General features: G+C 41.6%; 1 long non-coding RNA gene across 1 annotated transcript; it reads right to left on the bottom strand.

The window, feature by feature from the left end:
- Positions 1-82,627: 82,627 nt before the first annotated feature.
- Positions 82,628-142,980, bottom strand: LOC135313180 (uncharacterized). Its single transcript, XR_010372806.1, has 20 exons — positions 134,801-142,980; positions 133,578-133,650; positions 132,475-132,583; positions 124,691-124,827; positions 122,065-122,274; positions 121,238-121,315; positions 120,144-120,232; positions 119,442-119,577; positions 118,558-118,656; positions 117,128-117,205; positions 116,550-116,660; positions 106,348-106,496; positions 98,293-98,507; positions 98,075-98,207; positions 96,588-96,757; positions 95,868-95,995; positions 95,123-95,365; positions 84,638-84,889; positions 83,416-83,456; positions 82,628-82,739 (listed from the first exon to the last, which is right to left on the bottom strand). It is a non-coding gene; the product is annotated as an uncharacterized LOC135313180 (long non-coding RNA).
- Positions 142,981-144,179: the final 1,199 nt, after the last annotated feature.

The raw sequence follows: 144,179 nt of genomic DNA, 5'->3' as shown, positions 1-144,179 counted from the left end.
GATATTGTTGTGGGGCAACGTGCGGTCATAATGGGGCAGTCTGAAGTCATAACGGGGTACTGTGAAATCATAATGAAGGATTTTGCTGTCATAATGGGGCACCGTGAAATCATAATGGGGCTTTATCAAGTCATAGTGGGGCTCTGTGATGTCATAATGGGGCATTGTTAGGAGAGAATGGGGCATCGTGCAGTCATAATGGGGCTTTGTGATATCATAAAGGGGCACTGTGAATACATATTGGGGCTTTGTGACATCATAGTGGGGAACTGTGACTTGATAAAGGGGCTTTTGGACTCATAATAGGGCATTGTGATATCATAGTGGGGCCTTGTGAGGTCATAATGGGGCATTATGAAGTCATAGTAGGGAAGTGTGAAATCATAATGAAGGTTTCTGATGTAATAATGGGGCACCATGAAATCATAGTGGAGCTTTATGAAGTCATACTGGGGCTCTGTGATGTCATAATGGGGCATTTTTATGCCAGAATGGGGCATTGTGCAGTCATAATGGGGCTTTGTGATATCATAAAGGAGCATTGCGAATACATAGTGGGGCTCTGTGACATCATAGTGGGGAACTGTGACTTCATAAAGGGGCTTTGTGGACTCATAATAGGGCATTGTGATATCATTGTGGGGCAACGTGCGGTCATAATGGGGCAGTGTGAAGTCATAACGGGGTACTGTGAAATCATAATGAAGGATTTTGTTGTCATAATGGGGCATTGTAAAAGCATAATGGGGCTTTAACAAGTCATACTGGGGCTCTGTGATGTCATAATGGGGCATTGTTAGGCCAGAATGGGGCATTGTGCAGTCATAATGGGGCTTTTTTGTATCATAAAGGAGCATTGCGAATACATAGTGGGGCTCTGTGACATCATAGTGTGGAATTGTGACTTCTTAAACGGGCCTGGTGGTCTCATAATAGGGCTTTGTGATATCATAGTGGGGCATTGTGATGTCATAGTGGGCTCTTGTGACATCATAATGGGGCAGTGTGATGTCATAGTGGGGAACTGAAATCATAATGAAGGTTTCTGATGTAATAATGGGGCACTGTGAGATCATAATGGAGCTTTATCAAGTCATAGTGGGGCTCTGTGATGTCATAAAGGGACATTGTTATGAGAGAATGGGGCCTTGTGAGGTCATAATGGGGTAGTGTGACGTCATAATGGGGAATTGTGAGGTCCTAATGATGGTTTTTGATGTAATAATGGGGCACTGTGATATCAAAAAGGGGCATTGTAAATACATAGTGGGGCTTTGAAATATCATAGTGGGGCATCGTGAGGTTATAGTGGGGCCTTGTGAGGTCATAATGGGGCAGTGTGATGTCATAGTGGGGTACTGTGAACTCAAAATGAAGGTTTTTGATGTCATAATGGGGCACTGTGAAATCATAATGGAGTTTTATCAAGTCATAGTGGGGCTCTGTGATGTCATAATGGGGCATTGTAATGCCAGAATGGGTCATTGTTCAGACATAATGGGGCTTTGTGATATCATAAAGCGGCACTGTGAATAAGTAGTGCGGAACTGTGACTTCATAAAGGGGCTTTGTGGACTCATAATAGGGCATTGTGATATCATAGTGGGACCTTGTGAGGTTATAATGGGGCACTGTGAAGTCATAATGTAAGTTTTTCTTATAAGAATAGCGTATTGTTAAATCAAAATGGAGCTTTACCAACTCATACTGGGGCTCTATGATGTCATAATGGGGCATTGTTAGGCCAGAATGGGGCATTGTGCAGTCATAATGGGGCTTTGTGATATCATAAAATAGCATTGTGAACACATAGCGGGGTTCTGTGACATCATAATGTGAAATTGTGACTTCATAAAAAAACTTTCTGGACTTATAATAGGGCATTGTGATATCATAGTGGGGCATCGGGAGGTCACAGTGGGGCCTTGTGAGGTCATAATGGGGCAGTGTGACGTCATAGTGGGGAATTGTGAGGTCATAATGATGGTTTTTGATGTAATAATGGGGCTTTGTGTTATCATGAAAGGGCCTTGTGAATACATAGTGGTGCTTTGAAATATCATAGTAGGGCATTGTGATATCATAGTGGGGCCTTGTGAGGTCATAATGGGGCATTGTGATGTCATAGTGGGGAACTGTGAAATCATAATGAAGGTTTCTGATGTAATAATGGGGCACTGTGAGATCATAATGGAGTTTTATCAAGTCATAGTGGGGCTCTATGATGTCATAATGGGGCATTGTTTTGCCAGAATGGGGCATTGTGCAGACATAATGGGGCTTTGTTATATCATAAAGGGGCAATGTGAATACATAGTGGGGCATTGTGATATCATAGTGGGGAACTGTGACTTGATAAAGGGGCTTTGTGGACTCAGAACAGGGCATTGTGATATCATGGTGGGGCCTTGTGAGGTCATAATGGGGCATTGTGATGTCATAGTGGGGAACTGTGAAATCATAATGAAGGTTTTTGATGTAATAATGGGGCATTGTGAAATCATAGTGGAGCTTTATCAAGTCATAGTGGGGCTCTGTGATGTCATAATGGGGCATTGTTAGGAGAGAATGGGGCATTGAGCAGTCATAATGGGGCTTTGTGATATCATAAAGGAGCATTGTGAATACATAGTGGGGCTCTGTGACATCATAGTGTGGAATTGTGACTTCATAAAGGGGGTTTGTGGTCTCATAATAGGGCTTTGTGATATCATAGTGGGGCATCGTGAGGTCATAGTGGGCTCTTGTGACGTCATAAATGGGCAGTGTGATGTCATAGTGGGGAACTGTGAAATCATAATGAAGGTTTCTGATGTAATAATGGGGCACTGTGAGATCATAATGGAGTTTTATCAAGTCAGACTGGGGTTCTGTGATGTCGTAATGGGGCATTATTAGGCTAGAATGAGGCATTGTGCAGTCATAATGAGGCTTTGTGATATCATAAAAGGGCACTTTGAATACATATTGGGGCACTGTGACATCACAGTGGGGAACTGTGACTTGATAAAGGGGCTTTGTGGACTCATAATACGGCATTGTGATGTCATAATGGGGCCTTGTGAGGTCATAATGGGGCATTATGAAGTCATAGTGGGGAACTGCGAAATCATAATGAAGGTTTCTGATGTAATAATGGGGCACCGTGAAATCATAATGGGGCTTTATCAAGTCATAGTGGGGCTCTGTGATGTCATAATGGGGCATTGTTAGGCCAGAATGGGGCATTGTGCAGTCATAATGGGGCTTTGTGATTTCATAAAGGGGCACTTTAAATACATATTGGGGCTTTGTGACATCATAGTGGGGAACTCTGACTTGATAAAGGGGCTTTGTGGACTCATAATAGGGCTTTGTGATATCATAGTGGGGCATCGTGAGGTCATAGTGGGCTCTTGGGAGATCATAATGGGGTAGTGTGACGTCATAATGGGGAATTGTGAGGTCATAATGACGGTTTTTGATGTAATAATGGGGCACTGTGAGATCATAAAGGGGCATTGTGAATACATAGTGGGGCTTTGAAATATCATAGTGGGGCATTGTGAGGTTATAGTGGGGCCTTGTGAGGTCATAATGGGGCACTGTGATGTCATAGTGGGCAACTGTGAAATCATAATGAAGGTTTCTGATGTAATAATGGGGCATTGTGAGATCATAATGGATTTTTATCAAGCCATAGTGGGACTCTGTGATGTCATAATGGGGCATTTTTATGCCAGAATGGGGCATTGTGCAGACATAATGGGGCTTTGTGATATCATATGGAGCATTGCGAATACATAGTGGGGCTCTGTGACATCATAGTGGGGAACTGTGACTTCATAAAGGGGCTTTGTGGACTCATAATAGGGCATTGTGATATTGTTGTGGGGCAACGTGCGGTCATAATGGGGCAATGTGAAGTCATAACGGGGTACTGTGAAATCATAATGAAGGATTTTGTTGTCATAATGGGGCATTGTAAAAGCATAATGGGGCTTTAACAAGTCATACTGGGGCTCTATGATGTCATAATGGGGCATTGTTAGGCCAGAATGGGGCATTGTGCAGTCATAATGGGGCTTTGTGATATCATAAAGGGGCACTTTGAATACATATTGGGGCTTTTGTGACATCACAGTGGGGAACTCTGACTTGATAAAGGGGCTTTGTGGACTCAGAATAGGGCATTGTGATATCATAGTGGGGCCTTGTGAGGTCATAATGGGGCATTGTGATGTCATAGTGGGGAACTGTGAAATCATAATGAAGGTTTCTTATGGAATAATGGGGCATTGTGAAATCATAGTGGAGCTTTATGAAGTCATAGTGGGCCTCTGTGATGTCATATTGGGGCATTGTTAGGGGAGAATGGGGCATTGTGCAGTCATAGTGGGGCTTTTTTGTATCTTAAAGGGGCACTGTGAATACATAGCGGGGCTTTGTGACATCATAGTGGGGAACTGTGACTTCATTAAGGGGCTTTGTGGACTCATAATAGGGCATTGTGATATCATAGTGGGACGTTGTGAGGTCATAGTAGGGCCTTGTGAGGTCATAATGGGGCGGCGTAAAGTCATAACGGGGTACTGTGAAATCATTATGAAGGATTTTGTTGTCATAATGGGGCACTGTGAAATCATAATGGAGTTTTATCAAGTCATAGTGGGGTTCTATGATGTCATAATGGGGCATTGTTAGGCCAGAATGGGGCATTGTGCAGTCATAATGGGGCTTTGTGATACCATGGTGGGGAATTGTGACTTCATAAAGGGGCTTCGTGCACTCATAATTAGGCATTGTGATATGATAGTGGGGCATTGTGATATCATAGTGGGGCTCTGTGATGTCAAAATGGGGCATTGTTAGGAGAGAATGGGGCATTGTGCAGTCATAATGGGGCTTTGTGATATCATAAAATAGCATTGTGAACACATAGCGGGGCTCTGTGACATCATAATGTGAAATTGTGACTTCATAAAAAGGCTTTGGGGACTCATAATAGGGCATTGTGATATCATAGTGGGGCACGGGAGGTCACAGTGGGGCCTTGTGAGGTCATAATGGGGCAGTGTGACGTCATAGTGGGGAATTGTGAGATCATAATGATGGTTTTTGATGTAATAATGGGGCTTTGTGTTATCATGAAAGGGCCTTGTGAATACATAGTGGTGCTTTGAAATATCATAGTAGGGCATTGTGATATCATAGTGGGGCCTTGTGAGGTCATAATGGGGCATTGTGATGTCATAGTGGGGAACTGTGAAATCATAATGAAGGTTTCTGATGTAATAATGGGGCACTGTGAGATCATAATGGAGTTTTATCAAGTCATAGTGGGGCTCTATGATGTCACAATGGGGCATTGTTTTGCCAGAATGGGGCATTGTGCAGACATAATGGGGCTTTGTTATATCATAAAGGGGCAATGTGAATACATAGTGGGGCATTGTGATATCATAGTGGGGAACTGTGAAATCATAATGAAGGTTTCTGATGTAATAATGGGGCACTGTGAGATCATAATGGAGTTTTATCAAATCATAGTGGGGCTCTATGATGTCACAATGGGGCATTGTTTTGCCAGAATGGGGCATTGTGCAGACATAATGGGGCTTTGTCATATCATAAAGGGGCACTGTGAATACATAGTGGGGCATTGTGATATCATAGTGGGGAACTGTGACTTGATAAAGCGGCTTTGTGGACTCAGAATAGGGCATTGTGATATCATGGTGGGGCCTTGTGAGGTCATAATGGGGCATTGTGATGTCATAGTGGGGAACTGTGAAATCATAATGAAGGTTTTCGATGTAATAATGGGGCATTGTGAAATCACAGTGGAGCTTTATGAAGTCATAGTGGGGCTCTGTGATGTCATAATGGGGCATTGTTAGGAGAGAATGGGGCATTGTGCAGTCATAATGGAGCTTTGTGATATCATAAAGGAGCATTGCGAATACATATTGGGGCTTTGTGACATCATAGTGGGGAACTGTGACTTCATAAAGGGGCTTTGTGGACTCATAATAGGGCATTGTGATATCATTGTGGGGCAACGTGCGGTCATAATGGGGCAGTGTGAAGTCATAACGGGGTACTGTGAAATCATAATGAAGGATTTTGTTGTCATAATGGGGCATTGTAAAAGCATAATGGGGCTTTAACAAGTCATACTGGGGCTCTGTGATGTCATAATGGGGCATTGTTAGGCCAGAATGGGGCATTGTGCAGTCATAATGGGGCTATTTTGTATCATAAAGGAGCATTGCGAATACATAGTGGGGCTCTGTGACATCATAGTGTGGAATTGTGACTTCTTAAACGGGCCTGGTGGTCTCATAATAGGGCTTTGTGATATCATAGTGGGGCATTGTGATGTCATAGTGGGCTCTTGTGACATCATAATGGGGCAGTGTGATGTCATAGTGGGGAACTGAAATCATAATGAAGGTTTCTGATGTAATAATGGGGCACTGTGAGATCATAATGGAGCTTTATCAAGTCATAGTGGGGCTCTGTGATGTCATAAAGGGACATTGTTATGAGAGAATGGGGCCTTGTGAGGTCATAATGGGGTAGTGTGACGTCATAATGGGGAATTGTGAGGTCCTAATGATGGTTTTTGATGTAATAATGGGGCACTGTGATATCAAAAAGGGGCATTGTAAATACATAGTGGGGCTTTGAAATATCATAGTGGGGCATTGTGAGGTTATAGTTGGGCCTTGTGAGGTCATAATGGGGCAGTGTGATGTCATAGTGGGGTACTGTGAACTCAAAATGAAGGTTTTTGATGTCATAATGGGGCACTGTGAAATCATAATGGAGTTTTATCAAGTCATAGCGGGGCTCTGTGATGTCATAATGGGGCATTGTTATGCCAGAATGGGTCATTGTTCAGACATAATGGGGCTTTGTGATATCATAAAGCGGCACTGTGAATAAGTAGTGCGGAACTGTGACTTCATAAAGGGGCTTTGTGGACTCATAATAGGGCATTGTGATATCATAGTGGGACCTTGTGAGGTTATAATGGGGCACTGTGAAGTCATAATGTAAGTTTTTCTTATAAGAATAGCGTATTGTTAAATCAAAATGGAGCTTTACCAACTCATACTGGGGCTCTATGATGTCATAATGGGGCATTGTTAGGCCAGAATGGGGCATTGTGCAGTCATAATGGGGCTTTGTGATATCATAAAATAGCATTGTGAACACATAGCGGGGTTCTGTGACATCATAATGTGAAATTGTGACTTCATAAAAAGGCTTTCTGGACTTATAATAGGGCATTGTGATATCATAGTGGGGCATCGGGAGGTCACAGTGGGGCCTTGTGAGGTCATAATGGGGCAGTGTGACGTCATAGTGGGGAATTGTGAGGTCATAATGATGGTTTTTGATGTAATAATGGGGCTTTGTGTTATCATGAAAGGGCCTTGTGAATACATAGTGGTGCTTTGAAATATCATAGTAGGGCATTGTGATATCATAGTGGGGCCTTGTGAGGTCATAATGGGGCATTGTGATGTCATAGTGGGGAACTGTGAAATCATAATGAAGGTTTCTGATGTAATAATGGGGCATTGTGAAATCATAGTGGAGCTTTATCAAGTCATAGTGGGGCTCTGTGATGTCATAATGGGGCATTGTTAGGAGAGAATGGGGCATTGTGCAGTCATAATGGGGCTTTGTGATATCATAAAGGAGCATTGCGAATACATAGTGGGGCTCTGTGACATCATAGTGTGGAATTGTGACTTCATAAAGGGGCTTTGTGGTCTCATAATACGGCTTTGTGATATCATAGTGGGGCATCGTGAGGTCATAGTGGGCTCTTGTGACGTCATAAATGGGCAGTGTGATGTCATAGTGGGGAACTGTGAAATCATAATGAAGGTTTCTGATGTAATAATGGGGCACTGTGAGATCATAATGGAGTTTTATCAAGTCAGACTGGGGTTCTGTGATGTCGTAATGGGGCATTATTAGGCTAGAATGAGGCATTGTGCAGTCATAATGGGGCTTTGTGATATCATAAAGGGGCGCTTTGAATACATAGTGGGGCTTTGTGACATCATAGTGGGGAACTGTGACTTCATTAAGGGGCTTTGTGGACTCATAATAGGGCATTGTGATATCATAGTGGGGCATCGTGAGGTCATAGCGGGACCTAGTGAGGTCATAATGGGGCAGTGTGACGTCATAGTGGGGAATTGTGAGGTCATAATGATGGTTTTTGATGTAATAATGGGGCACTGTGATATCATAAAGGGGCATTGTAAATACATAGTGGGGCTTTGAAATATCATAGTGGGGCATTGTGAGGTTATAGTGGGGCCTTGTGAGGTCATAATGGGGCAGTGTGATGTCATAGTGGGCAACTGTGAAATCATAATGAAGGTTTCTGATGTAATAATGGGGCACTGTGAGATCATAATGGATTTTTATCAAGTCAGAGTGGGGCTCTGTGATGTCGTAATGGGGCATTATTAGGCCAGAATGTGGCATTGTGCAGTCATAATGGGGCTTTGTGATATCATTAAGGGGCACTTTGAATACATATTGGGGCTTTGTGACATCATAGTGGGGAACTGTGACTTCATTAAGGGGCTTTGTGGACTCATAATAGGGCATTGTGATATCATAGTGGGGCCTTGTGACGTCATAATGGGGCATTGTGAAGTCATAGTGGGGAACTGTGAAATCATAATGAAGGTTTCTGATGTAATAATGGGGCACCGTGAAATCATAGTGGAGCTTTATCAAGTCATAGTGGGGCTCTGTGATGTCATAATGGGGCATTTTTATGCCAGAATGGGGCATTGTGCAGACATAATGGGGCTTTGTGATATCATAAAGGAGCATTGCGAATACATAGTGGGGCTCTGTGACATCATAGTGGGGAACTGTGACTTCATAAACGGGCTTTGTGGACTCATAATAGGGCATTGTGATATTGTTGTGGGGCAACGTGCGGTCATAATGGGGCAATGTGAAGTCATAACGGGGTACTGTGAAATCATAATGAAGGATTTTGTTGTCATAATGGGGCATTGTGAAAGCATAATGGGGCTTTATCAAGTCATACTGGGGCTCTGTGATGTCATAATGGGGCATTGTTAGGCCAGAATGGGGCATTGTGCAGTCATAATGAGGCTTTGTGATATCATAAAGGGGCACTTTGAATACATATTGGGGCACTGTGACATCACAGTGGGGAACTGTGATTTCATAAAGGGGCTTTGTGGACTCATAATACGGCATTGTGATGTCATAATGGGGCCTTGTGAGGTCATAATGGGGCATTATGAAGTCATAGTGGGGAACTGCGAAATCATAATGAAGGTTTCTGATGTAATAATGGGGCACCGTGAAATCATAATGGGGCTTTATCAAGTCATAGTGGGGCTCTGTGATGTCATAATGGGGCATTGTTAGGCCAGAATGGGGCATTGTGCAGTCATAATGGGGCTTTGTGATTTCATAAAGGGGCACTTTAAATACATATTGGGGCTTTGTGACATCATAGTGGGGAACTCTGACTTGATAAAGGGGCTTTGTGGACTCATAATAGGGCTTTGTGATATCATAGTGGGGCATCGTGAGGTCATAGTGGGCTCTTGTGAGATCATAATGGGGTAGTGTGACGTCATAATGGGGAATTGAGAGGTCATAATGACGGTTTTTGATGTAATAATGGGGCACTGTGAGATCATAAAGGGGCATTGTGAATACATAGTGGGGCTTTGAAATATCATAGTGGGGCATTGTGAGGTTATAGTGGGGCCTTGTGAGGTCATAATGGGGCACTGTGATGTCATAGTGGGCAACTGTGAAATCATAATGAAGGTTTCTGATGTAATAATGGGGCATTGTGAGATCATAATGGATTTTTATCAAGCCATAGTGGGGCTCTGTGATGTCATAATGGGGCATTTTTATGCCAGAATTGGGCATTGTGCAGACATAATGGGGCTTTGTGATATCATATGGAGCATTGCGAATACATAGTGGGGCTCTGTGACATCATAGTGGGGAACTGTGACTTCATAAAGGGGCTTTGTGGACTCATAATAGGGCATTGTGATATTGTTGTGGGGCAACGTGCGGTCATAATGGGGCAATGTGAAGTCATAACGGGGTACTGTGAAATCATAATGAAGGATTTTGTTGTCATAATGGGGCATTGTAAAAGCATAATGGGGCTTTAACAAGTCATACTGGGGCTCTATGATGTCATAATGGGGCATTGTTAGGCCAGAATGGGGCATTGTGCAGTCATAATGGGGCTTTGTGCTATCATAAAGGGGCACTTTGAATACATATTGGGGCACTGTGACATCACAGTGGGGAACTGTGATTTCATAAAGGGGCTTTGTGGACTCAGAATAGGGCATTGTGATATCATAGTGGGGCCTTGTGAGGTCATAATGGGGCATTATGAAGTCATATTGGGGAACTGCGAAATCATAATGAAGGTTTCTGATGTAATAATGGGGCACCGTGAAATCATAGTGGAGCTTTATCAAGTCAAAGTGGGGCTCTGTGATGTCATAATGGGGCATTGTTAGGCCAGAATGGGGCATTGTGCAGTCATAATGGGGCTTTGTGATATCATAAAGGGGCACTTTGAATACATATTGGGGCTTTGTGACATCATAGTGGGGAACTCTGACTTGATAAAGGGGCTTTGTGGACGCAGAATAGGGCATTGTGATATCATAGTGGGGCCTTGTGAGGTCATAATGGGGCATTGTTATGTCATAGTGGGGAACTGTGAAATCATAATGAAGGTTTCTTATGGAATAATGGGGCATTGTGAAATCATAGTAGAGCTTTATGAAGTCATAGTGGGCCTCTGTGATGTCATATTGGGGCATTGTTAGGGGAGAATGGGGCATTGTGCAGTCATAATGGGGCTTTTTTGTATCTTAAAGGGGCACTGTGAATACATAGCGGGGCTTTGTGACATCATAGTGGGGAACTGTGACTTCATTAAGGGGCTTTGTGGACTCATAATAGGGCATTGTGATATCATAGTGGGACGTTGTGAGGTCATAGTAGGGCCTTGTGAGGTCATAATGGGGCGGCGTAAAGTCATAACGGGGTACTGTGAAATCATTATGAAGGATTTTGTTGTCATAATGGGGCACTGTGAAATCATAATGGAGTTTTATCAAGTCATAGTGGGGCTCTATGATGTCATAATGGGGCATTGTTATGCCAGAATGGGGCATTGTGCAGTCATAATGGGGCTTTGTGATACCATGGTGGGGAATTGTGACTTCATAAAGGGGCTTCGTGCACTCATAATAAGGCATTGTGATATGATAGTGGGGCATTGTGATATCATAGTGGGGCTCTGTGATGTCAAAATGGGGCATTGTTAGGAGAGAATGGGGCATCGTGCAGTCATAATGGGGCTTTGTGATATCATAAAATAGCATTGTGAACACATAGCGGGGCTCTGTGACATCATAATGTGAAATTGTGACTTCATAAAAAGGCTTTGTGGACCCATAATAGGGCATTGTCATATCATAGTGGGGCACGGGAGGTCACAGTGGGGCCTTGTGAGGTCATAATGGGGCAGTGTGACGTCATAGTGGGGAATTGTGAGGTCATAATGATGGTTTTTGATGTAATAATGGGGCTTTGTGTTATCATAAAAGGGCCTTGTGAATACATAGTGGTGCTTTGAAATATCATAGTAGGGCATTGTGATATCATAGTGGGGCCTTGTGAGGTCATAATGGGGCATTGTGATGTCATAGTGGGGAACTGTGAAATCATAATGAAGGTTTCTGATGTAATAATGGGGCACTGTGAAATCACAGTGGAGCTTTATGAAGTCATAGTGGGGCTCTGTGATGTCATAATGGGGCATTGTTAGGAGAGAATGGGGCATTGTGCAGTCATAATGGAGCTTTGTGATATCATAAAGGAGCATTGCGAATACATAGTGGGGCTCTGTGACATCACAGTGTGGAATTGTGACTTCATAAAGGGGCTTTGTGGTCTCATAATAGGGCTTTGTGATATCATAGTGGGGCATCGTGAGGTCATAGTGGGCTCTTGTGACGTCATAAATGGGCAGTGTGATGTCATAGTGGGGAACTGTGAAATCATAATGAAGGTTTCTGATGTAATAATGGGGCACTGTGAGATCATAATGGAGTTTTATCAAGTCAGACTGGGGCTCTGTGATGTCGTAATGGGGCATTATTAGGCCAGAATGAGGCATTGTGCAGACATAATGGGGCTTTGTGATATCATAAAGGGGCGCTATGAATACATATTGGGGCTTTGTGACATCATAGTGGGGAACTGTGACTTGATAAAGGGGCTTTGTGGACTCATAATAGGGCATTGTGATATCATTGTGGGGCAACGTGCGGTCATAATGGGGCAGTCTGAAGTCATAACGGGGTACTGTGAAATCATAATGAAGGATTTTGCTGTCATAATGGGGCATTGTAAAAGTATAATGGGGCTTTATCAAGTAATACTGGGGCTCTGTGATGTCATAATGGGGCATTGTTATGCCAGAATGGGGCATCGTGCAGTCATAATGGGGCTTTGTGATATCATAAAGGGGCACTGTGAATACATATTGGGGCTTTGTGACATCACAGTGGGGAACTGTGATTTCATAAAGGGGCTTTGTGGACTCAGAATAGGGCATTGTGATATCATAGTGGGGCCTTGTGAGGTCATAATGGGGCATTATGAAGTCATATTGGGGAACTGCGAAATCATAATGAAAGTTTCTGATGTAATAATGGGGCACCGTGAAATCATAGTGGAGCTTTATCAAGTCAAAGTGGGGCTCTGTGATGTCATAATGGGGCATTGTTAGGCCAGAATGGGGCATTGTGCAGTCATAATGGGGCTTTGTGATATCATAAAGGGGCACTTTGAATACATATTGGGGCTTTGTGACATCATAGTGGGGAACTGTGACTTGATAAAGGGGCTTTGTGGACGCAGAATAGGGCATTGTGTTATCATAGTGGGGCCTTGTGACGTCATAATGGGGCATTGTTATGTCATAGTGGGGAACTGTGAAATCATAATGAAGGTTTCTTATGGAATAATGGGGCATTGTGAAATCATAGTAGAGCTTTATGAAGTCATAGTGGGCCTCTGTGATGTCATATTGGGGCATTGTTAGGGGAGAATGGGGCATTGTGCAGTCATAATGGGGCTTTTTTGTATCTTAAAGGGGCACTGTGAATACATAGCGGGGCTTTGTGACATCATAGTGGGGAACTGTGACTTCATTAAGGGGCTTTGTGGACTCATAATAGGGCATTGTGATATCATAGTGGGACGTTGTGAGGTCATAGTAGGGCCTTGTGAGGTCATAATGGGGCGGCGTAAAGTCATAACGGGGTACTGTGAAATCATTATGAAGGATTTTGTTGTCATAATGGGGCACTGTGAAATCATAATGGAGTTTTATCAAGTCATAGTGGGGCTCTATGATGTCATAATGGGGCATTGTTAGGCCAGAATGGGGCATTGTGCAGTCATAATGGGGCTTTGTGATACCATGGTGGGGAATTGTGACTTCATAAAGGGGCTTCGTGCACTCATAATAAGGCATTGTGATATGATAGTGGGGCATTGTGATATCATAGTGGGGCTCTGTGATGTCAAAATGGGGCATTGTTAGGAGAGAATGGGGCATCGTGCAGTCATAATGGGGCTTTGTGATATCATAAAATAGCATTGTGAACACATAGCGGGGCTCTGTGACATCATAATGTGAAATTGTGACTTCATAAAAAGGCTTTGTGGACTCATAATAGGGCATTGTCATATCATAGTGGGGCACGGGAGGTCACAGTGGGGCCTTGTGAGGTCATAATGGGGCAGTGTGACGTCATAGTGGGGAATTGTGAGGTCATAATGATGGTTTTTGATGTAATAATGGGGCTTTGTGTTATCATAAAAGGGCCTTGTGAATACATAGTGGTGCTTTGAAATATCATAGTAGGGCATTGTGATATCATAGTGGGGCCTTGTGAGGTCATAATGGGGCATTGTGATGTCATAGTGGGGAACTGTGAAATCATAATGAAGGTTTCTGATGTAATAATGGGGCACTGTGAGATCATAATGGAGTTTTATCAAGTCATAGTGGGGCTCTATGATGTCACAATGGGGCATTGTTTTGCCAGAATGGGGCATTGTGCAGACATAATGGGGCTTTGTTATATCATAAAGGGGCAATGTGAATACATAGTGGGGCATTGTGATATCATAGTGGGGAACTGTGACTTGATAAAGGGGCTTTGTGGACTCAGAATAGGGCATTGTGATATCATGGTGGGGCCTTGTGAGGTCATAATGGGGCATTGTGATGTCATAACGGGGTATTGTGAAATCATAATGAAGGTTTTTGATGTAATAATGGGGCATTGTGAAATCACAGTGGAGCTTTATGAAGTCATAGTGGGGCTCTGTGATGTCATAATGGGGCATTGTTAGGAGAGAATGGGGCATTGTGCAGTCATAATGGAGCTTTGTGATATCATAAAGGAGCATTGCGAATACATAGTGGGGCTCTGTGACATCACAGTGTGGAATTGTGACTTCATAAAGGGGCTTTGTGGTCTCATAATAGGGCTTTGTGATATCATAGTGGGGCATCGTGAGGTCATAGTGGGCTCTTGTGACGTCATAAATGGGGCAATGTGATGTCATAGTGGGGAACTGTGAAATCATAATGAAGGTTTCTGATGTAATAATGGGGCACTGTGAGATCATAATAGTGTTTTATCAAGTCAGACTGGGGCTCTGTGATGTCGTAATGGGGCATTATTAGGCCAGAATGAGGCATTGTGCAGACATAATGGGGCTTTGTGATATCATAAAGGGGCGCTATGAATACATATTGGGGCTTTGTGACATCATAGTGGGGAACTGTGACTTGATAAAGGGGCTTTGTGGACTCATAATAGGGCATTGTGATATCATTGTGGGGCAACGTGCGGTCATAATGGGGCAGTCTGAAGTCATAACGGGGTACTGTGAAAGCATAATGAAGGATTTTGCTGTCATAATGGGGCATTGTAAAAGTATAATGGGGCTTTATCAAGTAATACTGGGGCTCTGTGATGTCATAATGGGGCATTGTTATGCCAGAATGGGGCATCGTGCAGTCATAATGGGGCTTTGTGATATCATAAAGGGGCACTGTGAATACATATTGGGGCTTTGTGACATCATAGTGGGGAACTGTGACTTGATAAAGGGGCTTTGTGGACTCATAATAGGGCATTGTGATATCATAGTGGGGCATCGTGAGGTCATAGCGGGACCTAGTGAGGTCATAATGGGGCAGTGTGACGTCATAGTGGGGAATTGTGAGGTCATAATGATGGTTTTTGATGTAATAATGGGGCACTGTGATATCATAAAGGGGCATTGTAAATACATAGTGGGGCTTTGAAATATCATAGTGGGGCATTGTGAGGTTATAGTGGGGCCTTGTGAGGTCATAATGGGGCAGTGTGATGTCATAGTGGGCAACTGTGAAATCATAATGAAGGTTTCTGATGTAATAATGGGGCATTGTGAGATCATAATGGATTTTTATCAAGTCAGAGTGGGGCTCTGTGATGTCATAAGGGGACATTGTTATGCCAGAATGGGGCATTGTGCAGTCATAATGGGGCTTTGTGATATCATTAAGGGGCACTTTGAATACATATTGGGGCTTTGTGACATCATAGTGGGGAACTGTGACTTCATTAAGGGGCTTTGTGGACTCATAATAGGGCATTGTGATATCATAGTGGGGCCTTGTGACGTCATAATGGGGCATTGTGAAGTCATAGTGGGGAACTGTGAAATCATAATGAAGGTTTCTGATGTAATAATGGGGCACCGTGAAATCATAGTGGAGCTTTATCAAGTCATAGTGGGGCTCTGTGAGGTCATAATGGGGCATTTTTATGCCAGAATGGGGCATTGTGCAGACATAATGGGGCTTTGTGATATCATAAAGGAGCATTGCGAATACATAGTGGGGCTCTGTGACATCATAGTGGGGAACTGTGACTTGATAAAGGGGCTTTGTGGTCTCATAATAGGGCATTGTGATATTGTTGTGGGGCAACGTGCGGTCATAATGGGGCAATGTGAAGTCATAACGGGGTATTGTGAAATCATAATGAAGGATTTTGTTGTCATAATGGGGCATTGTAAAAGCATAATGGGGCTTTATCAAGTCATACTGGGGCTCTGTGATGTCATAATGGGGCATTGTTAGGCCAGAATGGGGCATTGTGCAGTCATAATGAGGCTTTGTGATATCATAAAGGGGCACTGTGAATACATATTGGGGCACTGTGACATCACAGTGGGGAACTGTGATTTCATAAAGGGGCTTTGTGGACTCATAATACGGCATTGTGATGTCATAATGGGGCCTTGTGAGGTAATAATGGGGCATTATGAAGTCATAGTGGGGAACTGCGAAATCATAATGAAGGTTTCTGATGTAATAATGGGGCACCGTGAAATCAAAATGGGGCTTTATCAAGTCATAGTGGGGCTCTGTGATGTCATAATGGGGCATTTTTATGCCAGAATGGGGCATTGTGCAGTCATAATGGGGCTTTGTGATTTCATAAAGGGGCACTTTAAATACATATTGGGGCTTTGTGACATCATAGTGGGGAACTCTGACTTGATAAAGGGGCTTTGTGGACTCATAATAGGGCTTTGTGATATCATAGTGGGGCATCGTGAGGTCATAGTGGGCTCTTGTGAGATCATAATGGGGTAGTGTGACGTCATAATGGGGAATTGTGAGGTCCTAATGACGGTTTTTGATGTAATAATGGGGCACTGTGATAACATAAAGGGGCATTGTGAATACATAGTGGGGCTTTGAAATATCATAGTGGGGCATTGTGAGGTTATAGTGGGGCCTTGTGAGGTCATAATGGGGCACTGTGATGTCATAGTGGGGAACTGTGAAATCATAATGAAGGTTTCTGATGTAATAATGGGGCATTGTGAGATCATAATGGATTTTTATCAAGCCATAGTGGGGCCATGTGATGTCATAATGGGGCATTTTTATGCCAGAATGGGGCATTGTGCAGACATAATGGGGCTTTGTGATATCATATGGAGCATTGCGAATACATAGTGGGGCTCTGTGACATCATAGTGGGGAACTGTGACTTCATAAAGGGGCTTTGTGGACTCATAATAGGGCATTGTGATATTGTTGTGGGGCAACGTGCGGTCATAATGGGGCAATGTGAAGTCATAGTGGGGAACTGTGAAATCATAATGAAGGTTTCTGATGTAATAATGGGGCACTGTGAGATCATAATGGAGTTTTATCAAGTCATAGTGGGGCTCTATGATGTCACAATGGGGCATTGTTTTGCCAGAATGGGGCATTGTGCAGACATAATGGGGCTTTGTTATATCATAAAGGGGCAATGTGAATACATAGTGGGGCATTGTGATATCATAGTGGGGAACTGTGACTTGATAAAGGGGCTTTGTGGACTCAGAATAGGGCATTGTGATATCATGGTGGGGCCTTGTGAGGTCATAATGGGGCATTGTGATGTCATAGTGGGGAACTGTGAAATCATAATGAAGGTTTTTGATGTAATAATGGGGCACCGTGAAATCATAGTGGAGCTTTATGAAGTCATAGTGGGGCTCTGTGATGTCATAATGGGGCATTGTTAGGAGAGAATGGGGCATTGTGCAGTCATAATGGAGCTTTGTGATATCATAAAGGAGCATTGCGAATACATAGTGGGGCTCTGTGACATCATAGTGTGGAATTGTGACTTCATAAAGGGGCTTTGTGGTCTCATAATAGGGCTTTGTGATATCATAGTGGGGCATCGTGAGGTCATAGTGGGCTCTTGTGACGTCATAAATGGGCAGTGTGATGTCATAGTGGGGAACTGCGAAATCATAATGAAGGTTTCTGATGTAATAATGGGGCACTGTGAGATCATAATGGAGTTTTATCAAGTCAGACTGGGGCTCTGTGATGTCGTAATGGGGCATTATTAGGCCAGAATGAGGCATTGTGCAGACATAATGGGGCTTTGTGATATCATAAAGGGGCGCTATGAATACATATTGGGGCTTTGTGACATCATAGTGGGGAACTGTGACTTGATAAAGGGGCTTTGTGGACTCATAATAGGGCATTGTGATATCATTGTGGGGCAACGTGCGGTCATAATGGGGCAGTCTGAAGTCATAACGGGGTACTGTGAAATCATAATGAAGGATTTTGCTGTCATAATGGGGCATTGTAAAAGTATAATGGGGCTTTATCAAGTAATACTGGGGCTCTGTGATGTCATAATGGGGCATTGTTATGCCAGAATGGGGCATTGTGCAGTCATAATGGGGCTTTGTGATATCATAAAGGGGCACTGTGAATACATATTGGGGCTTTGTGACATCATAGTGGGGAACTGTGACTTCATTAAGGGGCTTTGTGGACTCATAATAGGGCATTGTGATATCATAGTGGGGCCTTGTGAGGTCATAATGGGGCATTATGAAGTCATAGTGGGGAACTGCGAAATCATAATGAAGGTTTCTGATGTAATAATGGGGCACTGTGAAATCATAGTGGAGCTTTATGAAGTCATAGTGGGGCTCTGTGATGTCATATTGGGCATTTTTATGCCAGAATGGGGCATTGTGCAGTCATAATGGGGCTTTGTGATATCATAAAGGAGCATTGCGAATACATAGTGGGGCTCTGTGACATCATAGTGGGGAACTGTGACTTGATAAAGGGGCTTTGTGGACTCATAATAGGGCATTGTGATATCATTGTGGGGCAACGTGCGGTCATAATGGGGCAGTGTGAAGTCATAACGGGGTACTGTGAAATCATAATGAAGGATTTTGTTGTCATAATGGGGCATTGTAAAAGCATAATGGGGCTTTATCAAGTCATACTGGGGCTCTATGATGTCATAATGGGGCATTTTTATGCCAGAATGGGGCATTGTGCAGACATAATGGGGCTTTTTTGTATCATAAAGGAGCATTGCGAATACATAGTGGGGCTCTGTGACATCATAGTGTGGAATTGTGACTTCTTAAACGGGCCTGGTGGTCTCATAATAGGGCTTTGTGATATCATAGTGGGGCATTGTGATGTCATAGTGGGCTCTTGTGACATCATAATGGGGCAGTGTGATGTCATAGTGGGGAACTGAAATCATAATGAAGGTTTCTGATGTAATAATGGGGCACTGTGAGATCATAATGGAGCTTTATCAAGTCATAGTGGGGCTCTGTGATGTCATAAAGGGACATTGTTATGAGAGAATGGGGCCTTGTGAGGTCATAATGGGGTAGTGTGACGTCATAATGGGGAATTGTGAGGTCCTAATGATGGTTTTTGATGTAATAATGGGGCACTGTGATATCAAAAAGGGGCATTGTAAATACATAGTGGGGCTTTGAAATATCATAGTGGGGCATTGTGAGGTTATAGTGGGGCCTTGTGAGGTCATAATGGGGCAGTGTGATGTCATAGTGGGGTACTGTGAACTCAAAATGAAGGTTTTTGATGTCATAATGGGGCACTGTGAAATCATAATGGAGTTTTATCAAGTCATAGTGGGGCTCTGTGATGTCATAATGGGGCATTGTTATGCCAGAATGGGTCATTGTTCAGACATAATGGGGCTTTGTGATATCATAAAGCGGCACTGTGAATAAGTAGTGCGGAACTGTGACTTCATAAAGGGGCTTTGTGGACTCATAATAGGGCATTGTGATATCATAGTGGGACCTTGTGAGGTTATAATGGGGCACTGTGAAGTCATAATGTTAGTTTTTCTTATAAGAATAGCGTATTGTTAAATCAAAATGGAGCTTTACCAACTCATACTGGGGCTCTATGATGTCATAATGGGGCATTGTTAGGCCAGAATGGGGCATTGTGCAGTCATAATGGGGCTTTGTGATATCATAAAATAGCATTGTGAACACATAGCGGGGTTCTGTGACATCATAATGTGAAATTGTGACTTCATAAAAAGGCTTTCTGGACTTATAATAGGGCATTGTGATATCATAGTGGGGCATCGGGAGGTCACAGTGGGGCCTTGTGAGGTCATAATGGGGCAGTGTGACGTCATAGTGGGGAATTGTGAGGTCATAATGATGGTTTTTGATGTAATAATGGGGCTTTGTGTTATCATGAAAGGGCCTTGTGAATACATAGTGGTGCTTTGAAATATCATAGTAGGGCATTGTGATATCATAGTGGGGCCTTGTGAGGTCATAATGAGGCATTGTGATGTCATAGTGGGGAACTGTGAAATCATAATGAAGGTTTCTGATGTAATAATGGGGCACTGTGAGATCATAATGGAGTTTTATCAAGTCATAGTGGGGCTCTATGATGTCATAATGGGGCATTGTTTTGCCAGAATGGGGCATTGTGCAGACATAATGGGGCTTTGTGATATCATAAAGGGGCAATGTGAATACATAGTGGGGCATTGTGATATCATAGTGGGGAACTGTGACTTGATAAAGGGGCTTTGTGGACTCAGAACAGGGCATTGTGATATCATGGTGGGGCCTTGTGAGGTCATAATGGGGCATTATGAAATCATAGTGGGGAACTGCGAAATCATAATGAAGGTTTCTGATGTAATAATGGGGCACCGTGAAATCATAGTGGAGATTTATCAAGTCATAGTGGGGCTCTGTGATGTCATAATGGGGCATTGTTAGGGCAGAATGGGGCATTGTGCAGTCATAATGGGGCTTTGTGATATCATAAAGGAGCATTGCGAATACATAGTGGGGCTCTGTGACATCATAGTGTGGAATTGTGACTTCATAAAGGGGCTTTGTGGACTCATAATAGGGCTTTGTGATATCATAGTGGGGCATCGTGAGGTCATAGTGGGCTCTTGTGACGTCATAAATGGGCAGTGTGATGTCATAGTGGGGAACTGTGAAATCATAATGAAGGTTTCTGATGTAATAATGGGGCACTGTGAGATCATAATGGAGTTTTATCAAGTCAGACTGGGGTTCTGTGATGTCGTAATGGGGCATTATTAGGCCAGAATGAGGCATTGTGCAGTCATAATGGGGCTTTGTGATATCATAAAGGGGCGCTTTGAATACATATTGGGGCTTTGTGACATCATAGTGGGGAACTGTGACTTCATTAAGGGGCTTTGTGGACTCATAATAGGGCATTGTGATATCATAGTGGGGCATCGTGAGGTCATAGCGGGACCTAGTGAGGTCATAATGGGGCAGTGTGACGTCATAGTGGGGAATTGTGAGGTCATAATGATGGTTTTTGATGTAATAATGGGGCACTGTGATATCATAAAGGGGCATTGTAAATACATAGTGGGGCTTTGAAATATCATAGTGGGGCATTGTGAGGTTATAGTGGGGCCTTGTAAGGTCATAATGGGGCATTGTGATGTCATAGTGGGCAACTGTGAAATCATAATGAAGGTTTCTGATGTAATAATGGGGCACTGTGAGATCATAATGGATTTTTATCAAGTCAGAGTGGGGCTCTGTGATGTCATAAGGGGACATTGTTATGCCAGAATGGGGCATTGTGCAGACATAATGGGGCTTTGTGATATCATTAAGGGGCACTTTGAATACATATTGGGGCTTTGTGACATCATAGTGGGGAACTGTGACTTCATTAAGGGGCTTTGTGGACTCATAATAGGGCATTGTGATATGATAGTGGGGCCTTGTGACGTCATAATGGGGCATTGTGAAGTCATAGTGGGGAACTGTGAAATCATAATGAAGGTTTATGATGTAATAATGGGGCACCGTGAAATCATAGTGGAGCTTTATCAAGTCATAGTGGGGCTCTGTGAGGTCATAATGGGGCATTTTTATGCCAGAATGGGGCATTGTGCAGACATAATGGGGCTTTGTGATATCATAAAGGAGCATTGCGAATACATAGTGGGGCTCTGTGACATCATAGTGGGGAACTGTGACTTCATAAAGGGGCTTTGTGGACTCATAATAGGGCATTGTGATATTGTTGTGGGGCAACGTGCGGTCATAATGGGGCAATGTGAAGTCATAACGGGGTATTGTGAAATCATAATGAAGGATTTTGTTGTCATAATGGGGCATTGTAAAAGCATAATGGGGCTTTATCAAGTCATAGTGGGGCTCTGTGATGTCATAATGGGGCATTGTTATGCCAGAATGGGGCATTGTGCAGTCATAATGAGGCTTTGTGATATCATAAAGGGGCACTTTGAATACATATTGGGGCACTGTGACATCACAGTGGGGAACTGTGATTTCATAAAGGGGCTTTGTGGACTCATAATACGGCATTGTGATGTCATAATGGGGCCTTGTGAGGTCATAATGGGGCATTATGAAGTCATAGTGGGGAACTGCGAAATCATAATGAAGGTTTCTGATGTAATAATGGGGCACCGTGAAATCATAATGGGGCTTTATCAAGTCATAGTGGGGCTCTGTGATGTCATAATGGGGCATTGTTAGGCCAGAATGGGGCATTGTGCAGTCATAATGGGGCTTTGTGATTTCATAAAGGGGCACTTTAAATACATATTGGGGCTTTGTGACATCATAGTGGGGAACTCTGACTTGATAAAGGGGCTTTGTGGACTCATAATAGGGCTTTGTGATATCATAGTGGGGCATCGTGAGGTCATAGTGGGCTCTTGTGAGATCATAATGGGGTAGTGTGACGTCATAATGGGGAATTGTGAGGTCATAATGACGGTTTTTGATGTAATAATGGGGCACTGTGATATCATAAAGGGGCATTGTGAATACATAGTGGGGCTTTGAAATATTATAGTGGGGCATTGTGAGGTTATAGTGGGGCCTTGTGAGGTCATAATGGGGCAGTGTGATGTCATAGTGTGGAACTGTGAAATCATAATGAAGGTTTCTGATGTAATAATGGGGCATTGTGAGATCATAATGGATTTTTATCAAGCCATAGTGGGGCTCTGTGATGTCATAATGGGGCATTGTTATGCCAGAGTGGGGCATTGTGCAGACATAATGGGGCTTTGTGATATCATAAAGAGGCACTGTGAATACATATTGGGGCTTTGTGACATCATAGTGGGGAACTGTGACTTCATTAAGGGGTTTTGTGGACTCGTAATAGGGCGTTGTGATATCATATTGGGGCCTTCTGAGGTCATAATGGGTACTGTGAAGTCATAATGAAGGTTTTTGATGTCATAATGGGGCATTGTGAAATCATAATGGAGTTTTATCAAGTCATAGTGGGGCTCTGTGATGTCATAATGGGGCATTTTTATGCCAGAATGGGGCATTGTGCAGACATAATGGGGCTTTGTTATATCATAAAGGGGCACTTTAAATACATATTGTGGCTTTGTGACATCATAGTGGGGAACTGTGACTTCATTAAGGGGCTTTGTGGACTCATAATAGGGCATTGTGATATCATAGTGGGGCCTTGTGACGTCATAATGGGGCATTGAGAAGTCATAGTGGGGAACTGTGAAATCATAATGAAGGTTTCTGATGTAATAATGGGGCACTGTGAAATCATAGTGGAGCTTTATCAAGTCATAGTGGGGCTCTGTGATGTCATAATGGGGCATTTTTAGGCCAGAATGGGGCATTGTGCAGACATAATGGGGCTTTGTGATATCATAAAGGAGCATTGCGAATACATAGTGGGGCTCTGTGACATCATAGTGGGGAACTGTGACTTCATAAAGGGGCTTTGTGGACTCATAATAGGGCATTGTGATATTGTTGTGGGGCAACGTGCGGTCATAATGGGGCAATGTGAAGTCATAACGGGGTACTGTGAAATCATAATGAAGGATTTTGTTGTCATAATGGGGCATTGTAAAAGCATAATGGGGCTTTAACAAGTCATACTGGGGCTCTATGATGTCATAATGGGGCATTGTTAGGCCAGAATGGGGCATTGTGCAGTCATAATGGGGCTTTGTGCTATCATAAAGGGGCACTTTGAATACATATTGGGGCTTTGTGACATCATAGTGGGGAACTGTGACTTGATAAAGGGGCTTTGTGGACTCATAAGAGGGCATTGTGATATCATAGTGGGGCCTTGTGAGGTCATAATGGGGCATTATGAAGTCATAACGGGGTACTGTGAAATCATAATGAAAGTTTCTTATGGAATAATGGGGCATTGTGAAATCATAGTGGAGCTTTATGAAGTCATAGTGGGCCTCTGTGATGTCATATTGGGGCATTGTTAGGGGAGAATGGGGCATTGTGCAGTCATAATGGGGCTTTTTTGTATCTTAAAGGGGCACTGTGAATACATAGCGGGGCTTTGTGACATCATAGTGGGGAACTGTGACTTCATTAAGGGGCTTTGTGGACTCATAATAGGGCATTGTGATATCATAGTGGGACGTTGTGAGGTCATAGTAGGGCCTTGTGAGGTCATAATGGGGCGGTGTAAAGTCATAACGGGGTACTGTGAAATCATTATGAAGGATTTTGTTGTCATAATGGGGCATTGTAAAAGAATAATGGGGCTTTATCAAGTCATAGTGGGGCTCTGTGATGTCATAATGGGGCATTGTTAGGCCAGAATGGGGCATTGTGCAGTCATAATGGGGCTTTGTGATACCATGGTGGGGAATTGTGACTTCATAAAGGGGCTTCGTGCACTCATAATAAGGCATTGTGATATGATAGTGGGGCATTGTGATATCATAGTGGGGCTCTGTGATGTCAAAATGGGGCATTGTTAGGAGAGAATGGGGCATTGTGCAGTCATAATGGGGCTTTGTGATATCATAAAATAGCATTGTGAACACATAGCGGGGCTCTGTGACATCATAATGTGAAATTGTGACTTCATAAAAAGGCTTTGTGGACTCATAATAGGGCATTGTGATATCATAGTGGGGCAACGGGAGGTCACAGTGGGGCCTTGTGAGGTCATAATGAGGCAGTGTGACGTCATAGTGGGGAATTGTGAGGTCATAATGATGGTTTTTGATGTAATAATGGGGCTTTGTGTTATCATAAAAGGGCCTTGTGAATACATAGTGGTGCTTTGAAATATCATAGTAGGGCATTGTGATATCATAGTGGGGCCTTGTGAGGTCATAATGGGGCATTGTGATGTCATAGTGGGGAACTGTGAAATCATAATGAAGGTTTCTGATGTAATAATGGGGCACTGTGAGATCATAATGGAGTTTTATCAAGTCATAGTGGGGCTCTATGATGTCATAATGGGGCATTGTTATGCCAGAATGGGGCATTGTGCAGACATAATGGGGCTTTGTGATATCATAAACGGGCATGGTGAATACATAGTGAGGTACTGTGACATCATCGTGGGGAACTGTGATTTCATAAAGGGGCTTTGTGGACTCATAATAGGGCATTGTGATATCATAGTGGGGCCTTGTGAGGTCATAATGGGGCATTGTGATTTCATAACGGGGTACTGTGAACTCAAAATGAAGGTTTTTGATGTCATAATGGGGCACTGCGAAATCATAATGGAGTTTTATCAAGTCATAGTGGGGCTCTATGATGTCATAATTGGGCATTGTTAAGCCAGAATGGGGCATTGTGCAGTCATAATGGGGCTTTGTGATACCATGGTGGGGAATTGTGACTTCATAAAGGGGCTTCGTGCACTCATAATAGGGCATTGTGATATGATAGTGGGGCATTGTGATATCATAGTGGGGCTCTGTGATGTCAAAATGGGGCATTATTAGGCCAGAATGAGGCATTGTGCAGTCATAATGGGGCTTTGTGATATCATAAAGGGGCACTTTGAATACATATTGGGGTTCTGTGACATCATAGTGGGGAACTCTGACTTGATAAAGGGGCTTTGTGGACTCATAATAGGGCATTGTAATATCATAGTGGGACCTTGTGAGGTCATAGTAGGGCCTTGTGAGGTCATAATGTGGCGGCGTAAAGTCATAACGGGGTACTGTGAAATCATTATGAAAGATTTTGTTGTCATAATGGGGCATTGTAAAAGCATAATGGGGCTTTATCAAGTCATAGTGGGGCTCTGTGATGTCATAATGGGGTATTGTTAGGCCAGAATGGGGCATTGTGCAGTCATAATGGGGCTTTGTGATATCATAAAGGAGCATTGTGAATACATAGCGGGGCTCTGTGACATCATAGTGTGGAACTGTGACTTGATAAAGGGGCTTTGTGGACTCATAAGAGGGCATTGTGATATCATAGTGGGGCCTTGTGAGGTCATAATGGGGCATTGTGATGTCATAGTGGAGCTTTATGAAGTCATAGTGGGGCTCTGTGATGTCATAATGGGGCATTGTTAGGAGAGAATGGGGCATTGTGCAGTCATAATGGGCTTATTTGTATCATAAAGGAGCATTGCGAATACATATTGGGGCTCAGTGACATCATAGTGTGGAATTGTGACTTCATAAAGGGGCTTTGTGGTCTCATTATAGGGCTTTGTGATATCATAGTGGGGCATCGTGAGGTCATAGTGGGGCCTTGTGAAGTCATAATGGGGCAGTGTGACGTCATAATGGGGAATTGTGAGATCATAATGATGGTTTTTGATGTAATAATGGGGCACTGTGATATCATAAAGGGGCCTTGTGAATACATAGTGGGGCTTTGAAATATCATAGTGGGGCATTGTGAGGTTATAGTGGGGCCTTGTGAGGTCATAATGGGGCAGTGTGATGTCATAGTGGGGAACTGTGAAATCATAATGAAGGTTTCTGATGTAATAATGGGGCACTGTGAGATCATAATGGATTTTTATCAAGCCATAGTGTGGCTCTGTGATGTCATAATGGGGCATTGTTTTGCCAGAATGGGGTATTGTGCAGACATAATGGGGCTTTGTGATATCATAAAGGGGCATGGTGAATACATAGTGGGGTATTGTGACATCATCGTGGGGAACTGTGATTTCATAAAGGGGCTTTGTGTACTCATAATAGGGCATTGTGATATCATAGTGGGGCCTTGTGAGGTCATAATGGGGCATTGTGATTTCATAACGGGGTACTGTGAACTCAAAATAAGGTTTTTGATGTCATAATGGGGCACTGTGAAATCATAATGGAGTTTTATCAATTCATAGTGGGGCTCTGTGATGTCATAATGGGGCATTGTTATGCCAGAATGGGTCATTGTTCAGACATAATGGGGCTTTGTGATATCATAAAGGGGCACTGTGAATACGTAGTGCGGAACTGTGACTTCATAAAGGGGCTTTGTGGACTCATAATAGGGCATTGTGATATCATAGTGGGACCTTGTGCGGTTATAATGGGGCACTGTGAAGTCATAATGTAAGTTTTTCTTATAAGAATAGGGTATTGTTAAATCAAAATGGAGCTTTACCAACTCATACTGGGGCTCTGTGATGTCATAATGGGGCATTGTTAGGCCAGAATGGGGCATTGTGCAGTCATAATGGGGCTTTGTGATACCATGGTGGGGAATTGTGACTTCATAAAGGGGCTTCGTGCACTCATAATAGGGCATTGTGATATGATAGTGGGACATTGTGATATCATAGTGGGGCTCTGTGATGTCAAAATGGGGCATTGTTAGAAGAGAATGGGGCATTGTGCAGTCATAATGGGGCTTTGTGATATCATAAAATAGCATTGTGAACACATAGCGGGGCTCTGTGACATCATAATGTGAAATTGTGACTTCATAAAAAGACTTTGTGGACTAATAATAGGGCATTGTGATATATGGGGCATCGGGAGGTCACAGTGGGGCCTTGTGAGGTCATAATGGGGCAGTGTGACGTCATAGTGGGGAATTGTGAGGTCATAATGATGGTTTTTGATGTAATAGTGGGGCTTTCTGATATCATAAAAGGGCCTTGTGAATACATAGTGGTGCTTTGAAATATCACAGTAGGGCATTGTGATATCATAGTGGTGCCTTGTGAGGTCATAATGGGGCATTGTGATGTCATAGTGGGGAACTGTGAAATCATAATGAAGGTTTCTGATGTAATAATGGGGCATTGTGAAATCATAGTGGAGCTTTATCAAGTCATAGTGGGGCTCTGTGATGTCATAATGGGGCACTGTTAGGAGAGAATGGGGCATTGTGTGTCAAAATGGGGCTTTTTTGTATCATAAAGGAGCATTGCGAATACATAGTGGGGCTCTGTGACATCATAGTGAGGAATTGAGACTTCATAAAGGGGCTTTGTGGTCTCATAATAGGGCTTTGTGATATCATAGTGGGGCATCGTGAGGTCCTAGTGGGCTCTTGTGACGTCATAATGGGGCAGTGTGATGTCATAGTGGGGAACTGTGAAATCATAATGAAGGATTCTGATGTAATAATGGGGCACTGTGAGATCATAATGGAGTTTTATCAAGGCAGACTGGGGTTCTGTGATGTCGTAATGGGGCATTATTGGGCCAGAATGGGGCATTGTGCAGTCATAATGGGGCTTTGTGATATCATAAAGGGGCACTGTGAATACATAATGGGGCTTTATGAAATCATAGTGGGGAACTGTGACTTCATTAAGGGGCTTTGTGGACTCATAATAGGGCATTGTGATATCATAGTTGGGCCTTGTCAGGTCATAATGGGGCAGTGTGAAGTCATAACGGGGTACTGTGAAATCATAATGAAGGATTATGTTGTCATAATGGGGCATTGTAAAAGCATAATGGGGCTTTATCGAGTCATACTGGGGCTCTATGATGTCATAATGGGGCATTGTTAGGAGAGAATGGGGCATTGTGCAGTCATAATGGGGCTTTTTTGTATCATAAAGGAGCATTGCGAATACATATTGGGGCTCTGTGACATCATAGTGTGGAACTGTGACTTCATAAAGGGGTTTGTGGACTGAAAATAGGGCATTGTGATATCATAGTGGGGCATCGTGAGGTCATAGTGGGGCCTTGTGAGGTCATAGTGGGGCAGTGTGACGTCATAGTGGGGAATTGTGAGATCATAATGATGGTTTTTGATGTAATAATGGGGCACTGTGATATCATAAAGGGGCCTTGTGAATACATAGTGGGGATTTGAAATATCATAGTGGGGCATTGTGAGGTTATATTGGGGATCTGTGAGGTCATAATGGGGCATAGTGATGTCATAGTGGGGAACTGTGAAATCATAATGAAGGTTTCTGATGTAATAATGGGGCTCCGTGAAATCATAATGGGGCTTTATCAAGTCATAGTGGGGCTCTGTGATGTCATAATGGGGCATTGTTAGGCCAGAATGGGGCATTTTGCAGTCATAATGGGGCTTTGTGATATCCTAAAGGAGCATTGTGAATACATAGCGGGGCTCTGTGACATCATAGTGTGGAATTGTGACTTGATAAAGGGGCTTTGTGGACTCATAATAGGGCATTGTGATATCATAGTGGGACCTTGTGAGGTCATAGTAGGGCCTTGTGAGGTCATAATGGGGCAGTGTGAAGTCATAACGGGGTACTGTGAAATCATAATGAAGGATTTTGTTGTCATAATGGGGCATTGTAAAAGCATAATGGAGTTTTATCAAGTCATAGTGGGGCTCTGTGATGTCATATTGGGGCATTGTTAGGCCAGAATGGGGCATTGTGCAGTCATAATGGGGTTTTGTGATATCATAAAGGAGCATTGTGAATACATAGCGGGGCTCTGTGACATCATAGTGGGGAACTCTGACTTGATAAAGGGGCTTTGTGGACTCATAATAGGGCATTGTGATATCATTGTGGGGCAACGAGCGGTCATAATGGGGCAGTGTGAAGTCATAACGGGGTACTGTGAAATCATAATGAAGGATTTTGTTGTCATAATGGGGCATTGTAAAAGCATAATGGGGCTTTATCAAGTCATAGTGGGGCTCTGTGATGTCATATTGGGGCATTGTTAGGCCAGAATGGGGCATTGTGCAGTCATAATGGGGTTTTGTGATATCATAAAGGAGCATTGTGAATACATAGCGGGGCTCTGTGACATCATAGTGGGGAACTCTGACTTGATAAAGGGGCTTTGTGGACTCATAATAGGGCATTGTGATATCATTGTGGGGCAACGAGCGGTCATAATGGGGCAGTGTGAAGTCATAACGGGGTACTGTGAAATCATAATGAAGGATTTTGCTGTCATAATGGGGCTTTGTGATATCATAGTGGGGCATCGTGAGGTCATAGTGGGGCCTTGTGAGGTCATAATGGGGCATTGTGATGTCATAGTGGGCAACTGTGAAATCATAATGAAGGTTTCTGATGACATAATGGGGCATTGTGAGATCATAATGGATTTTTATCAAGCCATAGTGGGGCTCTGTGATGTCATAATGGGACATTGTTATGCCAGAATGGGGCATTGTGCAGTCATAATGGGGCTTTGTGATATCATAAAGAGGCACTGTGAATACATATTGGGGCTTTGTGACATCATAGTGGGGAACTGTGACTTCATTAAGGGGTTTTGTGGACTCGTAATAGGGCGTTGTGATATCATATTGGGGCCTTCTGAGGTCATAACGGGTACTGTGAACTCATAATGAAGGTTTTTGATGTCATAATGGGGTATTGTGAAACCATAATGAAGTTTTATCAAGTCATAGTGGGGCTCTGTGATGTCATAATGGGGCATTGTTAGGCCAGAACAGGGCATTGTGCAGTCATAATGGGGCTTTGTGATATCATAAAGGGGCACTGTGAATACATAATGGGGCTCTGTGACACCATAGTGCGGAACTGTGACTTCATAACGGGGCTTTGTGGACTCATAATAGGGCATTGTGATATCATAGTGGGACCTTGTGAGGTTATAATGGGGCACTGTGAAGTCATAATGTAAGTTTTTCTTATAAGAATAGGGTATTGTTAAATCAAAATGGAGCTTTACCAAGTCATAGTGGGGCTCTGTGATGTCATAATGGGACATTGTTATGCCAGAATGGGGCATTGTGCAGACATAATGGGGCTTTGTGATATCATAAAGGGGCACTGTGAATACATAGTGGGGCTTTGTGACATCATAGTGGGGAACTGTGACTTCATAACGGGGCTTTGTGGACTCATAATAGGGCATTGTGATATCATAGTGGGGCCTTGTGAGGTCATAATGGGGCATTATGAAATCATAGTGGGGAACTGCGAAATCATAATGAAGGTTTCTGATGTAATAATGGGGCACCGTGAAATCATAGTGGAGCTTTATCAAGTCATAGTGGGGCTCTGTGATGTCATAATGGGGCATTGTTAGGCCAGAATAGGGCATTGTGCAGTCATAATGGGGCTTTGTGATATCATAAAGGAGCATTGCGAATACATAGTGGGGCTCTGTGACATCATAGTGGGGAACTGTGACGTCATAAAGGGGCTTTGTGGGCTCATAATAGGGCATTGTGATATCATTGTGGGGCATCGTGACGTCATAATGGCGCAGTGTGAAGTCATAATGGGGCACTGTGAAATTATAATGGAGTTTTATCAAGTCAGAGTGGGGCTCTGTGATGTCATAATGGGGCATTGTTATGCCAGAATGGGGCATTGTGCAGTCATAATGGGGCTTTGTGATATCATAAAGGGGCACTTTGAATACATAGTGGGGCTTTGTGACATCATAGTGGGGAACTGTGATTTCATAAAGGGGTTTTGTGGGCTCATAACAGGGAATTGTGCGGTCATAATGGGGCATTGTGATGTCATAACGGGGTACTGTGAACTCAAAATGAAGGTTTTTGATGTCATAATGGGGCACTGTGAAAACATAATGGAGTTTTATCAAGCCATAGTGGGGCTCTGTGATGTCATAATGGGACATTGTTATGCCAGAATGGGGCATTGTGCAGACATAATGGGGCTTTGTGATATCATAAAGGGGCACTGTGAATACATAGTGGGGCTTTGTGACATCATAGTGGGGAACTGTGACTTCATAACGGGGCTTTGTGGACTCATAATAGGGCATTGTGATATCATAGTGGGGCCTTGTGAGGTCATAATGGGGCATTATGAAATCATAGTGGGGAACTGCGAAATCATAATGAAGGTTTCTGATGTAATAATGGGGCACCGTGAAATCATAGTGGAGCTTTATCAAGTCATAGTGGGGCTCTGTGATGTCATAATGGGGCATTGTTAGGCCAGAATAGGGCATTGTGCAGTCATAATGGGGCTTTTTTGTATCATAAAGGAGCATTGCGAATACATAGTGGGGCTCTGTGACATCATAGTGTGGAATTGTGACTTCATAAAGGGGCTTTGTGGTCTCATAATAGGGCTTTGTGATATCATAGTGGGGCATCGTGAGGTCATAGTGGGCTCTTGTGACATCATAATGGGGCAGTGTGATGTCATAGTGGGGAACTGAAATCATAATGAAGGTTTCTGATGTAATAATGGGGCACTGTGAAATCATAGTGGAGCTTTATCAAGTCATAGTGGGGCTCTGTGATGTCACAAAGGGACATGGTTATGCCAGAATGGGGCCTTGTGAGGTCATAATGGGGCAGTGTGACGTCATAGTGGGGAATTGTGAGGTCATAATGATGTTTTTCGATGTAATAATGGGGCTTTGTGATATCATAAAGGGGCAATGTGAATACATAGTGGGGCTTTGAAATATCATAGTGGGGCATTGTGAGCTTATATTGGGGCCTTGTGAGGTCAAAATGGGGCAGTGTGATGTCATAGTGGGCAACTGTGAAATCATAATTAAGGTTTCTGATGTCATAATGGGGCACTGTGAGATCATAATGGATTTTTATCAAGCCATAGTGGGCTCTGTGATGTCACAATGGGACATTGTTAGGCCAGAATAGGGCATTGTGCAGTCATAATGGGGCTTTGTGATATCATAAAGGAGCATTGCGAATACATAGTGGGGCTCTGTGACATCATAGTGGGGAACTGTGACGTCATAAAGGGGCTTTGTGGGCTCATAATAGGGCATTGTGATATCATTGTGGGGCATCGTGACGTCATAATGGCGCCGTGTGAAGTCATAATGGGGCACTGTGAAATTATAATGGAGTTTTATCAAGTCAGAGTGGGGCTCTGTGATGTCATAATGGGGCATTGTTATGCCAGAATGGGGCATTGTGCAGTCATAATGGGGCTTCGTGATATCATAAAGGGGCACTTTGAATACATAGTGGGGCTTTGTGACATCATAGTGGGGAATTGTGATTTCATAAAGGGGTTTTGTGGGCTCATAACAGGGAATTGTGCGGTCATAATGGGGCATTGTGATGTCATAACGGGGTACTGTGAACTCAAAATGAAGGTTTTTGATGTCATAATGGGACACTGTGAAATCATAATGGAGTTTTATCAAGTCATAGTGGGGCTCTGTGATGTCGTAATGGGGCATTTTTATGCCAGAATGGGGCATTGTGCAGACATAATGGGGCTTTGTGATATCATAAAGGGGCACTGTGAATAAGTAGTGCGGAACTGTGACTTCATAAAGGGGCTTTGTGGACTCATAATAGGGCATTGTGATATCATAGTGGGGCCTTGTGAGGTCATAATGGGGCAGTGTGAAGTCATAACAGGGTACTGTGAAATCATAATGAAGGATTTTGTTGTCATAATGGGGCATTGTAAAAGCATAATGGGGCTTTATCAAGTCAAAGTGGGGCTCTGTGATGTCATAATGGGGCACTGTTATGCCAGAATGGGGCATTGTGCAGTCATAATGGGGCTTTGTGATATCATAAAGGGGCATGGTGAATACATAGAGGGGCATTGTGACATCATCGTGGGGAACTGTGATTTCATAAAGGGGCTTTGTGGACTCATAATAGGGCATTGTGATATCATAGTGGGGCCTTGTGAGGTCATAATGGGGCATTATGAAATCATAGTGGGGAACTGCGAAATCATAATGAAGGTTTCTGATGTAATAATGGGGCACCGTGAAATCATAGTGGAGCTTTATCAAGTCATAGTGGGGCTCTGTGATGTCATAATGGGGCATTGTTAGGCCAGAATAGGGCATTGTGCAGTCATAATGGGGCTTTGTGATATCATAAAGGAGCATTGCGAATACATAGTGGGGCTCTGTGACATCATAGTGGGGAACTGTGACGTCATAAAGGGGCTTTGTGGGCTCATAATAGGGCATTGTGATATCATTGTGGGGCATCGTGACGTCATAATGGCGCAGTGTGAAGTCATAATGGGGCACTGTGAAATTATAATGGAGTTTTATCAAGTCAGAGTGGGGCTCTGTGATGTCATAATGGGGCATTGTTATGCCAGAATGGGGCATTGTGCAGTCATAATGGGGCTTTGTGATATCATAAAGGGGCACTTTGAATACATAGTGGGGCTTTGTGACATCATAGTGGGGAACTGTGATTTCATAAAGGGGTTTTGTGGGCTCATAACAGGGAATTGTGCGGTCATAATAGGGCATTGTGATGTCATAACGGGGTACTGTGAACTCAAAATGAAGGTTTTTGATGTCATAATGGGGCACTGTGAAAACATTATGGAGTTTTATCAAGTCATAGTGGGGCTCTGTGATGTCATAATGGGGCATTTTTATGCCAGAATGGGGCATTGTGCAGACATAATGGGGCTTTGTGATATCATAAAGGGGCACTGTGAATACGTAGTGCGGAACTGTGACTTCATAAAGGGGCTTTGTGGACTCATAATAGGGCATTGTGATATCATAGTGGGACCTTGTGAGGTTATAATGGGGCACTATGAAGTCATAATGTAAGTTTTTCTTATAAGAATAGGGTATTGTTAAATCAAAATGGAGCTTTACCAAGTCATAGTGGGGCTCTGTGATTTCATAATGGGGCATTGTTAGGCCAGAATGGGGCATTGTGCAGTCATAATGGGGCTTTGTGATACCATGGTGGGGAATTGTGACTTCATAAAGGGGCTTTGTGGACTCATAATAGGGCATTGTGATATGATAGTGGGGCATTGTGATATCATAGTGGGGCTCTGTGATGTCATAATGGGGCATTGTTAGAAGAGAATGGGGCATTGTGCAGTCATAATGGGGCTTTGTGATATCATTAAATAGCATTGTGAGCACATAGCGGGGCTCTGTGACATCATAATGTGGAATTGTGACTTCATAAAAAGGCTTTGTGGACTAATAATAGGGCATTGTGATATCATAGTGGGACCTTGTGAGGTCATAGTAGGGCCTTGTGAGGTCATAATGGGGCAGTGTGAAGTCATAACGGGGTATTGTGTGGTCATAATGATGGTTTTTGATGTAATAATGGGACACTGTGAAATCATAGTGGAGCTTTATCAAGTCATAGTGGGGCTCTGTGATGTCATATTGGGGCATTGTTAGGAGAGAATGGGGCATTGTGCAGTCATAATGGGGCTTTTTTGTATCATAAAGGAGCATTGCGAATACATAGTGGGGCTCTGTGACATCATAGTGTGGAACTGTGACTTCATAAAGGGGCTTTGTGGTCTCATAATAGGGCTTTGTGATATCATAGTGGGGCATCGTGAGGTCATAGTGGGCTCTTGTGAGGTCATAATGGGGCAGTGTGACGTCATAATGGGGAATTGTGAGGTCATAATGATGGTTTTTGATGTAATAATGGGGCACTGTGATATCATAAAGGGGCAATGTGAATACATAGTGGGGCTTTGAAATATCATAGTGGGGCATTGTGAGGTTATAGTGGGGCCTTGTGAGGTCATAATGGGGCAGTGTGATGTCATAGTGGGGAACTGTGAAATCATAATGAAGGTTTCTGATGTCATAATGGGGCACTGTGAGATCATAATGGAGTTTTATCAAGTCATAGTGGGGCTCTGTGATGTCATAATGGGACATTGTTATGCCAGAATGGGGCATTGTGCAGACATAATGGGGCTTTGTGATATCATAAAGGGGCACTGTGAATACATAGTGGGGCTCTGTGACATCATAGTGCGGAACTGTGACTTCATAACGGGGCTTTGTGTACTCATAATAGGGCATTGTGATATCATTGTGGGGCATCGTGAGGTCATAATGGGGCAGTGTGAAGTCATAACAGGGTACTGTGAAATCATAATGAAGGATTTTGTTGTCATAATGGGGCATTGTAAAAGCATAATGGGGCTTTATCAAGTCAAAGTGGGGCTCTGTGATGTCATAATGGGGCACTGTTATGCCAGAACGGGGCATTGTGCAGTCATAATGGGGCTTTGTGATATCATAAAGGGGCATGGTGAATACATAGAGGGGCATTGTGACATCATCGTGGGGAACTGTGACTTGATAAAGGGGCTTTGTGGACTCATAATAGGGCATTGTGATATCATAGTGGGGCCTTGTGAGGTCATAATGGGGCATTATGAAATCATAGTGGGGAACTGCGAAATCATAATGAAGGTTTCTGATGTAATAATGGGGCACCGTGAAATCATAGTGGAGCTTTATCAAGTCATAGTGGGGCTCTGTGATGTCATAATGGGGCATTGTTAGGCCAGAATAGGGCATTGTGCAGTCATAATGGGGCTTTGTGATATCATAAAGGAGCATTGCGAATACATAGTGGGGCTCTGTGACATCATAGTGTGGAATTGTGACTTCATAAAGGGGCTTTGTGGTCTCATAATAGGGCTTTGTGATATCATAGTGGGGCATCGTGAGGTCATAGTGGGCTCTTGTGAGGTCATAATGGGGCAGTGTGACGTCATAATGGGGAATTGTGAGGTCATAATGATGGTTTTTGATGTAATAATGGGGCACTGTGATATCATAAAGGGGCATTGTGAATACATAGTGGGGCTTTGAAATATCATAGTCGGGCATTGTGAGGTTATAGTGGGGCCTTGTGAGGTCAAATGGGGCAGTGTGATGTCATAGTGGGGAACTGTGAAATCATAATGAAGGTTTCTGATGTCATAATGGGGCACTGTGAGATCATAATGGATTTTTATCAAGCCATAGTGGGGCTCTGTGATGTCATAATGGGACATTGTTATGCCAGAATGGGGCATTGTGCAGTCATAATGGGGCTTTGTGATATCATAAAGGGGCACTGTGAATACATAGTGGGGCTTTGTGACATCATAGTGGGGAACTGTGATTTCATAAAAGGGTTTTGTGGGCTCATAACAGGGAATTGTGCGGTCATAATGGGGCCTTCTGAGGTCATAACGGGGTACTGTGAACTCATAATGAAGGTTTTTGATGTCATAATGGGGCATTGTGAAATCATAATGGAATTTTATCAAGTCATAGTGGGGCTCTGTGATGTCATAATGGGGCATTGTTAGGCCAGAATAGGGCACTGTGCAGTCATAATGGGGCTTTGTGATATCATAAAGGGGCACTGTGAATACATAGTGGGGCTCTGTGACATCATAGTGCGGAACTGTGACTTCATAACGGGGCTTTGTGGACTCATAATAGGGCATTGTGATATCATTGTGGGGCATCGTGAGGTCATAATGGGGCAGTGTGAAGTCATAACAGGGTACTGTGAAATCATAATGAAGGATTTTGTTGTCATAATGGGGCATTGTAAAAGCATAATGGGGCTTTATCAAGTCATACTGGGGCTCTGTGATGTCATAATAGGGCACTGTTATGCCAGAATGGGGCATTGTGCAGTCATAATGGGGCTTTGTGATATCATAAAGGGGCATGGTGAATACATAGAGGGGCATTGTGACATCATCGTGGGGAACTGTGATTTCATAAAGGGGCTTTGTGGACTCATAATAGGGCATTGTGATATCATAGTGGGGCCTTGTGAGGTCATAATGGGGCATAATGAAATCATAGTGGGGAACTGCGAAATCATAATGAAGGTTTCTGATGTAATAATGGGGCACCGTGAAATCATAGTGGAGCTTTATCAAGTCATAGTGGGGCTCTGTGATGTCATAATGGGGCATTGTTAGGCCAGAATAGGGCATTGTGTAGTCATAATGGGGCTTTGTGATATCATAAAGGAGCATTGCGAATACATAGTGGGGCTCTGTGACATCATAGTGGGGAACTGTGACGTCATAAAGGGGCTTTCTGGGCTCATAATAGGGCATTGTGATATCATTGTGGGGCATCGTGACGTCATAATGGCGCCGTGTGAAGTCATAATGGGGCATTGTTAGGAGAGAATGGGGCATTGTGCAGTCATAATGGGGCTTTTTTGTATCATAAAGGAGCATTGCGAATACATAGTGGGGCTCTGTGACATCATAGTGGGGAACTGTGACGTCATAAAGGGGCTTTGTGGGCTCATAATAGGGCATTGTGATATCATTGTGGGGCATCGTGACGTCATAATGGCGCAGTGTGAAGTCATAATGGGGCACTGTGAAATTATAATGGAGTTTTATCAAGTCAGAGTGGGGCTCTGTGATGTCATAATGGGGCATTGTGCAGTCATAATGGGGCTTTGTGATATCATAAAGGGGCATTTTGAATACATAGTGGGGCTTTGTGACATCATAGTGGGGAACTGTGATTTCATAAAGGGGTTTTGTGGGCTCATAACAGGGAATTGTGCGGTCATAATGGGGCATTGTGATGTCATAACGGGGTACTGTGAACTCAAAATGAAGGTTTTTCATGTCATAATGGGGCACTGTGAAATCATAATGGAGTTTTATCAAGTCATAGTGGGGCTCTGTGATGTCATAATGGGGCATTTTTATGCCAGAATGGGGCATTGTGCAGACATAATGGGGCTTTGTGATATCATAAAGGGGCACTGTGAATACGTAGTGCGGAACTGTGACTTCATAAAGGGGCTTTGTGGACTCATAATAGGGCATTGTGATACCATAGTGGGACCTTGTGAGGTTATAATGGGGCACTGTGAAGTCATAATGTAAGTTTTTCTTATAAGAATAGGGTATGGTTAAATCAAAATGGAGCTTTACCAAGCCATAGTGGGGCTCTGTGATTTCATAATGGGGCATTGTTAGGCCAGAATGGGGCATTGTGCAGTCATAATGGGGCTTTGTGATACCATGGTGGGGAATTGTGACTTCATAAAGGGGCTTTGTGGACTCATAATAGGGCATTGTGATATGATAGTGGGGCATTGTGATATCATAGTGGGGCTCTGTGATGTCATAATGGGGCATTGTTAGAAGAGAATGGGGCATTGTGCAGTCATAATGGGGCTTTGTGATATCATTAAATAGCATTGTGAGCACATAGCGGGGCTCTGTGACATCATAATGTGGAATTGTGACTTCATAAAAAGGCTTTGTGGACTAATAATAGGGCATTGTGATATCATAGTGGGACCTTGTGAGGTCATAGTAGGGCCTTGTGAGGTCATAATGGGGCAGTGTGAAGTCATAACGGGGTATTGTGTGGTCATAATGATGGTTTTTGATGTAATAATGGGGCACTGTGAAATCATAGTGGAGCTTTATCAAGTCATAGTGGGGCTCTGTGATGTCATATTGGGGCATTGTTAGGAGAGAATGGGGCATTGTGCAGTCATAATGGGGCTTTTTTGTATCATAAAGGAGCATTGCGAATACATAGTGGGGCTCTGTGACATCATAGTGTGGAATTGTGACTTCATAAAGGGGCTTTGTGGTCTCATAATAGGGCTTTGTGATATCATAGTGGGGCATCGTGAGGTCATAGTGGGCTCTTGTGAGGTCATAATGGGGCAGTGTGACGTCATAATGGGGAATTGTGAGGTCATAATGATGGTTTTTGATGTAATAATGGGGCACTGTGATATCATAAAGGGGCATTGTGAATACATAGTGGGGCTTTGAAATATCATAGTGGGGCATTGTGAGGTTATAGTGGGGCCTTGTGAGGTCATAATGGGGCAGTGTGATGTCATAGTGGGGTACTGTGAAATCATAATGAAGGTTTCTGATGTCATAATGGGGCACTGTGAGATCATAATGGATTTTTATCAAGTCATAGTGGGGCTCTGTGATGTCATAATGGGACATTGTTATGCCAGAATGGGGCATTGTGCAGACATAATGGGGCTTTGTGATATCATAAAGGGGCACTGTGAATACGTAGTGCGGAACTGTGACTTCATAAAGGGGCTTTGTGGACTCATAATAGGGCATTGTGATATCATAGTGGGACCTTGTGAGGTTATAATGGGGCACTGTGAAGTCATAATGTAAGTTTTTCTTATAAGAATAGGGTATTGTTAAATCAAAATGGAGCTTTACCAAGTCATAGTGGGGCTCTGTGATTTCATAATGGGGCATTGTTAGGCCAGAATGGGGCATTGTGCAGTCATAATGGGGCTTTGTGATACCATGGTGGGGAATTGTGACTTCATAAAGGGGCTTTGTGGACTCATAATAGGGCATTGTGATATGATAGTGGGGCATTGTGATATCATAGTGGGGCTCTGTGATGTCATAATGGGGCATTGTTAGAAGAGAATGGGGCATTGTGCAGTCATAATGGGGCTTTGTGATATCATAAAATAGCATTGTGAACACATAGCGGGGCTTTGTGACATCATAGTGGGGAACTGTGACTTCATAACGGGGCTTTGTGGACTCATAATAGGGCATTGTGATATCATAGTGGGGCCTTGTGAGGTCATAATGGGGCATTATGAAATCATAGTGGGGAACTGCGAAATCATAATGAAGGTTTCTGATGTAATAATGGGGCACCGTGAAATCATAGTGGAGCTTTATCAAGTCATAGTGGGGCTCTGTGATGTCATAATGGGGCATTGTTAGGAGAGAATGGGGCATTGTGCAGTCATAATGGGGCTTTTTTGTATCATAAAGGAGCATTGCGAATACATAGTGGGGCTCTGTGACATCATAGTGGGGAACTGTGACGTCATAAAGGGGCTTTGTGGGCTCATAATAGGGCATTGTGATATCATTGTGGGGCATCGTGACGTCATAATGGCGCAGTGTGAAGTCATAATGGGGCACTGTGAAATTATAATGGAGTTTTATCAAGTCAGAGTGGGGCTCTGTGATGTCATAATGGGGCATTGTGCAGTCATAATGGGGCTTTGTGATATCATAAAGGGGCATTTTGAATACATAGTGGGGCTTTGTGACATCATAGTGGGGAACTGTGATTTCATAAAGGGGTTTTGTGGGCTCATAACAGGGAATTGTGCGGTCATAATGGGGCATTGTGATGTCATAACGGGGTACTGTGAACTCAAAATGAAGGTTTTTCATGTCATAATGGGGCACTGTGAAATCATAATGGAGTTTTATCAAGTCATAGTGGGGCTCTGTGATGTCATAATGGGGCATTTTTATGCCAGAATGGGGCATTGTGCAGACATAATGGGGCTTTGTGATATCATAAAGGGGCACTGTGAATACGTAGTGCGGAACTGTGACTTCATAAAGGGGCTTTGTGGACTCATAATAGGGCATTGTGATACCATAGTGGGACCTTGTGAGGTTATAATGGGGCACTGTGAAGTCATAATGTAAGTTTTTCTTATAAGAATAGGGTATGGTTAAATCAAAATGGAGCTTTACCAAGCCATAGTGGGGCTCTGTGATTTCATAATGGGGCATTGTTAGGCCAGAATGGGGCATTGTGCAGTCATAATGGGGCTTTGTGATACCATGGTGGGGAATTGTGACTTCATAAAGGGGCTTTGTGGACTCATAATAGGGCATTGTGATATGAAAGTGGGGCATTGTGATATCATAGTGGGGCTCTGTGATGTCATAATGGGGCATTGTTAGAAGAGAATGGGGCATTGTGCAGTCATAATGGGGCTTTGTGATATCATTAAATAGCATTGTGAGCACATAGCGGGGCTCTGTGACATCATAATGTGGAATTGTGACTTCATAAAAAGGCTTTGTGGACTAATAATAGGGCATTGTGATATCATAGTGGGACCTTGTGAGGTCATAGTAGGGCCTTGTGAGGTCATAATGGGGCAGTGTGAAGTCATAACGGGGTATTGTGTGGTCATAATGATGGTTTTTGATGTAATAATGGGGCACTGTGAAATCATAGTGGAGCTTTATCAAGTCATAGTGGGGCTCTGTGATGTCATATTGGGGCATTGTTAGGAGAGAATGGGGCATTGTGCAGTCATAATGGGGCTTTTTTGTATCATAAAGGAGCATTGCGAATACATAGTGGGGCTCTGTGACATCATAGTGTGGAATTGTGACTTCATAAAGGGGCTTTGTGGTCTCATAATAGGGCTTTGTGATATCATAGTGGGGCATCGTGAGGTCATAGTGGGCTCTTGTGAGGTCATAATGGGGCAGTGTGACGTCATAATGGGGAATTGTGAGGTCATAATGATGGTTTTTGATGTAATAATGGGGCACTGTGATATCATAAAGGGGCATTGTGAATACATAGTGGGGCTTTGAAATATCATAGTGGGGCATTGTGAGGTTATAGTGGGGCCTTGTGAGGTCATAATGGGGCAGTGTGATGTCATAGTGGGGTACTGTGAAATCATAATGAAGGTTTCTGATGTCATAATGGGGCACTGTGAGATCATAATGGATTTTTATCAAGTCATAGTGGGGCTCTGTGATGTCATAATGGGACATTGTTATGCCAGAATGGGGCATTGTGCAGACATAATGGGGCTTTGTGATATCATAAAGGGGCACTGTGAATACGTAGTGCGGAACTGTGACTTCATAAAGGGGCTTTGTGGACTCATAATAGGGCATTGTGATATCATAGTGGGACCTTGTGAGGTTATAATGGGGCACTGTGAAGTCATAATGTAAGTTTTTCTTATAAGAATAGGGTATTGTTAAATCAAAATGGAGCTTTACCAAGTCATAGTGGGGCTCTGTGATTTCATAATGGGGCATTGTTAGGCCAGAATGGGGCATTGTGCAGTCATAATGGGGCTTTGTGATACCATGGTGGGGAATTGTGACTTCATAAAGGGGCTTTGTGGACTCATAATAGGGCATTGTGATATGATAGTGGGGCATTGTGATATCATAGTGGGGCTCTGTGATGTCATAATGGGGCATTGTTAGAAGAGAATGGGGCATTGTGCAGTCATAATGGGGCTTTGTGATATCATAAAATAGCATTGTGAACACATAGCGGGGCTTTGTGACATCATAGTGGGGAACTGTGACTTCATAACGGGGCTTTGTGGACTCATAATAGGGCATTGTGATATCATAGTGGGGCCTTGTGAGGTCATAATGGGGCATTATGAAATCATAGTGGGGAACTGCGAAATCATAATGAAGGTTTCTGATGTAATAATGGGGCACCGTGAAATCATAGTGGAGCTTTATCAAGTCATAGTGGGGCTCTGTGATGTCATAATGGGGCATTGTTAGGAGAGAATGGGGCATTGTGCAGTCATAATGGGGCTTTTTTGTATCATAAAGGAGCATTGCGAATACATAGTGGGGCTCTGTGACATCATAGTGGGGAACTGTGACGTCATAAAGGGGCTTTGTGGGCTCATAATAGGGCATTGTGATATCATTGTGGGGCATCGTGACGTCATAATGGCGCAGTGTGAAGTCATAATGGGGCACTGTGAAATTATAATGGAGTTTTATCAAGTCAGAGTGGGGCTCTGTGATGTCATAATGGGGCATTGTGCAGTCATAATGGGGCTTTGTGATATCATAAAGGGGCATTTTGAATACATAGTGGGGCTTTGTGACATCATAGTGGGGAACTGTGATTTCATAAAGGGGTTTTGTGGGCTCATAACAGGGAATTGTGCGGTCATAATGGGGCATTGTGATGTCATAACGGGGTACTGTGAACTCAAAATGAAGGTTTTTCATGTCATAATGGGGCACTGTGAAATCATAATGGAGTTTTATCAAGTCATAGTGGGGCTCTGTGATGTCATAATGGGGCATTTTTATGCCAGAATGGGGCATTGTGCAGACATAATGGGGCTTTGTGATATCATAAAGGGGCACTGTGAATACGTAGTGCGGAACTGTGACTTCATAAAGGGGCTTTGTGGACTCATAATAGGGCATTGTGATACCATAGTGGGACCTTGTGAGGTTATAATGGGGCACTGTGAAGTCATAATGTAAGTTTTTCTTATAAGAATAGGGTATGGTTAAATCAAAATGGAGCTTTACCAAGCCATAGTGGGGCTCTGTGATTTCATAATGGGGCATTGTTAGGCCAGAATGGGGCATTGTGCAGTCATAATGGGGCTTTGTGATACCATGGTGGGGAATTGTGACTTCATAAAGGGGCTTTGTGGACTCATAATAGGGCATTGTGATATGATAGTGGGGCATTGTGATATCATAGTGGGGCTCTGTGATGTCATAATGGGGCATTGTTAGAAGAGAATGGGGCATTGTGCAGTCATAATGGGGCTTTGTGATATCATTAAATAGCATTGTGAGCACATAGCGGGGCTCTGTGACATCATAATGTGGAATTGTGACTTCATAAAAAGGCTTTGTGGACTAATAATAGGGCATTGTGATATCATAGTGGGACCTTGTGAGGTCATAGTAGGGCCTTGTGAGGTCATAATGGGGCAGTGTGAAGTCATAACGGGGTATTGTGTGGTCATAATGATGGTTTTTGATGTAATAATGGGGCACTGTGAAATCATAGTGGAGCTTTATCAAGTCATAGTGGGGCTCTGTGATGTCATATTGGGGCATTGTTAGGAGAGAATGGGGCATTGTGCAGTCATAATGGGGCTTTTTTGTATCATAAAGGAGCATTGCGAATACATAGTGGGGCTCTGTGACATCATAGTGTGGAATTGTGACTTCATAAAGGGGCTTTGTGGTCTCATAATAGGGCTTTGTGATATCATAGTGGGGCATCGTGAGGTCATAGTGGGCTCTTGTGAGGTCATAATGGGGCAGTGTGACGTCATAATGGGGAATTGTGAGGTCATAATGATGGTTTTTGATGTAATAATGGGGCACTGTGATATCATAAAGGGGCATTGTGAATACATAGTGGGGCTTTGAAATATCATAGTGGGGCATTGTGAGGTTATAGTGGGGCCTTGTGAGGTCATAATGGGGCAGTGTGATGTCATAGTGGGGTACTGTGAAATCATAATGAAGGTTTCTGATGTCATAATGGGGCACTGTGAAATCATAATGGAGTTTTATCAAGTCATAGTGGGGCTCTGTGATGTCATAATGGGACATTGTTATGCCAGAATGGGGCATTGTGCAGACATAATGGGGCTTTGTGATATCATAAAGGGGCACTGTGAATACGTAGTGCGGAACTGTGACTTCATAAAGGGGCTTTGTGGACTCATAATAGGGCATTGTGATATCATAGTGGGACCTTGTGAGGTTATAATGGGGCACTGTGAAGTCATAATGTAAGTTTTTCTTATAAGAATAGGGTATTGTTAAATCAAAATGGAGCTTTACCAAGTCATAGTGGGGCTCTGTGATTTCATAATGGGGCATTGTTAGGCCAGAATGGGGCATTGTGCAGTCATAATGGGGCTTTGTGATACCATGGTGGGGAATTGTGACTTCATAAAGGGGCTTTGTGGACTCATAATAGGGCATTGTGATATGATAGTGGGGCATTGTGATATCATAGTGGGGCTCTGTGATGTCATAATGGGGCATTGTTAGAAGAGAATGGGGCATTGTGCAGTCATAATGGGGCTTTGTGATATCATAAAATAGCATTGTGAACACATAGCGGGGCTTTGTGACATCATAGTGGGGAACTGTGACTTCATAACGGGGCTTTGTGGACTCATAATAGGGCATTGTGATATCATAGTGGGGCCTTGTGAGGTCATAATGGGGCATTATGAAATCATAGTGGGGAACTGCGAAATCATAATGAAGGTTTCTGATGTAATAATGGGGCACCGTGAAATCATAGTGGAGCTTTATCAAGTCATAGTGGGGCTCTGTGATGTCATAATGGGGCATTGTTAGGAGAGAATGGGGCATTGTGCAGTCATAATGGGGCTTTTTTGTATCATAAAGGAGCATTGCGAATACATAGTGGGGCTCTGTGACATCATAGTGGGGAACTGTGACGTCATAAAGGGGCTTTGTGGGCTCATAATAGGGCATTGTGATATCATTGTGGGGCATTGTGACGTCATAATGGGGCACTGTGAAGTCATAATGTAAGTTTTTTCTTATAAGAATAGGGTATGGTTAAATCAAAATGGAGCTTTACCAAGCCATAGTGGGGCTCTGTGATTTCATAATGGGGCATTGTTAGGCCAGAATGGGGCATTGTGCAGTCATAATGGGGCTTTGTGATACCATGGTGGGGAATTGTGACTTCATAAAGGGGCTTTGTGGACTCATAATAGGGCATTGTGATATGATAGTGGGGCTCTGTGATATCATAGTGGGGCTCTGTGATGTCATAATGGGGCATTGTTAGAAGAGAATGGGGCATTGTGCAGTCATAATGGGGCTTTGTGATATCATAAAATAGCATTGTGAGCACATAGCGGGGCTCTGTGACATCATAATGTGGAATTGTGACTTCATAAAAAGGCTTTGTGGACTAATAATAGGGCATTGTGATATCATAGTGGGACCTTGTGAGGTCATAGTAGGGCCTTGTGAGGTCATAATGGGGCAGTGTGAAGTCATAACGGGGTATTGTGTGGTCATAATGATGGTTTTTGATGTAATAATGGGGCACTGTGAAATCATAGTGGAGCTTTATCAAGTCATAGTGGGGCTCTGTGATGTCATAATGGGGCATTGTTAGGAGAGAATGGGGCATTGTGCAGTCATAATGGGGCTTTTTTGTATCATAAAGGAGCATTGCGAATACATAGTGGGGCTCTGTGACATCATAGTGTGGAATTGTGACTTCATAAAGGGGCTTTGTGGTCTCATAATAGGGCTTTGTGATATCATAGTGGGGCATCGTGAGGTCATAGTGGGCTCTTGTGAGGTCATAATGGGGCAGTGTGACGTCATAATGGGGAATTGTGAGGTCATAATGATGGTTTTTGATGTAATAATGGGGCACTGTGATATCATAAAGGGGCATTGTGAATACATAGTGGGGCTTTGAAATATCATAGTGGGGCATTGTGAGGTTATAGTGGGGCCTTGTGAGGTCATAATGGGGCAGTGTGATGTCATAGTGTGGAACTGTGAAATCATAATGAAGGTTTCTGATGTCATAATTGGGCACTGTAAAAGCATAATGGAGTTTTATCAAGTCATAGTGGGGCTCTGTGATGTCATAATGGGACATTGTTATGCCAGAATGGGGCATTGTGCAGACATAATGGGGCTTTGTGATATCATAAAGGGGCACTGTGAATACGTAGTGCGGAACTGTGACTTCATAAAGGGGCTTTGTGGACTCATAATAGGGCATTGTGATATCATAGTGGGACCTTGTGAGGTTATAATGGGGCACTGTGAAGTCATAATGTAAGTTTTTCTTATAAGAATAGGGTATTGTTAAATCAAAATGGAGCTTTACCAAGCCATAGTGGGGCTCTGTGATTTCATAATGGGGCATTGTTAGGCCAGAATGGGGCATTGTGCAGTCATAATGGGGCTTTGTGATACCATGGTGGGGAATTGTGACTTCATAAAGGGGCTTTGTGGACTCATAATAGGGCATTGTGATATGATAGTGGGGCATTGTGATATCATAGTGGGGCTCTGTGATGTCCTAATGGGGCATTGTTAGAAGAGAATGGGGCATTGTGCAGTCATAATGGGGCTTTGTGATATCATAAAATAGCAATGTGAACACATAGCGGGGCTTTGTGACATCATAGTGGGGAACTGTGACTTCATAACGGGGCTTTGTGGACTCATAATAGGGCATTGTGATATCATAGTGGGGCCTTCTGAGGTCATAATGGGGCATTATGAAATCATAGTGGGGAACTGCGAAATCATAATGAAGGTTTCTGATGTAATAATGGGGCACCGTGAAATCATAGTGGAGCTTTATCAAGTCATAGTGGGGCTCTGTGATGTCATAATGGGGCATTGTTAGGAGAGAATGGGGCATTGTGCAGTCATAATGGGGCTTTTTTGTATCATAAAGGAGCATTGCGAATACATAGTGGGGCTCTGTGACATCATAGTGGGGAACTGTGACGTCATAAAGGGGCTATTTGGGCTCATAATAGGGCATTGTGATATCATTGTGGGGCATCGTGACGTCATAATGGTGCAGTGTGAAGTCATAATGGGGCACTGTGAAATTATAATGGAGTTTTATCAAGTCAGAGTGGGGCTCTGTGATGTCATAATGGGGCATTGTGCAGTCATAATGGGGCTTTGTGATATCATAAAGGGGCATTTTGAATACATAGTGGGGCTTTGTGACATCATAGTGGGGAACTGTGATTTCATAAAGGGGTTTTGTGGGCTCATAACAGGGAATTGTGCGGTCATAATGGGGCATTGTGATGTCATAACGGGGTACTGTGAACTCAAAATGAAGGTTTTTCATGTCATAATGGGGCACTGTGAAATCATAATGGAGTTTTATCAAGTCATAGTGGGGCTCTGTGATGTCATAATGGGGCATTTTTATGCCAGAATGGGGCATTGTGCAGACATAATGGGGCTTTGTGATATCATAAAGGGGCACTGTGAATACGTAGTGCGGAACTGTGACTTCATAAAGGGGCTTTGTGGACTCATAATAGGGCATTGTGATACCATAGTGGGACCTTGTGAGGTTATAATGGGGCACTGTGAAGTCATAATGTAAGTTTTTCTTATAAGAATAGGGTATGGTTAAATCAAAATGGAGCTTTACCAAGCCATAGTGGGGCTCTGTGATTTCATAATGGGGCATTGTTAGGCCAGAATGGGGCATTGTGCAGTCATAATGGGGCTTTGTGATACCATGGTGGGGAATTGTGACTTCATAAAGGGGCTTTGTGGACTCATAATAGGGCATTGTGATATGATAGTGGGGCATTGTGATATCATAGTGGGGCTCTGTGATGTCATAATGGGGCATTGTTAGGAGAGAATGGGGCATTGTGCAGTCATAATGGGGCTTTGTGATATCATAAAATAGCATTGTGAACACATAGCGGGGCTTTGTGACATCATAGTGGGGAACTGTGACTTCATAACGGGGCTTTGTGGACTCATAATAGGGCATTGTGATATCATAGTGGGGCCTTGTGAGGTCATAATGGGGCATTATGAAATCATAGTGGGGAACTGCGAAATCATAATGAAGGTTTCTGATGTAATAATGGGGCACCGTGAAATCATAGTGGAGCTTTATCAAGTCATAGTGGGGCTCTGTGATGTCATAATGGGGCATTGTTAGGAGAGAATGGGGCATTGTGCAGTCATAATGGGGCTTTTTTGTATCATAAAGGAGCATTGCGAATACATAGTGGGGCTCTGTGACATCATAGTGGGGAACTGTGACGTCATAAAGGGGCTTTGTGGGCTCATAATAGGGCATTGTGATATCATTGTGGGGCATCGTGACGTCATAATGAGGCACTGTGAAGTCATAATGTAAGTTTTTCTTATAAGAATAGGGTATGGTTAAATCAAAATGGAGCTTTACCAAGCCATAGTGGGGCTCTGTGATTTCATAATGGGGCATTGTTAGGCCAGAATGGGGCATTGTGCAGTCATAATGGGGCTTTGTGATACCATGGTGGGGAATTGTGACTTCATAAAGGGGCTTTGTGGACTCATAATAGGGCATTGTGATATGATAGTGGGGCTCTGTGATATCATAGTGGGGCTCTGTGATGTCATAATGGGGCATTGTTAGAAGAGAATGGGGCATTGTGCAGTCATAATGGGGCTTTGTGATATCATTAAATAGCATTGTGAGCACATAGCGGGGCTCTGTGACATCATAATGTGGAATTGTGACTTCATAAAAAGGCTTTGTGGACTAATAATAGGGCATTGTGATATCATAGTGGGACCTTGTGAGGTCATAGTAGGGCCTTGTGAGGTCATAATGGGGCAGTGTGAAGTCATAACGGGGTATTGTGTGGTCATAATGATGGTTTTTGATGTAATAATGGGGCACTGTGAAATCATAGTGGAGCTTTATCAAGTCATAGTGGGGCTCTGTGATGTCATAATGGGGCATTGTTAGGAGAGAATGGGGCATTGTGCAGTCATAATGGGGCTTTTTTGTATCATAAAGGAGCATTGCGAATACATAGTGGGGCTCTGTGACATCATAGTGTGGAATTGTGACTTCATAAAGGGGCTTTGTGGTCTCATAATAGGGCTTTGTGATATCATAGTGGGGCATCGTGAGGTCATAGTGGGCTCTTGTGAGGTCATAATGGGGCAGTGTGACGTCATAATGGGGAATTGTGAGGTCATAATGATGGTTTTTGATGTAATAATGGGGCACTGTGATATCATAAAGGGGCATTGTGAATACATAGTGGGGCTTTGAAATATCATAGTGGGGCATTGTGAGGTTATAGTGGGGCCTTGTGAGGTCATAATGGGGCAGTGTGATGTCATAGTGTGGAACTGTGAAATCATAATGAAGGTTTCTGATGTCATAATTGGGCACTGTAAAAGCATAATGGAGTTTTATCAAGTCATAGTGGGGCTCTGTGATGTCATAATGGGACATTGTTATGCCAGAATGGGGCATTGTGCAGACATAATGGGGCTTTGTGATATCATAAAGGGGCACTGTGAATACGTAGTGCGGAACTGTGACTTCATAAAGGGGCTTTGTGGACTCATAATAGGGCATTGTGATATCATAGTGGGACCTTGTGAGGTTATAATGGGGCACTGTGAAGTCATAATGTAAGTTTTTCTTATAAGAATAGGGTATTGTTAAATCAAAATGGAGCTTTACCAAGCCATAGTGGGGCTCTGTGATTTCATAATGGGGCATTGTTAGGCCAGAATGGGGCATTGTGCAGTCATAATGGGGCTTTGTGATACCATGGTGGGGAATTGTGACTTCATAAAGGGGCTTTGTGGACTCATAATAGGGCATTGTGATATGATAGTGGGGCATTGTGATATCATAGTGGGGCTCTGTGATGTCATAATGGGGCATTGTTAGAAGAGAATGGGGCATTGTGCAGTCATAATGGGGCTTTGTGATATCATAAAATAGCATTGTGAACACATAGCGGGGCTCTGTGACATCATAATGTGGAATTGTGACTTCATAAAAAGGCTTTGTGGACTAATAATAGGGCATTGTGATATCACAGTGGGACCTTGTGAGGTCATAGTAGGGCCTTGTGAGGTCATAATGGGGCAGTGTGAAGTCATTAAGGGGTATTGTGTGGTCATAATGATGGTTTTTGATGTAATAATGGGGCACTGTGAAATCATAGTGGAGCTTTATCAAGTCATAGTGGGGCTCTGTGATGTCATATTGGGGCATTGTTAGGAGAGAATGGGGCATTGTGCAGTCATAATGGGGCTTTTTTGTATCATAAAGGAGCATTGCGAATACATAGTGGGGCTCTGTGACATCATAGTGTGGAATTGTGACTTCATAAAGGGGCTTTGTGGTCTCATAATAGGGCTTTGTGATATCATAGTGGGGCATCGTGAGGTCATAGTGGGCTCTTGTGACATCATAATGGGGCAGTGTGATGTCATAGTGGGGAACTGAAATCATAATGAAGGTTTCTGATGTAATAATGGGGCACTGTGAGATCATAATGGGGCTTTATCAAGTCATAGTGGGGCTCTGTGATGTCATAAAGGGACATTGTTATGCCAGAATGGGGCCTTGTGAGGTCATAATGGGGCAGTGTGACGTCATAGTGGGGAATTGTGAGGTCATAATGATGGTTTTCGATGTAATAATGGGGCTTTGTGATATCATAAAAGGGCAATGTGAATACATAGTGGGGCTTTGAAATATCATAGTGGGGCATTGTGAGCTTATATTGGGCCTTGTGAGGTCAAAATGGGGCAGTGTGATGTCATAGTGGGGAACTGTGAAATCATAATGAAGGTTTCTGATGTCATAATGGGGCACTGTGAGATCATAATGGAGTTTTATCAAGTCAGAGTGGGGCTCTGTGATGTCGTAATGGGGCATTATTAGGCCAGAATGAGGCATTGTGCAGTCATAATGGGGCTTTGTGATATCATAAAGGGGCACTGTGAATACATAGTGGGGCTTTGTGACATCATAGTGGGGAACTGTGACTTCATTAAGGGGCTTTGTGGACTCATAATAGGGCATTGTGATATCATAGTTGGGCCTTATGAGGTCATAATGGGGCAGTGTGAAGTCATAACGGGGTACTGTGAAATCATAATGAAGGATTTTGTTGTCATAATGGGGCATTGTAAAAGCATAATGGGGCTTTACCAAGTCATACTGGGGCTCTATGATGTCATAATGGGGCATTGTGAAATCATAATGGAGTTTTATCAAGTCATAGTGGGGCTCTGTGATGTCATAATGGGGCATTTTTATGCCAGAATGGGGCATTGTGCAGACATAATGGGGCTTTGTGATATCATAAAGGGGCACTGTGAATACGTAGTGCGGAACTGTGACTTCATAAAGGGGCTTTGTGGACTCATAATAGGGCATTGTGATACCATAGTGGGACCTTGTGAGGTTATAATGGGGCACTGTGAAGTCATAATGTAAGTTTTTCTTATAAGAATAGGGTATGGTTAAATCAAAATGGAGCTTTACCAAGTCATAGTGGGGCTCTGTGATTTCATAATGGGGCATTGTTAGGCCAGAATGGGGCATTGTGCAGTCATAATGGGGCTTTGTGATACCATGGTGGGGAATTGTGACTTCATAAAGGGGCTTTGTGGACTCATAATAGGGCATTGTGATATGATAGTGGGGCATTGTGATATCATAGTGGGGCTCTGTGATGTCCTAATGGGGCATTGTTAGAAGAGAATGGGGCATTGTGCAGTCATAATGGGGCTTTGTGATATCATAAAATAGCATTGTGAACACATAGCGGGGCTCTGTGACATCATAATGTGGAATTGTGACTTCATAAAAAGGCTTTGTGGACTAATAATAGGGCATTGTGATATCATAGTGGGACCTTGTGAGGTCATAGTAGGGCCTTGTGAGGTCATAATGGGGCAGTGTGAAGTCATAACGGGGTATTGTGTGGTCATAATGATGGTTTTTGATGTAATAATGGGGCACTGTGAAATCATAGTGGAGCTTTATCAAGTCATAGTGGGGCTCTGTGATGTCATATTGGGGCATTGTTAGGAGAGAATGGGGCATTGTGCAGTCATAATGGGGCTTTTTTGTATCATAAAGGAGCATTGCGAATACATAGTGGGGCTCTGTGACATCATAGTGTGGAATTGTGACTTCATAAAGGGGCTTTGTGGTCTCATAATAGGGCTTTGTGATATCATAGTGGGGCATCGTGAGGTCATAGTGGGCTCTTGTGAGGTCATAATGGGGCAGTGTGACGTCATAATGGGGAATTGTGAGGTCATAATGATGGTTTTTGATGTAATAATGGGGCACTGTGATATCATAAAGGGGCATTGTGAATACATAGTGGGGCTTTGAAATATCATAGTGGGGCATTGTGAGGTTATAGTGGGGCCTTGTGAGGTCATAATGGGGCAGTGTGATGTCATAGTGGGGTACTGTGAAATCATAATGAAGGTTTCTGATGTCATAATGGGGCACTGTGAAATCATAATGGAGTTTTATCAAGTCATAGTGGGGCTCTGTGATGTCATAATGGGGCATTGTTAGGCCAGAATAGGGCATTGTGCAGACATAATGGGGCTTTGTGATATCATAAAGGGGCACTGTGAATACGTAGTGCGGAACTGTGACTTCATAAAGGGGCTTTGTGGACTCATAATAGGGCATTGTGATATCATAGTGGGACCTTGTGAGGTTATAATGGGGCACTGTGAAGTCATAATGTAAGTTTTTCTTATAAGAATAGGGTATTGTTAAATCAAAATGGAGCTTTACCAAGCCATAGTGGGGCTCTGTGATTTCATAATGGGGCATTGTTAGGCCAGAATGGGGCATTGTGCAGTCATAATGGGGCTTTGTGATACCATGGTGGGGAATTGTGACTTCATAAAGGGGCTTTGTGGACTCATAATAGGGCATTGTGATATGATAGTGGGGCATTGTGATATCATAGTGGGGCTCTGTGATGTCATAATGGGGCATTGTTAGAAGAGAATGGGGCATTGTGCAGTCATAATGGGGCTTTGTGATATCATAAAATAGCATTGTGAACACATAGCGGGGCTCTGTGACATCATAATGTGGAATTGTGACTTCATAAAAAGGCTTTGTGGACTAATAATAGGGCATTGTGATATCATAGTGGGACCTTGTGAGGTCATAGTAGGGCCTTGTGAGGTCATAATGGGGCAGTGTGAAGTCATAACGGGGTATTGTGTGGTCATAATGATGGTTTTTGATGTAATAATGGGGCACTGTGAAATCATAGTGGAGCTTTATCAAGTCATAGTGGGGCTCTGTGATGTCATATTGGGGCATTGTTAGGAGAGAATGGGGCATTGTGCAGTCATAATGGGGCTTTTTTGTATCATAAAGGAGCATTGCGAATACATAGTGGGGCTCTGTGACATCATAGTGTGGAATTGTGACTTCATAAAGGGGCTTTGTGGTCTCATAATAGGGCTTTGTGATATCATAGTGGGGCATCGTGAGGTCATAGTGGGCTCTTGTGACATCATAATGGGGCAGTGTGATGTCATAGTGGGGAACTGAAATCATAATGAAGGTTTCTGATGTAATAATGGGGCACTGTGAGATCATAATGGGGCTTTATCAAGTCATAGTGGGGCTCTGTGATGTCATAAAGGGACATTGTTATGCCAGAATGGGGCCTTGTGAGGTCATAATGGGGCAGTGTGACGTCATAGTGGGGAATTGTGAGGTCATAATGATGGTTTTCGATGTAATAATGGGGCTTTGTGATATCATAAAAGGGCAATGTGAATACATAGTGGGGCTTTGAAATATCATAGTGGGGCATTGTGAGCTTATATTGGGCCTTGTGAGGTCAAAATGGGGCAGTGTGATGTCATAGTGGGGAACTGTGAAATCATAATGAAGGTTTCTGATGTCATAATGGGGCACTGTGAGATCATAATGGAGTTTTATCAAGTCAGAGTGGGGCTCTGTGATGTCGTAATGGGGCATTATTAGGCCAGAATGAGGCATTGTGCAGTCATAATGGGGCTTTGTGATATCATAAAGGGGCACTGTGAATACATAGTGGGGCTTTGTGACATCATAGTGGGGAACTGTGACTTCATTAAGGGGCTTTGTGGACTCATAATAGGGCATTGTGATATCATAGTTGGGCCTTATGAGGTCATAATGGGGCAGTGTGAAGTCATAACGGGGTACTGTGAAATCATAATGAAGGATTTTGTTGTCATAATGGGGCATTGTAAAAGCATAATGGGGCTTTACCAAGTCATACTGGGGCTATATGATGTCATAATGGGGCATTGTGAAATCATAATGGAGTTTTATCAAGTCATAGTGGGGCTCTGTGATGTCATAATGGGGCATTTTTATGCCAGAATGGGGCATTGTGCAGACATAATGGGGCTTTGTGATATCATAAAGGGGCACTGTGAATACGTAGTGCGGAACTGTGACTTCATAAAGGGGCTTTGTGGACTCATAATAGGGCATTGTGATACCATAGTGGGACCTTGTGAGGTTATAATGGGGCACTGTGAAGTCATAATGTAAGTTTTTCTTATAAGAATAGGGTATGGTTAAATCAAAATGGAGCTTTACCAAGTCATAGTGGGGCTCTGTGATTTCATAATGGGGCATTGTTAGGCCAGAATGGGGCATTGTGCAGTCATAATGGGGCTTTGTGATACCATGGTGGGGAATTGTGACTTCATAAAGGGGCTTTGTGGACTCATAATAGGGCATTGTGATATGATAGTGGGGCATTGTGATATCATAGTGGGGCTCTGTGATGTCCTAATGGGGCATTGTTAGAAGAGAATGGGGCATTGTGCAGTCATAATGGGGCTTTGTGATATCATAAAATAGCATTGTGAACACATAGCGGGGCTCTGTGACATCATAATGTGGAATTGTGACTTCATAAAAAGGCTTTGTGGACTAATAATAGGGCATTGTGATATCATAGTGGGACCTTGTGAGGTCATAGTAGGGCCTTGTGAGGTCATAATGGGGCAGTGTGAAGTCATAACGGGGTATTGTGTGGTCATAATGATGGTTTTTGATGTAATAATGGGGCACTGTGAAATCATAGTGGAGCTTTATCAAGTCATAGTGGGGCTCTGTGATGTCATATTGGGGCATTGTTAGGAGAGAATGGGGCATTGTGCAGTCATAATGGGGCTTTTTTGTATCATAAAGGAGCATTGCGAATACATAGTGGGGCTCTGTGACATCATAGTGTGGAATTGTGACTTCATAAAGGGGCTTTGTGGTCTCATAATAGGGCTTTGTGATATCATAGTGGGGCATCGTGAGGTCATAGTGGGCTCTTGTGAGGTCATAATGGGGCAGTGTGACGTCATAATGGGGAATTGTGAGGTCATAATGATGGTTTTTGATGTAATAATGGGGCACTGTGATATCAAAAAGGGGCATTGTGAATACATAGTGGGGCTTTGAAATATCATAGTGGGGCATTGTGAGGTTATAGTGGGGCCTTGTGAGGTCATAATGGGGCAGTGTGATGTCATAGTGGGGTACTGTGAAATCATAATGAAGGTTTCTGATGTCATAATGGGGCACTGTGAAATCATAATGGAGTTTTATCAAGTCATAGTGGGGCTCTGTGATGTCATAATGGGGCATTGTTAGGCCAGAATAGGGCATTGTGCAGACATAATGGGGCTTTGTGATATCATAAAGGGGCACTGTGAATACGTAGTGTGGAACTGTGACTTCATAAAGGGGCTTTGTGGACTCATAATAGGGCATTGTGATATCATAGTGGGACCTTGTGAGGTTATAATGGGGCACTGTGAAGTCATAATGTAAGTTTTTCTTATAAGAATAGGGTATTGTTAAATCAAAATGGAGCTTTACCAAGCCATAGTGGGGCTCTGTGATTTCATAATGGGGCATTGTTAGGCCAGAATGGGGCATTGTGCAGTCATAATGGGGCTTTGTGATACCATGGTGGGGAATTGTGACTTCATAAAGGGGCTTTGTGGACTCATAATAGGGCATTGTGATATGATAGTGGGGCATTGTGATATCATAGTGGGGCTCTGTGATGTCCTAATGGGGCATTGTTAGAAGAGAATGGGGCATTGTGCAGTCATAATGGGGATTTGTGATATCATTAAATACCATTGTGAACACATAGCGGGGCTCTGTGACATCATAATGTGGAATTGTGACTTCATAAAAAGGCTTTGTGGACTAATAATAGGGCATTGTGATATCATAGTGGGACCTTGTGAGGTCATAGTAGGGCCTTGTGAGGTCATAATGGGGCAGTGTGAAGTCATAACGGGGTATTGTGTGGTCATAATGATGGTTTTTGATGTAATAATGGGGCATTGTGAAATCATAGTGGAGCTTTATCAAGTCATAGTGGGGCTCTGTGATGTCATATTGGGGCATTGTTAGGAGAGAATGGGGCATTGTGCAGTCATAATGGGGCTTTTTTGTATCATAAAGGAGCATTGCGAATACATAGTGGGGCTCTGTGACATCATAGTGTGGAATTGTGACTTCATAAAGGGGCTTTGTGGTCTCATAATAGGGCTTTGTGATATCATAGTGGGGCATCGTGAGGTCATAGTGGGCTCTTGTGACATCATAATGGGGCAGTGTGATGTCATAGTGGGGAACTGAAATCATAATGAAGGTTTCTGATGTAATAATGGGGCACTGTGAGATCATAATGGGGCTTTATCAAGTCATAGTGGGGCTCTGTGATGTCATAAAGGGACATTGTTATGCCAGAATGGGGCCTTCTGAGGTCATAATGGGGCAGTGTGACGTCATAGTGGGGAATTGTGAGGTCATAATGATGGTTTTCGATGTAATAATGGGGCTTTGTGATATCATAAAAGGGCAATGTGAATACATAGTGGGGCTTTGAAATATCATAGTGGGGCATTGTGAGCTTATATTGGGGCCTTGTGAGGTCAAAATGGGGCAGTGTGATGTCATAGTGGGGAACTGTGAAATCATAATGAAGGTTTCTGATGTCATAATGGGGCACTGTGAGATCATAATGGAGTTTTATCAAGTCAGAGTGGGGCTCTGTGATGTCGTAATGGGGCATTATTAGGCCAGAATGAGGCATTGTGCAGTCATAATGGGGCTTTGTGATATCATAAAGGGGCACTGTGAATACATAGTGGGGCTTTGTGACATCATAGTGGGGAACTGTGACTTCATTAAGGGGCTTTGTGGACTCATAATAGGGCATTGTGATATCATAGTTGGGCCTTATGAGGTCATAATGGGGCAGTGTGAAGTCATAACGGGGTACTGTGAAATCATAATGAAGGATTTTGTTGTCATAATGGGGCATTGTAAAAGCATAATGGGGCTTTATCAAGTCATACTGGGGCTCTATGATGTCATAATGGGGCATTGTTAGACCAGAATGGGGCATTGTGCAGTCATAATGGGGCTTTGTGATATCATAAAGGAGCATTGTGAATACATAGCGGGGCTCTGTGACATCATAGTGTGGAATTTTGACTTGATAAAGGGGATTTGTGGTTTCATAATAGGGCATTGTGATATCATAGCGGGGCATCGTGAGGTCATAGTGGGCTCTTGTGACGTCATAATGGGGCAGTGTGAAGTCATAGAGGGGAACTGTGAAATCATAATGAAGGTTTCTGATGTAATAATGGGGCACTGTGAAATCATAGTGGAGCTTTATCAAGTCATAGTGGGGCTCTGTGATGTCATAAAGGGACATTGTTATGCCAGAATGGGGCCTTGTGAGGTCATAATGGGGCAGTGTGAAGTCATAGTGGGGAACTGTGAAATCATAATGAAGGTTTCTGATGTCATAATGGGGCATTGTGAGATCATAATGGATTTTTATCAAGCCATAGTGGGGCTCTGTGATGTCAAAATGGGACATTGTTATGCCAGAATGGGGCATTGTGCACACATAATGGGGCTTTGTGATATCATAAAGAGGCACTGTGAATACATATTGGGGCTTTGTGACATCATAGTGGGGAACTGTGACTTCATAAAGGGGCTTTGTGGACTCAGGGCATTGTGATATCATTGTGGAGCCTTGTGAGGTCATAATGGTTTTTTTTATTGTAATAATGGGGCATTGTGAAATCATAGTGGAGCTTTATCAAGTCAGAGTGGGGCTCTGTGATGTCATAATGGGACATTGTTATGCCAGAATGGGGCATTGTGCAGTCATAATGGGGCTTTGTGATATCATAAAGGGGCATGGTGAATACATAGAGGGGCATTGTGACATCATCGTGGGGAACTGTGATTTCATAAAGGGGCTTTGTGGACTCATAATAGGGCATTGTGATATGATAGTGGGGCATTGTGATATGATAGTGGGGTTCTGTGATGTCATAATGGGGCATTGTTAGAAGAGAATGGGGCATTGTGCAGTCATAATGGGGCTTTGTGATATCATAAAGGGGCATGGTGAATACATAGAGGGGCATTGTGACATCATCGTGGGGAACTGTGATTTCATAAAGGGGCTTTGTGGACTCATAATAGGGCATTGTGATATCATAGTGGGGCCTTGTGAGGTCATAATGGGGCATTATGTAATCATAGTGGGGAACTGCGACATCATAATGAAGGTTTCTGATGTAATAATGGGGCACCGTGAAATCATAGTGGAGCTTTATCAAGTCATAGTGGGGCTCTGTGATGTCATAATGGGGCATTGTTAGGCCAGAATAGGGCATTGTGCAGTCATAATGGGGCTTTGTGATATCATAAAGGAGCATTGCGAATACATAGTGGGGCTCTGTGACATCATAGTGGGGAACTGTGACGTCATAAAGGGGCTTTGTGGGCTCATAATAGGGCATTGTGATATCATTGTGGGGCATCGTGACGTCATAATGGCGCAGTGTGAAGTCATAATGGGGCACTGTGAAATTATAATGGAGTTTTATCAAGTCAGAGTGGGGCTCTGTGATGTCATAATGGGACATTGTTATGCTAGAATGGGGCATTGTGCAGACATAATGGGGCTTTGTGATATCATAAAGGGGCACTGTGAATACATATTGGGGCTTTGTGACATCAGAGTAGGGAACTGTGATTTCATAAAAGGGTTTTGTGGGCTCATAACAGGGAATTGTGTGGTCATAATGGGGCATTGTGATGTCATAACGGGGTACTGTGAACTCATAATGAAGGTTTTTGATGTCATAATGGGGCATTGTGAAATCATAATGGAATTTTATCAAGTCATAGTGGGGCTCTGTGATGTCATAATGGGGCATTGTTAGGCCAAAATAGGGCATTGTGCAGTCATAATGGGGCTTTGTGATATCATAAAGGGGCACTGTGAATACGTAGTGCGGAACTGTGACTTCATAAAGGGGCTTTGTAGACTCATAATAGGGCATTGTGATATCATAGTGGGACCTTGTGAGGTTATAATGGGGCACTGTGAAGTCATAATGTAAGTTTTTCTTATAAGAATAGGGTATTGTTAAATCAAAATGGAGCTTTACCAAGCCATAGTGGGGCTCTGTGATTTCATAATGGGGCATTGTTAGGCCAGAATGGGGCATTGTGCAGTCATAATGGGGCTTTGTGATACCATGGTGGGGAATTGTGACTTCATAAAGGGGCTTTGTGGACTCATAATAGGGCATTGTGATATCATAGCGGGGCATCGTGAGATCATAGTGGGCTCTTGTGATGTCATAATGGGGCAGTGTGAAGTCATAGTGGGGAACTGTGAAATCATAATGAAGGTTTCTGATGTCATAATGGGGCATTGTGAGATCATAATGGATTTTTATCAAGCCATAGTGGGGCTCTGTGATGTCATAATGGGACATTGTTATGCCAGAATGAGGCATTGTGCAGACATAATGGGGCTTTGTGATATCATAAAGGGGCACTGTGAATACATATTGGGGCTTTGTGACATCATAGTGGGGAACTGTGACTTCATTAAGGGGTTTTGTGGACTCATAATAGGGCATTGTGATATCATAGTGGGGCCTTGTGAGGTCATAATGGGGCATTGTGATGTCATAGTGGGGAACTGTGAAATCATAATGAAGGTTTCTTATGTAATAATGGGGCATTGTGAAATCATAGTGGAGCTTTATGAAGTCATAGTGGGCCTCTGTGATGTCATATTGGGGAATTATTAGGGGAGAATGGGGCATTGTGCAGTCATAATGGGGCTTTGTGATATCATAAAGGAGCATTGCGAATACATAGTGGGGCTCTGTGACATCATAGTGGGGAATTATGACTTGATAAAGGGGCTTTGTGGACTCATAATAGGGCATTGTGATATCATAGTGGGGCATCATGAGGTCATAGTGGGCTCTTGTGAGGTCATAATGGGGTAGTGTGACGTCATAATAGGGAATTGTGAGGTCATAATGATGGTTTTTGATGTAATAATGGGGCACTGTGATATCATAAAGGGGCCTTGTGAATACATAGTGGGGCTTTGAAATATCATAGTGGGGCATTGTGAGGTTATAGTGGGGCCTTGTAAGGTCATAATGGGGCAGTGTGATGTCATAGTGGGGAACTGTGAAATCATAATGAAGGTTTCTGATGTCATAATGGGGCACTGTGAGATCATAATGGATTTTTATCAAGCCATAGTGGGGCTCTGTGATGTCATAATGGGACATTATTATGCCAGAATGGGGCATTGTGCAGACATAATGGGGCTTTGTGATATCATAAAGGGGCACTGTGAATACATAGTGGGGCTTTGTGACATCATAGTGGGGAACTGTGATTTCATAAAAGGGTTTTGTGGGCTCATAACAGGGAATTGTGCGGTCATAATGGGGCCTTCTGAGGTCATAACGGGGTACTGTGAACTCATAATGAAGGTTTTTTGATGTCATAATGGGGCATTGTGAAATCATAATGGAGTTTTATCAAGTCATAGTGGGGCTCTGTGATGTCATATTGGGGCATTGTTATGCCAGAATGGGGCATTGTGCAGACATAATGGGGCTTTGTGATATCATAAAGGGGCACTGTGAATACATAGTGGGGAACTCTGACTTGATAAATGGGCTTTGTGGACTCATAATAGGGCATTGAGATATCTTAGTGCAGCACTGAGAGGTCATTGTGGCGCCTTGTGAGGTCATAATGGGGCATTGTGATGTCACAGTGGGCCATGTGATGTCATAATGAAGGTTTTTGATGTAATAATAGGGCATTGTGATATCATAGTGGGGCCTTGTGAGGTCATAATGGGGCATTGTGATGTCATAGTGGGGAACTGTGAAATCATAATGAAGGTTTCTTATGGAATAATGGGGCATTGTGAAATCATAGTGGAGCTTTATGAAGTCATAGTGGGGCTCTGTGATGTCATAATGGGGCACTGTTAGGAGAGAATGGGGCATTGTGTGTCAAAATGGGGCTTTTTTGTATCATAAAGGAGCACTGCGAATACATAGTGGGGCTCTGTGACATCATAGTGAGGAATTGAGACTTCATAAAGGGGCTTTGTGGTCTCATAATAGGGCATTGTGATATCATAGCGGGGCATCGTGAGGTCATAGTGGGCTCTTGTGACGTCATAATGGGGCAGTGTGAAGTCATAGTGGGGAACTGTGAAATCATAATGAAGGTTTCTGATGTAATAATGGGGCACTGTGAAATCATAGTGGAGCTTTATGAAGTCATAGTGGGGCTCTGTGATGTCATAATGGGGCATTGTTATGCCAGAATGGGGCATTGTGCAGACATAATGGGGCTTTGTGATATCATAAAGGAGCATTGCGAATACATAGTGGGGCATTGTGACATCATCGTGGGGAACTGTGACTTCATTAAGGGGCTTTGTGGACTCATAATAGGGCATTGTGATATCATAGTGGGGCCTTGTGAGGTCATAATGGGGCATTGTGAAGTCATAGTGGGGAACTGCGAAATCATAATGAAGGTTTCTGATGTAATAATGGGGCACCGTGAAATCATAGTGGAGCTTTATCAAGTCATAGTGGGGCTCTGTGATGTCATAATGGGGCACTGTTATGCCAGAATGGGGCATTGTGCAGACATAATGGGGCTTTGTGATATCATAAAGGGGCACTGTGAATACGTAGTGCGGAACTGTGACTTCATAAAGGGGCTTTGTGGACTCATAATAGGGCATTGTGATATCATAGTGGGACCTTGTGAGGTTATAATGGGGCACTGTGAAGTCATAATGTAAGTTTTTCTTATAAGAATAGGGTATTGTTAAATCAAAATGGAGCTTTACCAAGCCATAGTGGGGCTCTGTGATTTCATAATGGGGCATTGTTAGGCCAGAATGGGGCATTGTGCAGTCATAATGGGGCTTTGTGATACCATGGTGGGGAATTGTGACTTCATAAAGGGGCTTTGTGGACTCATAATAGGGCATTGTGATATGATAGTGGGGCATTGTGATATCATAGTGGGGCTCTGTGATGTCATAATGGGGCATTGTTAGAAGAGAATGGGGCATTGTGCAGTCATAATGGGGCTTTGTGATATCATAAAATAGCATTGTGAACACATAGCGGGGCTCTGTGACATCATAATGTGGAATTGTGACTTCATAAAAAGGCTTTGTGGACTAATAATAGGGCATTGTGATATCATAGTGGGACCTTGTGAGGTCATAGTAGGGCCTTGTGAGGTCATAATGGGGCAGTGTGAAGTCATAACGGGGTATTGTGTGGTCATAATGATGGTTTTTGATGTAATAATGGGGCACTGTGAAATCATAGTGGAGCTTTATCAAGTCATAGTGGGGCTCTGTGATGTCATATTGGGGCATTGTTAGGAGAGAATGGGGCATTGTGCAGTCATAATGGGGCTTTTTTGTATCATAAAGGAGCATTGCGAATACATAGTGGGGCTCTGTGACATCATAGTGTGGAATTGTGACTTCATAAAGGGGCTTTGTGGTCTCATAATAGGGCTTTGTGATATCATAGTGGGGCATCGTGAGGTCATAGTGGGCTCTTGTGACATCATAATGGGGCAGTGTGATGTCATAGTGGGGAACTGAAATCATAATGAAGGTTTCTGATGTAATAATGGGGCACTGTGAGATCATAATGGGGCTTTATCAAGTCATAGTGGGGCTCTGTGATGTCATAAAGGGACATTGTTATGCCAGAATGGGGCCTTGTGAGGTCATAATGGGGCAGTGTGACGTCATAGTGGGGAATTGTGAGGTCATAATGATGGTTTTCGATGTAATAATGGGGCTTTGTGATATCATAAAAGGGCAATGTGAATACATAGTGGGGCTTTGAAATATCGTAGTGGGGCATTGTGAGCTTATATTGGGGCCTTGTGAGGACAAAATGGGGCAGTGTGATGTCATAGTGGGGAACTGTGAAATCATAATGAAGGTTTCTGATGTCATAATGGGGCACTGTGAGATCATAATGGAGTTTTATCAAGTCAGAGTGGGGCTCTGTGATGTCGTAATGGGGCATTATTAGGCCAGAATGAGGCATTGTGCAGTCATAATGGGGCTTTGTGATATCATAAAGGGGCACTGTGAATACATAGTGGGGCTTTGTGACATCATAGTGGGGAACTGTGACTTCATTAAGGGGCTTTGTGGACTCATAATAGGGCATTGTGATATCATAGTTGGGCCTTATGAGGTCATAATGGGGCAGTGTGAAGTCATAACGGGGTACTGTGAAATCATAATGAAGGATTTTGTTGTCATAATGGGGCATTGTAAAAGCATAATGGGGCTTTATCAAGTCATACTGGGGCTCTATGATGTCATAATGGGGCATTGTGAAATCATAATGGAGTTTTATCAAGTCATAGTGGGGCTCTGTGATGTCATAATGGGGCATTTTTATGCCAGAATGGGGCATTGTGCAGACATAATGGGGCTTTGTGATATCATAAAGGGGCACTGTGAATACGTAGTGCGGAACTGTGACTTCATAAAGGGGCTTTGTGGACTCATAACAGGGCATTGTGATACCATAGTGGGACCTTGTGAGGTTATAATGGGGCACTGTGAAGTCATAATGTAAGTTTTTCTTATAAGAATAGGGTATTGTTAAATCAAAATGGAGCTTTACCAAGTCATAGTGGGGCTCTGTGATTTCATAATGGGGCATTGTTAGGCCAGAATGGGGCATTGTGCAGTCATAATGGGGCTTTGTGATACCATGGTGGGGAATTGTGACTTCATAAAGGGGCTTTGTGGACTCATAATAGGGCATTGTGATATGATAGTGGGGCATTGTGATATCATAGTGGGGCTCTGTGATGTCCTAATGGGGCATTGTTAGAAGAGAATGGGGCATTGTGCAGTCATAATGGGGATTTGTGATATCATTAAATACCATTGTGAACACATAGCGGGGCTCTGTGACATCATAATGTGGAATTGTGACTTCATAAAAAGGCTTTGTGGACTAATAATAGGGCATTGTGATATCATAGTGGGACCTTGTGAGGTCATAGTAGGGCCTTGTGAGGTCATAATGGGGCAGTGTGAAGTCATAACGGGGTATTGTGTGGTCATAATGATGGTTTTTGATGTAATAATGGGGCACTGTGAAATCATAGTGGAGCTTTATCAAGTCATAGTGGGGCTCTGTGATGTCATAATGGGGCACTGTTAGGAGAGAATGGGGCATTGTGCAGTCATAATGGGGCTTTTTTGTATCATAAAGGAGCATTGCGAATACATAGTGGGGCTCTGTGACATCATAGTGTGGAATTGTGACTTCATAAAGGGGCTTTGTGGTCTCATAATAGGGCTTTGTGATATCATAGTGGGGCATCGTGAGGTCATAGTGGGCTCTTGTGAGGTCATAATGGGGCAGTGTGACATCATAATGGGGAATTGTGAGGTCATAATGATGGTTTTTGATGTAATAATGGGGCACTGTGATATCATAAAGGGGCATTGTGAATACATAGTGGGGCTTTGAAATATCATAGTGGGGCATTGTGAGGTTATAGTGGGGCCTTGTGAGGTCATAATGGGGCAGTGTGATGTCATAGTGTGGAACTGTGAAATCATAATGAAGGTTTCTGATGTCATAATGGGGCACTGTGAAATCATAATGGAGTTTTATCAAGTCATAGTGGGGCTCTGTGATGTCATAAAGGGACATTGTTATGCCAGAATGGGGCCTTCTGAGGTCATAATGGGGCAGTGTGACGTCATAGTGGGGAATTGTGAGGTCATAATGATGGTTTTCGATGTAATAATGGGGCTTTGTGATATCATAAAAGGGCAATGTGAATACATAGTGGGGCTTTGAAATATCATAGTGGGGCATTGTGAGCTTATATTGGGGCCTTGTGAGGTCAAAATGGGGCAGTGTGATGTCATAGTGGGGAACTGTGAAATCATAATGAAGGTTTCTGATGTCATAATGGGGCACTGTGAGATCATAATGGAGTTTTATCAAGTCAGAGTGGGGCTCTGTGATGTCGTAATGGGGCATTATTAGGCCAGAATGAGGCATTGTGCAGTCATAATGGGGCTTTGTGATATCATAAAGGGGCACTGTGAATACATAGTGGGGCTTTGTGACATCATAGTGGGGAACTGTGACTTCATTAAGGGGCTTTGTGGACTCATAATAGGGCATTGTGATATCATAGTTGGGCCTTATGAGGTCATAATGGGGCAGTGTGAAGTCATAACGGGGTACTGTGAAATCATAATGAAGGATTTTGTTGTCATAATGGGGCATTGTAAAAGCATAATGGGGCTTTATCAAGTCATACTGGGGCTCTATGATGTCATAATGGGGCATTGTTAGACCAGAATGGGGCATTGTGCAGTCATAATGGGGCTTTGTGATATCATAAAGGAGCATTGTGAATACATAGCGGGGCTCTGTGACATCATAGTGTGGAATTTTGACTTGATAAAGGGGATTTGTGGTTTCATAATAGGGCATTGTGATATCATAGCGGGGCATCGTGAGGTCATAGTGGGCTCTTGTGACGTCATAATGGGGCAGTGTGAAGTCATAGAGGGGAACTGTGAAATCATAATGAAGGTTTCTGATGTAATAATGGGGCACTGTGAAATCATAGTGGAGCTTTATCAAGTCATAGTGGGGCTCTGTGATGTCATAAAGGGACATTGTTATGCCAGAATGGGGCCTTGTGAGGTCATAATGGGGCAGTGTGAAGTCATAGTGGGGAACTGTGAAATCATAATGAAGGTTTCTGATGTCATAATGGGGCATTGTGAGATCATAATGGATTTTTATCAAGCCATAGTGGGGCTCTGTGATGTCAAAATGGGACATTGTTATGCCAGAATGGGGCATTGTGCACACATAATGGGGCTTTGTGATATCATAAAGAGGCACTGTGAATACATATTGGGGCTTTGTGACATCATAGTGGGGAACTGTGACTTCATAAAGGGGCTTTGTGGACTCAGGGCATTGTGATATCATTGTGGAGCCTTGTGAGGTCATAATGGTTTTTTTTATTGTAATAATGGGGCATTGTGAAATCATAGTGGAGCTTTATCAAGTCATAGTGGGGCTCTGTGATGTCATAATGGGGCATTGTTAGGCCAGAATAGGGCATTGTGCAGTCATAATGGGGCTTTGTGATATCATAAAGGAGCATTGCGAATACATAGTGGGGCTCTGTGACATCATAGTGGGGAACTGTGACGTCATAAAGGGGCTTTGTGGGCTCATAATAGGGCATTGTGATATCATTGTTGGGCATCGTGACGTCATAATGGCGCAGTGTGAAGTCATAATGGGGCACTGTGAAATTATAATGGAGTTTTATCAAGTCAGAGTGGGGCTCTGTGATGTCATAATGGGACATTGTTATGCTAGAATGGGGCATTGTGCAGACATAATGGGGCTTTGTGATATCATAAAGGGGCACTGTGAATACATAGTGGGGCTTTGTGACATCAGAGTAGGGAACTGTGATTTCATAAAAGGGTTTTGTGGGCTCATAACAGGGAATTGTGTGGTCATAATGGGGCATTGTGATGTCATAACGGGGTACTGTGAACTCATAATGAAGGTTTTTGATGTCATAATGGGGCATTGTGAAATCATAATGGAATTTTATCAAGTCATAGTGGGGCTCTGTGATGTCATAATGGGGCATTGTTAGGCCAAAATAGGGCATTGTGCAGTCATAATGGGGCTTTGTGATATCATAAAGGGGCACTGTGAATACGTAGTGCGGAACTGTGACTTCATAAAGGGGCTTTGTAGACTCATAATAGGGCATTGTGATATCATAGTGGGACCTTGTGAGGTTATAATGGGGCACTGTGAAGTCATAATGTAAGTTTTTCTTATAAGAATAGGGTATTGTTAAATCAAAATGGAGCTTTACCAAGCCATAGTGGGGCTCTGTGATTTCATAATGGGGCATTGTTAGGCCAGAATGGGGCATTGTGCAGTCATAATGGGGCTTTGTGATACCATGGTGGGGAATTGTGACTTCATAAAGGGGCTTTGTGGACTCATAATAGGGCATTGTGATATCATAGCGGGGCATCGTGAGATCATAGTGGGCTCTTGTGATGTCATAATGGGGCAGTGTGAAGTCATAGTGGGGAACTGTGAAATCATAATGAAGGTTTCTGATGTCATAATGGGGCATTGTGAGATCATAATGGATTTTTATCAAGCCATAGTGGGGCTCTGTGATGTCATAATGGGACATTGTTATGCCAGAATGAGGCATTGTGCAGACATAATGGGGCTTTGTGATATCATAAAGGGGCACTGTGAATACATATTGGGGCTTTGTGACATCATAGTGGGGAACTGTGACTTCATTAAGGGGTTTTGTGGACTCATAATAGGGCATTGTGATATCATAGTGGGGCCTTGTGAGGTCATAATGGGGCATTGTGATGTCATAGTGGGGAACTGTGAAATCATAATGAAGGTTTCTTATGTAATAATGGGGCATTGTGAAATCATAGTGGAGCTTTATGAAGTCATAGTGGGCCTCTGTGATGTCATATTGGGGAATTATTAGGGGAGAATGGGGCATTGTGCAGTCATAATGGGGCTTTGTGATATCATAAAGGAGCATTGCGAATACATAGTGGGGCTCTGTGACATCATAGTGGGGAATTATGACTTGATAAAGGGGCTTTGTGGACTCATAATAGGGCATTGTGATATCATAGTGGGGCATCATGAGGTCATAGTGGGCTCTTGTGAGGTCATAATGGGGTAGTGTGACGTCATAATAGGGAATTGTGAGGTCATAATGATGGTTTTTGATGTAATAATGGGGCACTGTGATATCATAAAGGGGCCTTGTGAATACATAGTGGGGCTTTGAAATATCATAGTGGGGCATTGTGAGGTTATAGTGGGGCCTTGTAAGGTCATAATGGGGCAGTGTGATGTCATAGTGGGGAACTGTGAAATCATAATGAAGGTTTCTGATGTCATAATGGGGCACTGTGAGATCATAATGGATTTTTATCAAGCCATAGTGGGGCTCTGTGATGTCATAATGGGACATTATTATGCCAGAATGGGGCATTGTGCAGACATAATGGGGCTTTGTGATATCATAAAGGGGCACTGTGAATACATAGTGGGGCTTTGTGACATCATAGTGGGGAACTGTGATTTCATAAAAGGGTTTTGTGGGCTCATAACAGGGAATTGTGCGGTCATAATGGGGCCTTCTGAGGTCATAACGGGGTACTGTGAACTCATAATGAAGGTTTTTTGATGTCATAATGGGGCATTGTGAAATCATAATGGAGTTTTATCAAGTCATAGTGGGGCTCTGTGATGTCATATTGGGGCATTGTTATGCCAGAATGGGGCATTGTGCAGACATAATGGGGCTTTGTGATATCATAAAGGGGCACTGTGAATACATAGTGGGGAACTCTGACTTGATAAATGGGCTTTGTGGACTCATAATAGGGCATTGAGATATCTTAGTGCAGCACTGAGAGGTCATTGTGGCGCCTTGTGAGGTCATAATGGGGCATTGTGATGTCACAGTGGGCCATGTGATGTCATAATGAAGGTTTTTGATGTAATAATAGGGCATTGTGATATCATAGTGGGGCCTTGTGAGGTCATAATGGGGCATTGTGATGTCATAGTGGGGAACTGTGAAATCATAATGAAGGTTTCTGATGTAATAATGGGGCATTGTGAAATCATAGTGGAGCTTTATGAAGTCATAGTGGGGCTCTGTGATGTCATAATGGGGCACTGTTAGGAGAGAATGGGGCATTGTGTGTCAAAATGGGGCTTTTTTGTATCATAAAGGAGCACTGCGAATACATAGTGGGGCTCTGTGACATCATAGTGAGGAATTGAGACTTCATAAAGGGGCTTTGTGGTCTCATAATAGGGCATTGTGATATCATAGCGGGGCATCGTGAGGTCATAGTGGGCTCTTGTGACGTCATAATGGGGCAGTGTGAAGTCATAGTGGGGAACTGTGAAATCATAATGAAGGTTTCTGATGTAATAATGGGGCACTGTGAAATCATAGTGGAGCTTTATGAAGTCATAGTGGGGCTCTGTGATGTCATAATGGGGCATTGTTATGCCAGAATGGGGCATTGTGCAGACATAATGGGGCTTTGTGATATCATAAAGGAGCATTGCGAATACATAGTGGGGCATTGTGACATCATCGTGGGGAACTGTGACTTCATTAAGGGGCTTTGTGGACTCATAATAGGGCATTGTGATATCATAGTGGGGCCTTGTGAGGTCATAATGGGGCATTGTGAAGTCATAGTGGGGAACTGCGAAATCATAATGAAGGTTTCTGATGTAATAATGGGGCACCGTGAAATCATAGTGGAGCTTTATCAAGTCATAGTGGGGCTCTGTGATGTCATAATGGGGCACTGTTATGCCAGAATGGGGCATTGTGCAGACATAATGGGGCTTTGTGATATCATAAAGGAGCATTGTGAATATATAGTGGGGCTTTGTGACATCATAGTGGGGAACTGTGACTTCATAAAGGGGCTTTGTGGACTCATAATAGGGCATTGTGATATCATTGTGGGGCAACGAGCGGTCATAATGGGGCAGTGTGAAGTCATAACGGGGTACTGTGAAATCATAATGAAGGATTTTGTTGTCATAATGGGGCATTGTAAAAGCATAATGGGGCTTTATCAAGTCATAGTGGGGCTCTGTGATGTCATAATGGGGCATTGTTAGGCCAGAATGGGGCATTGTACAGTCATAATGGGGCTTTGTGATATCATAAAGGGGCACTGTGAATACATAGTGGGGAACTCTGACGTGATAAAGGGGCTTTGTGGACTCATAATAGGGCATTGAGATATCTTAGTGCAGCACTGAGAGGTCATTGTGGCGCCTTGTGGGGTCATAATGGGGCATTGTGATGTCACAGTGGGCCATGTGATGTCATAATGAAGGTTTTTGATGTAATAATAGGGCATTGTGATATCATAGTGGGGCCTTGTGAGGTCATAATGGGGCATTGTGATGTCATAGTGGGGAACTGTGAAATCATAATGAAGGTTTCTGATGTAATAATGGGGCATTGTGAAATCATAGTGGAGCTTTATGAAGTCATAGTGGTGATCTGTGATGTCATAATGGGGCACTGTTAGGAGAGAATGGGGCATTGTGTGTCAAAATGGGGCTTTTTTGTATCATAAAGGAGCATTGCGAATACATAGTGGGGCTCTGTGACATCATAGTGAGGAATTGAGACTTCATAAAGGGGCTTTGTGGTCTCATAATAGGGCATTGTGATATCATAGCGGGGCATCGTGAGGTCATAATGGGGCTCTTGTGACGTCATAATGGGGCAGTGTGACGTCATAGTGGGGAATTGTGAGGTCATAATGAAGGTTTTTGATGTAATAATGGGGCACTGTGAGATCATAATGGAGTTTTATCAAGTCAGAGTGGGGTTCTGTGATGTCGTAATGGGGCATTTTTATGCCAGAATGGGGCATTGTGCAGTCATAATGGGGCTTTGTGATATCATAAAGGGGCACTGTGAATACATAGTGGGGAACTGTGACTTCATAAAGGGGCTTTGTGGACTCAGTGCATTGTGATATCATGGTGGGGCCTTGTGAGGTCATAATGGGGCAGTGTGAAGTCATAACGGGGTACTGTGAAATCATCATGAAGGATTTTGTTGTCATAATGGGGCATTGTAAAAGCATAATGGGGCTTTATGAAGCCATATTGGGTCTCTGTCGTGTCATAATGGGGCATTGTTAGGCCAGAATGGGGCATTGTGCAGTCATAATGGGGCTTTGTGAAATCATAAAGGGACACTTTGAATACATATTGGGGCTTTGTGACATCATGGTAGTGAACTGTGACTTCATAAAGGGGCTTTGTGGACTCATAATAGGGCATTGTGATATCATAGTGGGGCGCTGTGAGGTCATAACGGGCTACTGTGAACTCATAATGAGGGTTTTGATGTCATAATGGGGCATTGTGAAATCATAATGGAGTTTTATCACGTCATAGTGGTGCTCTGTGATGTCATATTGGGGCACTGTTAGGAGAGAATGGGGCATTGTGTGTCAAAATGGGGCTTTTTTGTATCATAAAGGAGCACTGCGAATACATAGTGGGGCTCTATGACATCATAGTGAGGAATTGTGACTTCATAAAGGGGCTTTGTGGTCTCATAATAGGGCATTGTGATATCATAGCGGGGCATCGTGAGGTCATAGTGGGCTCTTGTGACGTCATAATGGGGCATTGTGAAGTCATAGTGGGGAACTGCGAAATCATAATGAAGGTTTCTGATGTAATAATGGGGCACCGTGAAATCATAGTGGAGCTTTATCAAGTCAGAGTGGGGCTCTGTGATGTCATAATGGGGCACTGTTATGCCAGAATGGGGCATTGTGCAGACATAATGGGGCTTTGTGATATCATAAAGGAGCATTGTGAATATATAGTGGGGCTTTGTGACATCATAGTGGGGAACTGTGACTTCATAAAGGGGCTTTGTGGACTCATAATAGGGCATTGTGATATCATAGTGGGGCATCGTGAGGTCATAGTGGGCTCTTGTGAGGTCATAATGGGGCAGTGTGACGTCATAGTGGGGAATTGTGAGGTCATAATGAAGGTTTTTGATGTAATAATGGGGCAGTGTGAGATCATAATGGAGTTTTATCAAGTCAGAGTGGGGTTCTATGATGTTGTAATGGGGCATTGTTATGCCAGAATGGGGCATTGTGCAGTCATAATGGGGTTTTGTGATATCATAAAGGGGCACTGTGAATACATTGTGGGGCACTGTGAATACGTAGTGGGGAACTGTGACTTCATAAAGGGGCTTTGTGGACTCATAATAGGGCATTGTGATATCATAGTGCGGCATAGTGAGGTCATAGTGGGGCCTTGTGAGGTCATAATGGGGCAGTGTGATATCATAGTGGGGAACTGTGAAATCATAATGAAGGTTTCTGATGTAATAATAGGGGCACTGTGAGATCATAATCAAGCTTTATGAGGTCATAGTGGGGCTCTGTGATGTCATAATGGGGCATTGTGAGGCCAGAATGGGGCATTGTGCAGTCATAATGGGGCTTTGTGATATTATAAAGGAGCACTGTGAATACATAGCGGGCCTCTGTGACATCATAGTGTGGAATTGTGACTTCATAAAGGGGCTTTGTGGACTCATAATAGGGCATTGTGATGTCATAGTGGGGCATCGTGAGGTCATAATGGGGCAGTGTGACGTCATAGTGGGGCATTGTGAGGTCATAATGAAGGTTTTTGATGGAATAATGGGGCTTTGTGATATCATAAATGGGCATTGTGAATACATAGTGGGGCTTTGTGATGTCATAGTGGGGCATTGTGAGGTTATAGTGGGGCCTTGTGAGGTCATAATGGGGCAGTGTGAAATCATAATGAGGCATTGTAAAGTCATAGTGGGGCTCTATGATGTCATAATGTAGAATGGTTATGTCATAAAGAGTCGTTGTGTAAATATAATGGGGAATTGTGATTCGCAGTGGAGCTTTATGAAGTCATAGTCGGGCCATGTGATGTCATAATGGGTGTTTTTGATGTAATAATGGGGCATTGTGCAATCATAATGGAGCTTTATCAAGTCAGAGTGGGGCTCTGTGATGTCACAATGGGGCACTGTTATGTTAGAATGGGGCATTGTGCAGATATAATGGGGCTTTGTGAAATCATAAACTGACACTGTGAATACATATTGGGGCATTGTGACATCACAGTGGGGAACTGTGACTTCATAACGGGGCTTGTGGACTCATAATAGGGCATTGTGAGGTCATAGTGGGGCCTTGTGAGGTCATAATGGAGCAGTGTGAAGTCATAACGGGGCTTTGTAAAGTCATAATCGGGGTTTTTGTGTAATAATGGGGCATTGTGAAATCATAATGGAGCTTTATGAAGACACAGTTTTGGCTCTGTGATGCCATAATGGGGCATTGTTAGACCAGAATGGGGCATTGTGCAGTCATAATGGGGCTTTGTGAAGTCATAGTGGGGAACTGCGAAATCATAATGAAGGTTTCTGATGTAATAATGGGGCACCGTGAAATCATAGTGGAGCTTTATCAAGTCAGAGTGGGGCTCTGTGATGTCATAATGGGGCACTGTTATGCCAGAATGGGGCATTGTGCAGACATAATGGGGCTTTGTGATATCATAAAGGAGCATTGTGAATATATAGTGGGGCTTTGTGACATCATAGTGGGGAACTGTGACTTCATAAAGGGGCTTTGTGGACTCATAATAGGGCATTGTGATATCATAGTGGGGCATCGTGAGGTCATAGTGGGCTCTTGTGAGGTCATAATGGGGCAGTGTGACGTCATAGTGGGGAATTGTGAGGTCATAATGAAGGTTTTTGATGTAATAATGGGGCAGTGTGAGATCATAATGGAGTTTTATCAAGTCAGAGTGGGGTTCTATGATGTTGTAATGGGGCATTGTTATGCCAGAATGGGGCATTGTGCAGTCATAATGGGGTTTTGTGATATCATAAAGGGGCACTGTGAATACATTGTGGGGCACTGTGAATACGTAGTGGGGAACTGTGACTTCATAAAGGGGCTTTGTGGACTCATAATAGGGCATTGTGATATCATAGTGCGGCATAGTGAGGTCATAGTGGGGCCTTGTGAGGTCATAATGGGGCAGTGTGATATCATAGTGGGGAACTGTGAAATCATAATGAAGGTTTCTGATGTAATAATAGGGGCACTGTGAGATCATAATCAAGCTTTATGAGGTCATAGTGGGGCTCTGTGATGTCATAATGGGGCATTGTGAGGCCAGAATGGGGCATTGTGCAGTCATAATGGGGCTTTGTGATATTATAAAGGAGCACTGTGAATACATAGCGGGCCTCTGTGACATCATAGTGTGGAATTGTGACTTCATAAAGGGGCTTTGTGGACTCATAATAGGGCATTGTGATATCATAGTGGGGCATCGGGAGGTCATAGTGGGGCATCGTGAGGTCATAATGGGGCAGTGTGACGTCATAGTGGGGCATTGTGAGGTCATAATGAAGGTTTTTGATGGAATAATGGGGCTTTGTGATATCATAAATGGGCATTGTGAATACATAGTGGGGCTTTGTGATGTCATAGTGGGGCATTGTGAGGTTATAGTGGGGCCTTGTGAGGTCATAATGGGGCAGTGTGAAATCATAATGAGGCATTGTAAAGTCATAGTGGGGCTCTATGATGTCATAATGTAGAATGGTTATGTCATAAAGAGTCGTTGTGTAAATATAATGGGGAATTGTGATTCGCAGTGGAGCTTTATGAAGTCATAGTCGGGCCATGTGATGTCATAATGGGTGTTTTTGATGTAATAATGGGGCATTGTGCAATCATAATGGAGCTTTATCAAGTCAGAGTGGGGCTCTGTGATGTCACAATGGGGCACTGTTATGTTAGAATGGGGCATTGTGCAGATATAATGGGGCTTTGTGAAATCATAAACTGACACTGTGAATACATATTGGGGCATTGTGACATCACAGTGGGGAACTGTGACTTCATAACGGGGCTTGTGGACTCATAATAGGGCATTGTGAGGTCATAGTGGGGCCTTGTGAGGTCATAATGGAGCAGTGTGAAGTCATAACGGGGCTTTGTAAAGTCATAATCGGGGTTTTTGTGTAATAATGGGGCATTGTGAAATCATAATGGAGCTTTATGAAGACACAGTTTTGGCTCTGTGATGCCATAATGGGGCATTGTTAGACCAGAATGGGGCATTGTGCAGTCATAATGGGGCTTTGTGATATCATGAAGGGGCATTGTGAATTCATATTGGAGCCTTGTGAGGTCATAATGGTGCATTCTTAAGCCATATTAGGGATTTATGAAGTCATAACGGGCTTTGTGTTATTATAAAGGGGCATTTGGAAGGCACAAAGGGGCACTGACACATCACAGTTCAGCATCGTGACTTCATAAAGGGGCTTTGTGGAATCATAATGGGGAATTGTGATTTCACACTAGGGCATTGTGAGGTCATAATGGGGCAGTGTAAAGTCATAATGAGCATTATGAAGTCATAGTGGGGTTCTGTGCGGTCATAATGGGGCACTGTTTAGCGATATTAGGGATTTATGAAGTCATAACAGGCTTAGTAATATTATAAAGGGGCATTGTGTTGTCATAGTGCAGCATTGTGAGTTCATTACGGGGCTTTCTGGAATCATAATGGGGCATTGTGATGCCATAGTGGGGCATTGTGAAGTCATAATTGGATTTTTGATGTAATAATGGGGCTTTATGAAGTCATAGTGGAGTTCTGTGAAGTCATTATAGGGCATTGTTATGCTAGAATGGGGCATTGTGAAGTCATAAAGAGGCTTCGTGATGTCATATTGCAGCATCGTGACTTCATAAAGGGGCTTTGTGTAATCATAATGGAGCATTGTGAAATCATAAAGGAGCTTTTTCAAGTCATAGTGGGGGGCTCTGATGCCACAATAGTGCATTGTGCAGTCATAATGGGACTTTGTGATGTCATAATGAAGTTTTTTGATGTAATAATGGGGCATTGTTAAAATCATAATGGGGCTTTATCAAGTCATAGTGGGGCTCTATGATGTCATAATCGGGCATTCTTAGGCCAGAATGGGGCATTGTGCAGACATAATGGGGCTTTGTGATATCATAAAGGAGCATTGTGAATATATAGTGGGGCTTTGTGACATCATAGTGGGGAACTGTGACTTCATAGAGGGGCTTCGTGTGCTCATAATAGAGCATTGTGATATCATAGTGGGGCATCATGAGGTCATAGTGGGGCCTTGTGAGGCCATAATGGGGCAGTGTGACATCATTATGGGGCATTGTTATGCCAGAATGGGGCATTGTGCAGTCATAATGGGGCTTTGTGATATCCTAAAGGGTCTGTGTTACGTCATAATGGAGCTTTGTGATGTCATAGGTGGGCACTGTGAAGTCATAAAGGGGCTTTGTAAAGTCATAATGGGGGTTTTCAATGGAATAACGGGGAATTGTAAAATCATAATGGAGCTTTATGAAGACACAGTGGGGCTCTGTGATATCATAATGGGGCAATGATATCCCAGAATGGGGTATTGTGACGTCATAGTGGGCCCTTGTGATTTGATAATGTGACTATGTGAGGTCATAATGGGGTTTTTTGATGGAATAATGGGGCTTTGTGACATAATAATGGGGTATTGTGAAATTATTATGGAGTTTTAGGAAGTCATAGTGGGGCTCTACGATGTCATAATGGGGCAGTGTGAAGTCATAACAGGTCTTTGTAAAGTCATAATGGGGGGGTTTTGATGGAATAATGGGGCATTGTGAAATCACAATGTAGCTTTATCAAGTCATAGTGGGGCTCTGTGGTGTCATAATGGGGCATTGTTATGCCAGAAAGGGTCTTTGTGATGTCATAATGGGCCATTGTGGTGACATAGCGGGGCCTTGTGATGTGATAATGTGACTATGTGAAGTCATAATGGGGGTTTTTGATGTAATAATGAGGCATTGTAAAATCATAATGGAGCTTTTTGAAGTTATACTGGGGCTCTATACTGTCATAATGGGGCCTTGTTATGCCAGAAAGGGGCATTGTGAAGTCATAAAGTGGCTTTGTGAAATCATAATGGGGCATTGTGTTGTCATATTGGGGCACTGTGAAGTCATAGTGGAATTCTGTGAAATCATAATGGGGCATTGTTAAGCCATATTAGGGATTTATGAAGTCATAATGGGCTTTGTAATATCATAATGGGTCATCGTGATATCATAATCGGGCATTGTTATGTCGCAGTAGGGCTTTGAGAACCTTTAATGAGCTCTGTGACATCATAATGGGGCTTTTTGAAATTGTAATGGGGCATTGTTATCTCAGTGTGGTTTTTGAATTTGCTATGGAGCTTTGTGACATCATAGTATGGACTTACGACGTTACAATGGAGCTCTATAGTGTCATAATGGGCTTTGTAATCTCATAATGGGGGTTTGATACTTCATAATGGGCATTGTGAAATTATAATGGGGTTAGTAATTCATAACGAGGCATTGTGATGTAATAATGGGGATTTGTGGAATCATAATGGGGCATTGTGAAGTCATAATGGGGCTTTGTTAAGCCATATTGTAACCGAAGTGATGAAGTTAATCAACCAGAGATGTTGCTTTGTTATGGGAACATGGAGTTTAGGAATCAGTTTATCTGTTGAGCTGTATTTTAGTCCCTAGGTAATCATTAATGTGAACAAAACAATAGACAATGTGCTTCTGCATAAAAGGATGACAAAATGTGGTTTCATGTAGTGGACTGAGAAAACTAGCCAAGACTGCCAAGATTAAGAACTAAGAAGGTAAAAGGTAATTCCGGCAGGGGGAGATCATGACCACTGACTCACAGACCACCGACCCAAGTAATACCACCTACTCAAAAGAGAACAATAGAAGAGGACAACTGAGCCTGCAAAGTAATTTACATATGGAACGAGCAAGTTTGTACCAATCAGTAGAAAGGACAATAATGAATATGTATGAATATGTAAATTTTTGATCTCTAAATTGTATGGGAAAGGTGTGTAAGGTAGGCACATTAGGAGGAGCGATCCCTCGAGCATCCAGCGCCGCGAATAAAGAATGCCTGCTCTTTAATACTAAATTGGTGTTAAAGAGTTGTTTCTGATTTTACTGTGTTTTTCAGTAACAGTTTTGGCGACCCAGATGGGACCCTGCTTTTGAATCTCGACAGATCTGCGGGATCATGGGACTTCCAGCCGGCACCAAGGGATTCTCAGAGAGAGCTTCTGATCCCCGGACCGGAGAATTATGAGCAAGATCCCCTGGATTGAGGTAAACAAGGCATTCTTTTAAGGAGAAACTTAAGTAGGTGGGGTTAGCTTCCCACATATCGGATAGGATAGGATAGTGGGTTAGAGTCCCACAGGCCTGCCCGTAAGGCACGGTGAAAGCTACGCAGGGTTGGGGCCAAGAGGTACCTCGGTCGGTAAGTCTCTGCTAGGCGAAAGCCTGTGGAGTGGGGCCCAAGTGTAGGGGAGTCTTCAACAGGGGGTTGAAGTCTCCAGGGATATCTAGCAGGGAGCTAGAGATCCCAGTGGGGGATTTCCAGTGAGAGTGGAATCCCAGAGGGAGCTCTAATGGGGGTTGGAGTCCCTCTGACTAGTATTTGTGATAGTGCACAATCACAACTACTAGTCGACAGGGAGATGGGAACATTTCCGAGTAAGAAAGCTATCCCACAAAGAACACCTTTGGGATGTATTTTGAAGCATTGGAAAGACATCGGGGGTGGTGACCCACTAACTCGGAAACAATTAATTGAATATTGCAATCATTGGTGGCCAATGTATCAATTGGAAGGTGGGGAGAAATGGCCAGAAAATGAGACATTGCAATATAATACCATCTTGCAATTAATGTTGTTTTGTAAAAAAGGAAGACAAATGAGAAGAAGTGGCATATGTTGATTTGTTCTTTACACTGTGGAATCATCCAGAGTGGCAAAAACAGTGTGGGATATGTCCACAAGATTCTATGGCAATGTTTTTGAAAAGAGGAAAATGTGATGAGAACTTGAAAAAGTGTTGTTCTACTTGTGATACTGGATACTTTGCTTGATGAAACTGACAAGAAAATGGTATTGAATACAGCCAGAAGGCAGGTGGAGAGAGCACATGCTAATGGGAATTTACAGGGGACAGTGGATCAGAATTTTCCATCCGCAAATCCTGAGTGGGACCCTAATCAACTGGGACCCAGGGAAATGTTGACTAGATATCAGAGAGAGATTTTATTTGGAGTAAGACATGCAATGCCAAAAGCAATAAATTGGTCAAAATTTATGAAGTGAGACAAGAATTAAATGAGTCCCCTTCAGCCTTTATGGAAAGACTGAAGGTTACTGCCAGAAAATATACTAATTTGGACCCAGAAAAAGCAGAAGCAGCAATTCAATTAGTCTCTATATTCATAAGACAATCAGCCCCAGATATTGAAAAGAAACTTCAGAAGCTAGAAGAACCTGAATCTAGAGATTTGGGTAAAATGTTTCAAGTAGTTTGGCATGAAGGAATCAACCCTACCTGAACACCTGGTTACACTGAAGCTAGAGAATAAAGAAATAGAATTTTTTAGATACGGGAGCCACTTATTTGGTATTGAATACATGTAAAGAGAAATTTAATCATAAATCAGTAGATGTTGTTAGTGCGACAGGGCAAAGAAAAATTAGCCTTTCTTAGAGCCATTAAAGTTTAAATTGAAGAAACAATGGATAACTCACCAGTTTCTGTATATGCCTGAATGCCCACTACCTCTGTTATGATGAGATCTATTAAGTAAATTAGATACACAAATAACTTTTAAAGATGGAGATATTAAATTAATAATACCAGAATCAAAAGCCATAGAGGCGAGAGTGTTTATGTTACAGGATTCCTCCACGAAAGAACAGATTCCCAAAGAAGTGGAAAATGTAGTAATTCCTTTGGTTTGAGCGAGTGGAGTTCTGGAGCAATCTAAATTAGCAGAGCCGGTAAAAGTAATGAACCCTTGCATTACCAACTGCAGAACAGATGCTTGCTTATTATAACACCACTAAAGTTGGTACAATGAGGAGGAGGAAAGAACAGGGGCCTTAAAAGAGGAAAAAAGAAGAAATATTGAACATGCACATTGTTCAAAGCAGAAGCAGCCAAGAAATGCAAAAGAAATTGCTTGATATTTTTTTCCTCTTTACCATTCACTACTATGGTACTATTTCTTCAAGTGGTCAATGATGTGAAATATGTGGGAGCAAAACACATTAATACTTGTAATATCACTACTAGCATTCTTCTCTGCAGAGGCACTGAATATTTTTGAAATGAACGCTTTGGTGAACCTCAGACTACTTTCTGTAAACTGATGCCAGTTAACTAGTTTTGATCCTGTATACCTGTTTTAAACTTTACTTAAACCTTAAAGCTAAAGATATCAAACAATCCTAAACTATGTGATAAACAGATGCCAAAGTAATCTAATTCCCAAACTCTTCTGTTCATTCTTTGCAATAAAAAGCAAAAACTATGGTTGATTTACTGTGCAAATGCTGGGAGAATCCAGGAACATGTGGGATCAGTTTAGGTCAGGATCAAAACCCCATAATTTAGCTGAGAGCAGCTTCCAAACTAAGCTCATATTTTTTCAGACTGTATTTATAGTGCAGTTACTATGTGCCAGTACATCATTAAATGCCCCAAGAACTAAAACAACCCTATGCTTTACTGGGAGGGTTTTTTTCCCCTTAAGTTAGAAATACTCATTCTAGTAGAATTCTGCATGAATTGGCAACACTCACAGTATTTGGTCCCCAGCCGATCTCCAGATCTGATGGCTGCTAAGCTGCCTACTGACTTTTCCTGTTGCTGGTAAGAGAACATGGTCTCCTGTTCTCTATTTCTCAGGCTGGGTGGCTATGTCCACTGCTTCCCCTGACCAGTTTGAAGCAGGAAGTAGTTCTGGCAAAAAAGAGACTTGGTATAAATAAGCATCCGGTTCCACCAGGAATACATCAGCCTTGAGTAGGCTGCTGAGAAGAGGGAGGGATAAGTTACAAAAGCAGCAAATAAGAAAAAACAAGGAAAACCAGAAAACCAAAAAATCCAAAAGCTAAGCAAAGAAGCCTCGAACTATTCATGCTGTTTGTCCAACCTACTGCCCAAAACGCAGGGTGGAGAGAGAGAGGACTGACTGATTTCCACCATGACATTTGTGATATAAAGCTTTCTCTCATGGACTGCTCCATCTGTACAATACAGATAATGATGGAATTTTCAAACATTCTGGTTTCTATACTGTGTGCTCAGCCACATGGTGTTATTTGAAAGTCCAATCATTTCCAATCCTGTTGCATTTAAGCAGCAAACTAAGAAGCGTGTTGTGCAGGAGACAAATTGAACATGGATCCGAGAACTTAGTTTAACATTCTTATTAGAGGGATGGTGCTTTTTGATGAATGCTCAGAGCCAAAAACTTGTCCTTATCACACAGAAGTTGCTGTCTGTAGGTAAAGGCATAGTGAGAGTAATGCTGACTGGAAAAGCAGCCAGCTGACTCTGTATCTCTCTCAAACAACACTGGGACATGCTGAGCTCAGGAAGCTGTGGAAGAATAAGCAAAATCATGTCACAGGCTAAATCAAGAGACACTTCTGCTTTGCAGAGTCTACAGCTGTTGCAACATCCACCAACTTAATTGAAACACAAAACATGAGCTGAAAAAATGAGCTATTAGAAGATTTTTATTTTTTTTTTTTACTTCTTTTCCTTTTACCACTTGAATGTGCACAGAAGATACAGTCTGTGTATTAAATGGTTTCCTAAGAAGAAAATGACAGAGACAGAAATAAATACCCTGGGATTTATGCAGTCAGCACACATTCAGTGGCAGGAAACTTGGCCAGGTTGTTATATGCATTCATGAAATGGTCTCTAACGTCTGACTGGAAAGCACTGCAATATTCAGTGGGATGTACTGAAAGGCAGCCAACGTGGCAAGCATCTTGGGTGTTTCTATGACTATAATTAGCTTTATCAAACTTTAACTAGTGATGTCAAAATATTTTTAGCTTGCAGTCATGCAGTGGGCAGCAAACACAAGTTTGCTACTTCACACTAACATATGTTTGGTCTCCAGAGGTTAAGTTCTCATCTGTTTCCAAATTGTGTTAAAAATAAATAAAAAAAAACCCAACCAAAACCACAAACCTTTTTTCGTGTCCATGCTTTTGAAGCATGTCAGCCTGCACACAAATAATGGCTTTGCAGGACTTCTTACCTCTCTGATATTTCTCACAACATAATGGCTTCGGTGTAGACCTGCAAGGTAAAACAGAGTTTTAAGCATGTATAACAAAACTGAGCCTTCAATCAATGTGGATTTGCTGACAGGAAATAAAAAAATGCTTTGACACACAGAAAACATTTTGGCTGAAAAGAGGTTCAGACTGTTGCAACACAGCAAAGGGCCTGCAATCTTTTGGTTTCACTGAAACAGACAGAAATAAGGACTAGATTTTTAACTCCATTTTCAAAAGTCTGACTTCAGATCCAATAGGAACAGTTACAATTTAAATTGTTCTGCAAAGACAGACAAACCTGAAGTCAAGCACAAACCTCTCACTTGATACAGATCAGAAGGAGCTGTACAACTCTTCTGATAGCCTGCTACAGTCTTAGTGACATTCATGACATTGGCATGTACTTTTGTGAGTGTGGCTTTTCAACTTTAGCATCGAGAAAACAGATAAATTAAGCTAAATTTGCCAATGGTCCTATAGGACCTTGGTTTTTTCTTTTCCTTAAAGCAGCCAAAAAAAAAAAAAACCCCAAAAAAAACCCCACCCAAACCCAAAAAGCCCCCAATCCCAAACCCTCAACCATTTCACTACTGAGCTATAATACATTAAATCATAGATATGAGTCAACAATATCATGCTGCTGGGAAAAAATGGAAAACCATTCTGGGAAAAACAAACAGAAATATCATCTGTAAAACACATGGCGTAACGCTTGCATTTGGCTGGGCGGTGGGAAGCAGGCGGCTCAGCCACGGGCACCATCATCCCAAGAGGATGTGGGCAGAAAGGAAAAAACTGAAGAACAGGAACAAGCATGAGGAGGGGTCTGGGGAAGGCAGCTTATTAGAAAAGACGGAAGGATTAGGGCTGCTTGTTCTGAGGAGCAGAGCAGCAGTCCCCTTTGTGGTGGTCTTTGGACGTGTGAAGAGTGGTTAGGAAGAAGGGAATAGTTTCCTCCACACCCCCAGCCCCTTGGACAGCATTAAGCTCACTGAAGAGCATAGACTGCCAGAGACAAGACTGAGACAAGCACCCCTGCTGCGACTTTTCGTATACCAGGAATTAGAAATTTGTACAATACGATTTGGCTACTTTCTGAAAAATTCATCACAATCTTGCTAGCTGATGCATTCCTTGTACACATGTAAGTGTTTGCTCTGAAATTGTCTTCCCCCATTGCCAAAGCAACTGAGTGCTCACCATTTCCTTCTGGTGTCCACCTGGCCCTTCGTTTCAAGCTGCTTTGCTTTGATCTTCCTCCTTTCTGTTTACTGTTAATAGCTCATTAGTGGTTTGCCTTTTTCCCCAAGGCTGCTCCTCTGGCTGTTGGGAAATGTGCTGGGTTCCCTTTGCTGACTCAGAAACATGTTGCACTTCTCCACTAGGAGCAGCTAATAAAACAGAAGTGAGCTGGTAGTTGCCACGATCCGACCAGGTTTCACAAAACCAGTGCTGTAAAATAAACAAACAATTCAGTTAAAGTAATTTATGACTAACAGAGCTACCACTGATAGATCACCTGCTCTGGAAAAACAGGGAATAGGTTGAATATGACTGGAAAGTATCTAGAGCTTATTTAAATGCAAAGCAAGGAAATGTAAAAGTTGCGGCATCCAGGAACAAATAGAGATGTACACATCTAGTGTCTGTCTGCTAGCTTTCATAGCAGAGGCTAAATTTAGAGGGCAAGTGAGAAACAGACGAATGGCATTTGTGACAAGCACTAGGTTAACCATCCTGCATAGCACATTCAGAATCTTGGATCTTGGAGGTCATAATGAATCCCTTTAGACGCAGTAAGTTTGTTCCCCTCATGGGATAAGGGCCTAATAAGAAAATTACGGTGTCAGATAATCCAGGAAAAATTACAAAACAAAGTTCTATTTATGCTTGGTGCCCTCAAACCAGTGTCTTTTGTGAGAGCATCATGTCCTGAAAAACATTTCTACAATTCCTGGGTATTTCAATTATCTTCCCAACACCAAAAGCCCTTTTACAGATAAAGACTAAAAGGTAAAATTAAAGAAGAGCTGCTACCATAAACAGAAACAACAGAGATGTTTGAGTTAACTGAAAACAAGCAGTTCAGAAAGATTTTGACGCTCCTACTTCAGCTACCCAGCTGCAGATTTGGGCGTATTCACAGTACAATTAAACCATGCCAAACAGCTAAATATATTTTCCAATCATACAACATGGGCCATGTTAGCTATTGCAGGGACAATTAGGGGGCATTCCCTTTTTCCTCATTCAACGTGTATCTCAACAGCACTTAAACATACATGTACAATCTCATCTTTATTTGTATTATAAATAACACTTACGAAAACTCAAATACAAAATTTCAGTAATTACTTCTCCCTTTTTCTTTTCAAGTTCAACTTTCATAGTGCACGCCTTGTCTACCTGTGGGAGGCCAGCGGGTCCTCGCCACCCCAGACGGCTAAAAACCAAAGCCCCTCAGGCTACAAATCTACAAACTACTTTTATTGAAAAAACGGCTGTGTCTTCTGTCAAGGAGAGGTCTCTGCTGGAGCTGACGGGAACAGGCCTCGGAATTCTGAAACCAGCGCCTAATGCATGGAGATGATTCATACAACTAGTTACATCCCCCATGGAAAATCAGGACACAATATCTGTACCTCAGGACTCTTAATACATACAATTATTAAATCTCTGTTAAAACTTTAACAATCATTTGGAGACTAATAATATAGTTCATAAGAATTAAAGGCAGATAGAAAATTGATTCCCTTTCTCCCTATAAGCCCTGTTACTGATGGGACATATTAAGTCTATGTTTTAATTTTAAGGCTCTGAATATTTGCAAAATTTGGAATCACACAGTCTCGCAGAATGGTGGCGGTTGGAAGGGACCTTTGGAGATCATCTTGTCCAACTCCCCTGCTTGAATAGGCACACCCAGAGCAGGGGGCACAGGGACGCATCCAGGCGGGGTTTGAATGTCTCCAGGGAAGGAACCCCACAGCCTCCCTGGGCAGCCTGTGCCCCTGCTCCAGCACCCACACAGGAAAGGGTTTTTTTCTCATGTTTAGCTGGAATTTCTCGTGTTCCACCTTGTGCCCGTTGCCCCTTGTCCTGTCGTTGGGCACCACTGAAAAGAGTCCAGTCCCATCATCCTGACACCTACCTTCAGATTTTATAGGTATTGATGACATCCCCCCTCAGCCTTTTCTTCTCCAGGCTGAACAAGCCCAGGTCTCTCAGCCTTTCTTCAGAGGGAGATGCTCCAGCCCCCTGATCATCTTGGTAGCTCTCACTGGACTCTCTCCAGCAGTTCCCTGTCTTTCTTGAACTGGGGGGCCCAGAACTGGATGCAATACTCCAGGTGTGGAATGCTAATAAGTACTGAAAATTTAAACTACTGGCTAACAAACCCAGCTCCACAACACCTTACATAGGCTGTGGTTCAACCGACCAGCTGAGGCTGTCCCTGAAAGTTGAATGCAATCAGTGAGTATGGGCAGGAATCAGCTGGTCCACTTCTGAGATCAAATCTGCCAAGCTATTTCTTGAGGGTTGGGGGGGATAAAGGGGTGGGGTTTAACCTGGGGCTGAACAGGCAAACCACGCAAACATGATTAACCAAGCAACAGCAACCTGCTGATTGAGAACAGCAGCATTGGAGAGATCAAACAAAAGCTACTTCAGCAGTAGTTCGTACTCCCTTACCCAACAAGGCAAAAGACCTGGAGGGGCAGCCTGACCTGACTGGGTTTAGCTATGCCATTCATAGTGCCAGGACTCAGAAGCCACAGGTCAGCTAAGACCTTTGCTTCACACCCAATGGTCTTTTAAAGATCAATAGCAATGCAAAAACCCACCCACCCTTCTCCTTGTCGTAAGCTAGATGAATTGCTGCCACTTGATCAAGCTTTTCTCTGACTATACTGTGGGGTTTTTCCCCCAGCATAAATTAAGTTTCTCAGTATGAATTCCTTGATAAAGAGCCTTTGTCTGTCTCTTCTGCTCTCTTTTTGGGGAATTATTCTCCGAACAGCTATTGGTAGCAACTGAAGAGATTTTCTTCTTGTGCGGCAGTGCTATTTTTAAAGAACTATTTATGTAATTTATTTTTTAAGGTCACAATTTTGCATTTAAATGTCAGTCTACAAAGTTAAAATGTTTCCAAGCACCATCATTCACTCGAGGCAGCATGATTCCCACTTGAAATTTTGGGGAAACAGATAAGGGAGTGGGTAAGGATAGAAAACCATTTTTCAGAATTACATGTTGGTGAATCAAAAAAATGGAAACATTTTTCAAACAGGTTTTCTACATGCAAGTACCTCAGTTTCCCAGCAACTCTGTTAGTGACATAATGTTAACTTTGTGGGAAAGTAGCTCTGCACTACGCTCTCTGGATAAGAAGCTAAGAGCTTTCTTGCAGTCTGTTCATAACCCTGCATTTGATAAATTGCTTCATTGTTATATCCCTTCCCTTTAACATGACGATTAATGATTCTTGTATTACACACAAAAATATTTGATTTTAAAACACTAATCTTCCAGTCTTCCAGCATTTTCTGTGTCATTAGGCCAGGGGTTCAGTCAAAGTTTTCCTAAACTTCCACAAAGTTGTTTAGATATTTTCCTCAAATAAAAAACATTTTACATAGGCTAAGTTTCTTCTCCCTTTTTTAATAAGACTGGTTCTAATTTTAATAGCATGATCTTCAGAGCTTTTAAAGAAAAAAAAATATTTCATTATCTAGACCACTATTTAAAGCTAAACCAAAGTGAGTTACAATATTGTTGTATCCATAACAACAGATAAAATTTATCCCCTGTGTGTTTTCAATTTATATACCAAATATTTGCCAATTCCCAAACTGCATTCACAATTTCTTGAAAGGCAGGCACAGGATCCAAGGTTCTTCTAATTTATGTCGTTGTAATTTTTTTTAATATAATGGAGTCATTCATACCAGAGTGTGCAGGACCACACTGAGCAAGCTGGATCTTAAAAATAAGTATTCCAACCAAGCTAACATCAAGGTGAGTGAGTCTTTGTAACTTTCTAACAGAAATTCACCCAGGCAAATCCTCTGTCACAGCTTCATCAGCCTTTTGGGACCGCAGAGAAAGACTCGTCTCCAGGACATTTAGATCTACCCAGGCAAGCAAGGTGGGCAATCAAGCAGAGATTTGGTTTCTGCCACCACCCAGGACATGACAACGACCGTGTGTGTTTGCAAAGGTTTTAGGATCGCAAAGCACAAAAGGGGGCAGTTCATTGCTCACCACTTTTGATGAGGAGCACAACACAGCCCAGCCGTATGTATGCTGGGGTATTTCATAAAGCGCCACCTCCTGTCCCCTCCTTGCAGACCAGTCCAGGCCCAGGACCAGCAACCCTAGAGGTACTGCTGCATACGGCAAAGAGCATCCACCTGCAGCTTGAGAAAGACACAGCTCATGCACACTTATGCTCCTCTGCATCCTTTGCTACTTAAAATCCAGGTCTTCCTGAAGTAGTCTGTAAAATTTTTCTCCACTTAACCTTAAATTGCCTTTCTCCCCTGCTCAGAACTGGAGGTGAAATGAAAAAAATAAGCTTGGCTCACCTTGGTGAGTCAAGAAATAAAACCAGCTTCGAAACAACTGCAAAACAGCAAAAGTAGGTTTCAGTGGGACTTCTAATGTGCTGTGAATTACACTCACGCTTAATTAAATTACCTTGCTGAATCAGGTCCTAAATTAAAGTGAGATATACTCTTCAATGTTTATGAGGCTTGGATAATTAAAGAAAGTAACAAAATGAGTTTTTAGAGCTACGGTAAATGGAAGTGTTAGTAACTAACTATTTCTTTATTCAAGTACCTGGCATAGCTATTTGGTATATAGCAAATGTAGAAATAGGTGAACAAAATTTTTCAGTTGCTATCCCCTGCTACAGAAAGCAAACGGGGAAATTCTTAACAACTGACCTTACCTCAACCTGAGCCATTTGGAAATATTTTCTTTCAAGTCATTAAATGGTCTTTTGTGTCTCCTTTTTACCCCCTGGTTCTGGGTTCCATTTGAAGCCAACAAGTGGGAGCATGAGCTATTTACTTATTTACTTTACGCTTGGGAAAATGGGAGAGATTTTGAAAAGGCTGGTTTCTTCTTGAGAGGCAGATGAAATTTCATACTGGCTGTTATTGAAACCAGTTCACATACCCCAGGCCTTTCCTCTCCCTACCCCAATCTCTCCCCCACCCCCATAATTTGCACGCTTACGCATCAAATCTGATATAATAAATTAGTCTCCCCAAAGACCTAGAACCCATTTCTACTACATCAAATGAGGGCAACTCCACCTGAGGCTGTGAAATGGCATTAGGGTAGTAGAGAGTGGAATATGCTTTGCAGGATTGACTTGAATTAAACTGGAACTGAAAATAAAGACCCCTGAACAGAGTTTCTTTTTGCAGCACTAACAAAATCTGTATTTTTGGCAGCAGCAACCAAAAGCTGGCTGATGCACTGAAAAGAGAAACCCTTCCTCTGGCTGGTAAACCCAGCATCTAACCACTGTACCTTTAGCTAAAGTGAGTTTTCTAGAGCACCGGGCACTTAGGAATCCTATTGCACAACCAAAACTGGTTGGAATTAATAAACCAAGGGTCCAGTCTCACTTGACCATGCAGCCACTTTGGCTTGCAGAATGCTCTGGCTCAACCTCTCCACACTGGGGCCTGGGGGGAAACGCTGTTCCTGCCTCCACCTGAACTAACCTCTGGCTGAAAAACGTCAGGGAGAGACTCCCCTGCTCCCATTTTATTTGCCTTTTACTCTCAAGAGCACAATGAAGCATGCTTCTGCCTCTCTCAGTGTAGGGCCCGACCAGAACGATTATTAGCTCAGGGATACTAATTCATCTGCCAGAGGCACCTTGTACATTATTTCTAGTAGGATGCCAGTGAGGATCTCCATAAAGACTGGCTTTAAACAGCAGCCTCTGGTCTCCCACAGGGCACAAAGAGGAATCACAAACCATTCAAAGGAAAATTTGGAACTCTGCAGCAGCAAGTCCTGAAAAGTACCTGATGATTTGAACATGATTTGATTGATGATTCTCTAAGTTTCCTGCAACATAGCATCAGCCATCAGATGATCTGCCGGGAGCTCATAAGTCCCCCTGATGAACTGTTCTTTACTCATGGTACTCTACTCTTATGGTCTTTCTACAACTTCAGAAACAATGTCAGTGAATAAACTATGGAAGCTAAGAAATACAGGATTCTTTCAACTGAGTATACCTTCAAGGTCAAGGAGAAGGAACACTGACACAGAGGGACTGCTGTCTGTTGTACCTTACCCTGACAAAAATTGTACTGGAAAAAAACACAGACATTCAAGAGAAAGTTAAAAGGAAAAAACCTGGACTCAAGGACTGCTTAATTGGGATTGATATTTCTGGTATTCTGCTGTCAAGTCTCTCATCAGTATCTGGAAACTTTCTAAAAATATTAGTGACCTACCTAACGTCTTCTGCTAAACTCAAACTCCCTTCCACCTGCAAACAACTCCAAAGGGCCGTACCTGCCTTGTTTCTCCCTGTCCCAAGGAAAGCTTACTAAATAGTTGGCCTTTGGATCACATTGAGGACCTTGCATCTTGGACAGACTTGCAGGATTATTTTGCTCAGCTGATTCACTAATTTATCTTCTTTTCCCATCTGTCAACAAAAATGCTCCCCTTTTTTCCCCAAGCGAAGAACACCGATTGCCTTCCACATTTAAACCACAGGTTCCTAGAAGGCAATTCATGCTGTGAGCATGAACAATGCCTGGCAAATGGCATTCACAATTTCTGTAAAGACTCTTCACTGTTGCTATAATACAAACGCATTCTTCTAAAGCAGAAGCAGGCAACACTGATAAATTAAATCACAGCACTCTCTCTGCCTTCAGCAGGCCTGCTGGTCCCAAAGATGACCTACACAGTGCCCTCCTGAGCTCTGGCAAGGCGTGTACGGACCTGCCTGTGGCTCACTGCCAGCTGGAGAGCAATGCCTGCATGCAGAATAGAAACCCCAGAGGTGCAGGAAGCTTGCACACCAAGCAAGACGGCAGCTGATAGATGAGCTCATGGTGTAACACTCACCAGCTTCTGTTCCACTGCTTTTAGTCTCAGATGTCCAAAGCCCTTTCCTGGATTAGCCCTTAGTCTCCCTAACTGGCAAGTGGGTCCAGTCAGCTGAGCAGTCTATTTTCTACTCTGAGATAAAAATCTATCTCCAGGTGACATAACCAGGCTGACAGTCATCTTCTAAGTGACAAATGTCCCTTCTTTTCCTTGAACGAAACACAACTATTCTGTCACACACAGAAAAAGCGCATGATCTGTTACATTAACGGATTAACTCCCAGCCCTCTGAACCTTCCTCTTTCAGACGTTTCCCTACGTGATACTATGTGATATTGCACACGTAAGAAAAAACAACCAATGTCCTGTCAGAAGTATGCTTTTGTTGCAAATAATTTTGAAGACTTCTGTAAATAAAACATTGCAAAGGGCCACCCATGGGACTGATGAGCTGTTACTTTTTTACCAAGTACTTTATCGGTATGTCTGCTCAGCTCCCTCACAACTGCACCAGCTATTGCCATCCACATTTTAGACAACGGCATGCTGAGAAGTGAGTGGAGTAAATGGACTTACCTGAGACCACTGAACATTTATCATAGAATCATAGATTCGTTAAGGTTGGAAAAGATCATTGAGTCCAACCGCTAACCTATCACTGCCAAGTCCACCACTAAACCATATCCTCAAGCACCACATCTACCTTTTTTTTAAATACCTCCAGGGATGGAGACTCCACCACCTCCCTGGGCAGCCTGTTCCAATGCCTGACAACCCTTTCGGTGAAGAAGTTTTTCCTAATATCCAACCTAAACTTCCCCTGGCGCAGCTTGAGGCCATTTCCTCTTAATGCATTTATCTTAACGGTAGACTTGCAGATTGTGTTATTTAAAGTGGCATAACTGTTTACAGCTGAAAAAAAAAAGCCAGCTGCATATAAAATTTTCTTTTTTTCTGCCTCAGAAGTAACAGGTTTGGTCTCCTCATAGAGGTAAGCCTTTTCATCAGTATTTTGGAGAAATATTCAATTATTTTTGAACATAAAAATATACAGAAAAAGTATTTACTGTCTTTGTTATTTTAACCCTGCCATGACGGCAAGCATGGGAAATAAATACAGAAATAATGAGGACTTCTAAGGTGCTGTACATATTGGTGACTTAGGGCATGCTGATCATGACTTATTTAAACCTGGAGCCTTTGACAATCACTGTGTGTGTAGGATCCTGTGCTTCTGATCTCTCACCAGCGAATAAAAAGTTTAAATTAAACACTCAAACCCACACAATTATGCCAAAGCAAAGTGCTGTCCTTCCATCAACACCATTTCTCTAAGAGTAGTGCTAATACTCTGTTGCAAATGTCTCAGTATTTGGATGCAAGGTGAAGACTGTATTCACTGAACAGCAGAAAAGAACTTTCCCAACATTTGGGGTTCAGCACTGGCCCATGCGGTACTTTCTTCAGTACTACAATGCGTGCAATATACTGGAGGGTTAACTAATTCACATCAACTCCTACTTCCCAAGGAAAGTTATTACACCGGCTAATAAGCCTTACTGCTAGGATGTTGAATGAGCTTATCAACAGCATTATTTTAAAATGTCTGTTCAGCTTATGCAGCTGTTTGGACACTTTTATATTGCTACCCACTTTAGGCATGTGAGTTATATCTTAAATCAGTTGGCAGTAGCTGGCATGATCAATACACATACTTTTGTCCCATACCTACAGGAGAAAACATATTCTGGTCTAAGCAAATATGCTGCCTGAGGTCAGGGTCAGAGAAATGTATCCAGGATTCTTTACCTGAGCCCAAGAGTACTAAACTTGACTGCTCGCTATGAGACACTGTGAGTTATACAAATTAACGTGGGTCACAAATCTGCCAAAACCTTAATAAATTCCATTTATGTGCATTATAAAATCTTTCCAGAGTCTTGTGGAAAAAATTACTTTTCCTGCAAGAAAACATATCAGTAAAATACAAACTTTTTGTGAATCATACTTGCCAGCTACATTAAAGCCCACCAATGTTACTACTCTAATCACAGAAGTTATGCTCTTGAAGATCAATCTCATAACAAAACTGAAATCAGAAAAATAAATCACTCCATCTAAAGAAAAAAAGAAAAGTTGTAGATTTTGCTTTGAAGCCTTTTTTTTGCCTCAAAATGTACAGTAAGATGCCTGTTTGTCATCCCATTGCTAATGAATAATTTCACTGATTAGGTGATGGGCTGTGTGTTGTACGTTCAGACTACCACAAAACTCCGATTTTCTGCTTTTTCCCAAGAACACGCATCTTTAGTGATGGTCCAATTAGAAGAACTTTTAATAAACATTCTATTGCAGCAAGTCATCACGTCTTTTTCGGATGACCAATGCTGTTTCCATTTGCACCATGTAAATATTGCTTGTGATTAGGGACCCAAAAGTGGAAAGAACCTCTTAATCTGCTGGCTGTAGTCTTCGCTGTCAGAGGTGGACACTTCACAAATTCCTTTTCACTGATTTCAGCTCAAAAAAAACATAAAACACCCAAAATGAAACAACATACATGAAAACAGAAGCATGGAGCCTTGCTCCTGTAACACCTGTCTGAACATTTCTTAGAGAGAAACCTCCTCATTTTTGCTCAAGAGCTAATACTGATGACGTATTTTTTGTCTTTCACATGGCTGGTTTTCCCCTCTTCCTTCTAATACATAGAAGGGCAGTATGACTGCAGAAACTGTTGTCCTTTTTTATAATGTTATCCATATAATCTATTGTTCATCCTGTTTCCGAAGTTTTGACTTCCATTCTCCTGATCTTCCACGTTCATTTCTCTAAATATGCTCCAGGGTGAATGCACCTTTCTTGCAGGTCAGTGAGAAAAACGACACATAGTCATCCAGAACAATGTTCCCCAAAGGCTCCCCTGTTGTACTGATGCAAGAGCATCAATAACGAGTTCTCTCTACTGGAAGCTTTTTCAACATAATACACTCTAGTATCACTCTTGCTTTTTTTTTTTTTTAATTTTTTCTTTTGTTTTGTTTTAGAATAGGTCCGTAACTCTCTAGATCACCATTATATTGGTCACACACATGCAGAAAAAAAGATAATTTATTTTGCCAGTGTTATAGCACATGCAGTATAGTGGAGGGTTAATTAACTCACATCTTCCCCTATTTCCCTTGGAAAATTATTGTGCTGGCTAACAAACCTTACAGTTACGAGGCTTTTATGAACTTACAAACCCTGCAGCATTTTGAAGTGCATGTGCGGTTTGCTCAGCTGTTTGAACTTTCTCACCTTAGCCACCCTTTCTCCCTGTGAACTCACACCCCAGAAAAGCTTTGCATCAATGAAAAATAACTGTGTGATTTGCACATGTATTCCTTCCATTATAAATTAAATAGTTTGGGGATTTCTTTCCTCTTCTACTGAATGGAGCTGTTCCAGAGTTGCCAGAAGCTCAGAGCTGGGGAGTTTGGTGTTTAACAGGCTCTGGATTTATTACCTGATCTTCAGGTGAACCACTAAACCCCCTAGTGATTTAATTTTGCCAACTGTAAAACAAAAGTAACAATCATCACCTACCTTAAGGTATCTTCAGTTTCAGTGAAAATGCCATCTAAAGGCATGCCGATGATATTCACTGAATCTGTTGTACAGCGTGATCAAGTTCTTTCTTCAGACTTCCCACAGAAGCTCTTGCCAATAGGAGAGTAGAGAATGAAGAGCACATGTGTCTTAACATCAACTGGGAGGTGCTATGTGAACAGCCTTGGTGCTACACTGCCCAGAGAAGCTTGGCGTAATTGTCACTTTTCTCCAGGAAATCTGTTTTGGAATACCAATTTTTATGTAAGACATAATTAGTTGGACAAGAAGCAAAGGTTTTTTCCTATCATCTATGAAGAATTTACTCAGTGCTAAAGGGTAAATAAAAGAAATGAGTGAAGGAAATAGGGCACCTGCTTTGTTTCTCTCTCAACACCAGATTTCTGTTGCACGACACAAAATATTCTTAGAAGAGCCTCTTTGAGGAACATCCTACCATTTAACTGCTAAATGGTTTCTAAATTAACATCCATGACTGACTCAACATGCTGATAACCCTACCTTATTTCTACCCACTAAAAAGACTTAAAAGAAATAAACGGCATCAAATATTTTCCAAAACATATGCAAATAATCAATGCACCAATTTCAGTAGGGATCTTGCAGAATAGTAAAAATATTAAGAAGCCCGAATATATATTTCTACATAAAAGGGGAACTGATCCACATAACAGCTTAGTCATTTGTCCTTCTCCATCTGCAAACACCTGAGAAGACTCACCACAATCATGATGTCACAAGAACAAGTGAGAGCTGTAAGGCGTTATCCTGTGGTATTTCAGAATGGAATTTCTCTCTTGAGCTGATGATGTGATCCTCTTGTATATATAGTCAATAGGTATAGATTTCCTGAAAATACATTTTTATTTCGTGAATCATTTCCTTAACCAGTGTGAATGCTATACCTGGCACTAAGCATTTTTGAAATGCAGGTCTGGTGTTAGTACCACCAACAGCTGAGAGAAGTGCATCTAAAATGATGCAAAGAAGAAATAACATGAAATCCATTCTCGCTGATACATGGGTATTTCTGAATGCTAGAAAACACATCAGTTACCAGCACAACTGGGGACTTAAGCTTGAAAACATCTGGAATGCCAACTGAACAAGTCCAGCTGCATCACTTATCTAGTATTTAACACAGAGAAATACCCTGTGCTATGTCTTTTCCCTGGCATTTACTCCAGGCAAAAATTTTTTTTCTTCATTTTTCAAATCAGGATTTTAATAAACAGAACAGAACAAAAACCCCAAAAGTACCACCCCCCCAGCAGATACTCACCATTATTACTTCTTTTGACAATGAAAGTAATAATGAGAAATGCCATTAAAAGAATCTTTAAGTGGCTCTCAAAATAAGGTAATGTTATATGCCAGCCTGTGGGAGACCCCACAGACTGACATTAGCAGCGTATCTCTGTAACGCACCCAAGCTTCTCACCTTTGGGAGATGGCTACAGTGTGGACATTTATATCACCGTGTTTCAAAAACCGCAGAAGCGGTGGGTTCTCCAGGCAGAACATGAGCAGTCATCACAAGGGGACAGTACCAGGCGGATTAGCAATGGAGAGGAAAGCAGATGCCAGAAGTATTCTGTACTGTGCCTAAAACTGGCAGGAAAAGAAAAGAAAAATAAAACTGTTTTTCTTGATTTTAATAAATGAAATAATGATAGTACTTTGGATTATTTTCTTCTTTCTGTAAGGAATTCAAAGAGGTGGTCGGAAAAATAGAGAAAAGGAATAAAATCTGTCCTTTTTTGATTGGGAGATGTGCTTTCTTGGTCACTTATGGCCTCAAAAAAAAAAAAAAGAAAACCAGAATTTATACTAATAATTTTTTTTTCTTCACCTTAGCACATTTAGAATTGCTTAAAATGTTTTGTCAAAGTCATTACAAGCCACAGTCACAGGAAGGAATTGAAGCTCCGTTCATGCTTTCCACATCTATATTCCAGTGCATACAAAAATCATAAAGCACTCCTCAATATATTTTCTGAATACTTGGCAACAATGCATTAAATCTAACCATGGTTGCATGTTGGCACTTTCTTCCTGTACTCAGAGGTGGAAGACTTATGAAGTGGTGTCTTTCATCTTTTGAAGCTTGCAGGAGACCGGGTTTTGCTTTTTTTCTTTTAAGTACACATATTACAAGGTTTGGAGAGGGTAAAGTCAACAAACTGCCCAGCAGCTGGAATACAGAGCAGAGAAACCCGGTCCTGTTGGGGTTGAGTCTACGGCTTCAGATTAGTCACCAAGAAAGCTCAGTCCTCAGACAGAGGCGCTTTGTTCTCGTCCCATTGCACCCTGAGAAGCTAACACTCCTCACAGAGGTTTTACAGTTTTGTTTATGGCTTTTTTTAAGGCTGGGAAATTCACAATGACCTGAAGAGCTATGCACCAGCATTCTTCTCTCAGTGTTGAGCTGTGCTGTCTCCAAATGCTCAGAAGCAGTCCAGGCAGCCATTATTTACAGAAGCATACGACATACCTTTATGCACAATGCACATCAGACAAGAGTTTGTGTTGGTAACGATCCCTAGAAAGGCCATTTATATGCATACAAAATAGATGAACTCCCCACACTATGAGTTGTCCTGAACATTTACTGATCTATGTCTAAAACCAGTTTCTTCCTGTGATAGAAATATATCAAAGCAAAAGTTAATAAGACTTCAAAACTTAGTGGGCACCAGTGAGTAGAAAGGAGCAGACAGCAGACTGCTTGCTGTGTCACCAGGCCCTGTTTGCAGATGTTAATCTAAGCAAGAGACCAAGTTTCCACCATGCACGCAACACCACCACTGGGCCAGACAGTCGGGTCTTCACCAGGGAGTGGAAAGTTAGTTAATGAAACAAGTGTCGTAACAGGAAAGCAAGACAGTGGCAACACCCGTGGTGCAGCCTGTTACTTCACATACTTACCCCAAAACAGAGAGAAATTGCAATCAGGCTTCCACAGCCAAGAAAAATAGCCTTCAGAGCATCACTTCAGTCTTCTAGTGTATCCTCAGGATGTCTTGCTGCTCTTGTGCCTCTTTATCTCAATTTCTTTGGCCTGGTGAAGAGCAAGTCAGCACAAAATAGAAGGGTCTCCCTCAAGGAAGGAAGGGTCTTTACTTATACCCCCACAAAATTCATACCTTTGAGAGAATGGACACTAGAGTCAAAGTTCACATTCCCACTCAAGCAGACCAGTGTCGGATGACAAGCTGGTATTACTGCTCCAAGCTCTGCAGTCAGCCTCTCCCCTTTCTGCTTTAAGCTGCTGTATTTTGCATTAACTGATTTTCCATTAGTGTAAGATCTTATCTTATCGGCTCAACAACAGTACAGTGGGTGAAAATCATCGCTTTCACTGGAAAAAAAAGACGTTCAAGTTAATTAAGGAATCAGAACATAAAATTTTTATCAGACTATTTGGAAACAGCCACCACAAGAATCAGTTTAATTTACTGCTCTCAAACGTGAGTAAAATTGGAGTCTCTGGCTTCAAAAAAAGTACAAAAATTCTTCATGCTATACAAGCATAGCTGAATATTCTTTATCTGACACAGAAACACATGGATGATGACATTCTCTTCTCCACACAGAAAGACATCACCCTCATACCAATCTGGCTCTGTCCCCTCAACCCTGTAGGTGTCCAATCCATGACTGGGACTCTGACCTGATCAAGCAGTTAATTTGAGCAAACTAGCTACCTTGTAGGTAAGGCCATCACAACAATCAGCCTGTTACACACAGAATTACTCCTCTCCAGCTTCTGGCCTCATTTGAAGTCCAACCAGAACACCAAATGGAGGTTGAGCTTTCAGAGCCAGGAAGAAGCAATTGAAGGATGTATCCAGCACATGAATGCTTCCAGGGGAAAAAAAGGAAGGCTCTGTAGCCATCCCTCACCTCTTTAAGAAAGAGGATGTACGCCTTGCCCAATAATAAAAGTTTAACAGCAGTTATCTGATGTGCTGCCAGACCGATCCCCACATTGATCATCTGTTGGACTGAAATTCAAGATGCACAATGCTGACCCAGAATGTATAGGTCAAAGTCATACCTGGAAACAACAGCTTGCTATTAGGTTTTCATAAGGGTTATCTAGCAACACAATGTACAACATGCACACTTTTCAGGGAGGCAGAGAAGTTTTGGAAACCAAAGTCCCTCCTGACACTAGATGGGATCAACTTACATCAGTCCAGAACGCACATCCTATGTGAGATCTACACGCAGATTTCAACGGCTGCTACAGACTGTCCTCTCTGTACCAGCAGGACACAAACACACTATAACGGAGTTGGGTGTCCCCAGAAGAGCATCGCTGCAAGATCAGAGGATGCCAGTGAACATGCTGCTCCAGTGGAGTCCAACCAGAAGGTCCTGCCAGGGACAGAGGGTGTGTGGGAAGCAAAGCCTGCAGCAAAGGGGCTTCAAACCAGAGCACCTTGGCTCTGCTGCAGCAGGGTAATTTGGTACTTTCCCACATGGTCAGCCAGCTCTCCTGGCCAGCAAGAGGGAGATGTAGCAGAAACATCTTTCTTTTAAAGGATTAATCCTGGCTCTGAAGAGGTCTGTAATTTTTGGCAGGCTTCTGATGGGCTGCGCAAAGGGAAAAGGAACCTCTCTGCTCTCTCTCCCACACTGTAGCCACACAACATCCAGTCATAATGAAGCTCTTAATACAGACGTGCCCTGTAGGCACTTAAAGACTAAAAGGAAAAAAAAAAAAACGAAACCCAAAATGTTCCTGTGTGTTTCATAAATCGGTATATAAGCATAATGCAACCTACTATCCTAGATACAAAATGAAATATCTTAAAAAGTATTGAATCCTTTGTGAATTTTCTCAGTGGATCGGCATGAAGCTATTTAGCCCAGATGTTTCTATAATTCTGATGCATTAGGAGATACACGGTATCATGGCCAAGTGTTAACATAGTGAACTATAATGTAAAACATGTAAAGATACTGGCTTCCAACGTTATTAGAAGTTTTCACTCTAACCACTCTGCTTCCTTATGCAGCTATATTTTCTTTACAATATGCACTTATATTTTACCACACATGGAAGAACAAAAAACCTCCTCTCTCCCCCATCAAAACCTAATTCTCTGTGTTCTCTGGAAGAACACACGGGGGCCAACTTAAAGATAGACATGGAGTCTTTCAGAAATGGAAATCTCATCTCTGAACGGCAACAAACAGCAAATCTCATACTACAGGCAAATGCAAGGCCAACAAGACACAGCTGGGTACCACATGAGCAGGTGAAGAAGTGATGGTGAGATTTTTGATGACAATTTGGTGTCCAGAAGACAGAGTGTCTCACCGCATGGTTCTCATTTGCTTCTGTAATGGATTTAGGGATTTGTAGAGGTAGTTTTAAAATATCTAAGCAGGTGCAATGCCTATGTTGGAATAGCCTAACCAAGAGAAGAAGCAATAATGGGAATATGAAGTAGTGCAAAAAAGGTTACAGCATGTGCTTAGAATGATGCAAGATAAAGAGTGAAAAGAAAAAAAACCTGGCACCCTCCATAGAAGAACAACGCAGTGGAATGAATACCTTGCACTGAGAGTCCATTCGGAAAAATCTCTGTTGCTACAATTAATTATTCAGAAGAGCTGAAAACATTTCAGAGCTCATTTCTGCATGATCTACCTGCCAGGATATCAGCTGAGAGTTTTGTGACTCTTCAAGACCTTGTTAGCTTAAAAGGACAAAACGTAATCCAAAATTAATGAAAATGAACTCCTACTACAGCTTTGAACTTGCAGTCTCAACTCCGTTTTAATGGAGGTACTTTCTAGAGTACACCTCTTGCTTAGGCAGAAAACTAGTACTGAGAGATAGAATAACTTCCATTGTGGTTGAAATGGGTTTTGATCCAATCTTTTTTATTGAAACAAAAAAAATGCTTATACTTCAGTTATGTCTAAGGTTTCTCATGCCTTTTAAAGGCAAACGAATATTACTCGCGTTTAGGCCATATAGAGTGTACTGGTACCATCTACCATGGAATATCACACTGACTGCTAATATGTTGATTATCTACTGAAAAGCAGGCCATGGAGAGCTTGTTTCACTTCTACAAGATAAATGCTTAGTAACCAAGTCTCATAGAATCACAGAATCATTAGGGTCAGAAGAAGACCTCTAAGATCAAGTCCAACTGCCAACCCAACACCCCCAGGCCTCCTAAACCAAGCCCTGAAGTGCCATGTCTACAAACCCCCAGGGATGGTGACTCTACCATGTTTCTGGGCAGCCTGTTCCAATGCCTGACCGCTCTTTCAGTAAAGAAATTTCTTCTAATATCCAATCTAAACCTCCCCTGACACAACCTGAGGCCATTTCCTCTCATCCTATCACATATTACTTGGGAGAAGAGACCAATGCCCACCTCACTACAGCCTCCTTTCAGGTAGTTGTATGCCACTTACCAACTATTCTGCCTTTCTCCTCCACCCCGTGGCTATACAACTTGTCATTGGACTGTATTTCTCAGCATAACCACTTCAATTCACACTTCTCTCTGTTACTTTTATTTAAAAATACTATGGGACTTTCAACTAGTCAGATGAGAAGCCTGTATTTCAAAAACATCAGTTTGTAAAGCCATAGAGGGTGGCAGAATTCATCCTCCTATGTTACAGATCTTAACCCCAAACCTTGCATTATTCATAGATAATTTAAACCATTCTCTTCTTTTCAAGTTGGATACAGTCCTTGATAGCTGTGGGACAAAAGCTGATGACATCTGTAACTGCTAGATAGCTCTCTTCTCTTTAACAACCAAAGAATTATAATGCATTTAGAAAAAAAGTCAAACATTCAGCATGTACTATATGGTTCTACACTGTTCCTAAATTACTGCTCTATAATTTAATTCTTGTATCATCCATTTAATCGTTACCTATTTGCCAGCTCAAAGCTTAAATGAAGCAAGGATCATGTAACATTCCTTTAAATCATAATAATTTGAAAAAGGAAAACATATGGGGTAGTGAAAAATGAGGCATAGTCTTGAGCTATCTCTTAAACTATGAAAATATTGTCAAACGACCATTACTGTTGTGCTTATTTGTGAACCCAAAACTCCCAGACAATTAATGACCTGGATATTATAACAATTATTTCTCTCCTAAAACGGTTTTTGAAGGCTATGACAAAAAAATTCAGAATGAGAAGGTACTAATAATCAAAATGCACATTTGCCTTGGGTTTACTCACTTCCTCCTCTATCAGTTCTTGTCCTGTATGAGCTTTAAATCAAGAGGTCCCTAAATGACTGACTTAGAAACAGAAAAGCTCCATAGCAAAGACTGCCAAAAACCATGGCCAGGGGCAGACTTTCCTTGAGAAGTCAATATTAATGTGCAGAAAACAAAGGATAACTACTTTGCCTGCAAAGGCTATCTAATCTTAGTTCTGAAAATCCTGCCCATGTTATTTCAATGTGAATAGTTCCTGTTCTAACAGTTTAACTGAAATGTGCTTTGGGGAACGAGATTGGCTCAATTCCTGCAATTAAAGCACTGATAACAAAGGCCATTATCCAGCAGCACCTGAATATTTCATGTGGAAATTCCATGCGTCTTCATTGGTAAACAAAAACATCTTTTCTCCATTTCAAATACAATCCTGAATAGTGAAATAATAGCTTAAAATTTGCAATTATTACTGAGATTCTGCTAATGCTGGTGTCTCAATTCTCTCTTTCCATGGAACTACTAACTAGAGCATTGTCTTTCTCTATCCAAATAATAGACAGTAAGGACCTCGTCAGAAATGATCGCTTGTATTATCCAGTTTCTACACTTCATTTTGCAGAATTACTCCTTTCCTGTATAATTTTCACTGATGTTTAGCTAGCTCCCAAATGGCTCGCAGAGTCCACTTTGCTTAACTAGCTTCATCTCTTCCAGAATCCAATTGTTCCAGTAAAATCATTTTCCTGATATATAGCCCAAACTTCTCTTTTTTGTGTTTGTATTTGAAATATGAGGCCAGAAGAAATACTGCATTTGTGAGTATATATAGTGACAGACAGAGACAAAGCAAAATGCCTACAGAGGAGAAACAACTGCTCCAACAGCTGAGCTGAGGGAAGCTAATTCACTAATATTTCACGTATGTGTCACCCAAAAAGCACTGGAAAAGAAATAAATCTTCACAACTAATATACTCTGCTATTGGTCTGTCCATTCTCGGTACCAAGACCTTTTTTCCCTCAAAATCCTCTCATAAGAAAAAGTAACAAAACTTAGTGTGACTCCAACATATTTACATATGAGGCCAATATTATCTGTAGGCTGTTTTGTTGATCAGCAAGCCTGTAGATTGGCTAGTCCATAAATTACTATATTTCTTTTCACTATTTAAATACAGCATATCTCTGGGTTTGGTGCAGTGTTTCTTGAAATAAACTGTATCTTGACTTGACTTGGTTTTAACAGCAGGAACTTACTACTGAGTTGTAAAATCTGTTCTACGACACTTCCTGTTTTGCTCACAAAAATCAAAGAAAGAAAGGATAGCCGTAACTTTTGTATGGAAAAAAAGGACTCCCCGTTGCACATGCATAGGAATGCCATTTATCACCGTAAAAAAATAGTGCCGCAAGAAGAACAATTGCAGGACCCCAGTTTCAGTGTCTGTGTAGTGGTTTGGATATAATTGGTCCTTTTCCGAGGGAGGTTAGCTCTGGTCCTATTTTAATGATTCTATGGTGGTACTTTAACAACATCTACCTTATTTTCAATGTGGGGAACCACAGCACTGATCATCTAGAGAGAAGAAGATCGGTGCCCATCAGATGTTGCTTGGGATATCTTCCCACAAACTATTGATCTCTTTTTGTCACTCTCAGGACTTAATAGGCAAGTGGTGCATTAGGCAAAGCAATGCTGGCATTCATTATAAGCATTTATACCAGCAGCAGCCATTTTTGAGAGACTTCAAGATCAATTTTTGATGGATTAGCTGCAATATTAGATCAGATGCAGAATGTTTAAAGCTTAAAAGTATTATTCCACTGTGGTCTTGCAATACCTTGTAACAATACATTGTTGCAATAATTTCTTCCCAAATTCCATTAGGGACTTGGGTTATAAAATATTTCTAATTGGAAGTGGGAATATACGTCAGAGTCGCTGTATCTAGCCAGCTTGCTTTCTCTCAGACATACCGGCTGAGAAGGCTGATTTGATATAGTAGCCTCTTCTCATTACAAATCCATGCTTGTCATAGAGATTTCTTACAGTGATGGACGGACTTGGACAACAATGCAGCCAAACACTAAATTATGATTTTTCATACTTGAAATGTCTTCATTTCCTCTTCCTTACCCCTGCCCCCTCGGGGATTCTGCAGATCTAGTAGGAGATTGCTCACCTGGAATATAAAATCCAGAGCCTCCACCTACAAACTCTATTTATTGATTGCTCTTCCATGACAGCTCTGAGGGCTGTTGTTTACATTCCACCCCCACCACTAATTTCTTCTTCATATCCTTACTCTGTCCTAGCTACTGCGTCACTCCTTTTCCTGGCTTTCCAAGCTGCTTTTCTTTGCCCCACCTCCCCAAAAGCATGTAAGATGTAACAAGCACAAGTTGCCATCCTTGCTCAACAGCTGACTCCGTCCCTTCTCCTTCAAATCCACCTGCCAGATGCTCAGATCTGCTCCATATAAAATTTGTCCCACTTCAAAACCTGACACGGCTCTTTCCCCCACTACTTACACCAACTGTCAAGCTTTGCACTGGTCTGTCCCTCCCAATCCATTGCCAAGCATCACCCTGTTCCTCTGTTTGTCACACTGTCGTACAACCACTCCCTGCATCCTTCCCCACACAGAGCTCATGCAAGATACACAAGTGTCTTTTAAAGACTCATCTCTGCTCTCTGCCAAACAATGACTAAAATGGGCTTGTAAAGGGTATCTTGTTTTCCTTCTCACAAGACAAGCCCTCTTCCCCTCTCTCTGCCCTCAGATGGGCAACACCTCAGAGCCAGCATCAGAACAAGGATGATTCCACAGACCCTCACTGAGGGCAACCATGCCACTGCACTGGGCAGAATTAGTCATATACACAAATTCATTTCCCCTTCACATGTAAAATATGTTTGCAAGATCAAAACATATACTTTGGAATTTGGCCCAGCAAAATATTGCCTTTTCATAGCATTCCTTCCATTTTTATGGGCTTTCCAGGGGCAGCACATCTTGTACCTATGAGCTCTACAGAAAAACAGTGAGTGTGACCACATCACATCTGCTGAGACCTGCCAGGACCTTTATGAAAGCACTCTGTCAAACATAAGGAATTACATTTGAGACCCATCCTATATGATTTTTTTTTTCCAAAGTACAGTGCAAACCATGAATTAGGATGGCATATCAGCTACAACCTGGTTTGATTCCCTGGTTTACTCTCCCTGAAAAGGGCAGATCAGAGCAGACAAAGATTGTATTTACTCCAATTGGTTGTGGCCTTCAGTGAAAAATTGATACATTACAACAAAACAAAACCAATAACAAAACCCAAACAATCTGAATATAGTAAAATTCTGGTTCCACAGTAAAAAAAGGGACAAAAGTCTAGTACACTTCAAGACAGCTGCGGTTGATGTACAAATTTCTCACATATAGTAGGTGTAAGAAAGCTCATTTGGCATAATTTGTCACCTGAGAACGTGAAAATAGGTCACATTAATAAAAGAAAGTGTGAGACCCTTACCACGCCTTCTGTCAGGCAGCGGCTCATACAAAAGCCCTATAAATGCAACGTGAGTACATCCAGACAGAGAAGCACGGGCAGTGGGACCACAGCTATCAATTATTTAAGGAAAGTCTGCCTGGAGACAGCCATGCCAAGCACCTGAATCCACTTTAATGGTGGAAGTGGACACATATGCTCGGGGACTTCAAATCCTTTATGAGTAACACTCACTTATGATATATGAACAGAGAGCAAACTTTAAGGAAGACTGCAGTAAGTGCGTGGTGTTTGGGGGAGTGCGCAGCTCAAACGCCTTCGCTCAGCCTGGCTGCATTGTGGCTGCTATCGTGTAGCAATGCACAGGACCTGTAGTTCAGTTTGTTGCTGCACAGATGAAAAGTCAGGACTTTCAAGTGATCTGGCATAAATTAACATTTCCATATCACAGCTGTTTGCTTTAATAGTACTTACATTAAAAGGCCTAATGGAAAATTAAGTGAATAATGTTGCACGTTGGAAAAAAGTACTCCTTTTGACAAACTGATTAACTAGAAAGCCTCCACCGGCGCTTCTTGGATGCATTCCCAGGAAAATCTCTTGTGTTCCTGCAATTCCTCATCCTAGATAAATAAATTAATACAAAACATTACTCAAATACAGAGAAAGTTGTTTTCAACAACTGATAGGAAGCGTTTTGATAACAGTGTGCTTGGTGTTAAAAATATACATATCTCAGCATTTACAGAGAAGACACCATTTCTCATGCTATATTTGCTCAGCTTAACAGAACACTTCAAAGGCCCCTATTTATTTGTGAAAAGCAGCAGAATATATAATATTGCAGAAAACTTTACTTCTAAACTATTTTTTCTCTCTACCAATATTCCTTCGCAATAACTTGTGAAGTTTATGGAAAAGAAGAATCTAATTTTGAGTAAACATCGTTTCAAAATATTCAAATCAATCCACACCTTGAAAGGTCAAGACGAAACTACCTCAAGTTGCACGAGAGGAGGTTTAGATTGGATATTAGGAAACATTTCTTCACCAAAAGAGTTGTCAAGCACTGGACCAGGCTGCCCAGGGAAGTGGCTGAGTCACCATCCCTGGGGGTATTTAAAAGATGTGTAGATGTGGTGCTTAGGGACATGGTTTAGTGGTGGACTTGGCAATGCTGGGTTCATGATTGGACTTGATGGTCTTAAAGATCTTTTCCAACCTAAACAATTCTGTGATATAAATCTTTTGAGGTTTTTTTATGAGGTATTATACTTCTTACCTGAAAGCACAAACTGATCTACATCAGTCACAACAAAAGGAAACATCATATATACACCAATAAATTGTAATTACAGAAACTTGTAGGCAAAAGCTGCACGAGATGGCAATAACAAAAGTGAGACAAGAAAAAGGATTTAATGGGAAATGAAAGGGGGAAAAGCAGAGAAAAGGAGAAGAAAGCACAGTGAACCCTCAGAAGAAAAGAGAGCTCTGGCAATTTACAAGCAAAATGCCTGACAGGAGAGAAGCAGAAAATTTGGCAGCAGAACTTCAAAGAAAAGCCCCAGTGGGACTAAGACTGGGAGGAGAGAAAGGGAGGGAGAGATGAGTTGTAGTGTTGTCTGGCCACAACACAAAAACCTTCCCAGCCACATGTGTTGTCATGGCTAGCAGGCCACGCAGATAAATACAACTCCTGAAGATTTGTCCATGCAACACAGTTTATAGGGTGAAAGCATCTGCAGGTCTTCTAGGAGACCTAAATTAAGTTAAAATATGAGGGTTTTATTATTATTATTGTCCCTAATTTTAGAGCTGTAACAATGACCTAGGTCTGTATGAAAGTCCCGTTCTTATTCAGGTACAATTATTGTCATGTTCTTCCACCGCTCCCTGCTCTTCTGTTCATCGCTGGCACAGCCGGAGTAGCCAGATGCAGACTCTGCTCTGCCGTTAACTCATTCAGCACACTAGAATCTAAGATGCCTGCTTACATAAAATGATTTAGTGGGTACTTTGTCATGATAAAATGCACAACAGCAAAAATCAGTATGCAACGGGTTCTCAGAATTGGAAACTAAAAAAGGTGAAGAGCGCCATGGTTTGGGTTCCTTTACTAGAGAATTTAAAACATTTCAACCCCGAAGAGCATACAACGTACATGGGAGTGATCAGGCTAAATGGCCAGGGATTAATCTGTGGGATTCTGGTAGTAGTTAGCTTCATATGGTTCTCCATAGGTATGCTGAGATATCTAAGGTGTGAAGAGCTACAGGTAGTCGGTCTTTCCAAAAACACAGATGCCAGGTTTGCTTCTATTGTTATCCCTCATTCCCTTTGCTGGTGTTTCTGTTCTGTTGCTGGCAGTGTGCTCAGAGCAACCTCATCTTGAAACACACTTTTCCTGCACAGTTTTTTTGGTCTATCCTGGGAGCGTTTCTGATGAGCATTCTTCTAAGCTCGTATCGAACAATGATGCCATGTGTTGCATGGATGCCTTTGGAGGATTTCATTCCTAACAGTATGTTTTCTTCCTGTGTAGTTCAGTAGCCCTTCATTCTGCGATCTTAGGACATGCTGTTTCTCTTCGCACAGCCTAATGGTGGAAATTACATCCCCCTCTGTGTTTAGTTTGCTGAAGCTCATAAAAACATAGATGCATTATGAACAGAACATTCCTGTAACTCCACGAGAAAGAATTGTTTTCTTCCTGGCTCCTCTTCAGCACTCAATGGTTAACAGGACCAGGCTGCCTCTTCTGAACAGAAGAGAGATTAACAGAGCTCTTGGCCATGTACCACAAGAACTTCTGTCCAATCTGATTCAAGAAACATACTGCCTTTTGCAAGGGAGAAGGGAAGAAACATTATGGTACAGACTGACTTGGCTCTTTTCAGCAGAGCTGACAAGCTGTTGCAGGTTGAGTGACTGTAGGCTGAGTAAGTTGGCAAGAAAAGAACAGCGTTCTTCAAGCTCAACTCTGCAGCCAAGTCTGATGGGTAGTATAACATACTGTATAGCCTCTAGTCAGAATAAAATCCATATTAAAAAAAAAAAAAACAACCCACAAACAAAAAAAACCAACCAAAACCACCAAACCCCACAGCATGCAGTCATCAAATCTATTCATACGTTCAGGACTGGCTGCCTAATCAAAGGAAAATTACTTCATTGGGCTCACTGCCCAATAACGAGCTGGAAAGGGTGAGACTTCTATTTCTTAGATTTAATTGTAGGCAATCAGGATGACATCTCTAACCCCCAAAAGCTCACGTTCCTTGAACAGTTTATGATGACCTTTTTGTTTACCACAGTCCTGGGAATTTAACAACAAAAAGGAAATCCAGAAAACAAACGATGCCGCTATCATGTAGAAACTGCACATTTAAGAAGGAAGAATTTCCCTGATTTGAAACGTAGCCAACATTTTGTATTTGCAAATTATTTTCCAGTCCACAATGTCTGTACCAGTTCAACAGGCATCTGTGTTTTAACCTACACACCCCTTCATCTTATGACTATTATTTAACTTCTATTAAATGAGTGTGTTTTAGGCCAAACTTTGACTCCTTGGCTGAGGCAACACCATGAAGCAAGTGCACTCCTTATGAATGCCTACTGCCTTCCTCCATACTCTGCTCATCTGTGGAAGAAAACAGGCACATGGGCAAAGAGAAGGTGCCAAGTAGTTTCCCCAGTCAGGGAAAGAATATCCCAGCACTCCTGGGAGATACTTGTCTGGCTTGTTCTTAAAAATCTCCAAAGGAAAAGACTCCATAGCCACCTCGAATAGCTGTCTCTCTCTTTGAGGAGATCATCTCTTCCTGACATCAGAATGTCTTTTTTCCTGCAAATTACCTCTTGCCCTATCCCTAGGGGACATGCAGAATCTGTCAGCGCCATCCTTCTTACATTCAGCTTTATCAAAAGATAAAAGCTGGACCAAGTCTTCTATCCTGTATAAAACAAACCAAAATCCTCCAGTTCTTCTAAACCCCTTATCACTCTGACACTCTCCTCTGAACTAACTTTTCTACTCTAAATGTGCTTGTGCAACATATTCCCAATAAGCTTCCAGCGCTACCAAGCACTGGTAGTTGCAAATTACATTCTGACAAATCACATATCTACTAACACACTCCAAAATTAAAATTACTTTTTTTTTCCTTTTCCTTAACAGCATCACTTGGTTGACTCATTGTTTGACCCATGAAAACCTTTCCATCCTACTCCATAGCATTATTGCCTGCTTACATGGTGCCTTTTTTGCATTTGTACATTACATTTCTCCTTCCCCACTATCATAACTTGTGTATGTGCATTGAAGTTCATGCATTTACTTAAGACCATTTCACCAATTTATCCACTGTCCTCACTTTCATAGTTTGAGTCGTTTCAAACCCCTCCCCACCTGGACTTGCTCCACAAATGTTTTATACCAGCCTTTCCACTGGTTGTGCTCCAAGTCATTAATGACCAGATTTTAAAAACACCTTTAGGTCCCCACCTGAAATACCGTGCCAGTTGACATCTGCCTTACAGTTACACAGTCTTGTTGCCTATGCATATTCCCTAGTTTCAGAAACCAACGTCAGTGCATCTAGTACAGGCACATAGGCGATGTGCTAAACAACACTTGGTGTAGTACTTTGATGTGCAGAGAGCAAGCCAAGACCTAAACAAGACAAGAATGACAGTTAGATTCCCAAAGTAGGACATTCTGAATGGGAACTGAAAGCAGGAGATTCTTTGGTGACTGCTGTTCCTCAGATCCTCCTTTCTCTTCCCTCTTAACAGCACTTCCTTTATTTGCCTGTCTCAAATCTCCCAAAATTGTATCAGGATTCTCTCAGTTCTTAAAGACAGTCATTAAGTTCTAACAGAGACTGCTTCAGCTAATCTTTCAAGTGTTACATATTTCATCAAACTCCTCATGTATGCCTAAATCAGCTACCTATTCTTAAAGCTCTTTTTCAGTATTCAGTTTGCACTCTTAATTATTGGTTGTCAAAAGAAGGTTAAGGATTTTATTTATTTGCATAGTGCCAGATGAGATCAAATGTGTTAAAATGAATGTTCACAACATGTAACAGTTCTTAAAATTTGATGCTGTGACCAAAACAAAACTGATAAACAAAAAAAAATCTCATTATTATCTCTTAATGAGAACCACTGATTATTTTTTACATTTCATCTGACAGTCTTCATCTTAATTTTGCATGGCAAAGTTAAATTATTCTGGTTGATGAAGATCATTCTGACTCCGAAATATACTTATTAAATGAAATTAAAGCATGGTGCTAATCAGGTGAATGAGCATATGTTACTAACCAAACATACAAACCCTAACAATGAGATAATGACAGGTACGGTGACAGATACAAAGCATTGCTATTTAAAGCTAGTAAAATGCTTTCAGCCTCCTAAAAGGAAAGAGCAATGTAGATGTAAATCTCTACAATCTTCAGAAAGAACATCCTTTGCTTTTTAAATTGTGTTTGTTTTTATCTCAAAAATAAGGCAACATCTGTATTGACAACTGACTGAAGATGATAAAAGCAGTAGTCTGGGAGGTTGTATCAGAGCCAGGCAAGACTCACTGAGCTAACAGCACCGCTCTCTGTTACATACTGCGAGGACAGTTTTCCATTAATGACCACTAATATTTCTGAAATTTTGGTACATTCATCCAGCAAGTTATTTTCAAAATGAATAAAGAAGTCTCGATTCAATGCTGTTTGCCAACTGACTTTCACTAAATCAAGACATATTTGTTAGATCTTGAGTCAAGGCAATCCTATTTCTGTGTACACATGAGAATAACACTACACAGGTAAGCAGAGTCAGCAAAGCTTGTGTTTTGATGTGATGGAAATTTCTGAATTAGCTTCAAAAGCTTTGTTTTGCTCAGTGACAAGTGAGATGATTAACACCAGAGCTATTTGCTTTCATTTGCATAGAACACAAGGTTCTCTGGCTGAAACTATGATTTTTCCTGGCAAACTTCTGACACAAGAAAGGGCTGAAGACCCGGCAGTCCGAATCTGTTATCGTTTCAGGATGCAGGCTGATATAGTAACTTTGCTCTTGCTGAGCAAAGAGATTTCTGAGCATAGCACAAATACCTTTTGCAGGTCTGAGGAGACAGGAAGATTTCTGTACTTGCCTGCCCTGGGAGCCTACGTGCTTAGCCCACAGGCTGGGGCGGTTACTCAGCCTACGTAGTCAATGGCCGTTTACTATCCCCCAAGTCATTTTGGAAAACACATTTTTTCACAGTGATACAGCTATGTTCAAGAACTCACTGCTTAAATTAATTCTCATATAGCTGTTCAAAGATGAGACATGAGCACAACTGAAGTGCCATGTGCTCTGAAATACTGTGGGTTAAACACCTGAACATATTATTTACTACTTTTGCATACCAGTTACTCATGGGTTTTCTGGGGAGAGAAAGAAAAGTCAGCTTACGTTTTGGAGAAATTTAAGTCCTAGGCTTCTCCAAATATACAAGGGAAAGTTCACCCAAATACCGCACTTCCTGCCATTTCTTTTTTTGCATGCATTGTCCAATGATGTAATTAAACCCAGATCTATCTTCTGGGAACAAACACAGGTTATACATTAGAAAATAAGGTAGTGGGGGAGCTGGAACAGTTGTTTGCATCATATTGTTGTCTGGAAACCTCAGCCTTTATTACTGGTCTTTTGAGGTACACACTGAACTACAGCATAATAAAGTATAATAATTGGTATGAATCTCTTCCTAGTCTGAAGAGTTGAGAGCCTAAAATAACTGACATACCAGAGGACAGAGATAGATGCGGACTATTCTATTATTTAAACTTGCATTCAGCTCAGTAGTCTCATTTGCAGAATTATTTGCACCTGTATTTTGCACCAGTTTGAGCCTGCGTTTTTGGGTCTGCAGCTGAAATTCAGAGAGAAGGTGTAAGTAAAGGCACATTTAACTATCCATTTGGATAGTTCAGATACTTGGGTAATTGTGCTTGTATCTCCATTAGCAGTTCATCACAGGAATAAATGATGTCATGTCATTCTATGAGTGCATTTTTATTTGTAGAAGCCACTCGGGTGTAAAACTATAGATCTAATTATGTTTTTCCTTTCCCCAGTATGGCACATAACACAAAAAGGATATATTCCAGCATAGGAATAACTTTCAATGAATTGTTCCAGCTTACTTGTTTACAATTAATATTGAATTGCATTTGCTGTTTTTCAGTCCGGAATTACTTTATACAGATAAGGACTGAAAAACTGACAGTTTAAATATATCACTTGTGGTGTAGGGCACTGATTTGATTCAAATTATAATGACATTTTTATTACTACTGTCTCACTGATTTTCAAAAATGGAATTTTCACATCCAGCTCTTAAAAAGCTTATCTGTTTTCATCTAACAGTAGTGCAGGTGCATTTTGTCAGACAAATGCATATTACTGTAGCCAACATATTTTAAAAGCTGTTTTCCCATTTTTTAATCTGTAAAACCACCTCATTATGGTGGCTGACTTAACACAATCACGAGACCCAATGTTATAAATGACCTTTTTTTTTTTCCTTCAGTTTCCAAATGCAACAGATATAATTGTAATATTCAAGATCAAAAAAGGGCATAGAGATGCAACATATCATCTTGGTACTTTGTGTAACCTATACTTTACAAGGACTGCATGTTTTTATACCCAGCATTGATTTACTCTGCCACTGTGCTAAATTGTTCGATAATACAGTGACTCACACCGCCAACATTCTTTGGAGATGTATTATTGGGGCAGATTCTTTTCCCTCAACAGTGCCTTAGAACAACTAAATATAGGTGCCTAAAATGAAGCCTAGTCATGAATTGCAAGTGTAACACTAACCTGGCATTGAAGCCAGTGAGAGCTTTGGGCACTCAAGAATGCAGTACATTTTATATAAACCATCACAGACAAGAATCTTATTCCTAATTAGGGACTTGCCAAAATAAGCAGGGAACAAGGACACTGTGGAGTTAAAATAAGAAGAAATTTAAAATGCAAGCCAAACATTTTCTTGAATTTTGAAGGTCCGGCTGACCAACAATCCCCACACCACTGTGACCCCCCCTTTCTTGCATGACTAGTAATCATGAGCTACATTCCAAGCTTCCAGGTAAATAAGTCTTTTTTCCTTTTTCTTTTCTTTTGGGGTGGGGGTGGGGGTGTTGGGGGTACTTAGAACAGCTGTAAATCAGCTGGATGAACCTCTGCACAGTCCTGGTATGGTGAAGTATCCCAAAACTCTCATTCTCCCTTAAGCTGCCCTCCTCTGCCAGTTCTACTGTCAGATAAAAGAGCACAGTTTAAGCAACCCACCAGAAGGACTTTTGTTCAACAGTAGGATTAACCTTCATTTTAAAAGGTCCCCAGAAACAATCTTTTGGATTGCTTTTTTCAATGCCACCTCTTCAATATTCACCTCTGCTTTGTATTCTGAGGAGCAGATGACCTATGCTTATCAATAAGGGACGTGGTCACACATCCATCACTAGCTCTGTGGGCACAGCTGCCTCTTACTGGCCTGAAAGGCTGAGTGTCCTGTTCTCCAGCCCAATGCCTGCTCTCAGATTTAGATCATTATGCTTAAAGCTTTTGCTTTATCTCCTTTTCAATCTTTTACTCTGGGAATAAAGAGGTTGAAATGGCAAATTCTTAACTCACTGGCATGTTAAGCCAAAGCCTTCTCCAACATTCTGCTTCCATCCTTTCACAACACTTTTCACACCATTCCTCTCCACACAAGCCCATCCTTCTCTTGACTCCACTTACTCCTGGGAGTCTTTCAGAAGGTGGAATCAGTGACAAGACATTGTAACCCACATCCCTTTCTCTTAGGGGCAGAGAAACAAAGATGCTCTGAAGTTATGGCTAAACACATAAAGACACAAAGACCTCCTGCATAGCTGTCACTGGTGGGTCAGCTCTGGCAGCATAGTTTGGATGATCTGTTATGCCAGGAAGACTCTTTTATATCTTTTTAGGTCATTATAAAACTGCCCAAGGTGCAGGATACCGGCAAAAGACCCCGAGTACTTTTCACATGCAAATGTAAGAATAGGAAAACCTACAACTGGAGGCAAAGAGTCAGACAGAAATATAAAGGCCAAATACCAGCAAATGCAGCCAAAAGCAGCGTGTGCCTGGCTCCATGCACCCAAACTGAAGCTTTCTTGGCTCCAGAGGTAAGTTGTCCTGGGGAGAGAATGCAAAACCATTTTAATGTCAGAAAAAATCCCATTTGTAACCCTGCTATCTTGTGAAGAAAAAAATATTGTGGTATTGAAGATGGATCATATGAAAGATGGGCAACAGCCCACAGACAGCCTACGGTCTACAGTCTTCCAAGTTTTTACCATAACATACTGCTCTTTGCCAAGTTGAGGAGGAAACATGCCAGCAAAAATAGTTCTTCCTCCCAAGACGAGACCAATTACATTCATTTTGTTCAAGGCCAACAGCTTCTGGTTTCCCCCAAGTTCTGATCCCAGGGGGTGGTGGGTCACTGCCTCTTACAGATACTTTCCTCAAAGTCTGCTCCTCCAAGATTCTGGCCAAAACAGTGCTGTGGCAGGTAATTCAAGGTCTGCCCCTGTGCAAGCTTTGGCATGCATCAATCAATCAATTTGGTGTGATGTTTTTGTCGTGTTGAGTAAATCCTATAAAGCTGTGAACTCATTTCTAGCAGTTTGCATCTTCGTGTACCATTAGCACCATCGTTAGACACAGTATATATCCTCAGTTTTAATGCCACTTTTTTCTACATATCCTGTGGTTTCTCTGCTCTGTGCAAGATTAGGCATAAATAATCCTTCCTCAAAACAGGAGCTATACTAAATATTATAATGTTTAGAACATATATATGAAACAAGCATTCTTTGGGCGTATGCTGTACCACAGTAATCCTCATTAGAAATACTATATATGCTATATACTATATACTATACTATATACTCTACATGCTATATTCATTTTAATTAATTATATGTTTTTTTCTGATATACTTTTCAGTCACCCAAACAGGCTAGCTAAAGAATTGAGTTGAAAATTTTTGGATCTGGACATCTACAACATACATCACATGATACTTTTTTCTAGTTAAGAATATACAACAGCTGATATAAATCAGTGAAGCTTTCTTGATTTCAGTGCAGTGGTGCCAATTCATAGTACAAGGATTTAGCTGTACAGCTAAAACACAGAATTTAACTCAAGCTGTCCAAATATACTTTTGACCATACATAAAATAAAGAAATGAGACAGACTTATTTTGATGAGACTATTCAATGGGAGCTGCCTTTTCCTTCTCTTCCACAAGTGCACATTCGTACAGCACTGACGACCCCCCAGGTCCCTCCCTTCTTAGTATTTTCTCTCTCTCAAAAAAGTCACATGGAATATCCTCATCCTACTTGCAACAGCATTCCTATTTCTCTTCAGTTCACTCCCCCACCCCAAATATTTCCTCTCGATGTCTCAGGACACACAAGAATACAAGCTTAGAAAAGGGGTCTGCTGCCTGCAACCATTAGAAGAAACTTACTCAGAAAGAAAGGGGAAGAAAATAAACCACCAGGCAGCAAAAAGCTTGTATGTAATTTGGTACAAGCAGCAGAATGGGTACTTACCAGTTCTTGGTGTCCTTGCTTCACACCCAGAGCTGCAAGCAGGTGGTGTATATATCGTGTTCCAAGTAGTACGGAAGGCCTCATTTTTGTGTGCACGGCTGATACGGGATCCTGTAACAAAAACTTCTTCTTGATAACTACTCGTTTGCTTTCTGTAAAACATTTCTAACTGCTGGCTTTCCTTATTCACATCATTGTGAGAAGAGCTGGACTGCTGAGGCTTGGAGAAGACAAGCTCTTTCTCTGCCATACTGAAATACAGAGTACATGTGCATTTGTCATGGTTATATTTCCAAATAATATGCTGCGTCTGTCATTTTGTAAACAGAAAGGTCACTGAAAAAAAAAAGTCGGTCTTCAGTTGCAATCTCAATATATGAGTTTGAGAGTCCCAGGTCTGTCTTGAATACCTGGTAATATTGTCTGTGCACTACCAGGAAGATGACCAGATGCACAGATCTCTTTCTCTTTCTGGCATAGGCCAGCAATATCTTTATAGAAGCACAAATTTGAAGGGAAATGTTGAGATTAGAGGAAGAGAAGAAAAGCCTCAAGAAACAGTGCGGAATTATACTTACACAAGCACATCATCATAAAAATATTATCTGTAGAGTCCACTTAGTTCAAGTTTTTCACTCCCCAGTAGATGACCACATCTGGTGACAGAGAAAGAGATAAGCTCAGGGCTGTTCACAGTAAAGAAGGAAATTTGCTATGGTCATCAGATAAACGCATTATATACACAAGGTAACTTATGCCAGTGGCCAGACTGGCATGTACATATGGATAAAACAGTATGTCTGTATGATTTAAATGTATTTCAAGGGAGCTAGTTTTTCACAAAGTATATTTCCTTCTCTGTTAAAAATATTAGGAGTAGAACACTTAACTGAAAATAAATAATAAATATGTAGGTAACAGCAGCCATAAGATTTTATCTGGTTAGTAGGAATAAAAAGTAACACCATTAGAGAACCATTAAAAAAATCCTTTAAAACTTGACAGTATCACATCAGATATCTAAGAGATATTTACTGATGCTTTCTTTCTTTCGAGAAGCATGTAAGAAAATGAACTTGCAAAGCCACATTTACTGTTTCTGCTTAACTGTAATTAGACTACCCTACCCAGATTTAAAAGTACACTATTATAACCTGTTATCTGCCAGCTACAGATTTTTGCTTTAGAAGATAAACAGTACACTGAAAAGGTATTAGCATACAAACTAAATTACTTTTAGAAATAACATACTCTTCAGGTGCTGTGCTTTCATAATTATATATAGATACCCATACACACAGTTTTTTTACTCCTCTGCTCTCTTGTTGCTAGCCAAGAAACAAAAACTTCATGATGTTCGGGTTTTTTCTGTCTTGTTGCGGGGGTGGGGGGGGGGGAAACCAAACAAAAAACACCAAACACCCTTGCATGAACCCAGATTGTTAGTTACTTCCACACTTTAAGCCCAGGCTATTAGATTAGCAATAATTATGAGGGGCAAAAGGTCACTGCTATTAGCGGCAATCCCACCACGGATATCAATGAACTATGGATCAGGCAGTGAAGCCAGTTCTCACATTTGTTAGGAAGTCTGAATTAATAAACAGTCCATTAATGCTGCATAGAGAGAAGCCAAAACCAGACCTGCACTCCTGATATTTACTCTGAATACAAACAATGGGAAATATGAGACACACAATGGTGCCATTTTTACTTTTCTGACTGAATCCTGTATTAAAACAAAATAATACTATTTAACACTGGTGGAGTTTCCCTTGTCTACAACAACTGGAAGGGAGATCAGAGTCAAATCCAAAATTTGCTGGAGAAAACGGAGAAGACTTGAGGAAAAAGAACAACCTTAAGACCTGTTTTTCCCTTGAAAACATTCCCAGATGAGACAGACTCATCAATCCTACACAGCCTGACATGTTAATTAACAGTTATGAGAATAAGAAGTATTAATTTACTGTCCCTGTACTTTCTCTTGAAACCAGCCAAATTTTACCTGTAATTTCCCCTAGAAACTGCATTTTTTCTTAATGAAGGCTTGCTTTCCCTATGTGCTCATGGAACAAGCGCTAAGCAAATTATCAAAGAAAGCAACCTGAAGAACACAAAAAATATACTTAATTTGAATGACTTGAAGTATTTCGCTGCCCACATGGTCATCTGAAGACTGAATCTTGAGTTGTAAGTGAAGGGAAAAAAATTACAAGATCTGGTCTCAAACATTTTGAAAAATAACTTGCCTTAAACTGTACCTCAAGATCTGCATACATACAGTGGTCCCTGACTTCAAGTCAACCCAGTATATAAGCCTGCCACTGTCCCCTGCTCCCGAGTCATCAAAATAGTAATTCCTCCACAGAAAAAGCAGATTTTCTTCTTTTAAAAAAAGTTATTTCAATGGCATTTACGAACTACCAGCAAGCACATGCTTAACTGACCTGCTGAATCACACCAATGCTTAGTCTGTAGTAAAGAAACACTACCTAGTTTCTGTTCTCATTCAGAAGGCAAGATTTACAAAATATATTGCTGGCTTACCAAGAGTGATTTTCTCTGAACACAACATATATTTTTAACTACCTTTAAATCTCTGTAAACAAAAGAGGAAACAGTGGCTCACTACTGAAGCACAGAAATATATTTTTCAATTCGAAGAATAAACTTTTACCTCACAACTAGTGTAGAAGATGTGGAGTTTTGCAAGGTATCTTGAGAAAACACAGATTCTGCAGATCATTTTTATTCAGAGATTCTGTTTTCTGTGATATTTTCAGTAAATTACCCCATCTTCCCACTACATATACATAAATCAGACACACACTGTCCTAACTATCGTAGGGAGTGGCATTGTAAATCTCTCCTTTTCCCAAGATCTACAACCTCATAAAATTAGAATAATGTGCATCATCTCTCTTGCATAGCTTCTGGCATGTCGTTTTCACCCTCCTTCCAGCATAACTGAATGCTCTGTGGGATATTTGTAGTAATAGTCATCAGTCTCTCTAATGAAAGAAGCCTGGAAAAAATATGGCAGTTTAACTATCAGATGCTATTTCATAAAAAGAAATCCTAATGTTTTCCAAATACATATGAGTGTCTTAATAACACTACATTTGGCAATTTTGGTGAAAACATTTGTATATTGGGCTATCAGTACTGAAGCTAAAACTATTTGCAGAAAATAGGTGTAATTTACAGTTAATTTTATGAAATTTTTTCATCACCAAATAACTCAAAGAGAAAACACACTATTTCCCATCAGACTACTGCCACTCATCTCTCACAAGAGGGAAGATGGAGGCTTTTCAGACCTTGATGATTACCCAGTTAAGTGAAAGCACTTTAGGGCAATTCCCCTGCCTGGTGACCCAGGTGGGCCTGGGGGTTAACTGACCCAAGTAAGGGACAGTATGGAGCAGGACTGCTCTCAGGTGAGTCACCCATGCCCCTTCTGTTCTTGGGAATGTCCAGAAATAATTGCTTGGCAAGCAGGCAAGTATAAGGACCCTCAGGATCATAATTCAGACGGGTATTTTTGGAATTTGCTTCAGGTGTAAATGTTGGGAGCAACTATGCACCCACCTTCAAGTAGCCAGAACTAAAAGAAGGACATCATGCTATGGGCACAGTCCTAGAAGTCCCATTTTGCCAAGGTCTGACATCTTCATAGCCTAAAAGGGAATAAGCTGCAGAAAGAATCAGCGAGAAGGTGCTTTGTTTGTCACCATTCAAATCACAGGCTACTGGAAGTGACACCAGGCAAAACTGGTGCATTTGGGCAGTCCTCAGCAATATCACACCCCAGATAATGGACCAGACTTTCAGGTAGCGTCAAGGGTCAACAACAGGACATGGGCTGACAGACCTTGAGCTTTGAGGAAGAGATCCAGGCTCCTACCACCAATACTAGCTTCCAGGATTATGCAGTTGGGCTCACGAGATCATATATCAGTAAAGGGTTGTGCACAGAGACCCTAAACCAAAGGACCTTTGTAGCTCTGCCTGAACCAAAAAAAAATAATAAAAAGGCTACATTACTGCCACCTGCACAGTATTTTACCAGCACACAGGAAAATGGCTACTCTCTCAAACTGATATGAGCAGCAGCTTGAAAACCAGCTGTTTTTAAAGGATTTTGGTAGCATGCCATTCAATGAGTCCTTATTGAACTCCTAGATAGGATTTCTTTCTTCTCATGTGCCCAAGGCTCCTACACAACCCTCTGCAAAAACGAAGACATATTTAATATAACCTTTTATCCTAAATGCATTGGACACAGTTCTTTTGTCCACTTTTATTTCTCAGTGCTACTGCCACTCATCACAGCTTTAGAATATAGCATATTTAACACAGCAGTGGTCCTAACTGCAGTACAAAAGACATGCAGATGGGAGTCTTGCTTGTCAACAAATGCTAACAGAAGCCCACAGAGGCCCATATGGAGTTTTCAGGGATTTATTGGCTTCTTTTCATCACCCCCACCTGCCTTTTTTTTTAATTTATTTTTAATCTACAGCAAATTTCTCACTTTTACAGGTATCAGTCACCAGGCAGACTCTACCCACAGACAAAAAGCGTCAGTGTAATGTTGTCTCCTTTCTCTCCATTGCTGTTTCCACAATTTTGCAATTCTGTTCCTGTTTCTGAATGCCAGCCATTCTTGCACACTGACTTACCTCCTCTGATAACCCAGTCAGTGAGACTTATACCAAGTTTCAAGGCCAATTTCTGTTCTGTTTCATGCTATTCCAGTTCTAGAATAAAAACAGAAAGTAATAAGTATTGCCTAATAAACCTACACTGTAATTTTATAGGCACATAAACTCCTAATGCTGGGTGGTATTTAATTACACAAGCAATCCTACTCATTTAAGTCATATTTAACATGGATAACAGTCTCTTTCTTATGTACAAAATTTAGAAGTACAGAAGTTAACTTGCTTTCCTATTTTAGTTTCTGGTTAACAAACAGTTTATTGACTTGCTTGTTGCTTTACCGTAATGATTCCAGATGCATTGTGTTGAAGTTTCTATCAGAGAGCTACTATCAGCTCAGTTTAAGTTTCTATTTGAGTAAACACTACGACTTTTATAGAGTTGTTCTTATTACAGAAACTATGGAAAAAATGCTATTTACCAGATGTGGCAGTAAGCAATAAAGATAAATGTTGGGCGTTAAGACAAATGCAGTGTAATATGAGTTTGACTGCAATTGACTGAAGATGTTGCCGCATCAGAACTACTCTAGATTCTGCAGACTAATTCTATCTCAAAATAAAGATGAAAGAAACCAAGCCCCCTCTTTGATTAGTAGCTGTCTTCCTTAAGGTCACTTATAATAAAAGTGCTCACTGGGAGAGTAAGGCACCAGAAAGGTAGGAGAGTAAGGCTCTGAAATTTCTAAAACCCTTTAGAAATACATTTCTAGTAAAACTGTTTCTTTGAATAACTCAGCTTCGATTTCCACCAGAAGTCTTATTGTTCTAGAAGCCTCCCTTCTTACCTCCTACTTTTACTGTAGCTACTCATCATATTCATTATCCAGTATACTTGATCACGCAAATCACCATGCTCAGCAGAGATGCAGTAGGAATTAAGGTAACAGAAAAACCATTCTTCCAAGCTTTTCCATGACAAATATGGTATTCAATAAAATGATTCCACTGCCCGACCCAGAATTTTATGCTCCCTCTGAGCATGACATATTTTGCACCTATGAAGTCAATCAAATGCCAGTGTTATTTTTTTCTTTTATTACCCAGGACTGGTAGAGCAGTTTCAGTAAAAATAATTTATACCAACTGTTTCCGGTTAATGGAAATTCAAAGTCTTCAGACAGTGTTTTTTATTTCTGGTGCTTGAATTCTCAGGGAAATGGTGAAGTATAATTGATACCATATGCTTTTTATTGTTTTCCACATGAAAGAATCACGATTTTCAGAGGTTCATCGAATTATGCTGTGGCATTGTGCCAAATCATCAAACAACAAGGTCACATGTGATGAAGGTACAGTGTTCAAAATAGGAATAGCATGTATCATATCTTTGAACTGAAGGTTTATTTCAGTTTGTCTGAGTAAACCCAGCCAAGAAATTTTCTGGGGTTTTGCAGAGTCTACAAAGCATCTCCTTGTAAATTACTGGAACAAGTCCAAGAAAATGTGCAAATATTCATCACCAAACAACAACGTTAGAAAAACACTATCATTTCAAAGACTACATTACATTAGAGCCAAGTCAGTTGCTTTGGCCACTTCAGAAATGTTAATAACTACCAAACATGAAAATAACTGCACCTACCATATTTCAGGTATATCACTGCCATATCACTGTCTCTTTCTCCCACGGTTGTGCCTGCTGAAGCATTATGTTCGCTAATTGTTCTGAGTATTAATTTATCTGCTTTACATATCTGCTTCACAAAATCACAACTAAAGGAATATTTTTAGAAAAACCTGCAAGTTTTTCAGCTTTAGGAAAAAACCAAAAAAATCACTTTTTGTGCAAGCCTACATCAGGTTCAGTAACTGAATCTTTTAATCATTTTTTGACCCATTTTGTGACACTACTTCACACCTCCACTTCTGCCATATCATTTCAAGCTGAAAACTTGCTACAAGGAGAACATCACCTTCACAACACGTGTCTCACACAATGGAGCAATTAGGTACACATCCAAGAATTACGCTTCCAGCACCAAGTGACAGTCAAGAACTCTCAGGTTTGCCACTAATTACAAAGTCATTGCAATGTGTCTAGTTTGGGCAGGGCTTTAATACAGGGGCAATGGTTTAGATTCTCAGAAAGTTTGCTCTTCTTACCAGACAAGGAACAACACAGCACAAGGAATGACCAGGCAACAGGAGTACGCCTGGAGTTACCATAAATCTGAACTGCTTACAGAGGTATTGCGTGTACATTTCTCATTGTCACAGCAACTTTTCTTTTTAATTTGATATACAAAGCCATTTCTAAAAAAAAGATATATATCACCAAAAGAATTCATCAAAGGCTGATGAATTAAAACTTTCATTTAACAGTTCATGATGCAAATATTACCAACTAAAGCGCACTTGGCATATTCTATCCAACAGTAGGATTTTTGAGTATAAACAGGAAGCAAGGCAGATTTTATCCGTCAGTACTTCTCAGGCAGGAAATTTAATTTTTTGCCTTCTGGAAGGGTTTCAGTTATAAAGACTTTTGAAGGAACACAAGGGCAGTATGACCTAAACTGATGGTTTTAAAGAAAGGAAACACTAAATTCATGGCAAGGACTATGTTATAAACCAATATTTTGGCCTTTGTTAGAGACAGAACAAATATGGCCCTGGGGTTTCAATGACTCTGTGGATGATCATCTTAGAATCTTTGTCACCATGGCTCTTCCAGGTCACAGATGAACTCATGAAAAAAGCAACCCTCCCTCAAAACCTGAGCAGGCAAACAAGACTGAGGAAAAGCCTCGTTAGCTCTCTGGCAATCTTGCTATTTTAAAGTTTTCCCTACTTCTTGCTTCTGTGGATACTCCCTTGTTTATAAATGAATTAGCTATATTAAAATATTAATTTACAGGAGATCAATACCAAAACTTTTAATGGCAGGTGTCTCCATTGCTTGTTAAGCCCTTTATCTGCTGCATAGACCAGTACTAGAAAGCACAAATAATGGGATGAAAAAACACCAACAGAAACACTTCTAGCTGATGTTCATTCTACAAGATTTTTGGATTTGATCAACTGACCTTGAAAATTAGGCCACATTATGATCAGTGACCAGCTGCATCCCCACCAGGATAACATCAGATGTTTGCCCAGGTTGGCAATCCTCACCAGAATGGTATGAACTATTTTCAGTCCATCTTGAACCAACCCTGGCACACCCTGGGTGCACTGTTTGAAGAGTTCTGCACACACATGCACAGCTATGTTCTGCACAGCTATGAATCTGGCAGCTCTTCTTCCCTACCTAAAAACCGTTTGACCTCCAGAGGGAAACACAGGAGGATGGGCCATGAGGTTAATTTCTGAAAACATTTAAGGGCAGTTCTGGGACTTGCTGGCAGGATGGAAATAACTCCCAGCATTTTCTATACCAAAATGAGAACTTACACACCCTAGAAACATTACCTTTTCCTTTCACAGGATGTTCAAGGCAGGAACAAAAATGCTTCATTTTTTCTTGAGGGAGCAGAAAATATCCAAGAAATCGCTTTCTGATGAGAGAATCAGACATTTATCCATTTTCCATCTCCACAGAGCAGTATCTGTTGCAAAACAAGATGGAAAAATATCCGTCTTTTAGTAGCATGCATATATGAGGTGCAAATCAAATGTTTACCTATCAAATATGAACATATGCAAATATCTATTGAGTGCAAATACCTACCTACTGACTAAGTTTTTACACTCAGAAGACACTTTATATTTGCTTCTATTTCTGGAACTGATTATGAATGCCGGATTACCCTCACAGCTATCTTATTTTTCTTTCTCTCCCCTACTGTCTTTTTTTTTTTTTTAATTACACATTCCTGGGTGTCTGCCTAAGGGAATTTGGATGTTCTCAAAGAAAGGGAATGCTTAGGTCTGTCTCAGCAAGGGGAAATAAGATGTGTTTTTGCTGGAAATTGCTACAGGGGAAAGAAACGGATTGGGGAGGAATCTGAAGTATTAAAACCGATGTAAGCCCAACTCCCTGTTGTGAATTCAGCAGCAGTTTACAGCCAGTTTTGATCTATCTTGCCGTCATTTTCCAAAATAACTTGCATGTTTGTTAAACACATACCAACTTCAACCTCTACAAAAATGTTAAAGCCTCTCACAAATGAGCTTCTGTGTAAATACTGTTGGATACACAACACTCAAAAAAGTCAAGATACTATAACAAATAATTAGACATGATGACTACGTCCATGAAACGCTTTTGCCAGGGGCAAATAAATCAATAATCCTGCTCTTGTACCATAGTACATCTTATGCAAAATGCTTGCCTTTAATATTTATTTAGACATGTGCAATGAGATATGAAGCTATGCTTTCTGTAAAATCCCCTAGAGGAAGCTTGCAGAGCCAACACATCAGGGTTTTCTTTTGATGCTGTGTTCTGTAATACCCTTTGTATGTGTTTCCCAGCTCCACATATATAAGATTAGAAGCAAACCAGATCATTTCCCCAGCATAAATTTTGCCATGTGGCTTGAGAGGTGGCAAGGCATTCCTTAGTGTACTGTCACTCCACATTTCCTGCCTCCTTGAAAATTTTATTTGTGATGAAAAATGATATGTGATGATGATGAAGCATCACTTCCAGAGCACATTCCACTCCTTCAGGTGTATTCTGGGGATTTACTATGAATGCCTATGCTAAATGTACTTTCAAGCCATAAGTATACTCTTTATTTCTGTATATTGGCATATATCCCTTCTCACAAATCCCACAGAGTATATTCCCACTTGTAATGCAGAACCCATCTGGAAATGCTTCCAATTGCACACAGTTCTTATTTCTTTGTTGCATATATTCAACAAAATGACCAAACCAAATGGGAAGAAGCATAAACTTTTAAACGTAAACAAATGAAGCACAAGACAGTCCTTGGATTTGCACAGCTTCTTCAACCTCAGCTAAGTAGTTGAATTAACCACATTTTTACCAGGCACCTAAGGACTTTCTGACTTCATTTACTCCCAAGCAAATGACTTAGAGTGGAATATTTAAAACACTATCAGTTCTGTGAAAAGGGCAACGCAGTTTCACCTCGTTATTGCTACACATCCATTGTGGTCAGCTATTTTCTTTACATCACTTCACAGCCTTTAACAACTCTGGACTTCAGGGCCAGTATCATGAACGCTATTACCCATCTCCCTTTTTACTTCACACACTCCTGTGAGAATATTCTGAGCCATCTGTTGTCAGCACAAGTAGGTCTGCAGTCCCTGTAAGCGTGTAAATTGGTTCAGGGTCAAAGAATACAAAAATCTCTTTTCCCAAATGCGGGTCACTATGTTGCCTTGCAAGTCACACCTGTCACAACAATCCCACCCCAGAGATGCTCTATGCCCACAGCTCATCACAAGAGCCATGAGTTGCAATGGTCCAAGCTATAATTTCTTCTAATTTTTCGTAAGAGTTCTCACAGTGGATCAGTATCAATAATAAGTGAATATTCTGTTCATTTTTAAAAGGTGTGTGTTTCCCTGCTGAACTCTGTTTTAGTACTTAATTCACTTTAATGCTGTTAATCACAGGGAAGAAACAGCCCTTTTGAGCGATTCCCAGAGACTGCCACCACTGCTAACAGAGACGTCACCAAAGCAAGATTTAAGTCCCAGCAGGGACTCCAGGGACTCCCAGAGCAAGCCATCCAGGACACAGGCGATGAACCAGCTCTCCACTTCCCAGTTTAGCCACGCTATGGTGAAGATAATCCTGACAGCTTTTGCATTAAACAGCTCCAGGCTTCAGTCAGATACAACAGACTTAGTAAACCTAAGCAAGGACCGACCTATAGCTGGGGCTAGAGGTGGTCAGATGTGGAATTTTTTTTTTTTTTTCTCCTGACAGAGGTAATATTTTACTGCCATAAAGCCTAATGAAAAAAAGACATAGGTGCCAGAGTATGCCTTGTTCCCTTTTGCAAGCAAAGGGCCAGCTTGGGACTTGCGAACAACATCCTCTAACAAGGACCTTGCATCCTTCTCCAGAAACCCTGCTTAGCTTAGGGAAATGTAGATTGTCTATCAAAATTAAATCAAAATGCCACAGTTCTCTCTGAAATGAGACAGGATTAGAATACTATACTAGAATACCAATGGGGAAGATCAAGTTCAATTTTGGCATCCAGAACAAAACTCTGCAGCATTAGCACATTTTTTGGCTCTCTTCTGGCTTACTTAGCCAGTAGCACTGACTCTGCAATTACATTTTGCATTATTGCAAAGTAGTAATTATCTCTCCCTCTTTTATTCACATTTGTCACAGCAACTTCCAATCAAGTACAGAAACTTTTTACATGATAAATGTGACTGAGCAAAACTGAAATTCAGCATCACTTCTCCCTCCCTTTGAAGGCAGAAGATAAAGACAAAAAGTGTTCCTGGAAGAGTAACTTGATTAATAAAAACATCTGTAGGCTTAATGCTGAAAAAAGCAAAACACCTCCCCCTATCCTTTTGGTAGGAAATCTACCAATATAGACTGATAAATATCCCATTTTCCTAAAAAATAACATGAATGAAACAGCTGAGATATATATTATGTATGTAGAGAGGCTAGAAAAAAAAGCAGATAGCTAGAATGTAATATTGTGTTAAAGAGGAATGATTAGTGACAACTACTGATGATACTAGAATAGCTGTAGGAGAAATACTTCAGTATTGGCACTGTCCAAGCCAATTTGAAAACTCATCTGATCACATTAATTCCAAAATAAATAAAACAGGAAACCATATCAGGGATTTCCAGCTAATAGCTTTCCTAACTAAATTTCAAAAGGTAGCAAAAACTCATGGCTGTCAGACAGCACTACCAGATTTCAACAAACGTACAGGAAGGTCAAATGGGTTTCATAAATCGGGTGCTAAAAATCGATGTTCAAGGAATAATATGGGTAATGCCTGATGCCTGAGCATCTGAATATTCTTCAACTGTCCTATCACAGGTTGCCAGAACAGCATTTGATAGTATTGAACAACCCTTGTAACAGCTTGTAGCAGTTCTCAGAAAAAAATCTGCTTGGGATTAACAACATCCAAAAGGCTTGACATAACTATATAAAGTGCAGTGATATAACAGATGGATATAAATCCTGTCCCTTTCAGCAAAAACCATGAGTGCTTCAAGGATGTCTACCTTCACTCCTTTTAAATTCTCCTTGGGGACAGGCACTGCTTATGCGTATTATGTCCATATTACATTTTATGCTAGAGGTAAAATATTGCTAGTGTGATCTTCAGGCAATCAGAATAGCTACAATCAATGTCATAGTTACTATGACATGACGAAACACAAAAAATTCTTTCCAAGCTTTTCTGTACTTTACCTGTTCTAGTTTACTTAGATGGACTACCCCCACCAGCATCCTTTATTGATATATATTATACCAATACTTTTCAATCATGCATTCACTGCTTAAGCATACTGTGGAATAAATCATAGCAAAAGAAGGGGGGAGTATAACAGGATAATGACAAAAGAATACTAAAATCAATAATACCTATAGGTAAGTAACAAACCCAAGAGTAATTTTCATCTGGGGTGGTTGGTTTGTTTGTTTGTTTTTGACATAAGCATCTATGTTCACAGCATATATTCTACCCTTGGTTTCCCTTTTCCCTCCATTCTTGCCCAGCAACAAAAATTGCCAATCGAGACTTTTGGCCAGCACACACCAGTACCTACATTTCTCAGTGCAGAATTCAGGCATACCTATTTTCTTAGAAGCTACTGACAGGCTGCCTGTATACCAAGTATTTAATTTCAACTACTCTACCTGCTGTCTACAACGTTATGAACGAGGTTTTTTAAAAAAGACTGATTATTATTGTCCACTGTCAACTTCCATTACACTCAGGAGAGTCTCCCTGATGCCTCTAATAGGAACAGACTCAGGCCAACAGAGCACTTTTGAAAATCCCCTCCTCAGTGACAGGAGGGAAGTACAAGCCACCATAACCACATTAAGAAATATCAGAAACATATAAGCTGTCTGTTACCCAGATCTTTTCAAACTAATAGCCCCACCCAGCAAAAATGATAGACAGACAGACCTCTGCCCCCGTGTGGAGATGATCACAGGAATGAGGGCTGCATTTCTAAATAAATCCTTATGCACTCTCCACAAAGACAGCACAAGCCAAGGCAGAGAACAAAAAGAAGGGGCCAGAACAGCAATTTGTTCCGTATTCTTCCAGGAATATATTCTCTTTTGTTTTAAAACATTCAAGTCTTCTTTACCTTCTCATTATTTGCTCCAATATCACTAAGAAAACAAGACACAACTATTCAATTTCCAGATGGACCCATATTACAACAATTTAGGGTTATGCTAGGAAGACGAGCGTTCCTGCTATTGCTTGTTATTCTGCTAATTGTTCCTATTTTGGTTGGTTTTTTTTGTTTGTTTGTTTGTTTTTTTCCTGGCAAAAAGTAGGATTTAAAACCAGTGGAAAGCACCCTCCAAACAGCATATTATTCCATTATAAATGCAAGGCTTCATAAGTGCCGATAACGTACAACAGAGCACGGGAGTCACTGGCATAACCTGCTGCTGCTGCGAAACTGGTTGGATAACGTCTCTTCCCCATCTGGCAGGGTGCCTGCGTGCCATGAGCTGAACAGCCAAGCTTTCATGTGCTGAACAACCAAGCTTTCATTGGGAATTCTGCCCACAGGAAAAGTACATACCACACAAAAGAATAAAACCCCAATTTTCTGTCAAAAAAAAAAAAAAACTTCATTAGGAAACTTCCTCTCAACCTTTGCACAGAGCACAGTGCCTCACTGCGGGTGAGATTCAGTTGTGTAAACATAGGTCTCCAAGGGCATTTCAGCTGCCTCGGGGCATGTGAAAATGTCTCCATGAGGCTGACAAATGAGACAGACAGCACCTCGTGCCCTTCTGGGCAAATGCAGGCCCAAGTGAGTTACCCCAGGGCATCTTCCAGAGCATAATAGGGCTTAATGCTTAGACAACTGAATCCCACCCACAGTGTATGTCCCACCAGTATCAGAGTCTGCGTGTTCAGACCTGTTACAATAAATTCAACTTTTTGTTAGTTGGTTGGATTTTGGTCTTTTGCTATGAAAACAATTTGAAAACACGAGAGCAAAAAGCATTAGTGAGGCACAGAGAGACCAGAAAAGCTATACAAAGATGAAGGGGGAAAATAAAGAGAGGAAAAATATGGAATGAAGTGTAGAGTCCTGAGACATCCAGACAGGGAGTCTGAGGCAGGAAATCATACCCGCAAGGCTCTTCTGCAGCCATCCACTCCTGCAACTGTCATTCACATTTGCATTTACTTTCTACCTCACCTTGCAGAGTGGAACAGCATCAGTGCTGCACACTGGTAACAGGTGGTGATAATCCCACGGATTTCCTTGAAGATATTATGGGAAATTAAGTTTTCACTGACTGGCCCACACTACTCATAAGAATGTGAGCAAGAGTACAGGGAAAGCTGGGAGGGGAGAATCTGCTTCTGATTAGAGGAGAGGAATATCGTACACTTTGCATGAAGGCTCCAGGACCAGAAATCATCCTATGCCAATGTCGGCATCTCCCATTGAATTTTAATGTTACTGACTCTGTAGCCACCTAATTTCACCTGATGTACTTAGGGACAGCTGATGGGTGAAAAGCTTTGCTCTTCAAACACATACTCTGCACACAGTAATGCTTAGCTGCTTTGGAGGCACTGTGCTCTTCCTGCACTTGGAAAAAAAGAAAGTGACCCCAGTGAATGTAAAGAATTTATTTCTTTGTTCATCCTGAGCACGGAGAATAACACTCATGCCTTGAAGATATCAACAGGATTATTTCCTGAGAAATGTTTTCTGAGTTACTTCAGAGTGATTTTCTAAGAGATCACCACAGTTGATAGTCAAAATAAATCAAATCACAAACTATACTGAACAAAGGTCCTCAGTTAAACTGCCAGTTACATCTGAGAAGGCAAGTATTGCACATATATATGCCATAAGTTCCCAAAAGCATTCAATTTTAAACAAGGACAGGATATTACAGTCATCATTCACGATTTCTGCCCACCCATGTACGGTGTGCATCTTGACTAAATACTGGGGTGCAGTGCAAGGCAGTAAGAATCCCAGTCCACCCATTACCCAGACTGGGCAGCTCTCCGGGCTGCCTGCAGGAGCTGCTTTGCATTGGAAGCTCCACTAAACTCAGAAACGTAGACAGAACCATAAATACAAAAATGAAGCGCACTTTAAAGCTTCACAGTGTAAGTCATGGGTTTTACACTCATTTTGCAGTGGTATAAAATGGTTACATCCAGCACAGGCAAGCAATGAATCAGTCGTTCCGTGCTGCATATGCACTCAAACAACAGGACCCATCTTACAGTTGATGTAATCTCATTTTATTTCTAGGAGTGGACAATATTTTGTCCCTCCTCCAAGGAAATCACAGAGGCATTTGCACTGCAGAATGGACTGCAAAGCAAACAGCCAAAGCTACGATGCACTAAGCTACCTTCAAACCTTGAGACTGCACAGCCCCTTCCCAAATCAAGGACCTGAAAAGTGGGTTTGCTAACTCACGCCAAAAGCTAGGCTCTGCCGCTTCAAGCATCAATGTTAGTTTTTCTACATGATAATTAATTGCACCTTATGGCCTCTCCAAATGAGAGCTATCTTAGAGGTCTTCCTAAAGTAACTCTTCCATTTACTTTCATCCTAATTATGAGCTCAGGTTTATAGAGAAACCTAAGCAGCAAATGTAAAGGGTCGAACATCATGAAGCAGCAGGCTCCATAGGTAAGCAATCTGCATAGTTCAAGAAAAAAAAATCATAAAATCATAGCATGCTAATTTGTAGTGTTAATTAACAGAGAATGAATTTGTGCATTTTAATACAACTGCAACAAACATCAGAATTCTCGCATGCAACCTCTTACCCCATTCAGGAGGAAAAAAAAAAAGAAAAATCTTGAATATTTAGTACATGGCATTTCATTAAATGTGTATCACCAGATCCACAAATGTAATCATTTGATCATGGAGGTAAATAAAGAAACAAGCAAAATAACCCCAATTATTTGCAACTGTGCCATTAATGCTAAATCTCCTCAGGTCTGAACTCGCTTTAAGAGGTTGAAGTTCAGACTGTTGGAATACAATGCATTCATGTTTGATGCTACAGCCAGAAAAATAGAGACATTACCAGCTCCATGTCCTTGTCTCAAATGTCTTCCGTCCAGACCTTTGATGTGGATACAGAATACACGCTGCTCAATTTCATGTCAGTGTTCCAGTTTGCTTTGCTTCTTGCCCTACATACAACATATGTTCAGTTATTAGAGGTTTTCTGCATATTACATCACTTTTACAAGTGACCTCATGAGCTTGCACCACTAATTCAAAATGACTAGCGACATTTGCTCGACATTTCTTTGAACTTACTTCTCCTAAAGGATGGGCTGTTGAACAGAAGTTCATCCTTCTGCAGAAATAATAGACAATAATAGGCTTTGGTATCTGTTAAAAACATGTGTACCAGCAGGCAATCTCCTGTTACAACAGGGAATTACTTTTGATAACGCACAGGACTTTGATCAAACCCTTATACTCTGTTGAAACACATTCACCCCTATTGTCTTCTGCAGTTCCAGTGGCTAAGCTACTTCACCTTCAATTACTGCAGCCTGGCTCTAACAGATCACAGAATAAAGTAGCCACAGTAAATTATTCAAAATTATTCAGAGTGCTAGATTATAGCTGTTTGCAAAGCATTCCCACTGAACTTGAGGGTATAAGGCATTCAGCAGTTTACAGCTCTCAAATATTTTGCCCCCAAAAAACTTTTTTTTTTTTCCTCAAGACAGAAAAAGAAGAGAGGAAAGAAAAAAGCATTTCTTGTACTTTAGAGAAAAATCCACCTTTAATTAAGAGGATAAACAAACCATTCAGCCATTTTTAATTTCAGATTTCTAATGTGTTACTTCCCAATGCGGCAAACATTCAAGGTTTCATTTTCTTGTTCAGATTAGCAAACAGAAACATGAGAAGGAACTGAGGACCAGACAATAAATAAATAAAAGTGTGTGCAGTGCAAAAAACAATGTACTTCTTTTTTTTGACCTGAAAATTGTCTCAGTCTCATCTGGCTGCTAAGACAATCTTTGCTGGTGTCAGAAGCAAAGGTTCATAAAGAAACTCAGGGGTCATTCCTTTGCCACATTGGGATTCAGAGCCTTGCGTTATAAAACCAGCTTTTCCAGGGATAAAGAAAGGCACAAAACCCATCTTTTAGGGACAGTGATGTACCTGTCTCCCTCCCTCTCTCCTCAGAGTGGCACATCCCAAACTGGAACAAACACTTCCATTCCAGGCCATTGTTCTGCAAAATAGGAAAACAAGAGGGCAAAATTCAATCCAAGTTTCCCAAGGTCAGTGTGCACACTCAGTTGCTGAAATACTGGAGTCAGTCGCTGAAATACTGAAATACGAAGAGATGTCAACTCCTTGTACCTGTTCTCAATGAAAGTGGCAGCTACTGGTGTGCTGAATACAGAACATTTTTGTATTAGTTATATCACCCGGACTCCTCTTGATATGACCCTTCAAGAGATATAGGAAGTTACGTGCCTAATACAGGCACCCTACAGGCTGCAAGCACGAGACAAAAGATGGATCTTGTCAGGAGTAAGGCATCTTCTGCAACAGAACTGTTGCAAGACTTCACTCATCTCTGGAACGGTATTACTAACAACTAGCATCCTTTCAGGTTTAGGAAGCAATTAAACTGCGCTTCAGTAAACAACACATTTTGGGCCTACATTTAAGCGTTACTAAGACCCTTTCATTTGTAGATATTTTCTAGAAAGTTACAGTAAATCAAATACAGTTCTTTTAAAAATAAATAAAATGGAATTAAAATATATCCACATTTCTGCCTTTATTCACCTTTTTTTACTTTTCCTTTTTACAACTTTTATTTCATGGAGCTGGACCCACATTTTTAATTATATTTTAATCCATCCATAAATATGTAGGATATACATTCTGAATACAGGTTTAATCAAATAATCTTTACGATACTACCTAACTAATTTTGCTACACACACAATCAATTATGACTTGCTCAGACTCATAAGTACTTTATATCAGGATAAAGGCAAGGAAGGAATAAAATTTAAACACTCATTTTTATTTATTGGCATAATTGAAAAATATTTCAAAAAATAGAGATCTTCCCAGCTACATTGATGCAAAAGCAATAGCAGACAAAAAAAAAAAAAAAAAAAGCCTTTGACCTGAATGGGGTCTGATTTTTATAAAGGTGAAATCGCAATCTCAGTTGTCATGTCTGGTTTCCCACTTGAGTTTATGAAATCTTTAATTCATTACCTCATGCTTGCTTGATATAGATGGAAGCATTAATGTCAGGTAAAAAGAACTGTTAAGAGAGAAGTTAGAAATGAAGCAACAAGAACAGGGAAGTTTGTTTTCACATGTATGTTGTAAAGGTAAAAAAATATCAAACATACGTTTACAAAGCACGCGCTATGCTTTCTACAATTGCTCTTCACAACCAGCTCTTGTTTCTCCCTTTAACCGCAGGGAAGACCACTTTTCTTATTCTGTGTGTACAGCACTTAGCACAACTGTCAATGACCTCCAGACTTTACTGAAATACAGAGGACAAATAAGATAATGGAACACACTCAGTGTAATCTCAACAGATCTCGAAATCGAATATTTTCCCTGAAACAGTCAGCCCTTTAAGGAAGCACGCATCTTTCACCTACTTTCTGTGTTTCACAAAAATTGTTTTATATGTAGAAAGATGGGGGGGCACTGTTGTGTGTTGAAATTAATTGTTCATTAGTCCAAAATTTGACACAAAACAATACAATATACTATTATCCTATAAATCTAACCCAGGTTGGAAATTGGCCAGCACTGTGCCATTTGAAATACAGTTTGCATATTGTCACATATTTTAAATACATGGATAATATACATATATAGAGATATATCAAAACCAGGTTTTTTTTCACATGGGAAAAATAAAGGAAAAAATAATTATAAAAACATAGCCAAATTTTAAGTTAACCCAAATCCAAAGAATAATCCCCAGGCAACCATATATTATGTGGTATCCTCACTCAGCTGAAAAGCCACTGCTGCATCTGTGACTTGGGGGGCAGGGGCGGGAGAGTTCTGGTGATCAAATAAACCACAATACTTAATGCATTCTTAATACTACATAGTTTATTTGAGCAGATAATGTAGGCTGAGAAAGTTACTTTAGCCCCATGGTATACAGCAATTATACCCACTGTCAAGTGCTTTCTCATCAGCTACCCTTAGGTCCTGCTGGCAGAAAATATCCAATGCCAAGTAACGCCTGAGAACACCCAGATTTATGTGCCTCTCGCTTATCCACTGAAGGCTGACCCAACTTAAGAACACCTCCTTTTACACTGAAGTTGATGCCTATCAGATGGCTATTAATTTTAATGATAACAGAAGAAACCATGAGAGTATGTCCTGCAATTCTGTTCAGTCCGGTACATAAAATAAAATTTCAAGTTTTACAACTCCACGCTATTTACTAGAATAAGCTAGCACAGCACACTCCCCTCCTCTCCTGCTAATGAAAGGCAAAATACAATTCACAATGTGGCCATCCTGTCCATTAATAATTCACATGTGGGCCAATATCAATTTGCTGGTCGATGCTGAGCAATCTTTTTTTGGTCAGCAATGTCTGTGTCCCTTCAGCTGGATCACAGAAACAGATCTTCAGCTAATGAAAAGTCAACATAAGTCTCTTGAACTCTGTGCATGTGTTAGTTTACACACCACTCATAACAAGAACTGACAGTTTCATCTTGCAGTTCAGTTTTCTCATTTTTCAGTCTTTAAATCCAATTTTTAATCTTTTTTGCCTGGATGCCATTCCCTTCAAGAACTTTATAACAAGATAAACTTCCAACAGGCTGTAACTCACCCTAAAGAAATCTCTGATCCAGGAAGTTTAAAGATATCAGGGGAGGACTTTTAAAGCTGTTAACAAACATCTCAGGCTTGAATGCCAAAACTGAGGTTCAGATCACTGTTTACACGCTTGATCCTCATGGGATTTTAACACTTTGGAAAATGGCAGACCTTATAAGAAACAGTTGCAGAGTTTCTCGTTTGGCTGCCTCCTCCTGAAATCTCGCTGAGTTTTGCAACTTTGCTTTTCTACAGTGAGATATAATTGAAGAATACTATTTGAGAGAAATTACTTTGTCTTGAATGTACCGCATTGAAACACAAGGAACTATACCTAGATAAAATCTATCAAGCAAGTTCTGCAAATTATTATGTTTCCGTGAGTTTATTGGAACATGAGTTCGCCTATCACAACATGTGACTTACTGTTTTTAACTTTCAAGATACTAACTGATAAGCAAATTTCAAAGTTACATGCCTGACTGCATAAGGGAGATGGATTTTGAATCACCTACAAATCCTGACCGCAGAGTACTCATACCCTTCTCCAGTCGGAAACGAAACAGCGCCACATGACTTATCTGAAATTCAATGCTATATGTATTTCAAACATTAGATTAACATGCTAAAAAATGCAACCACAAATACCAGCATTGAACAGGCGAGAAAGAATATATTCAGCTTCATAGATATTCCTTCAGAGGATACATAAGTTAAATTACTCAAAAAGCTATTCACTGTAGACTTTTCATTCGGATCTAGTTCAAATGTAAACAACCCTTGAAAATTTAGTTTGTTTTTCCACTTCCTGTGTTATGCAATGCACTCAAGTTACACAAGGCTGTTTTTTCAGCTGGATCACAACATGGTAGCGTTTGCAGACCAGTGCTGATGTTTCATTAATGATCTCCATAACAAGAAGATCATTGTTTTCTTTTATGTAAATGCTGGCTAAGTTACAATCACATTAAAATTTACTACATTCTTTTTGGTGGCCTAGTATCAGAGAGAAGGTCATGCTTCCTACCAGTAAGGACACTCCAACAATGTGCAGGATATTTTGGGTGAGTGCCTAGTGATTAAAAGAGCCATATTGTTAATGAAGTCTGCCAGCGGAAGAGGAAATCTCTGTTGTTCATGTCAAAACAAGAAGAGAACTTGGTTTTTAGGTGACATTCAAACTACTCCATACAAAAAAAAAAAGGTTCTGTACAGCTGAAACTTTTCCCAGTCAAGGAGCCTGATCTAATAGCTGACTCAGAATACAGTTTCAAATTCTAGCTTTGCCACAGACTTCAGGAGCATGGCCAGGCCAACTCATTATTTCATCCCTCATTTATCAGCCACAAACTAGAAACAGTGTTTTTCTCCTTTTTTCTTAACTATTAATCTAAACCGTAAGCTCACGAGTTAGGAGTAATTAACTGGTAGGTGCAAACCAGTCCAAAGTAAAATAGCATCCCAGGTTGTAAATGAGAACAAGTGGAAGACCACAGTGCACACATCAAATAAAACTGTAATTCTTAGAGTAACATTTTCAACTGACAGTGAGGTTTTAGTTCACAAATCACTCAAACATCTTTTCCCAAAACAAAGTCTTTTAGCATAGTAATGAACTATTATCTTATTAAGAAAAAAAAAAATTAACACTCTATGTAGAGTCACACTTAGTTTCAGGCACAAACTGGCAAACTGGAAAATGCTGACCATTCATGTAACACCCAAACACTATTCCAAGCTGAAAACAAGGCTTTCGGAACAAATGTTATTTTACGGTGTCAGTACTACAGAACTGAAAAACATGCACAAAAATGCACGCAGTGCCCTCCTCACATGCAGACTCTGACCCAACACTTAGGAAAGCAGCATTTATGCAAACTGGAAATACTTTAGGGAAAAAACACCACAAGATATAATGAACAAAATATCTGCAATAAACAAATAAGATTTTTTAAAAAGCAAAAACTAAAAATAAACCACATTACTAACAAATGCTTTCAGTAAATATGCCACATTTAATTTTGTAATAGCCTTTGCTAGTTTCCTGAGGCAACAAGTCACTTTAAGAAAATGTTGTTGCTAGCTGCAGCCCGCACAGGGACTGCCATGCAATGGGCTGTGTAAGGTAGGCAGCAGAGAAGCACTCTCAGAGGGACATGACACCCAATCATCTGACACAATACCTCCTTCTCTTGTGAATACTTGTGGGTCTCACTTGGCTTCTTTTGGAAATACTGAAATGTTAGAGAACTACAAACATAGTAAGGAACTAACTATCTTGGTATCTGTATTCCCAGTCACTGCTTGGACACATAATCACAGGCAGCAAGTCTCAAGTGCTCTTCTGAATGAACCTAACAACACTGACTGCCTCTATTCATGCAGCTTTGGAAACGTTAGAAAAACGTAATTTAAAGAGAACAGTACTTTAGCAGTTCAGCAAAGTAGCTATAGCATGCAGGAAACAGTGAGAGCTACATTGCATCAAAGTTAAAAACACATTATAAGGTGTGTCAAAGATACCAGAACGTAGTGTTCTAGGGACCTTGAGCTCTGCATAATTACTTATAACAAACTCCGATGCAAAGAAGTATTAACTTTTCTCCACAGAAAAAAATTCCTGCTTTTACCACTTGCAGTCACATTTTCCTAGGTCACATCTTATCCTAGTAATCCACAGCAGTGAGAGTTTGAGCAGGGATCAAGATCTGGCAGGTGCCTCTGGAGGAAGGCTGCAAAAACACTGTGAAAAATATTGGTTCAAGTTGTGAAATCAGCAGGGAATACACCACTCATTTTGTGCTTTTGTTCTTCTGCTTGGAACGAAAATAGATGAGTGCATCTTTCCAGATTTCTTGGAGAAAGATCTAAACACAGGGAAAGACAGCCAGGAAAGGAAGGGTTGAGAAGTTGACATGTATAACAGCAACAATAACCTGAAGGGAAAAGACAAAGAGGGAAAAATACTTAGCAGGAAACAGATTTCATATCATACTTAATCTACTCCAAGAATTCTACTAAAATAAGAGAAAAGGTTCAGTGGAGTTGAGAACACAATGGTTAAAACTTTCAGGGAAACACTCCTGGCATTTGCCAGGACTTTTGCAACAGCTAAAATTGCAGTTCTCTCCATTTCACATGCAAAACCACATCTACTCAGATGAAATGATGAGTTCCTTCTGCATCTCATTTACCCTTCTCCTAGTCTCCAAGATATTCTCTCATAAGTTTACATGCAAGTTACAGAAATCTACCTAAGGTTCCACAAACGTCTCTTCTCTGTAGCGTTTCTGCTTGTAGCTTATGCTTACCTCAGAGTCCTTTGCCATGTACACAAAAAGATCTGTTTTTACTAAGAGTAAGCACACCAAATCCAAACTGTCCCATAGAAATTGTAAATTGCTGCTGTTCTCCCTCCAGGCACAAGCACATAAACACCTGAGGTTTGTTCAGTACCAGACAGCAAAAGCTGTTTCAATAAAATCAGCAATTTTCAGCAGGTAATGCGGTAACAACAGCAGATGGTCTGAGCTACAAGGAGAAGAGAAGCCATTCTGTTATTGTACATCTTTACCTCTGCTTACTCCGGTGTAAAATGTGGGGTCGAAAGGATCTTGTCATTAGGTGGCAGACTGGATTAAACTTCATTAAGATGGGTTGGGATAACACTGGTCTTTCACTTAAGATGGTTTTATAAAGCCATTAAACTTGCTTTAGAGAGTCGAATAGATTAAACATATAAGCTACCATGCAAAACAAAACCGCACACAAGGCCACCTCAGAACCTGAGCTACGTAGGTGGAGGTGTGTCGCAGGATATTTTTTTGGCAGAACTGTCTAGCTGTACATCTGAAATGAGAAGGCAAAATAGTACAAGACAACAGAAAGGACAACCAAAGCCAGTCAGGAAGTCACAGCAAGAATCATGTGTACATACATTAAAAAAAAGCCTTGATGGACGGAGAAGGTTTTATACTGACCAAGAAATTCTGGGAATTGCACTCAGACTTTAGACTTATTTTATGTTTGGGGAGTTTTTTTGTTTGTTTTTTAATTTTGTTTTTCTGTATTTAGAAAATCAGAGTTTTGTACCTTCCTTGCAAATAAGTAAGATGTCATTGAAGATTTTCTTTGCATTGCCATCAGTTTCCTCTCTTACTGGAAATTCCCTGCAAAGCCCCATATTTTGACTATTTCTGCTAGAGAAGACACATTCTTGCAGCCTTTTGCTAGCACATTCTCAGTAGTTGTTCTAGCAACAGCATTGAAATATCAGAGAACAAGAATGATGTGAGGAAAAAATTCAGGCTCTAAAGAGGTATATTTGTGTTCAAAAAGCAAATATGGCCAAATGGAAGTAAGAAAAAATCTGCTGCTCAGTCACCAATGCCTACAGCACTTCAAAACTCAGAAGAGAAGCTTAAAGAAAGAAAAGGAAAAAAAAAATCACAAGCTGGAAAGAAAAAGGCAAAAATCAGGAGTTGGAGATTTCACAAAAAGAAGTAAAGCATCATTTAGAGTGTTTCCAGAAGAAAAGGCTGGACGATGAGTTGCATGGAAAAATAAAGAATGGTTCATTCAGTTTTGTGCTTAGATGATATAATGCATGCTAAAAGACCTGATGTCTTTACGACATGCTCTGCCAATCTGAAACTAAATCCAGAGAAGTTTGTCATGTGTCCAAAAGAGATCATCTACCTTTCATACACCATCAGCAGGATGGGAATTACTGCTGACCAACCCCCACAATGCTGCATTGAACAAACCACCTCCGTAGGCGCTCCCAGACCTGCAATTCTGTATATCGCTGCTTTAACTACAGGTCTCTTTCTGGGTACACCAATAATATAAGCCCACTATTCAGCAGAATGATTTAAGATTTTCAAGGCTGAAAAAGGCCCCTGTGACAGCTCCTTCCTTGGCGTATATGTGCTTTGAAACCCTTCAGACTAGACGCAGATGATAGTGCTTACAGATTGATAGTGGTGTCAGAACGAATTAATGGACATTTATTACCGAAACCCTTGTTCCCCAAAAGGAGATTGGTACATCACCTGGAAAGAACCTGTAGGAGGGGCTGAATCTAGGATATTTTCACTGGTGTCGCCAACTCATCAAGTGTCCAGAAATACTGCTGTGCTGTGATTTCAGTAGCTCTGAGGCCTGGTCACAACCATAGTGACAAGGATGCAAATGTCAGATTGCATGATACAGGCAGCCTTTGAAGTGCACGCTCATTTATACCTGTATGAAATATGCATTATCCTCTGACGTGTTGCAGGGCTCTGGAGAATTAAACTGGAGGTAGGTGCGGCCCCTCCACCAACATGGGAACTGCCTCTCTTCCCAGGTCACCTCACATACAGGTGACTACATCCACATTTCTCAGCTCTGTGCAGCATTTCCAGTTCTATCCAGCTCTTCACACCAGCCTTTTGCAGCCACAGAGGAACTGCAGTGCTTAGCTAGGAATATCCAAATTGCCAGTGCCACTGCAAGGGATTTTAGTGAGAGGAAACACCTGATTCATTAGCAGCTTCCCTCTCTTCCACTCTTAGATCTGTTCCTAGACCTCCATTCTGTTCTGCTGCTGAATCACTACAGAGGTTGGACAAATCAAATGTAGCCAACTTGGTTCACAGAGGTCATAAGTTTCTTCAGTTCTTGTTCCAGTCAATGGAAGACACAAGTGTTTGGGTTATCAGCAAATAGGGCAAGTAATTGCCTTGTGCTTCAGTTCCTACATCCATAAAATGGGAGCAATTACTCCTTCTTTCTAAAGTGACAGCAGAATCTTATATGAAAACTGCGGAAAATTTCCTCTTTCCTACAGACCATGGTGGTCTGTCATTGTGCCAGTTCTTTTGTCCAGTGTTACCACCTGACTAGCTGCCCTTCTGTTTAATGAAACAACCAGAGCAATGAGCTGGAAGTCCTCAACGCTTTCTTCCTACTCGCCCATCTTACCACACAGCTATTTATGCCACCCCTGTCTGGCTACCTCCTCGTTTTCTCAGAGCTGGGGATACCTGTTCCGCCGTAGCAGAAAAGAGGTAAAAAAGCAAAAAAGGAAACCATCAGAGAGCATATTCAGGAGTAATAGGGATTTGAATACTATCTTCCCTAGCCTAGTAATTACAAGGAAATGGCAGCAAATCTAAATCATGATTGGGTAGAAGGTAGCCCTGCCAGCAAATATGATAGTCCTAGAAGGCCCCATTCAGCAGCTCTTTTGCTGTAAAAATATTATTGCACTGAAATGAAATATTTTGGCCTCACTCCAGTAACAACCAAGGCAGGCTATTGTTGCCCTGGAAGGAAATTTTGCTCAGTGCGATGGAACCAGCCACTGCCTACTGGAGAGAAAATTCAGCAAAAATATCTCTTTGTTTTAGTATTCTGGACTGAGCCTTGATTTCTCTCCCTGCTGTCAAAAAAAGGAATACTCTGTAAAGGGGACCTTAACAGCAGACAGTGGTTTGAATATACATCGCCTTGGTCTGGCATACTGCCTGTTAAAACAGTTAGACATTTTCTTACAGCCCTAAGACCTTCTGGCCTGACTCTGAGTCAGACAAGTTCACCTAAAACAAAGGACAGAGTGCAAGTTAGATCCGGTCAGAGTGCATGCATATTATTGCCAGAATCTGCTGGGCATCTTAGAGATCTTGATACTACAGCCTAAGAGTATAAGATTAATATAAACAACAAAAGCATTCTGATAATTAGACTGTCAAGCAGAAAACCTAACAGAACACATTCAGATATTCAAAGCACAATTTGATATTCAAATACACTTTAGATGCATGTGCATCAGCCCTTTGGTGGCCAATATACTGAAAAGATGACATCAGTAGTTTGCAGAAACAGAACACAGACCAAACTTAGCCAGACAGTGCTCTGACTGCTAGACTCTTTCTTCTTGGCTTGTCACTGACACTGTTACCTTATAAAGCAACACTGAGCAACAATTAAGTAGAGCTGTTATTCACCACTAACTAAGCAAAGGAAAAGAAATGAATGAGCTTTCCCAGGTTGCAGTAGTTCCAGATCATCTCTCAAAGGGCTGCATCAATTACTGTCACTTATTTGTCAGCAGTATGCCATGATTAATTGGCGAGACCCACATTTTTGCATGCCTTACGTCATACACGGCTCTGCTCCCCCATCTGTTTTCATTGGTGTTATAGACCAAAATGTTCCACACCATGTACCTTGTCAAAGCGATACTAATGTCTCACAATGGACCCAAGCTAAAACAACTTAAAACCCTACAGATTACCTAAATGTGCTGAAAATAAAGATGTAAAGAGAAGTGACTGAAAGATTTAGTAGAATTGAAAGTTGAGATGCAAAAAAGAGCAACAGACTTTAAGCTTTCTTCCACAAAATGAGAATGTTATGTTGGCAGAATAAGGAAATTTGTTGTCATTTCTAAAATACGTGGAAAAGTTTTTATCGCTAATTCAGAATAAGTAGCACTTTACAAAAACCCCCAAGACATTTAAAAAGTAAATTGTTACTTAGCAGGAACAAGTATATCAAAAACAGCCTTAGGTTTCAGTTCCTCACACCCTTATTTTGCTGTTTAGGATGGTGTTTGCATGCCTCTCCCTCATTTTCTAAAATCACCTGAGTCCTATGGACTTTCACAGGAGTCCAACATGCATTTAAATGTTTCCTTGGAGTCTTAGTGAACGTATATACACATGTATGTGCTAGGTAGTCAGTAAAAAACCCCATACATTAAAAAGGAGGACAACATATGATAACACACAAACTTACAGTTATAACTATAATAAAGGCTTAATCGTCAAAACACCATTCAACATCTGTGTGGTCATTTTCATGTCTAGAGATGAATGTGCTTAAAAAAAAAAAAAAAAAGGAATTCAATGTTATTTCCGTTCTAGCCTTGACAGC

This window comes from Phalacrocorax carbo, chromosome 4, assembly GCF_963921805.1.
Source record: "Phalacrocorax carbo chromosome 4, bPhaCar2.1, whole genome shotgun sequence".
NCBI classification, from domain to species: Eukaryota; Metazoa; Chordata; class Aves; order Suliformes; family Phalacrocoracidae; genus Phalacrocorax; species Phalacrocorax carbo.
This window is presented reverse-complemented; position numbering and strand designations above follow the sequence as displayed.